Source organism: Tachypleus tridentatus, chromosome 11 (genome assembly GCF_004210375.1).
Source record: "Tachypleus tridentatus isolate NWPU-2018 chromosome 11, ASM421037v1, whole genome shotgun sequence".
Classification (NCBI taxonomy): Eukaryota; Metazoa; Arthropoda; class Merostomata; order Xiphosura; family Limulidae; genus Tachypleus; species Tachypleus tridentatus.
The window spans coordinates 59,911,657-60,055,835 of record NC_134835.1 but is presented as its reverse complement, the minus strand read 5'-3'; the positions used below and the strand labels follow the sequence as shown (position 1 = coordinate 60,055,835).

General features: G+C 34.3%; 2 protein-coding genes across 2 annotated transcripts; one reads left to right on the top strand and one right to left on the bottom strand.

Moving 5' to 3' along the window:
* Positions 1 to 41,115: 41,115 nt before the first annotated feature.
* On the bottom strand, positions 41,116 to 130,204 carry LOC143232246 (mannose-P-dolichol utilization defect 1 protein homolog). The gene is made up of 5 exons (XM_076467416.1): positions 130,005 to 130,204; positions 119,336 to 119,401; positions 103,821 to 103,953; positions 87,304 to 87,508; positions 41,116 to 41,699 (listed from the first exon to the last, which is right to left on the bottom strand). Exons 1-5 carry the CDS (start codon positions 130,087 to 130,089, stop codon positions 41,466 to 41,468), a joined length of 723 nt encoding a protein of 240 aa, XP_076323531.1. The 5' UTR covers positions 130,090 to 130,204; the 3' UTR covers positions 41,116 to 41,465.
* Positions 130,205 to 137,821: 7,617 nt separating this feature from the next.
* Positions 137,822 to 142,625, top strand: LOC143232245 (peptidyl-prolyl cis-trans isomerase NIMA-interacting 4). Its single transcript, XM_076467415.1, has 3 exons — positions 137,822 to 138,118; positions 140,916 to 141,035; positions 142,370 to 142,625. Exons 1-3 carry the CDS (start codon positions 137,987 to 137,989, stop codon positions 142,526 to 142,528), a joined length of 411 nt encoding a protein of 136 aa, XP_076323530.1. The 5' UTR covers positions 137,822 to 137,986; the 3' UTR covers positions 142,529 to 142,625.
* Positions 142,626 to 144,179: the final 1,554 nt, after the last annotated feature.

Sequence of the window (144,179 nt, the reverse complement as noted above, 5' to 3'; positions counted from 1 at the left end):
CAAATGCTTTATTGGTGTTTTACATAAAGTTAATCAAAGGGTTAAAAAAAAGTTACCTCAAAGGACCCAATCATTACATTTGTCTTTTTTTTCAGCTTAAAAATAGATTTATTTTAACACTAATAAAACAAAGCACATGCAGTTTTGTTTAATTATAAATATGTTCAAACCATAATTAAAGAGGTAGGTCCTATTAATACTTTATCATATCTCATAACAATTTAGCTCAACAAGTTTGCCTGTTTTGTTTTGTTTTTAAATTTCGCGCAAAACTACACAAGGGCTATCTGCGCTAGCCGTCCCTAATTTTGCAGTGTAAGACTAGAGGGAAGGCAGCTAGTCATCACCACCTACTGCCAACTCTTAGGCTACTCTTTTACCAACGAATAGTGGGAGTGACTGTCACCATTATCACGACCCCAAAGCTGAAGGAGCTGGCATGTTTGGTGTGATGGGGATTCGAACCCGTGACCCTCAAATTACGAGTCGAGTGCGTTGATCACTTGACCATACGGGGCCGATTTATCTTCTACAAGTTAGAACTAGAACTGTTCAAAATTCTTGAAAACATATTTTCAATGGATCATGTTTTAACATCCCAGACTATATGTAAAAAGTTAGACATGACGTTGGTACTCCTAATATCTTTTGCGTAATTAATTATGTTAAAGTAGTTTCTGTATGAGCTAGAAACTGGAATTATACGAAAATTGTTTCAATCCTTAAATTTGACTTCAGACTTTAATATCGAAAAACTGCTTTGAACAACCTACTCGCGAGCTTTAAATACATTGGTTAATTCATTATCATTTCATAAAATTAATTTCTTACTTTGTTTCTAATTGTAAAATTTATAAACTCTTATCTGTTCCTATATTTATAATAACATTCTTAAACTTAAAGCTTACAGACAGGTTATAAATATTTCTATAGGTGATAATTTTTCTTAACATTGATAATTTACCTCTGTATATTTTTGTGAAAGTTTATTTATGAAACAAAACCCTTAAATTCTGATTAATTTACCTTTTCAACAAATACTTTGACGATGTAATTAGTTTAAAAAAATGAAAGTAATAATAACTACATTTGTATCGTATATCTCAATGAATAGAGAAAATATTTAATATCTCATTTTTAAATATGTTTCTTAGACATAACAATCTCGCGGATGGACAACAGTAAGTTTACGGACTAAATATGGTGGTCAATAACCTAATGTGGCTTCGTTCTAAAACAAACTTAAGACTTAAATATGAGTAATAGTTCTGTGGATAAAAATAATATAATTTTTAATATAATATAATTAGAAAACTAAAAATTTTCTTCAGCTAATAGAAACATTGCATCATTTATACGTGAAAATGTCGTAATTTATCAGCTACTTAGATATTAGGAATTTATATTAAACTGGAGTTTCTTGTCACTAATGTCTATCTAACTAAAAGTTATAAGGCTTAACAGCGTGTATGATTATTTAAGATTGTCCATATAATTGAGTAACTTATGCTTTTTGTTTTTGAGTCCCGAGGCGGCTCACGACCCCAGATAATGATGCATCATTAGTGATTCTTGAGCAGATAGCAGTGAACGAATAAAGGAAAGGCAACTAGATAACATCACCCACCACCAACTCTTGGGCTACTCTTTTACTCTTTTTTTTGAACAGTGGGATTGACCACACATTATAACACCCTCACGGCTGAAAGGGCGAGTATGTTTGGCGTGACGGGGATTCGAAACCACGACCCACAGATTACAGGATGAGTCCCCAACCACCTGGCCATGCCGGGCCTACTCTTTTATTGACCGTTATGTTATAATGTCCCTACTGTGTCGGGTATTCGAAACCGTGACTCACAGGTTGCGTGCGAGTCGAGCACCCTAACGACAAGGCAAATCCATGCCAGGTACCTGCTTACTATAGAACTTATGATTACGGAGAAGGGAAGATGCTCTACTGATATGCACCCTTGTGCAAATTAATTGAAACAAAACGGAAAATTCTGGATTCTGAGAATCCAAAAATTACTCACAAATTAATACATGATATGACCGCCATTATTTTTCAGAAGATCATTAATCCGATTTGGCATTGAGTCCACGAGTTGACTGCAATCTTTACTAATTATTGGATTACGGTACCACACCAAAATTATGGCCTCAATTAGCTTATCTTTCGTAGTACAGTCTTTTCCTCGAAGTATTTCTTTACAAATCGCCCAAAGATTTTCAATAGGATTTAAGTCCGGAGAGTTTCCAGGCCAATCCAGCACCTTTATTTACGTTGTAGTAATAAAATTCTTCACATGTTTTGATGTGTGGCACGGAGCCAGATCTTACTGAAAAATGCCAGATCCATTTGGAAATATTTTTTTCAATTCTGGAACGTCTCTTCTCTGCAAAACTTCGATGCAGTGTGGTCTTCGCATCATACCTTCTACGATATGTAAGCCTACGACGCCATAGGAGCTAAAAAAGCCCCAAAACATCTTCTTTAAGGGATGTTTTACGAAGTGATTGATGTGAGATTCTCGAAGTTTCTCACATCGAGATCTGCGAACATGCAGACTTCTTTGACCCTGTACGAAGAAATGAGTCTCGTCACTGAATAACACCTTCCTCCATTGTTTTCGCATCCAGTTCTGGTATTTCAGACCACATTGATACCGTTTTTAATTCATTGAGTTCGTAAGAAGTTATTTTTTGACTGGTTCCTTGCCTTTCAAACGCAATTTCGAATGACGTAATATTCCTCAAAATTTCGTCATATATCCCAAAAATAGATCGACCGTACTGCAAAACACAACTAATGACGCCGTCTGTGTGAAAAAATGACTATTAAAGGAAATCAGCGGGTTCAGCGATCCTACACCGGACACCATGTTGAAAATATTGTAAAATGACCATTTGTTTCAATTAATTTGCACAAGGGCGTATATATATTTTAATTTTGCGCGTATGTTCCCTTTTATATTCCTGTGCTAAAAGCAATTACTAACCAAAATTTCTTAGGCTTCACCATGCTACTTTTAAAGGCATATAGCTACTATAGAGGCTTTAATATTAACTAGGAGGTATATTTTACTTATAATCCTTCGGTGATCTCTTTATAGTAATTAATTACCTTTTCTTGCTTGTATGTCTCATTATGAGTAACTATATTCATACATCTGGTTGCAGAAGTGAATAATAATTTTAAAGATGACGCTTTGTCAACTTTAGTAGCTCTGTCTGCTCCTCGTGTTTTAGTTCTAATGACATTTTACATATGAGGTCCACATAAAGAGGTAAAATATGATAGTTTCTGGTACTATGAGAGTTCTAATTCTGTAGACATTTTTCATATCGATGTGCATTCTATCTTTCCACATTACGGCTCGTACCACAGTATCTGGAAGCTGTTAAAATCATCTAAGGTAAGGTGGTCCTGATGAGTCATACTTCCTTCTCGGTAGATGTTAAAATTTACATCCACGTATACGTGCACGAAATAAATATGACAATTTTCTGACATAATATGATAATGAAAAGCCTCTTTAAAGTACAACATTTATGAACACTTGGTAGTATTTTAATGGGAAACATTTTGTTACAAAAAATTTTAAAAAGGAAAACATATAATTTAGAAAAACTTTTTATGATAGTATAATCCCTTTTGCGTCTTTTCAACAGTACATTTACCTTTGTATTAACAGGAAGTGGGTCATCCAAAGGACCTTTGTCTTTCAGTATTGTCCCAATGGAGGCTCCGTTGCTATGGCGACAATGTGTGAGTGTCCCTCTGACCTTTGACCTACACTTCCGAGTAGTTTTCTATTCAGACTTGACGCACCCTCCAGTGAAAAAAATCTATAGGAGTAGTTCATAGATCTTTTGTACACAAAAGAACCAAGCAGGGACAAATCTTCTTTTGTACACAAAAGAACCAAGCAGGGACAGATCCAGACCTTTCTGTGAGTAATTGAATACAATGCAGCTTAACCAAAAAGAAAAAAAAATTCTTCGAGATACGTTCCTAAAGTTTACTACCTTCAGAATACGTGTGTCAGGAAGTTACCTGTTTAGAATACATGGGTTGTAATGTATTAACGCATCTATTAACTTCAAACCATTATTTTTACACATCAGTCACCTCCCACAAAAGTCCTATAGTTTCGGAGTACAGTTATAGTTTTGTTTTCAATCAATAAGCCGTTTCTAGTTCAACTTGTAAATATTTGAATAAATTAATTGTATAATACCTATTATTTAATGCTAAACATTTCAAAGTGATCTTGTTTTTGTCTAATTCACCAGCACATCTTGATGATTTGCGTTATAAAAATGACAAATATTTATATTCTAATTTAAAGGTGGAAAACAAGTAGGCTTCGTACAAGATAACATTGACAATTTGATAAATGGGAACCAACTTCTTAGAAAATAAAAGTTCTGAAGATGACAAAATATTGTCGAAACGTCGTCCATCTGTAACAACATTTTTATCAATTGCTCAGTCATGACGTCACCAAACTTTTATTACGTTGAAAACGTTCATTTCTGTAAATCTTTGGCGTTTCGCAAATCATAGTTTACTTCATAGACATAATGTTTCAACGAAATATAGCATGAAATTTTAGTAACCAAGTATAAAAGCGTTTTTCTTTCATACTTAGTTTGTTTGTTAGGTTTCTGTTGATCTTGTCAAGCCCCACGCTTTATAATACTCTGTTTATTTTTTTTATAATAACACGAAATCCTAACTCTTTTGAGCTGGTGGAGTCGGTAGATAGGAGGAGTTATACAGGCTAGGCAATTACCTGTCAACATCTATGTTGCGACTAAACTGACCTCGAGCGTCACAGTATATTCTGTAGAGAAACTGTTCTTTAACGTGTCAGCTGTTTATGATGTCTTGGGTCTTGTGGTTGAGACAAGGCAGGGTTCTCTATAGCTGTACAGAGAACTGGGAATTACATTATTTTTCAGCATTCTGATTGCAGTGATTGCTGTTCTCGACAAAAAACTCATGACAAAAGATTGCAAAATTAAATATGTTCAACACCCCCTCTTCCACATTTGCCCGTGGCACTTTGATTCTCGCACGCCGAGCACTGCCCCAGCGCCCCCTGCGGGAAGTAAAAACTTTGACGCGGGTTGTTAGCTGTAATCTCAACTCGACATGACAGCTTCACTCTCGGGAATGCAGAGATAACTCACGCCGAGCGTTGATCGACAAGACAAGATTCCATGTCCTGTAGAGCATGTTTAAGATGGTTTGACACACCATACCCGTCAGGTAGCGCGTTTACCCAAGGAAAACATGTTAACAAAGCGATCTTCGGAATGTCCGAACTACTTGAAAAGGTCCGACGAAAAACCACAGCATTAAAAACAATTCTTCAAAACTTGTCATGTTTGTGCCCTCGGGTGGTTCAAGATTAAATCAGTCGAGATAATTATGACTAATATTTTCTGGGTAATACATAACAATGTAAGGAAACTCCATAAAAAGTTTGTAATCGTTTAATAGGCTTATGCATAACTAAAGCTTTCTCTCGCATTATGTTTTCTTTTACATAGAATTAAATTATGATATTTGCGTGTGGTATTTCGGAATAAACTATATGAAATTATCTTGCTTTCTCTGCATAATTAAGAACAATACTTATCATAATAAAATGTTATTCAAACACTTTTAGTTTTATTATGTGCTCTAAATTACATCTTAGGATAGCGTGCCTAAACTGAGAAACTATAGATTCGTGGTTCCGTATTTAGACCATGAAGGTACTACAAAGGTGACGGTAAAATTACACTATTCTATCAGAATAGGTTGGCGGAGTGTGCTGCTGACTATCTACTTCCCTTCTGGTCTGTCATTTAAAAAATAGGAACGGATATGCGCAAATAGTTCTTGGGTACTCTTGCACAAACTTCTAAAACAAAAAATATATTTTAGGTTTTGTCCAGTCATATCATATTATAACGAATGTTCTTTGTATAAATAGATAGTTTATTTATTCACATGAATATTACCTTACATAAATGCCATTGTTCTACGTCAAAAATTTGTTTATTTCCAGCTGTTTAACTTTGCAAATCTTACCGGTGTATTCGAGGTATGTTTTACCTATGAGTACTGTAATAAAAATGTTTAACTTTCATTCTAAAATAATGTGTTTATTTTTTGGTAGTATTTCTTCTTTATACCTCAGGGATTTCTTATTGTGAGCGTCATCTTAAAGATCTTTTCATATTCCCGAAGAATTATTTTCCTTTCATCTGTATATTATACACGTTCATTATCAGTGCAGTATCCCACGAGTATAACCGTTTATACCTTTTACAACCTATCTTCTTTAAAGAGTTGTTTCTTTTCACGAATATTAACTGATTTTTTACCAATCTGTATCCAGAATTTGCTTTTACCACAGGTATTCTCTAGAGTTTCTTTTTCAGTCTATTTCTAGGATTTGATTCTTTCCATGAAGTTTCCATTACACACTTTTTTTCTCGGATTCTCTGCAGGTTTCGCTTCTTTCAATGGGTATTCCCTTACTAACTTTTTCACTTTATTCAAGAATTCGTCCTTTTTCATGCTCTACACCCTTTTTCAATCTGCAACCAGGAAGTTTTTTATTAAATAATTACATATTTTATTGCTGTACTTCAAATTGTGCTACATTTTTCAGTTTTAAAGTTTGTTTTCTATATTTTGTTCCATTTTCGGTACATTTCATATAAAAGCAACAATTCTCCCTTAATCTTCAAGGATAATCGAATTTTGCAATTTAAAAAGTACTTTGAAATGTCTGATAAATATTGCACGAATAATTAAGGTTCAGAAATATGTAGAACTAACAGTATTTTAAGTTTAATTATGATGTAATTTTATGTATTAAAAATTGCTCTTTCACATTCATTTTCAGAGCTGTACCGTTTAATTACTAACTATATAAATAGTTTAGTCGACATCTTAGCTTCCAGTTTCCATTTATGTGTCTACCTTCCAATAGCTTTTTCTTATATATTCCGTAAATAAAGTTGATGATGCCATTACCTTCTTTGGCTTAATTTATAGAGAACTAACACAACATGAAACACGTTAAGTGTTAAAAGCTATTGCACTATTTTTAGAACTAAACAAATACAGATAAAAGGATTATGTTGATTTTAGGCCATCCAAAGAAATGACGTTCTAAGTCTTGACAACAGGTGTCTCTAGGAAAGAGCAACAATAAAAAAAGAAAACACTTTAGCTTGTGAGTAACAAAAGAGACAAAATTATCTGTAAAAACACCAGTATTAACCAAAGAACCTGACTATTCTATAACCACAATTGTAGATTCAAAACAGCTAAATTTTATACTAAAATCAGAACTTCTAACAAACACCAGACATAAGTGTGTGATTATTACTGAAAGTGACGTGTGATAAAATAACTCAGTTTGATTCCAAATTCAGTTAGTGACAGTAACGTTAAAATATTAATAAGACCTAAACCTGTAAAATTTTAGATCAAAATATCCAGATTATTTTCGAAGTTAACGGATCATTAAACCATGAGTATAAAACAAATGTTCAGATCTTCAATTTTATTCAAAATAATAATTAACATCACTCAAATAAGCCTCAGGGTCCGAATTTTACCGTGCTTACCATTTTGTTGCGTGAGCAGGGAAGTGAATCTGTAGCCATGGTAATGTTTCCTATAAATCTAGTTTCTTGTAAGCCATAGGAGTGAAACCTTGAAAATTGCAGCAAGGAAAACAATTAGGTTGTGTTGATTTCATAACGAAACCCTCTATTCAAATCTATGCCTGCTGAAGTGGTCGTTTTCAAAAGACACATTACTGTGCTAAGAGACTTACTATGGCTTTTCAAAGGTAGCCAGGATACAGGTGGGGAAATAAATTCAATTTTCGTCGGACCTGATAGACACATGCGCACAAATACAGACATTCAAGACCAGCTTTACTAGAAGTGCGAACATTAATTATAAACAACGGAAGCCTTGTTCAGAGAACTTGTAGCAACGGAAGCCTTGTTCAGAGAACTTGTATTTACAGTCGACAAACGACCAATAGCTCCGATAGGAAGCCGTTAAAAGATTTTGCTATTAAAACCTTCCGTATGTAAAGGCTAGACAAAAAATTTTCCCCCTGACACTTGGGTTCCTTATCGAAGAGATAGATAAGCAATGTAACGTTTAGATGTTGAAGTATAAATAGTAGTAAGGCATGATATCCAGTTTCAATAGGCATTAATAACATAAAAAGTATAAATAAATATTTGTTACAGAAAACCATGGAATTATTCACAAAATTTAATCAAAGGAACGTGCTTCCCGTGGTTCAGCAGTAAATCTGTATGGTTAATAACTTGAAAAATTAGCTTTTGACATCTTGCGGTGGACAAAGCAGAGATAATTAGCCCATTCTGTAGCTTAAATCGTCACAACAAACAAAACAAATGCACATCTTACAAATATGTCAAAATTGGTTAGTTAGGATTTTGTTTAATCTCCACACTTTACTGTCACTTGATAACTTCAAAAGTAATGGCTGGATTTGTTTTCCTAAATCACAAATGGTACCATGACAAAGAATATTCATAGTGTTAAAAACCATTACTTAGTAAGACTGTTGCAAAGAAAAATAGTTCCAAATAATTTTAAAATGAAATATATGTAAGATATATATAACCTGTATCTAAGTATTCTAAGCATGCAGACACAGATTATACTAATCTTAGAGCTCAGATGAGACAGATACAATACTATTCTTAATCTATAAGTATTCTGATAAGACAATAGATCTTTGCATGGGCACTCACTGACATTTTCCTGGTTGGAGAGTGGGAGAGACAAAATCAAAATTATGGGATGATTTACCCGTCTTCAAAGGTTTTGCTATTACATTCAAGGAACCAGCAAGCTCCTACAGTCGTTGGACTTGATGGGTTTAATATTCGCAAGGTTTGTTTAAGCCATACTGCAGTTTTGCAGCTATATATACTACATAATAGTAAATTTTGGCTTCCACATTGACTTGTAAAAGCAACTATTGTTCTTTAGCTTTTTAATTTAGGTTAGTTTGAATATTATAATTTAGAAACTTTAACATTGAAAATGGTAGGTATACTGACAAACCTCGCAACTGTCGTTATAATTGAAAATCAAATGTAATAAGTAGTCTGAAATTGTGAAGTGAATAAAAACTTGTTTATTCGTACACGTTTGCTGAATGAATTATGTTTTTGTTTTTTTTTCCGGGGTAAGTACCCCTTGCCTACCCTTCCTGAGGTCACATGATTTTGTAGAGGGTCATATAACATCGACCTGAATAGTTAGGGGTTGTAATAAGACGCTGCTAATACCAGTATGGATACGTGAGTATCCTAGGGAAGTTCATATGACATCAGCCTGAACAGTTGAGTATTCTAATAAAACAATGCTAATGCCAGTATGGATACGTAAGTATCCCGGTGAGGTTCATATAACATCAGCCTGGATATTTTAGTGTCCTGATAAAATAATGATATTGCTAGTATGGATACATGAGTGTCCTGGTGAGGCTCATATAATAGCAATCTGAATATTTGATTGTTCTCATGAAATACAGATAAGGCCAGCCTAGATATGTGAGTGTCTCATTTAGGTATGAATGAGAATAACCTGGGTATTTTAATGTAATAGCAGTGTGAACATCTTAATGAAAATACGGACAATATCTACCATTAAAACTGTACACCATCGTCAAGAACACTCTTTACAACCTATATAGTTGAGTTTTGTAATGAGGTTAAAGGCAGTCTGAGCTTGGATATCTGAGTATCAGGATCACAAACTGAACAAGCTTGGACGTGTGAACCTCCTGTTAAAGAATCTGATATACGAATCGTGATTTATGTGTTCTAATTTGACATTCGAGTCTTTCGTTCGTTGATATTTCAGCATTCTCGTAGAAAGTTATGAAGGTAATACCATTCTTTGTGTCTTAGTTTTATTATTGAATAATATATAAATAATATCTGATATAACATCCTAAAGTCCTATAACTGAAGGAGATATGAAGAATAAGAGACAAAAGTACTCACATGTTTTGCTGTTAAAGAAAATAAATAGAATATACAATTAAGACCTTAAAGCTTTGATTCTTATGTGAATGGGAAGATTAGTGACACATATATAACCACAGTGTTTTTGTGATAAATGAATGATAAATAGCTATAATACCAAGTACCTTTCATGGCACTAAAGAATAACAATATATATAAAATCTCTTAAGTAAAAATATGAAGAATTAAAACATAATATTTTTTATGTTGGTGAAACATTTATAAGTAATAATACTGTTGTTTTAAGAAGTATAAATAATGTGAAACAGAATACTAAATTATTCTGAAGTTGAAGAAAACAACTATTAATAAGAAACATCACACACAACACAATTGATGACCAGTCACTTCGGCTCCAAGGAACAATGTTAAGGTGTTGAAAAGCTATAAAATATACCATATATATAGTATTTGTTTGTTCAGGTGTCGAAGACAATGAAGTGTGTGTGTTTTCTTATAGCAAAGTCACATCGAGTTATTTGCGGAGTCTACCGACGGGAATCGAACCCCCTTATTTCATCGTTGTAGGTTCGTATACTTACCACTGTACCAGGGGGAGACAGACAATGAAGAAACATCATAGATCAGTACTGTCTAAACACTGAGGTATTGAGTGAAACTTAAAATATAACGTACTCACAAGAGTTGAATATTTCAGGTTTGTCACTTTATATTTTGACAATACCAGTCCAAGCATGATTTATTTGTGGCTTTAAAGGCTCAGTGAAGCTTCGTACAGTAAAGAGAAATTACTTGAACGTTCCTTTGAACAAAAAAAAAAACAAAAAACCTTTTCAGTATCAATGGGACTTGAAGTGGTTAGCGTGCCGCATAATAAGTCTGAGAATCCATAGTTCACGTTCGGTTGCCGAAAAATGCACACTTTAGCTCAGATAGTCCTTATGTAGATTTGTAGTGAAACAAATAATACCAATATCTAGGCAACATTCAGTTGAAGAAAACGGTATTAGTAAAATACGTGAAAACTGTGATTACTTAGAGAAAATCTAAACGGGTAATAAAATAATTAGGACGAAACAAATTTCGCTGTGTTTATTTTTCACGCAGTAGTCGAAATGAATTATTAATGGACTCAATATAACCTTCGCGTACCAGCGGCATATCTGAGGATTTACTACTCTAGAAATCAGGTTTCGATACACGTGATGGGCAGAGCAGAAGTAGTTCCATGTGTAACTTTGTGCTTAATTACAAATAAACAAATAACTTTCAATAATTCTACATTTTGTTATAACCTGAAACTCTATTTCACTAATGGAAAAATGATTTTTTTATGTGATAATCCTATATATTTTCGCTCACAAAACGTGCTGATAATGGTCATGAAACTAATGTCTAATTCAGACTGCAACTGGTTTTGTGGTGGAGTGAGCGATAGTGATACTGCCAACTCGAACATAATATCGAGATAACCTGATCGTTACTGACCTCACCTAGCAAGCATATATCTGACCAGTCTGAACGACTAAATAGTTTACCATGACCTTGAGGGACTTTCACTAAGATCTTTCATTCAGTCGCTCAGTTCATATATATACTACGGATACGATTAGAAAAACTACAAAGGAATCCTTAAGGATGGAACTAGGCTGCCTTAGAAACATTTGAAGTAATTGCTGTATGGAATAATCTGCTTTTAGTGAGGCCAAGAAACCACTTTCAGACGTGCTTATGTGTTCTCTCGCTTTTAGTCACAATTTCAAAATTGTTTTTTTACTCCAATTTATTCAAATACTCACTTTACTGTAACTAAATATTTCACAGACAACACGAAAACGCGCTACGATGTCTTTCTTGCATTAATCTGTTGCAATTTTGTTCCACTAATCTGATTGTTTTAAATTCTTCAAGAGCTTAGACGGGTCCTTGTGGTTAGGGTACTCGACTCACGATCTGAGATCCGCAGATTTGAGCCTTTTTCACCGAATATGCCTGCCATTTCAGGCGTGAGGGGCGTTATGATTAAATTATCAATCCCACTACTCGTTCATAAAAAGAGTAACCTAAGAGGAGTTGGCGATGGTTAGTGTTGACTAGTTCACTTCCCTCTAGTGTATTGCTGCGAAATCAGGTACGTCTATTGCAAATAGTCCTTTTGTAGCTCTGCGCGAAATTCAAACCAAGGGAAGAAGTTGTTTCTGGATTTTTTTAATATATTGTCTTATTATCAAGAAAGACGGTGATTCGTTTATTGCCTTTAAATCATCTTGGTCTGTTATTCTGTTTATTTTGTTTAAGTTGGCTATTGTACAACTCACAATCGTATAATATCTTTCTCTTAACTTGTACCCAAGTCTTTTTGTTTGTCACTTCTAACATACATTGAGTTAGACACTGTCGATCCTAAATTATTATCCAAACGAATATTTAAGTACATAAATGTTTTAAATCTAAAGATAGCTGAATAACCACATATAAAGTCCATTGCTTGAACAGTAGCGTATTTAGGTAGGGGGGACCCATTGATAATTTTATTCTTTGTAAAATTACATGGAATGTATGGCCCTAAAAATTATTAGTCTCTGGGCCCACACAACCTTAAATCCGCCAATGTTTTTAAACTTGTTCTATCTATTCTGAGCTACATTAATTTGAGAAAGTTTTAACTTCTTATAATAGTCTGAAACTGCTCACCAGTCCTTACTAGCCCCCCGCTAGTACAGCAGTATGTCTCCGGATTTACAACGCTAAAATCAGGGGTTCGATTCCCCTCGGTGGGCTGAGCAGATAGCCCTTTGTGGCTTTGCTATAAGAAAATACAATACATACAGTCCTTACTAAATTCGAGGAAATCTGAAGAAGATATAGTATTATTTTGCTTTGTTGTAATCAGAAATGAGTGTTTATACACAGAATGGCTAGGAATACTATAATACAATATGATGAATAATAAATATATTCACAGTCTACTGTATCGGCCGTCGGTCAGTTTTATTTACATCTACAGCTATTTTTGCTCCAGTGCGTTCTAGGATTGCAGCAGGACATTAGACTCGGCAGGGGTAAGGATGGTAGGTAATGAGGTGAGGGTTTTCGTATGAGACAAATATTGGTGATCGGAAGAGGGAATAAAGACAACCGGTGTGTCGACCTGTCCTCTTCATCCTTTCGACATCTCTCAATGGCACGGGTGAGTGTGCACTAAGCTTCAGAGGTCTAAGAACTTTGACAAATCGCCCTGCTCCCCGTCGAGAACTCAATCTCCCTCCTGCGATTAGCGTGGGAACAGCAACCAGGTGTGCTCCCGAGGGCTTTGTACTTCTCCCGCAGGGTGTCGTTTGCTGTGACCCACTGCAGTGACCGTCGTCCCATCTCACACAGACAAAAATATATCTAAGGTACACGACTGCCTTTGCATATTAGTGAAAAAAAATGACATTCTGGTAGCTCAAAACTAAACCTCAAGTACCTATTTTAGATCAACAAAAGGCAAGTATTTGCCAAAATTCCTAAAAACAATTTAATGTCAGTAAAACAAATTATTTTGTGTTTACAACAGATAAACTACAATATTATTATTATAAAAAACAACAGCATATATCACTTATACGCCTCCGCTAGTACAGCGGTATGTCTACGGATTTACAACGCTACTATCAGGGGTTCGATTCCCCTCGGTGGGCTCAGCAGATAGCCCGATATGGCTGTGTTATAAGAAAACACACACATCACTTATAACATGTATAAACCATAGTTTTAATAAACTGAGACACGTTGTTACGTTTTACCCGTATAGTTAACGAATAGGGTATTATACTTACGTTAAAGAAAAAGAGTCGATACTTTGAATTTAGTCAAATCGAAAGTATACTCATTTTATGTATGTTTTTGAGATAATTATTTATGTCATTAGTTAACAAGAAGTCATATTTTCAACACATCAACCTTTATTAGTTGTAATAAAGTTGTATTCAAGGACTTAGCTATAAAATTACTCACCAGGAAATTCTGTTGTTAGTGACATCGATCTTATTAATTTGTGAAATATTATTGCTCTTATTAAAGTAAAACAACTGCATATGTTAGTAACAGTTAGCCAATCATACTTCTATTAACGTATTTGATAAACACTGAAAGGAAGTGTGTGTAGGGTTTTCGTGTAGCAAATTTACATTACAGTCGCAAATCTCGAAACACTACTCACTTCTAAACATTTTTGTATAACTTTAGTATAAATACATGTGAATCTTGATTCATATGTTGTTTTATTCAGATCTCATACAAATGAAAATGTGCAAATTTGCCCATTTTTACAGAGAAATTTTTTTAAATTTCATTAGTCAGGTCACAAAAGCAAAGTTTAAAGGGAATAATGACCATTTTCTGTACTTTTACAACATAAGCAATTAAGAAATAACACATACTATTCAGAAACAAAATTTGTGTTACATAGTGTTATAAAGCTAAAGGACGTTGCTATTATTTATTGCAATATATATTTTATTTCTTCGACAAGCCTATCACATGAAGAAGTGAGTAATTAACAAACTAGCCTAATCTGTCAAAAATATCAAATCTTCTTTTTAAATCATAGAACAGTCCCTTGAACACGAATTGTACTTTGCATAAAATATAAATGTTATGATCTTTACCTTGTGCTAAAGGCATGAAAGATGTAATATAGAAATCAGCGTGCATTAAGAATAATATTTGTTTATGTTTACAAAATGGTCCATTAAATGTTATCCTTAATAAGGATCGTGGTTACACAATATGGATCATTTCCGAAAGCGAAACTCGAGATATGTTTTTCATAGGTTTCACATGATTAGATTGAGATAAGCACCCCAAGTTAGAACGGAACATTAAAGATAGAAAAGTAAGCCACTAGAAATTCCATCTTTACCAACTTTAATGCAGTAGAGGGAGTTCATTGGATTTAGGCTATACCTTCTAATGTAACAGGAAGACAGAAAGTACTCGAAAAACATAACACGAATTCTATTTTCAATTAATTTATCTTAAAATCATTCATAAGTACCAAAATAACACTTATAAATAAAATAATGATTTTGATTAAAAAAAATACATAATTCATTGTAGCAATACATGAATATGCTAAGAATTAAAATTATAAAAACATAAGATTTTAACATGCAACCTAGACAAGTGAAAAAAAAAATAAAGAGCTTTCAGTAGAGGTAAATGAAGGTGGGTGTGACATGAGAAATGTCTGTAGTAGCCACGCCCACTGTTTCTTTGGGATGATATCCCCGGCCCTAGACAACTAGCTCCACCTCGTGCATGAAAATATTCCTATCCGGTTAGAATGTTATAAGCAATGTAAGATGGGCGTGGTCGATCATATCTTTAAAAATAAAGCTTTTTCAAATTCATTGTAATCTGTTTAGCAAATGGAAGTAACAGTTTATTATTTTATGATACAAGTGTACAGTCTTGTATTGCACATAGACGTAAACTGATTATTATAGACCTTTGTCTGATAAATAGCCAAAAGAATCATTAGAATCATCCTTCTTGATTAGCAGTAAGTCTACGAGTTTACAACACTAAAATTAGGGGGTCGACTCCCCTCGGTGGACACAGTAGATAGCCAATGTGGCTTTTGCTATAAGCATAACAAAAACACCATTCTTTATTTATTGTACTTGAAACTCCTAAAAGGTTACTTATTGTCCGTTATACACTTAATCAGCCAGTAGTGTAAGTGTACTGTTCTACATTCAGTTTGGGGATTTACGTAGTGTGAAAAGTTTTTTTACTGTTCTTACAACAGCAAGTGACAAAAAAGTAAATAAGTTAGTGACATTTAATTCATTCTACGTGTAATAAAACAGAACTGTAGATGAAAACAAATAGCTACATAATATATTAAGTACAAAAGGATAGTTAAAACTATTTGAATAATGTTCAGCAGGAAAAGAGAAAAATATATACACTATAACCTCATCATTTCTACATCTCATCCTTTTTAATTTTATTAAAATTCGTGAAGCATGAAAATTAAAATTAAAGAATTTAAAGAAGATTTACTTTGGTGCTAATTTTTCAAACAAGCATGGTTACACAGGATTTTCGAAAATGAAGTCATTTTTGCAAACAGAATGATTTTGTTTTGGAGAATTACTTCTATTTCTGTATAATGTTTACTAAAGATGATAAACTAGATGATTTGTTTTTTCTCGAGTCTTTTGATAAAAATCTAAGATGACGAAAAAACATCCTGTTAGTATTTGGTAAAATTTCAAACTTTATATATTTAGAATTACAGTCATAACAGCCACAAAGTTTGAAAAGATAAACAAATTTTATAAATCCACTATATTGACATGTATGGAAAAATATCACTTCGAAGTTAGAGTGGGTTGCAACTTTAAAACATGCGCCCCAGAGAGGAGTTGTTGATGTTGTTGGTTATTAAACACAAAGCTACACAGAGGGCTATCTGTGCTCTGCCCACCACGAGTATCGAAACCCGGTTTCTAGCAGTATAAGCCAGTATAAATGAGGAGAAAGAACTGATATTATGAGGGAGTGAAAGACATATAACAAAGGTTCTGAGTAGTGTCAGCAGTTGTGAAATAGTATATTTTTGTAAAACATTGGACACTTTGACTATGTAGTTTTGATGTGTTCATGGAATTTCAGTTTCAACAAGTTGATTCTTATCAATTAATTTAATGAAATAAAGTGTTTAAATAAGGCTAGAATTTGTACTTCTTACGTTAATGATTTTTTGATGTGCTTGTTTCACAAAAGAAAAAGGTTTCTAGAATACCTTATTTACCAATAATTAAAAACGAATGTGGAAGACACTTTCAGATTAATGTATAATAGTTGAGGAAAAGCTGTTCGTTTTATCTTTATAGAACTGGATACTTAAAGAGGTAACTAAAGCTATTTCATTGTGAAAAGAGAAAAGAATATGGAAAGTCTCATTGCTGGGGTTTGGACCAGCTACTCGAAATAATACACCAATACATGGATCTGTGACAGTATTAATTCTGTGTCATTCCAGCAAAAACAAACAAAAACAACTATTCAAGTGTTTTATGGGAAGGAGTTACGTATGTTTTGTTTAATACGTATCTACACTAAAAGTAATAAAAGAATGTGATAAACGCAATTCACTGTTCATAGATTACTGGCTGCAAACACAGTATTAAGCCATTATAAATACTATTCAAGATGACTCATTTAGCCAGATGAATCGACAAAGTTATATTGCAACATACAGTACAGAATGCGTGTCAACAGTAATGAATAAACATTCACTACATAACTTCAAAGCAATTGATGTGTATATTAAAATATTTGTGTAACATGAAGATGGGTAAATAGTTTTAAACTGTTTGTTATACGAAGAACAGTTTGTTTGTTTTCAATAAAAAAGCTACACAAAGAACTATTTGCGCTGTGCCCATACCAGGGATCGAACTCCAGTAAGGAACGTGAGCAAAAGAAAACTTTATGGAAGTTTTAAGTTATATTTTGAGAGAAGAGGACTATCCGTGACAAAGTAATAAGCTTTACTGTCTTTCTTTAGATAATTTCAAAAACATTTATCATGATAAAGTTAGCAGTATCAAAATATACGTTGTATTACTGTTCACCGAACAAGAAAATCCGCCCTCTTCTTTAAGAAAACTTATACTGTACTGGAAATAATTACTTTGTTTTACTTCTGCATTCTACATTGTTAAATATGTCCATCATAATGTTGGACTACAGTATAAATCATAAGAAATATTTCCTCAAATCCTCTACATTTGTAGCCATTTTACGTTCTTGGTTTATAATGCTATTGTTACCTTCCACAAAATAACGAGTTTGTTAACAAACATGTCGATTTCACAAACCCAAGAATGACTCGTTTACAAACTCAAGTTTTAAAATCTGTTTTAAGTTTTTTCTCTTTGTCAAGTTTCTAACTACATGGAAAAAAATACACAACGCCAAATTGTAAAGCCTTGAATTGAACGTTGTAAAATGTCTTCATTTCAGTAAATATCTTGTCAACACCCTGTGCATACGAATTACTTTAAATTTCGTTCGTATGGTAAAAATTAATATACTGTCTTGCTCTACACTTTCACTAAAAAGTACAGTAATAAACATAATGTTTACTTGAAGTAGTCCTTACAAAAGGTGTTCAGCATGGCCAGGTGAGTAGGGTGCTCGACTCTTAAACTAAGGGTTGTGGGTTCAAAACTCCTTCACCAAATATGCTCGCCCTTTCAGCCATGGGGTCATTATAATGTGACGGTCAATCCCACTATTCGCTGGTAAAATAGTAACCCAATAGTTGTACACTGCTAAATTAGGCAGATAGCTCTCGTGTAGCTTTGCCGCTAAATTAAAACAAACAGATCATGCTATTCAGCACTGCAGTTATGACTATAAGAGAACCAAACTTTGTATTAAGTGTTATAACTGAATTCTAGAGGACATTTTTGTGTTTTTATTTATTAAACTGTATTATATAGAGTTTAACTTGGTATGAATTGTGTTGAAAACTTCCCAAATTAATTATAGTTTACACAAAAACTTTGGCAGCACATTACGTGAAGTATTTGTTTCTTTTGCAGTTCTAAGTGTATTAAAATTTGCAAGTTTCTAAAATATAAGAAAATATATTGTAAATGTTATAGTACATTTTTTATATTATTTTCATTGTAATAACTTTTTGTTTCCTATTTAGTTTCCAGATTAATTGCTAGCTCTTTGTTCGCATTAAAAAGTGCCTAAAATAAAATTAAATGCTTGTTTCCCATTTACTCTAGCACTGTTATGTGCTGTTTACTTTGCATTTCTTGATTTTAAGAAACGTAGAAAAAAAAATCCGTTTCACAGTTTCTTAAAAATTAAATGGAAATTCTACAATGCTTGAAACTGTTTCTAATACTTGTTATAATCGTGTCAGCTAAACTGTTTCTTGTTAACCCAGAACGTAACACATCGACACTGGACAGATACTGTAGCACTGCCTGTACAGCACCAACCAAGAGAGAAAAATTCTTTCTTTTTAGTGGCACAAAGAAATGAAAAAAAAAGTTGTCTTTACCTGTCAGAGTGTGGAGGAAAGACTGACAGGGGAACTACAAACGTTCACAGGATTCTAGGACTGGTAAAGAGGTGTATTTGTAGGGAGACATATTTGGTGTAAAAGTTAAGCCTCCCTTGATTTGGGGAGGAGTGACCTGTCACCCTCGCACCTGGAGAAGCTCTACTCAGTGTTAGTATCGTGATAGAAACGATCTACATTTTGATAGTATCTGTGACAAATGGATACATTTAAGAACCAGGAACTGACGTCGGGAGAGATTTGTTGGCTCATATCTCGCAACTCCGCCTTGAATTCCAGAAACCAAGTTCTTGCTACAGTACTACTGTTAAACATACACTAAGAACATGGAGTTCGAAGTATTTTGGTTAATATTATAACTAAACAAAGATATAGTTATTAATTACATATTGTTCGGAAGGATGAAGGAATTTTGTATAGAATAGACAAACATTTTATACACATATTAAAAACTTACAAATTATATATATAATAACCTTATAAAAGGAAGGCAAAAGAGCAAAAAGAAAGCAGGGGTGCTACCTGCAAGAAATTCAATGACAGAATGTTTAGTAACAATAGACTATTTATGAATATTATGTTAACGAATATGCATAGAAGCCAAAAGAATATGTGCATGACAATTGACAGTTAGTGTAGAGTTGTATATTAAAAAGAGCGGGACAAAGATGTCACGAGCATCAGTATTAAAATATTAAAAAAAAGAAAAAATGTTAAAAATGAAATGTAATCAGAAAGGAACAAATACATTTTGTAATTCAAGATTAATAAAAACTACACAGTAAATAGCGTAAGTCTTATGTATGGTAAGATTACCAATGATGTACACAAAACAAAATGTCCAGAGTAAATTAGGATACAAGTAATGGAGAACAAAATACACGCAATTCTTATGATAATGAAGATTGAAAAATGTTTCATATAAAAAGTACATGTTTAAATGTTAAGATTAAAAGTGAGAAATACCGTAAAGAAAAGAGAAAATGTTAGATACGATATGACCGTGATTTCGTATGGACTGACACACTCGCTCATAATATTATAATTTAAACAGTTTATATTAAGGTTTGGAACGGAAACATGAGATATTATAACTCTTCATGAACAACGAGGCAACCCTTATGTTTGTTTGTTTTGAATTTCGCGCAAAGCTATACGAGGGCTATCTCCGCTAGCAGTGTAAAACCGCTAACTCTCGGGCTACTCTTTTACCAACGAATTTTGGGATTAAACGACTTTATAACGCCCACACGGCTAAAAGGGTGAGCATATTTAGTGTGACGGGAATTCAAACTCGCGACCTTCATATTAGGAGTCGAGCGCCCTAACCAGTTGTTCATGGTAGCGATTACGACCAACACAACAATACCGTCTGCAACAGTTGTTTTCCGCTCGTCATATTTATAAGGCTGACTGCATAATACGAGGCAGTGCGTTTATTATTGCTGAATAAAACCAAGGTATCAATACACTAGGAGTTGGAATACTATGCACATCTGCTCAGAATAAACCTGCACAGAAAGAACAGAGAACTGCTTCACACCAGAGACAATTTTTAACAAAGTATTGTCAAGTGTTATGAATCTTAAGGTTAGCAAATGCTGTACAGAAAAGAAAAAAGAAGAATTATTCCCACCTATCAGACTTAGGCACATTATACAGAAAAAAAAATAGATTCCATGTTTAGTAACATAAAACGTGCAGATAAAAAGCATAATTTCACACGCATGCGCATTAAGATGTATAGGAAAGAACCAACAATAATTTTAAGTGTACATGTACGTATATTACGAACTGTAGAAAACGTTTAGTAAAATAAAATCGGTTAAGAAAGTTGTGTACGACAAAACATAGATAAAACAGGTTAGGATTTAAAAAAAATATTTGAAAAAACAAAATAAAAACAAAATAAAATCGCTTTCTGGTTTGAAAATTTCAAAGACAATGTAGATGTTACCCACTGTATGAACATTTAAGAGTATGCAAGTAAATAAGTAACTGAAAGATATATCTCAGGTATGGGTATTAACCCTTTTACTAATAAAGTTGAGGACAACGTTTCGACCTTCTTAAGCCATCTTCAGGTTGATGTCTTTGTTAACCTGAAAATGACCTAAGAAGGTCGAAATATTGTCTGTACTTCATTTTAATTAAAGTTTTAATACCCATACCAGCCGTTTTGATATATATTTTTACTTCAAGCGTGTTTCTCGTCATCACGAAGGTACTACAAACATTAGTCATTATAAAAATATATAAAATACGTAAGTTATATGAATATTACATTTATCTATTAGTTTTTAGAAACATATATGTATATATATTCAAAGCACCACCGTGATTGAATTATCGTTCGTTCCAGTTTTTATTCTGATTTTTTGGCTGGTTGGTTTAAGTGTTATCGCAGCTTTAAAATAACCTAATTTTGGTTTAAGTGTTATTGCAGCTTTAAAATAACCCAATTTTGGTTTAAGTGTTATCGCAGCTTTAAAATAACCTAATTTTGGTTTAAGTGTTATCGCAGCTTTAAAATAACCTAATTGAAAACAACACATAATACGAAAGGGCGTATAAACTTTAACAAAGTCGAAATTTGTGTACAATATACACATACATACCATTAAGATGCTCTAAAAACTCAGTAATGAATAATGATTTATGTTTTATAAAATGCATAAATAATTGAAACTTGTAAATAATAAAACATAATTAAAAAAAATCACGTTATTAAAATTAGATTTAAAGTGCTTCCATTTATTTTTACAAAATAACCTTTTTATGTTGATTATCATATTTTTATTAGGTTCTGATTTAAGCGTTTAACACGAATATGTGCTGACTTATTCTGAATTTTAAATTATCTTTTTAACTTTAACCATATATTTTACATTTTATCAGAAACATCCAGATTTCAGAATTTCAAGGGAAATATATTTTGATTTTGAACTTATTATTTGCATCTGCAATTCAAATAAGTTTGGTAATGCCCCATTTAAAATGAAATATACAAATAATATGGAGGAAATTATCGGAAACTGTCTTACATTTACTTATATCCTCTTCTCTTTTTTTACGTGTTTTATCTATATAAAACTATGCGGTTCATGGCTACGCTGGTTAGCAATTCATATAGCAGATGCCACAAGTTCAAATCTATATTCAGAATTTGAAAAAAAGAGAGTAATAGGAGTTTTTGTTTGGGAATCAACTCATTAAACATATCTCTCTGATTTGTAGACTGGTTATTTAACTTTAAGTTTGATCTTGTCGTGTGTAAAAACTCATTCAGTCTGATTCGTCTAATAAAATAATTCACGTCTTGTTCTATTTGTATATTATTAGACTTGCTGATGGGACAATAAGATAAACCCTATTTTAAATAAAAATATGTTATTTTTTAATAAGATTAACACTAAAAATAATTGATACATTAAGATTATGAACCTGAGTACCATACAGCTAATAATGAATCATTCGCTATCTGTGGGTTACTTCCTGTACTAGCTTCACATGTTCTTTGAATTAATTAGGTTTATCTAGTTTTTCTTAATTCTAGTTTCGAAGTTATTTTTGTAAACAATGTGATTAAAATGGAAATAATGATTGTTATAACGCTTTTGTCAATATATGTGTTGGGACAGTTTCCGATAATTTCCTCCATATTATTTGTATATTTCATTTTAAACGGGGCAATACCTGATTATTTTTGTTATATTCTTTAAAGCAGTAGTAAAAAGAAGTATATTCAGCATTGACTGCTTCATTTTCAAATTACTCGAAGATATATTCTGTGGAATAACTTGTACTCCTATTATTTTCAAAGAAGTCTTGTCTTAAATTCCAAATTATTTTTTCTTCTTTGTCCTCACAGTTTTCATTCCATTTTCTCGTGGAGTATTCAAGATGGAATTGTTCGTTTGTTTCTAAAATGTCCGCGATCATGTCTTTCTGTACTGGTCCGGCATGGCCAGGTGGGTTAAGGCGTTCGATTCGTAATCTGAAGGTCACGGGTTCGAATCCTCGTCGCACTAAATATGCTCGCCCTTTCAGCCGTGGGGGCGTTGTAATGTTTCGGTCAATCCCACTAGTCGTTGGTAAAAGAGTAGCCCAAGTGTTGGCGGTGGGTGGTGGTGACTAGCTGCTTTCCCTCTAGTCTTATACTGCTAAATTAGGGACGGCTAGCACAGATAGCCCTTGTGTAGCTTTGCGCGAAATTAAAAAAACAACAAAAAACAAACTTTCAGTACTTCTACTAATTAGTAACTTTCTCGTATTTATAAATTTTTGATTCCAATATTATTTTCACGACCATGTTATTGTTGTCTTTTTGTATTTATGCTAAGTAAACTTTCATATTTATATTTCTAAAGTTATAATTCCAATATTTTTTTAAATTTCAATTTCGTACCTAACTAGATTTTCTTGCTCACTTACGATGAATTTACCTTTTCTTTAAATCGTTACCAAAGAAATGTTGAATCGTAAAATAAATAATATCTATATAATTCGGCTAAACTTATGACCTTATAAAATGTCTATAAACATTAGTTTTCTTCTGTTATACATATTTCTCTAGTTTCTTTTCTCATGAAATTCATATGGTTGTATGTTTTATAGGTAATGTTCCTTTTCACGTGTTCATTTACTTGGGATGTTGCGTCAAACATTTTTTGAACAAACATATCCAGTTTGTTATTTATGATCTGTTTAAGTGAAGAGAGGGATACATTTTAAATACATACAGTTGTGAATCAAAAAAACTTGAACACGAAAAGATGATTTATAACGATAAACAGAATTTAAAGATGTCAAGCTTGGTTTGTCTGGTCTGGTTTGAATTTCGCGCAAAGCTACACGAGGGCTATCTGCGCTAGCCGTCCCTAATTTAGCAGTGTAAGATTAGAGGGAAGGCAACTAGTCATCACCACCCACCGCCAACTCTTGGGCTGCTCTTTTACTAATGAATAGTGGAATTGACCGTAACGTTATAACGCCCCTACGGCTGAAAGGGCGAGCATGTTTGGTGTGACGCGGATTCGAACCCGCGACCCTCAGATTACGAGTCGAATGCCTTATCCACCTGCCCATGCTGGGCCTATGTCAAGCTTACTAGGATAAAAATGATCACCAGAAATATCATACATGTGATTAAAAAGAAAACTGCACGGAAAATCGTCTACACTTTGACTAAAAGGCATCGTATATTACTATATTTAAAACTACATTAGAACTGTATTGAAAATATTATAAGCACCATGCTGAAGATTTACAAGTTTTTCAATAAAAAAGCTCAGATGTCAAGAAAACTGTTCAACATGTTTAAAATACTTTGTTTATTTTTGAATTTTACGAGAGCGATCTACGCTGGCCGACCCTAAATTTAGCAGTGTGAGACTAGAAAGGCAATTAGTTATCATCACCCACCGCTAACGCTTGGGCTACTTTTTTACCAACGATAGTGGGATTAACTGTCACTGCATAACGCCCACACAACTGACACTTGATGTATATTATCATATTTCATGCACATCAAAAAATGAATAAACATTCTGATGCATGACGTACAAATGAATTAAAACATCGTTTGAAAGGATAGCACATTGTGTAGTTTTGTGTTTTATAAGAAATACACAAGTTATAAAGGAACAGGCGTATTCCATAGGTGCTAGAAAACTTTAAAAGTTGACTGTGGTCCTGAAAATTCTATTTTAATATTTTGTTTTCAGTAATCTCAACATATTTCCGTTTATGGTTTGACATTTTTTTCAGTGCATTCCAGGTACATTTTAGGGTTATTTTTTCAAGTAATGTCTTATAATAAACAACTTTTCAAAAATAAAATTTAAGGGTTGTTTATTCTAAAGTAAATGTACTGAAAATTTACATGAGACAACTACATTAGGTATCCAGAGACAAGCTAGTGACTCCAGCCAAGTTAAGAGGATGGAATAATACTACCGGGACTCGAAATACACCACCGAGCTTTGACCAAGTCTAGAATATTGTTTTTTGTCTTTGAATTTCGCGCAAAGCTACACGAGGGTTATCTGCGCTAGCCGTCCCTAATTTAGCAGTGTAAGACTAGAGGGAAAGCAGTTAGTCATTACCATCCACCGCCAGCTCTTGGGCTACTCTTTTACCAACGAATAGTGGGATTGACCGTAACATTATAACATCCCCACCGCTGAAAGGGCGAGCATGTTTAGTGCGACGGGGACGCGAACCCTCGACCCTCAGATTACGAGTCGCATGCCTTAACCCACCTGGCCATGCCGGGCCTATAGGATATTATCATAACTCTTCCAAATGCTGTAATACCACTATTCTCATGTTTTTACTGAAGAAACTAACATCTTAAAGTCATTCTTCTTACTCTCCATAGTGACGAGATCCCTCCTCACCCTAGTGGCTCAGCGGTAAGTCTGTAGGCTCATGACGCTATAAATTCCGTTTCGATACCAGTGGTATGCAAAATACAGATATCCCATCGAATAACTTTGCGCTTACAACAACAAAGAAACGTTATTAACAAAGCAAATCATACAATAAACAAAGGAAAGCACATTTATTATAGTAGATATGAATCGGAACAAAGGATTGTTGACACACATTTTAATATTATATTAATTATTTTGTAAATATTTGTATGTGAACGTATCTATCTACTAGATCAAATCTGATGACATAAAGACTTAAGGTCAGATGTCGAACGCAAAGTGAGCAAATGGCACAGTAGTCTAGAACACTACATCTGTGATGCTTGATTTCTCTGGGAGCTGTAATTTAAATCCCATGTCAGCTGAAATTTTAGCTGTAAAATAATATACCATATTCAAATGTTACAGATTAAGAGAAATAAGTATTTAAACAGTGGTAAAACATACTGCTCTTTTTATAGTTTGTCATTTTAGCCATTTTCCAGTCAAAATGCTCAAATAGATTAACGAGCGCGTTTAGGTTCTAATCAGTATAAAAATAAAGCTGCTTGCTTGCAATAACTTGTGAGCCCAGTTAATAACGATTTAAATTATGAACATGCTACAATTTTAACCTTTTTTTTTTCATTTAACAGCAGGTATTGTTTCGGGAAATGCACTACAGGTTGTTTGGTTTAGATGAAAAACTGCAAAGTGTGCTTATCTCCGAGTTAAAATATTGTTTAAAAATAACTTTATAGTTTGAACTACACATAGTTCATATTTTCAAAGCAATTTAAAAATCCTCCCAGTGGTTGAGAACAGTATGACTTAGGAATTATAATGGTAAAGTCTGGCTTTCCATAACAGTGGTGAACGCAGCAATGAATATCTCTGTGGTTAATAACAAACACTTTAAGTTGCCAATATTTTCCTATAACTGCAAAGTAAGGTTTGCACTTCTCTGATGTATCCACTGAAGAGCATAATATTTCAGGGTTTGTGTTAGCAATAGTGAACATTTTGTTGTGGTTAATAAGAATAACTTTATGTATTTATAATTATTTAGACTAAAACATCTCAAGTTTGATTGAAACATAAATTGTGTATTTACTGAAAGCAAGTAAGTGAAGTCTCAGTCATAATTTTTTTCAAAATGCCACCCACAGAAACCTTAATGTGAGCCAGGTGTCGGACTTTATTAACTGTGGGTTGGGTTATAAGCTGCTACCTCCTGCTACCACAAAGATTAACTGGTCACTGTTGAGGTCAAAGGAGGTTGTTTGGAAGTAACTTTTGGCGATTGTAACTTCCCTAGCTTTGAAAGATGACCAGCTATTCTCTTACTCTATTTTTCACTTATTCTTTGGCATCCAGCCGTGACGTCGTCTTCTGAGAACGTACACGTTCTGTACTTATTGTGGAAGAGATGTAGTTTCTACCCTAACGCCTCTGAAGTATTCGACCACACCCATTTTCAAAGGTAACACCTTCTGGTCAATAACTCGGGAAAGCAAAACAAAAACCCATTCTCCACAGTATGAAACTTTTAGAGCATTACAAGACAAATTGCGACAATTTTTGCTCTAAGATTTTAAAATGGAATTGTATTTTTACAATAGAATAGTAAGTCTTAAACATCACGAAGAAAGTTGGTTAGGTTATATTTAACATATACGTGTTAAAGGTGCATAAATGTTAAATAACTTTTTATGGCTCATCAAATTAGCGATATCAGTAATTCATAAACATAATTAATTAACCAAGCAGCCAAATGATATGTTGAGTAGTGCGACATGAAAGCAAAAACTTTCAGTAGATCTTCAAACATACAACTTAGCAGAAATCACACCACTTATAAAAAAGGTGTCCGATTAGTGGTGTTAAATATTAGGATATTTATTACTAGAAAGAAATATATGGTAGAAACAAACCTTTATGACACTGTGGAGAGTAGTGAGGTAAAAAGTCGGATATCACATGTAAAACTAAACATAATAACTTCTAGAAAGTTGCACATTTGTAGTAGGGTATGAAAACTAGACTGTCTTTTTTTTTTGTCAGTAATGTATGAAGGCAAGAAGATTCTGACAAAGTAAAAATAGAAAGGCAGCTGACAAAAATATCCGTTTCTATACAGGACACCCCAAGTGGTCGGACTCTTCAAACAATGATTTTTTTTTGTCCGTTAAAAGTTCCATTAATTTCTTCCAGTCTCTGAACAACTAGCCTAGTCATGGACGTAAGGGAATCGAAACATTGGGATGAATTGATAAAATAAGGATTCCTTTTTCTGCAAAAAGGGACTTCCTGTTCAGTACTAACAAACAGCTAAACTAATGTGGCATGTAGCTTAACAGGAACACTACAAGATAGACTGCTTTTGCGGAAACAGGAAGTTGCAGTCTTATCCATTAGGATCGTGAATGGAACGTTCATTTTACCAAACAGCATGAACACATACAGCCGTGTTAGCAGAAGACTCATGCTGGTTTAAATCAGATTATACTGAGGCACTTTACAACTTCATGGGCCTTAAAGGGTAAGTAAGCAACACATCTCTAACCACATTTTAAGTTATAAAGCAATATATTAGTACACTGATTACATTACGCTAGATTAGTGTTGACACGCTACTCCAACGTAGAAACAGGTATTAAAACCACTGGACTATACATGCCATTTAATAAATTTACAAATATAGATTCATGGAAAGAGCAGACGATGTATCTTCTGGTACTAATTATTTATAAAGTATAATAAAAGCAACTTTGCAACCATATATATATATTAATATATTTTTTGTATTAGAGATAAAAAAATCTAAATTATGTAAAATTCAACATTTTATTAGCAGTAGTGCAGTTAAATAGTAATATTATATTCAACAACAATCAACAAAACATACCACCCATTCGGCCCGACATAACACTCGCCTCGTAACCTGAGGATCGTGGGTTCAAATCCCAGTCACACCAAACATGCTTGCCCTTTCAGCCATGGGGTCGTTATAATGTCACGGTCAATCCCACTATTCGTTGGTAAAATAGTAGCCAAACAGTTGACGGTGGGTGGTGATGACAAGCTGCCTTCCCTCTAGTTTTACACTGCTAAATTAGGGACAGATAGCGCAGATAGCACTTGTCTAGCTTTGCGCGAAGTTCAAAAACAAACAATACCACCTACTTTTGTGACAATTTTTCCATTTTGATAACATAATCTTATTAGCAGTGTTGTTACGTATTTTTACATTTTTTTCATATTTTATATTCTATTAATTCTTAGTAACACAAGAATATATGACGTTAAAGCAACAATATGAAACTTGTTTAACATATGTATTTGCCAGCGTATAAGAAGGCCCAGGATTTCTTGAGAAAATTAAGTGCATTTTTTAAAGATTCGGTACATAGAACGACCTCTATTGTCAAGTGAAACTAGGGTGTTAATTTTTGTAAAGGAATTCTCAGAAGTCATTTTTAAACTATGATAACCTGTTCCTGCAGTAATTAATATAACACGTTTTTTTGTGCTCTTCAAACGTTACAGACAGCTCAATTTGGTATAACCTATGTCATAAACATGTAATAAACAATTTTACAAAGTATTCATAACAGTTGAACTTATTTTCTATTATAAAAAACAACAACTAAACTTTAAGATATAGTAATATACTATGAAAATATGTTTACAAAGTAAGTGTACTTTGCAAAAACTAATATTTTATGTGATTAATTTGCATTACTAAATGGAAAGTTTAAAAGGTGTTTAAAATGAACATCACCATTATAACAAGTCTGACGTGAAATCTTTGTTTTGCTAATCGAACAAACGAAAATGCTGTATATGTCATAAGGTGCAACGAATCAAAGCATACATTAATTAGGCTTCTACAAAACAGTTTATATTTACAATTTTATCTGTGGTGAAATTAAAGTAATTTTGTAACATAATCAATAATCTGTTATAAATGTATTTAGACACTTAGTTAATTAAGGGTGAAAACTTAAGTTTCGTAATAAATGATCTTTCAAATATGGTTCTATTGAATTTTAAAATTAGTAAAAATATCACGAACGATGTCACTATACTAAACTGACGTTTTTAATATCAATTTCTGTTTGTTATATTCATCAAAGTTGTTGTTGTTGTTGTTTTGAATTAAGCACAAATGGGCTATCTGTGCTCTGCCCATCACGGGTATCGAAACCCGATTTTTAGCGTTGTAAGTCCGCAGACATACCGCTGAGCCACTGGGGGGTTCAGTTAGGACTATAGTTACATGAGTGACACTTTCACTCGTTATTTCCCTGTGTATATTACATGGGATTATACGTCGAGAAGCCTCCCCACCCAGCGGAATGTGTGCAAAGTTAAAACTCGAGAAACTGGGCTTCGATTCAAGTAGTGGGTAAAACCTTTTGTGTAGTTTTGCGCTTGACTACAAACAAACATCTTAAGAAAAGTCTTTAACCATGTATTTTATTTTGTTTCCATCATATTGTGGCTAAACAACGAATAAAATAGTATTTTTGGCATCAGATAGTGGTCTGTGACCATTTTGTCTTATTAGTTAACCATTTTTAACTAATCTAATCTTTTGATTAACACTAATACTACGTCTCATTCACTGACCTATTACTATCTTTACGTGTCTTGTTCTGAGAAGAACAGTTTGAGAATTCGAATCCAGAAACAGAAGACGGAAACGCTATCCACTAGACTAGATAGCTTTCTTAGTAATTAATGGTTTTATATTTTTGTATTTATGCACTAAAATTTGGTTTCGATATCTGTGGTGCTCAGATAAATCATAGAGTAGTTTTGCGCTTAACACCAACCAAATCAAACCCTGTATTTATGCTTTTTCAATAAAGATAACCAGGTTGTGCTAACGAACGTAAATGTTGGGTAACTTAGAGAGTTTAGAGATGTGTATGCGTTATAAAAGTAACAGTATACTCCCTTAGTGTGGATGGTATGTACAGACTGCTTTTCCTCTGGTCAGTGTTTCAAAAGTTTGGACGGCGATAGATATTCTTGTAGCTTTGTTACAAATACTTAAGAGGGTTCCTACTAGATCAGGGGTGGGAAACTTATTTTTCATAGTGACCACAACTGTGGCTAATGAAAACAACGCTGCCCACACTATTTAAAAAAAAAAAATTTGAAAGATGTTAGTTTAATCAAAATAACTGCATTTTAACTAACCTTCAATGTGAAAATGTATGGGTGTTTTCATCAACAAGTTTTGTGAAATTTAATTTAATATCTATGCTCAATGAGCATCTTAGCTCCGCCTCTAAATTTATGTTAGTAAGCCGAGATCTGTATCTGGACTTGAAAAAATCTAGCGTAGAAAATGTTGGCTCACACACCCATGTGGATCCAAACATGGAAAATAATTTTCAAATTGCTATCTTTAAATTTGGAAGACTCTCATTTATCGGAATAGTAAGCCACATCTCTCTCATAGAACATTTTTGTTTACCTTTTATTTTTTCTGCACTTTGCAGGGTAAGCATCTCGTCTTCAAACCCACACTTATCAAAGACAAAATAGATGTAACTTCCTTACTGAAATTTCCTAAGTCAAATCGAAATGGATCATGCAGAAATTCGAATATCAATTTCAAATTTTTAAATTCGGAGAAATGTGATTCAAAATTTTGAGATAGATTTTTGATCCAGTTTACATAGAGATCATCTTTAGCATCAGAGAAATCATAGTCATTATTTTCTAGAAAAACTATTCAACTTTACAAGATCTGTCAAGTCATTCTTTTCTAATTGTTCCGTAAGGAGGTTTAGCTTTAATTAAAATTCATGAATAGACTTTGATTTCTCACTTATTATTTTACTTCTTCCATAAAGCTTCGTATTTAAATTACTCAAGTGAGCCATCATGTCGCACAGAAAATGCAAATCGCATTGCCATGACAAAGTTTCAATTTCAGGGACATTTTCAATCTTACCTTTTTCAACAAGATACTCTTTTATTTCAGGAAGCAAGGAAGTAAATAGTTCCAAGACTCTTCCTCTACTCAACCATCTTACTTTTACAAAATCAATAGGATCATCAAAAGTACAGTCACTGCTTTTCTCCAAAGACTCAACAAACTGTCGATGGACAAGAGAGCTTCCACTTTTAATATAATTCATAACTTTTACAACAATGTCTATCATATTTTTCAATTCATCACTTTCAGACATCTGAGCACATAAATAATTTTCCTGATGCAAAATGCAATGGAAAGATGGCAGCGTGAAATTCACGCTATTTTCAATTAAACGCTGCTTCAAAAGAAAAACAAATCCTAATTTCACCCAAGTCATGGCGGGAGCACCGTCTGTTGTAACAGATACCATTTTTTTAAAACCCAGACTGATTTTTTTGACATTTCAAGAAATTTTTCAAAGATGTTTTTTTCCACATATCCGATCTCATAATCCATAAAGGCTAAGCATTTTTTCCCTCACTTTAAAATTTGAAATTATATATCGAACCCAAAATATCAACTGACAGTGTCGTTAACATCTGTTGACTCATTTATGCTAATGAAAAACACAAACAGTCTTTTAGTTGTTCAATCAACTGATTTTCTATGTTTCTCGGTAACACTAGCATTCTGCTGACAATTGTTCTTTGACTTAATTGCAAATTATTTACCTTTTGAAGAATATCATCTTTTATTTTTGAATCATAATTCTCCAATAGAGTTCCAATGACCACCATCAGTATTTCTTTTACTAGTTCAGCATCAGAAAATGATTTATTTTTTAGCTAGGATCCAAGCTACTTTATAGCTAGTTAACATAACTAGTTCTGTCCAAGATAAAAAATCCTTTTAGGCCACCCTTTTGTTTATAAAGTTGTGCTTTCAGACGGCAAATTTCATTCATACGGTTTTTGCTATCAACTGGAAATTTTATATCAAATTCGTTGTGAAAATTGTTAAAGCGTTCCTTAAGGTTGTATACTTTATTACTTACAAAATCTTTGTTAACAAAAGACACACTGACTTATTATTTACTTTAATCATTACAAATTTCAACTACCAACTTTAATTAAATTCTCGTTTCATGTTTTTACAGTCACGCGCCATTCTCTTTTCGGCAGTAATGCCTGAATCAATTAAATTGTCTTTATTTTCTGAGTGTTCACCATCATCTGGATTCTTTCGTTTTCGAACTATCCACTTATCCATATTATGAGGTCAAAAACAATATATTTAAACACTCGAAAGTTGCACAATAAAAATATGTTTGCAAACGCATGCAAAACAACGCACACTCGATAACAAACATCTGAACTAGACTGTAGCAGTGATGAAGCGCGCGACATTAGTGATGACGTGAGGCAGTGCAGATGCTGATTGCCAAATTTGCGATAAAAAAATAAATGATGAAAAAAGTTTATTCCAAAACTCGAGTTGGCCACAATTGTGCTATCTACCGGCTACTGTACTAGATGTATGCGGAAGGCGTCTTTAATTGACTGTCACCTCTGTGACGTGTTCGTAGCTGAGGATTGAGACCGTTTAGAATACCAAAAGTAAGATACATAAAAAGAAAAACAATTCGAATTTAATAGAATTTCACTACGCAGTGACTCCCGCTAGTATAGCGGTAAGTATATGGATTTACAATCATGAATTCAGGGGTTCGATTCCCCACGATGGACTCAGCAGATATCCCGATGTGGCTTTATTGTAAGAACACACACACACTAAGCAGTGTTAAGAATATATATTTTGTTATTCATCAGTATATAAAGCATAAAAAAATTCTTCCAACAGCAAAAGAGTGTGACCTAGTATGTTAGTACGCTAAATTATGGATCTGCATGTCTAATGTCTACGTCTCTTGCAGTAAAAAAATCGCGCTCTGCACTTTGGGAGCGTTATAAGGGTGACGATCAAATCCAACTATTCGCTCATACAACAGTAGGCAAAAAATTGGCGGTTGGTGCTGTTAGTTAGCTACTTATCTTCTAGTCTATTTGTTCAAAATTAGGAATGGCTAGTTTAAACAGCCTTTTAAGTAAATATCTGAAAGATAAAATGAATAAATGATATTCCGAGAGTGAGAAATGAGGCAGTTAAAATTATGAAATACGTGCTGTAGACCAAACCATCGACGCACTGTTGTAAACTTCTTTTAGCGATAGATTTAAAAACAAAACATTTTTGACAAACCAAAAGTTACAGCTTGCAAACAACACATCGATAATTGCAACTAAATTGCATTATATCACGTTATTTATAAACAAAAACATTATTCACATGTCCTTTTGTAAGGGAAGCAGTGTCGACACTTCACGTGCACGTATTTTCGTATTAAATATGTGAAATGATAAAAGTATAGCTCAATCGATTTGAGCTGCACTTGTCAGCAGATGTACGAGGGTTTCTGGTACCAATGCCAGTAATTATTACACTATACACTCTCTAAAACACATGGTTCGTGTCAGAGAAACGCCCTCTGAAGGACAATTTATACATTAACGTTTTAATCAGATAAATAGTTATGCTTGAATCAATATATATATATATGCGTTTGTGTGTGTGTATATATATTTTTTCTCCATACATATTTGTACTATTATACTTAATACACCAAAGAAAAAGAAAAAAACAAAAACAATTTACCCTAATGTATGGGTTCAATAGATACGCAGTTTTGTAAATTAGTTATTAATTTTCACTGTAGAGTTGTTTTCAAATTATTTAGATCACTGCTAGATATAAAATGAGGGGTGTGATTATTGGTTTCTCGGAGCTACATACTGCAGTTCTTAGCTTCTAAAAGAACATACAATGCTTGCATTTAAGAAAATGTACTTGTATTCATATATAAATGTGAATTAAACAAATAGACATTAATTTACAAGTTCCTTTGGGTCAAGCGTGGTCCAGTGATCAGTGTGACTTGTTGTCACAAAGCAAAATACTCCACATCTTGGATCGTGGATGCGCTTTAGGAGTTGCTGTCTTCCCCTCTGTCAGTTTAAAATTATAGACTGGCATGCGCAAATAACACTTGTGCAGTTTTCCGCAAAAGCTATAATATCTTATATAAGACATAAATCCCGATAAGGAGTAAGTTAAACTAAGTTTGTTTGTTTGGTTTTCGCGCAAAGCTACACGAGGGCTATCTGCGTTAGCCGTCCCTAATTTAGCAGTGTAAGACTAGGGGGAAGGCAGCTAGTCATCACCACTCACCCCCAACTCTTGTACTACTCTTTTACAAATGAATAATGGAATTGATCGTCAAGTTATAACGCTCTCACGGTTGAAAGGGCAAGCATGTTTGGTGTGAGGGGGATTCGAACCCACAACCCTCAGATTACGAGTCGAATGTCTTAACCACCTAGCCATGCCGGGCCAACTAAATCGCACATGGCCATAAGTGGCACGAGATAAGCTTAAGTAAAAGTAAATTACAGATTTAAATGCAATCATATAGTTTGTCCGTTGTGCAATCATATAGTTTGTCCGTTGTGCAATCATATAGTTTGTCCGTTGTGCAATCATATAGTTTGTCCGTTGTGCAATCATATAGTTTGTCCGTTGTGCAATCATATAGTTTGTCCGTTGTGTAATCATATAGTTTGTCCGTTGTGTAATCATATAGTTTGTCCGTTGTGTAATCATATAGTTTGTGTAATTTAAATACTTACTTTTTGTTTAAAGACTAACTCGGTTTTAATTGTGAGTACTACATTTTTTAAATGGTAAGGTCGCGTCATTAGCGAAATTCGATATATCCCAAAACTGTTAATGATACCACTGATTTAAAAGGTTGTTCAAGTGGAAATAAAATTCAACATTAGCTAATTATTTGGATTTCGATCCAGTTTCTCTTTACCTTCATCCCCTTCCCCGTCGTGTATTTGATTGCGCTATATAGAAAGAAACACACTTTGTAACCGCCCCACTTACTACAAAAATTCGATTTTTCAATGGACACATTTCCTGGTGAGGTGTTTGATGCCACTCCCTTGCCCATCTCCAATTTCCCTAGTGACCATTTTATTCGAAGACAATCAATTAAAAACAATCTCCTGGTGTCTAATCCACCACCTGCCCTCTGCATGGCCGTTTCGGTGTGATTAATACTCAATATCACCATGATCGTCGTTGCCAAGCAACACCCACAACGGGACGTTTCATTAATTATCGGGTCACTTTATCATATCCGAGAGAATAACCGACCCCCTGGGAACTGGAAAGCTATACCAGAGAATTTTGTCGATGCTTTGCCATCTCTGCAGAAATAAAAGCTTTTCTATGGAGTGATAAAGTGACACGTCACTGAAACACGTTTGAATGTGGCACACGAAACTTCTCCCTCACTACATGTACTTCACCTGTTCTACATATACATAGAAATGTGATCATTGTCGGGCTTTCTTTATATTTCACTTTTCATTAAGAAATAAAGATGTGATATTCAGCATAAACTAGTTTTCAAACTCAAGTAGTTTCATGTCAGATGCTGAATTCCATGCAAAGATACGATTTACCTAAAACATGGTGCTAGTGACGTCGGCATTATCATTAACAAGAAAAAAACGATTCTTTAATAATAAAATAATGATGAACAATGAAGTGTACACGGGAGAGAAAACGGAATTCTAATAAACATATTAGAATTAAATATTTAATTAAAAAACAAACAAGATAAGTAAGTAATGTCGTTGAAATATAAATTGATCTAAGTCTGAAAACAATTTTTATGACATACTCTTCTTTAAAAGTTGAGTGTATTACTATAACTGCATAATATTCTGACACGGTTATCGCAGTCACGTGTTATGTAAGCAGACCAACAGAACCTACATCTGGTCTTCTGTTTACCCTTCACTAATTCTTGGTCAATACTCAACGTTGACCCTCAACCTATTCCTTTGCTTTTAACGGCACAACTTTCTCGGAATAGTCTTTAACAATGTTTCTTATTATTTATTTGATATTTACCTAAATATCATCATCTTCCTAGTATTGCCTGTACGTTAAAAGTTTTTTGAATAACGAATTGAATGACCTTGTGTTTTACATGGGAAATTCTGTAGAATCACCTATGTCACTATCTCAACCTCTTGCATTTCCCTCAATTCTTATACGTTTCAAAATGCCAAATTAGCCAGATGTCAATAGCGTAGAATCCTATAATTCGCTTTTGGTCGTGATGATCCTACATTTCATTCTATTAGTGCTGCAGTATCCTTCTGTGGTTGTATCCCCAAACTATTTACGATGATCGATGAACTCTGAATACTTAACGGTGTCACGGTGTTTCCAGTTTAGTCATTTTCCATATTCTGGTTACAGCATGTTACTTTCTGATTACTAGGGTCCTTAAAATTTACGAATAAGAACGTTTTATTATTAATTTTATGCAGCATAAAATTACAGAGTTTGAATGGCTCGTTCCTGCTTTGTTTTTGAGATGCACAACATGAAGGACTTTACCCTGAGGCTCTGTCGTTAAGTTAAAAAATCCTCAAATTCAGAAACCAAAGCAGTTCATATGAAATTTCGTACTAAGCTTCTGCTGCTTTATTTTACTTAACCGACGACCATCTGTTAGAGATTTTCATGCTTGGTCAGTTGTACTATGTCATACACATACTATAAATAGTATGCAATTGATGACTGCGAATGTATTAGTATGAAAATTGTTACAGGGACTGTAGATAAAATAACATTTTTGTTTATTTATTAATTGACAAAGCGTTACTGTTGTCTACCGACAATTTATTAGTATAGTATTTTTATGTTTCTATGTTTGTTTTCGAATTTCGCGCAAAGCTACACGAGGGCTATCTGCGCTTGCCGTCCCTAATTTAGCAGTGTAAGACTAGAGGGAATGCAGCTAGTCATCACCACCTACCGCCAATTCTTTTACCAACGAATAATGGGATTAACCGTCACATTAGAACGCCCCCACGGCTGAAAGGGCGAGCATGTTTGGTGCGACGGGGATTCGAATCCGCAACCCTCAGATTACGAGTCGAACGCCTTAACACACGTGGCTATGCCGGGCCTAAGTTTTTAAGTAGACTCCAGTTTCTACCAACAATTTGTTTTACAATATCCTTGATATTTCTAAACAAACTTCACTTTCTACCAACATTTTGTTATTACAACATTCCTGCATGTTTCTAAGCAAACTCCAGTTTCGAGCTACTAAAACAAATTCTACATGAAAAAAACAACTTCTATAATGGCAATACCTTCTCCAATATTTCAACCTGAAAAATAAAATACTTTCTACAATTAATGCCTTAAGTCGAAGATTAACAACAACAAATGTACGAAAATCTTTGGAAAGGTTCTTTAAAGCAGGTTTTCATGTATAACCTAAAATCACTTCATTCCAACGTTAGTGGATTAGATAAGGGTCCGCGAGTGCTTTGCTTATATCAAGTCTATAGTACTAATGCTATACCAAACTTAAGTAAATTAATAAGCATCTCTATATCGAAGTTAATATTATGAAAATAGAGCATGTCTTTAGGTGTGGGGAGACAATGTGTTGTCGTTTTTCTTATAGAAGTAACTTTTATCCTCTTTAATAGCAAACGAGAGTTTGAATCTATGTAGCTTTAACACCTAAGGATTGATTATTCACTTTGAGTGGTTAAAGAGCACAATGAAACATTAATTCAGGCTAGATGCCAATACTGATAAACACTGACAGCTGACCCAGTTTGGTAGTATTGTCAGTTAGGTATGATGTAGGATTTATTAAGATATCAGCAAATATCTTCCATTTTACAGCTAGTCGTTGAAATCAATATTTAACTTGTTAGATATTCTTGATGATGGTACATTTCTATGTGTAATAACTTAGTAAAGGAATAATAATTTATATCTCCACGTTTGACGATTATTCAGTGATAGAAGACTAACACGTGTTTTCGTGTATCGATTTACAGGAAAATACGCACTAATTTTATTGATTCTTGAGCTTACGCTCAGTTCTCTTTAAATGTGTGTTCGGCCTTTGCTCATTTTATTTATTTACAAGAGATTTACCATCAGAGTACATAATACAAATATAAGAGGTCGAGAGGTCGTATTGAGATGTGGAAAGAACAATGTAGGAGGAGAGAAACACGTTATGGGGTGATTACTTTAGAAAATAGAAACTAAATGCAATTTTGTTTCTAGCAATTACCTTTTATGTATATATAGCATTTACCAGTTACACGCATCTGGCGATTTTCTGAAAACATTCCACATCTCGTTATTTAACCGAGACAAACAAGTCCGGGAAAATAAAAACTACAAACTGGACAATGCTATCTATTAGAACTGTTACTTCAATAAAACAATAACTTTTAACTGTAACATTCACAGATAATCGGATTAATGGACTAAACGGCCAGGTCAGAGGCTCCTAAGGCTTAGTCACTATCATACTTAGGCCTGGCATGGCCGAGCGCGTAAGGCGTGCGACTCGTAATCCGAGGGTCGCGTGTTCGCGCCCGAGTCGCGCTAAACATGCTCGCCCTCCCAGCCGTGGGGGTGTATAATGTGACGGTCAATCCCACTATTCGTTGGTAAAAGAGTAGCCCAAGAGTTGGCGGTGGGTGGTGATGACTAGCTGCCTTCCCTCTAGTCTTACACTGCTAAATTAGGGACGGCTAGCACAGATAGCCCTCGAGTAGCTTTGTGCGAAATTCCAAAACAAACAAACAAACAAACACTATCATACTTAATTCAGAATTGTTAATCAGATGAAAGGCAATTAGCATCAGTACTTGCCGCCTATATAGTTCTTCTAAGTCGAATAGCAGAAAAGGAGGAATGATTGCCGCAATTATAACGTCTCCACAGTTGAAAGTGTTCAACGGCTTATCATAGCTGGTACCTAGGGCCTTCCGAAAGTGAGTTCGGCATGCTTACCATAAGCCATACTCGGCTCTTGAAATATCTTACGTTTTACTAAGAAACATAAAGAGTTTTCTTCGAAAACATACGTTGCACAACTTCAGAGACAAGATTTAGTTTTTTCACTATACCAATACAATTAAAAACTTAAAATCTGCACTAAATGTTGGTTAGGAATGTTATACATTTGTGCTGACAAATTAGTGTTAACAATATCTCATCTTTAAAGAAAATAATTGCAAAAACTCCGCTTTATATACTATAACATTACCCTTAATCATAATGACAGTTAATGATTTGTTAGGGCATTCGACTCGCAATTAACGAGTTGCGGGCTCGAATCCCTGGCTCCCCAAGCATGGTCGTCCTTTCAGCCGTTGAATCGTTACGATTTTACAGTCAATTACACTTTTTGTTGGCAAAAGAGTAGCCGAAGAAATGGCACTAGGTGGTGACGATTAGCTGCCTTCTCTTTCACTACTATATTATGGACGACTAACGCAGATAGCCCTCATGTAGCTTTGTGGGAATTTCCAAACAAATTAAACTTAATGTTTTGAGAATATTAACGGCTACTGATGGTCTAACCATTGATAAAATTTCTTATTTTTAATTCTTTGAATATACAAGTCGAATTTTAATTAGATATAAATTTTACTTCATTAGAAGTTACCAAACAACACTAAAACACCTATAAAGTTGATGTTGTACATTGGTGTATGATTATTACAAATTACATTGACTCGAAGATGATGGTACGCAGCAAAAGTGTATTTAAAATCAAATCAATTTATCTTTTCAAAGTCAATCAATTTAAAGGAATTTCAAGGAACAACGCTTTTACAAGACGTTTTCCAATTAAACATGAAATTCTGGATTAAATTCGAAGCGTTATTTAAATAACAAAGTTTCAGAACTTCTCATGCAAATGTCTATCTACGCATCGCCGTCTCTTATTTTGAACTGATACACTAGAGAGGAGGCAGTTAGTCAAAAGCATTCACCATCAATCTTGGGTCAAAACTAATCGAACAGTGGGATTTGCCCGTTACTCTTATAACACACACACTGTCCCAAAATGCATGTAATTATATTGAAAGTTGTAAGTTTCTACCGATGAAAACGTGTTTCGGTTATTTATCTTTAAAATGAAGTAACAGTATTAGGTCTTCAAGATTAGGTAAATAATAACACAAACGAAAATCAAATGGGCTCTTCAGACGACACTGTGATACGAGCCTCATACACATATCGTGAAGTTTTGGATTATACATAGATATATACATATATGTATATATACAAATTTATTTAGATGATCCAATAAATCTTTATAACGTTGAAAGGCTTGATGCATTTTTTGCTTTCGGCATTTAAATAACTGATCTTAAAATTAAATAATTGAACATCATGTGGTAAGTGAAATAACTGCAGTTGGTGTATTACATCCTTATTAAAAGTTTTATTTATAGTTCATTCTGTGTTAATACTGAAGAAATCTCTTTATACCCTTGTATACAATAGTTTTATATATGATATCATATTTCTTCTACCCAGTAAGAACCACGTGTTCTTTACTATGACGGCGATGTACCCCAATACAAACTTAATATTAGTGATACACTCTATTTGTTTCACTTTTCCAATTTATTGATGTGCAATGTTTTCTATGACACTATGGAATGTTGGGAAAACTTTTAATCACTGGTTGGCATAAAATTTTAAATCAAACTACCATTCATCTTATTTTGTTTCTAAAAAAACAATATTATTCTGCGAGCTTTGTAAACAAATCAATAGAAAAATAAATTAAAACTCCCTTTTATCTACACATATCATTAGAAATCAATGCACAAAGATGACATTTACGGTCTACATTATATTATGGTAGTTTTCAGAAGCATATTTTTCTATTTTCAGAACTTCCCGCAATTTCCCGTGCCACCTAGGCACATGTAGTGCCTGAATTGGGAACATCTTAGTCGCTCTTTTTCAATTTCTGTGGAACAACATTCCAATATAATACCATCTGGAATACCAGGAAAAAGTTAACGACAGCGGCGGATATATAGTTGAAGATTATCAACCAATCACCTGTCTCTTGAATAGAGGTGAAGATCCTGGCAGAGGATCCAAGGAACAGGAGAGAGACGGTTATTGCAGACAGCTGACCAGTGTGTCCATTCTTGTAATTCTCTACGACCTGCACCAACTAGGATTGTAAAGAGAAAACACTGCAAATGAGCACTAATATTTCCTCAATTCAAAGTTTTAAAATTTAAGAGAGATGACAGTATTGCTCTGAAACAAATAATGTGAAAAAATTCCCTTTTTTGTTTTTGAATGTTGTTGATATATTCTGTAGAGTGTAAGCTTTCAACATAAAAAACAGTCAAAATAATATTTAAAAATACACAACCGTGGTTAACTTTTAGCGCCATTACCCAAACACACACACACACAAACAAGGCTACCACAGATAGTTATATAAGTTGCAGCATTCTACCTACAATTAAACATTTTATTCGAAGCACAATAAATATATGTTCTACTATTTTTTTCCTGTTATCAAATGTCACTATTGGTTTACATTAGCATTAAGTTAAAGTTCAATAAACTTGTGAATTAAATTGAGATAAATTACGAAGGAATCATTTTATAAAAATTTGTATACAGAATTTCTATAAACTATCTACATAATAATTTATAGCAACACCAATCGATCCAAAATTGTTTTTAAAAGTCTAATCTTTAAGTTGAATCAACAGTAGAATACTCTTTTAAATATTCATTCAGAGCGATAAAAGCCAAGCTCACGCGATCGCCATCTAGTGGCAGTTCTGTAGTATAAAAAGTTACACTTGCTTTCATAGAATTTGATTGCAGTTTATAAAAAAACACACAGAGCATCTAGTATAGTTTTAAGACAGCATACTCGGTGTTCTCATTACGTTTTGCTAATCGTTACAACCTGTCTTATCAAAACCTTTAATATATCAACATGAATAGGAGAGTGTAGCAGAGGCACTTTTAGAAGACAGGTAGAAAAAACCTCAAAGTTCCCGTATGCACAAATTTGTAGCAACCAGGAACACGCCAGGCCACTCCCATCGGGCTCCACTTTGAATTACGACGTCGATGTTTATCCTTTGATTTAATGAAGCATGCACGAATTATCCGCCTTGTTCTATTCGCGGATACACATGTGTTCTCTGTAAAGGAAACAAATGGGTCGTAAAGTCAAATCAATTGATTTTTATTTCGGCTTAATTGCTAAGCTGAAATAAACAAACTTTTAAAGATGTGGGTAAGAGACCTGAAGTTTCATCTTCCTATGAAATTCATTCTGTCCGCCCCATATTTTGCCTGAAGTCCCTCGTTACTTTATAGGTCCAGCCACCAAGGAACGACCCAACACTTTATGAGTCCATGACACCTGCGCCCACGACCGATATATAAAGAAGATCACAAACAGGTGGTAAGTTCCCTACCCACCTACTTCATTCCACCCCTGTCCTTAAAATATTACTTTCCCTGAAATGAAATTGGTGCAGCTGTAGAAAGACTCGAGACGCTGGTCCGTTCGTCCAAGAATAACAAAAACTGATTCTTATTACCAAAATCCATTATGATTACGTTGTTTACTGCAAAATGGAAAAGGCCTTTTTTTATTAATACAAATTCAAAATGTGTAATGTTATTTTGAACTACCTGTTTCAGGTATAGGCCAATGAACGAAACACTATGCTGGAATAATATGCTGTTCGTAAATAGTGAGGTGAAAACCAACTGTTGCGGTATACAAGTAGCTACTAAACACCTAAATAAAACTCATTCATAATTAACCAAACGTTCATTTAAAATATCTTAATATTTCTGCTGTGCTCTCAAGTAACTAGTCATAAAGGTTCTAGTATGGAATATTTCAATGGCTATGTCCAGTAATTAAGAATTAAAATCACATAAAGATCTGGTCGAGCAGTGGTTCTTAAACTGTGTGTGGTCACGAAACAAGACAGTGTAAAACGTACACATACATATTATTAAAATATTGCACAAAATAACTAAAATATTTTGAACAAACGAAACGAAAACCTAAATGCACTACTAGATTTAAACATGAGAAACCCTCCCACTCCACCTCAACTGAACATGGTTAAAGTCTCAGGTAAAATTCCATCTATTCTGAGATGGCTTATAGGATCTGATGGTTAAGCTGTTTAATTGGCACAAGCAGATAAGAATGAAGATATACCATTCCTAAAGATAATGCCAGTTCATCGCAAGTTAACTCCCAGCTAACAGGTGGGTAGACTGGAATAAGTGAAGTAAAATGGCTTGTTAAAGGACATATTTAACACACGGCACGAGTTAGCTTTAAAACTATCCTACAACTAGTTCAAAGCGCAAAGTCACTGAGCCCCCCCCCACTTAAGCATGGTGAATCCCTGGGGGAGTGACTGCTTACTTTCGATAACATGTTTTTTAAAATCTCTATTTGTTTGCGACTGCATAAGTAATAATAATTTAAGTTAATTAATAATTTTAGTCATACCACATGTTAAAGCACATCATACAAGATTGTGTTATTATAAACATTTGTTTATCTTTATTATCCTCGTATTTAAAATGCAGGACATTGTAAGTACCGGAGATGCTTTTTATTTGCATTACAAAAGTTATTGTTTCTTTATTACTGTGTCACATGGTCTGAATCTTCGACACCTGTACTTAATTACTATAACTTAAACGCTGTCTAAACACAGACCACAAAATAGTTATGTGAGAAACAACCCTTCAACAGTGTTGTATGTAGCGGTGTTACGCACTACTAGTTTATAAACTTAGTGTTGTATCGTTCTAAAAATAATAGTTAAGAAAATTGAACATCTCGAATCAATTTCGTCTGGTTGGGATATCTAATGTGCTAGTTATTGAACCAGTTTATCTGTAATTATGGCAGTGTGATACTTTAGGAATATCTAATGTGCTAGTTATTGAACCAGTTTACCTGTAATTATGGCAGTGTGATACTTTAAGAAATATACAACTGTGGATAACTGAAATGCATTAACAAAAAGAGATGTTATGTCATTATATCTCTCAGGACCAACTTTATAAACTCAAAGACATCATTATAACTTAAGTACATAAAACACCACACTCATCTACTGGAGTACTGTGTTTACAATCAGCCAGCTCTTTAAAAACACTCAGTAATCTGCTGAACCGCAATTAAATAATTTGACACTCTATTATGCACATTCTGATTTACTGCATAAATAACTTATGGTATTAAACTTCAAACTGAGAATTATCTTATACAAAAACATTTAAAGCGGTAAAAATATTACGTTTTGTGGCGAAACGTAAAAAAAATGCAGTTTATATATAACACTTCAGCAATTTTCATATACTTCATTTTTATTGCAAACTTTAATCATCAACGCAATGCCCATTTATTCGTGCTTAGTCAAAATACAAACAAAATTTAAATGCAACATATTTAACCACACTAGGGCGCGCCTAAGTTTTTACATCTAGTTTTAATTACATTGTTTTGTTTTCATTTTTAACTAGAAATTCATTTAAAGCATCGAAGTATTAATAGTACTTTACACTAAATAAAAAAACATAAACACTATACACTTTTATTAAAACGTTTACTAACATCTTTTCAGTTGTTAGACAGTCGAAAACTGATCGCTTTATTACGGAATACAACTGGTGAAAACAAAAGATAAAATGTAGTTCGTTCCATTGAAAATAAGAGGTAAAATATGATTTGACCACACTACCCCATCTCCCCGCGTGTATACGCACATAACTAACTACAAATAATACTACCATAACACAGTGAGTAATTAACATCACTGCATTTATTACAGTCTCCGCCGACACTGATAACTTTTCATGTTAAGTATTTCTCCAGACCACCCTACCAAACTGTGTTCATCTTCCCAGTTGTTGATCAAACGATACACTTTAACACTGCATTACGGTTCCATCATTTACAATCGTGAACTCATTTATCTCTGTAACTTCTAACAGATTACTATCTTAGTTTTGAATTTCAAATCCTGTAAGCTTGGAAAGGTCCATAGCAAGAGGTCACGACTCGTATAACTAGGGGACTTCCCAATTCCCGAGTAGGCCGCCCTTCTATTTGATACTTTTCCACAGCCTGTTAACTCACTCACCTATTACATGCAAGGCGGTTCAAAAATTCTTAAGCTAGTGAAATAACAAAGTTGCTTGCTACATAAGGTTTTTGCTGTCAGAAGATCTAAATGAAAACACTCGAGGCTTTAGAAAACGAACTTAAAAACCAAGGAGAATGTTCTATTGGATACGTACGTAGATAAACCAAACCTAACGTGATACGCCAGGTGATTAACCCGCTTAAGTGAGGCAGGTTATCGTAAACTATAATTCATTTCACAAGAAAGAATATTATTTAATATTATCTACAAAAAAAATTACAAGCAATTTCATGAAATTGTTTCGAGATTACTTTCATAACGTGGTAAAAACAGATACAAGTTATTTATGGGTATTTTACGTCTCTTCATTATGTTTGCTAAACACGAAATTTTGTGATAGTGGGAAGGAGTTTCAACATATAAAATTATATTAATGAAGAACCACACACACCTGCAGCATTTTAAGTTTAAAAACATGTTTTACTTAATACATAATCAAATAAGTCACGGTGTGGTATAATTTTTACAACATTTAAGCCTCCTTAGTGAAGTAACTTACGATAGATACGAAACGTTTCGACAGCGCACAAAGATATTTGGGTAATTATTGAATAAGAAAGACGAGGAATTGTAACAATGAGAATTACACTCAACAACATTGTAGATACACGTAAAGAATCAAATTAACATTAGGGTTATGTTTTAAAAATACATAAAAAATAATACAACAGAAAGGCACGAGAAATACAACAGTAATATGTTAATGTTACTTAAAATTGCTAAAAATATTTTCGTAACTTCATTAGATATTGTTACATTCACTTTTGTTTACATATTCGTGCAAATATACAAGCGATATATGTGTGTGTTTGTGTGTAGAGAGAGATTCACTAATTATATTTATGTATGTGCTGCACATGCTCACTGTTGGTCCTGAACAAGTTTTATATAAGCAATTAACAGCCTATACACCCCGCCTGCGGCCGCCAGAAGACCTTGAAAGTGACAGTTGAATAAAAAGCCAGCATGCTTGTGGCTAGGACATGCAGGCCATCCTGGTGTGTTACTGACGCTTTCTTACCAAATACTGAAACACTACGTATCCATAGTAGGTAATGGTTGCACTGTATGTAATTGGATAACTTTATCTAGCTGCAAATATCTCAGCAACCTGTCTTCTTTACAGAAAGGCCTTGATGTAGCTGACTCTGGCGGGGTTCATTGGATATCATGCTGATATTGAGTGTTTATCCTCCTCTACAACGTCCAAGATATGTCTATGTTCATGTGTACAAGTGTTTATTTAAATTCTATAAAGAATATGATATGACAATCCATACGTAGTCAAAAATGAAATTGTTCTAATTTTTAAACAGTCTTTTCGTACTGGAATGCGATAACTTTGGTTTTAACATTACACAATAAAGAAGAACACGATATCACATTGTTATAGCTCATTTATTTGTATTTCCAAGTGATATCTTACATACTTACTTGAAATTTGTAGATTGTAGCTTTCCACTTGAAGTTTAAGTTGCTAAGGACTATAGAGCTATTGGGGGTTTGCTAATTGCAACTACATACGTGACAGTTAATTTATTATGAACCACACATACAAATAAGTGTTTTGTGATTAATCTAAAAATGAATGTTCAACAAAGTTTCATTGAACGATCCTTTGTATACAGTCATTCCTTAAAATGTAACTGTGTACACAAAAAGTGTTATATCCAAAGTGTAGATGTATAACTAAAAGGTGCTACATCCTGTCAGAAACGATAAGAGAAATATGTGCAAGTGTGCATTCAATATTGCTGCATTCATTATACATTTCTCTCAAGACAATTGTACAAATGTCATGACCGAATTAGCTTTTGACCTCTGACAACTAACATAGAATGAGCGGACTAGTTATTCCAAATATCAAAAAGAAATGTTTTGTTTTTAATTCACACGTTTATATCCCTTGTACATCATAAAACCTTTTGTCACATCCACACATAAAATTCAAGTTGGAAAAAGAAACTGATGACAAATTGTAATTTCTAAATGTTATTGTCAAAATAAATAAATAACAAAGGCTTTCGAATCACCGTATTTCGTAAGAACACTCACAGTGGACTTTAAGTTCAATGGAATTCCCTCCATGACTAATGCCAAAAGCTAGGCATACTAAAAGGAACTATCAGTACAAATAAAATAATAAGTTCCGACAGCGATTGTTTTAAAAAATGTAAACCTTAATTTCAGTTTTAAGTACAAAACTTTCCTCCCACTGTTGTTAATAAAGTAATTACTTCTTTTAAAAATAAGCTAAAACTGACACAAAGAAATTTATTCTTCCAAATATATGCGTGAAAATAATATTACATTATTCATTCAAAACATTTCATATTATAAAAAATACGGAAAGTCGGAAAGTACAAAAGTATAGGAATAAGTTCAGAAAATGTGTATATAACTGAATGTACAGCTTGTAAAAGCTGTTATACTAATGAGACTAGAAGGCAATTTCGTACCCGTTTGCGGGAACATTTAAAATCTCCATTTCATGTTTTTTGAGCATATCTCCACGAAATAGAAAGGACAACATTAATAGGTGAAAAATAAAAGACGCCTTATTAATTAACAAATTAGACCTATTATTAACAAATTGTATTCATTTACATTTATTTTAATTCATTTCACTTTTGTACATGAAACGTATTTCAACACTTGGGCTTATATTTAAAATTTACAGTTCAATGATAAGTTGTTTGTTTGCACATGTTCAGTTGTATGCTTGTAGATTACTATAACAGTGCTATAACAGTGTTTGTTGTTTAAATTAAATTCCGTAAGCTCCAGTTCTTTTGCGCCACCTGACAATGCCAGGTGAACCTAGTGAAACGTTGTGAACAAAATAAACAAAAGTTTCACAATGTATAACCAATAAAATCTTGTGTGGACTAGTTATTTATTTCTCAACTGCAACTCTACCGAGAGTGCAATTAGAAAACGAATGCCGTTTTTCTTTTCTTTTTTGCTATGCACGTGAATTATTTATGCAAGCACACGGCCACATTAATTTGTATTGGTAAATACCTACTTGATTAATCTTATCAAACAGCTATAAACACAGGAGATGCAAACCATGTGGTTTATAAGATATTTTTATTCAACGCACACTCTGTATGAAGCAGCTTACTCACAGACATAGCAAGTCCCTAAACCACGTGGTTATATAAAGGGTCAGGGGTGGGGAAGTAAAGACCTATAAGGCCAGTGATTATCCAACAAAAGCACATTAGACGCATACACGTACATATACAGTATATATATAAAAAGAAATAAACCTCTAAGCCTCTCAGTGGAGACTACAACTTATAATTTGTGTTTCGCAGCACGACATCTAACACGTTTGGAATGTCAACTTCACACCACTTAATTGTATCAGAATATGAAGTTATTGATTTTCACGCCGATAAACAGACAACCCTCTGTATTTAAGGCGGGCCAGCGTGTGATTCAAGTGACCTAAGTGTTCAATTAGTTGCCAAATAATGAGGCTTCATTGGCTAAATATCCATGTTTGGCAAAACTAAATCAATAAATAATGCCCTTCATCAAAATTTTCCTTCTTGATTCGTTGTTGAATATTACAATAGACTTCCTCGTAATTATGGCTATGTTCTCTCTCTAAGCTGACACGTTTAAGATAAACATGCAAACATGAGAGAAATACCTCAATGACGCTTCTCAATACACAGAAAACGTAATATAATTAGCACCTCAATTTATTAACACGTTGGCTCCCACACGACCCACCGTTGGGTCGTGATAGTCTTCCAGTAAGACCCACACAACCCACAGGTGAATCATGCTCTATTTTCTTTTTAAAGCGTCACTTATTGGCGGGGACACAACGGCTACATATACATTTCCTACAAAAGTAATTGTAAAATTACTAATGGGACCGGCCGTGGATTGTTTTGTTTTAAATTTCGCGCAAAGCTACACAAGGGCTACCTGCACGAGCCGTTCCTAATTTAGCAGTGTAAGAGTAGAAAGAAGGCAGCTAGTCATCACCGCCAACTCTTGGGCTATTCTTAACAACGAATAGTGGGATTGACCGATACATCATAACGCCCCACGGCTAAAAAGACGAGCATGTTTGGTGTAACGACGATTCGAACCCGCGATTCTTAGATTACGAGTAGGGTGCGTGTGTGTGTTTTTCGTATAGCAAAGCCACAAAGGGCTATCTGCTCAGCCCACCGAGGGGAATCGCACCCCTGATTTTAGCGTTGTAAATCCGGAGACATACCGCTGTACTAGTGGGGGGCTACGAGTAGGGACCGTGGAAAGTATTGGCAAAATAGGCTTAGGAGCCAACGTGTTAAAGTACTCTTTGAAGGTTACCAGCTTTAGTTTATTTTACGTTTTATAAGAAAGCTTGAGGCAAACTTTATTAATAAAACTTACAAAATGTTTTCTAAATATTTGAGAAACTTTATCATTAAAGACGGTACTTAATCGCTACTAAAAGAAACACGATTACACGAAACGAATGCAGTTAGTTAAAAGCACCAAACATTCACTGTTGGGATATTCTTCTCTGACCGGCTCGACATGGCCAGTTGGTTAGGGCGTTCGAATCACAATCTGAAGGTCGCAGGTTCGAATCTCCTTTATATCAAACATGCTGGCCTTTCAGCAGTGGGGGCGTTATTATGTTACGGTAAATTCCATTATTTGTTAGTAAAAGGATAGTCAAAGAGTTGGGGTGGATGGTGATGACTAGCTAATTTAGCAGTGTAAAACTAGAGGGAAGGCAGGTAGTTATCACCACACACCGCCAACAGTTGGGCTACTCTTTAAACAACGAATAGTGGAATAGACCGTCCCGTTATATGCTCCCACGGCTGAAAAGGCGAGCATGTTTGGTGCGACTGACATTCGAACCCGCGATTCTCGGATTATGAGTCGAACGCCTTAACCCACCTGGCCATGCCGACGCTATTATAGTTTTAGAAATTAATTATTAAAACCCGATTAAGCTAATCCTATATGACTCTTCTAATACCTCGCAAATAGTGATAAAGATGCAAACCTGTAAACGTAGATGTTTACTTGTTGTAAATGATTTCATACTACATGCATTTAGAAATTTCTGTAAATTTAATGCAATACAATTTGGTAAAAAATAAACCACGACATTTAAATCACTAGAGCACATACATTTTCATGTCTAAAGCTGATATAAACTCAATATCGAGTACACTTCTCTCCTCGAACACATACGTTTTGTAGACAGCTAATTTTTTAAATGTATTCATTTGAATTTCTGTTTAGTTCAACAACACACCACAACGCGCGTCTCACGTCGTAACAAAGGGCATATACTACTTTTTATATACTGATGTCAGAAGCTGAAAGATGTTCGAATTGAAAACACGAAACCAAGCTAACACCACGTGTACAGAGTATGTAAGTGAAGTAATTTACGAGTATTACACAATACAGAGGTGAAGAAACCGATTTTGTGTGAAATATACGGAGGTGTTAGAAAAATTCAACAAACACGTATTTGCAATAAATAAAAACTAGTTACTTTACTTATGTGGAAAACCCATTTTATATTTAATTTACGAACAAAGTGAACTTAATGGTTTCACTGCATTTTTTATGATGTGTACAGTACAATCTACAAATCTGATCAGATCAATAAAGATATAATTTAATGAACGAATTGCTGAATACAAAAAGAAAGAAAGAAAAGAATGGATGTTGAAGCAAAATGTAGAGGGCGTGCCTGAATTGTGAATCCAGAGAATCAGGTTTCGCGATCCTTTAACGCAAAAACGCGCTTTGCAATTTGGGGCCATGAGTGCACTATAGGAGTGACAATCAATCTCATTATTCGGTCTGACATTAGTAGCTCTAGAGTTGCCAGTGGGTGTTACTGGTTATATTTCTTTCCTCTAGTCTATCAGATAATATTTATGCATGGCTATGTGCTATCTTCTAAATAAAATAGAATAGACAAATCAATTATAAATAAATAGATACATGAACAAGTTAACTGCTATAAACACAATAACAAATGTAAACTTCAAGTTTGAACTTTACATAAATAAATGGGATGATATATATACATTTTAGAGAAAATTAATACTGATAAAGTTAAGTAAACATAATCAAAAGGAAGGACTGCACTAAAAACCTCTGACCAATTATATTAATTTGTTATAGCCTAAAAACAAGCCAAAACAAAAAATGTGGGGATACACTGTCCATCATTCTTAACCTCCATTCGCTAGTCTTACATAAAGAAATAAAATAAAGGAGTGGTAATATAAATATAGAGAGCGAGATGTGGGTACTCAAGCCCACAATGTCCCACATCTATATCACCATTCACTGCCTGTATACAGTTGTGGGAAGGTGACTGCTCTCCCAAGTAAAAAAGAAAAAAATAATTGAAAAATAAGGTACCACCATATGAGGTAAGTAAGTTAAAAACTTACCTCTTGAAGTTAGCATTCCAGTTTTATTTCTGCAGTCACCTTTAAAGCCTAGGGTACATTTTACGAGGGCTGTTCAAAAAATACGTGGACTGACGTCATAAAACAAAATGTACTTTATTTAGAAGTTACAGGTCTGGGACCCCTTCAAAGTACTCTCCTCCTGAATGACCTGAAGGAGCAACGACTTGCTGTGAAATTTTGTGTTAAACTTGGAAAATCTGCGACTGAAACTTTTGCTATGCTTAATACGGCTTACGGTGATGTTGCTATGAATCGTACGGCATGTTTCAAGTGGCATGAACGTTTTAAGGATGGTCGACAGTCCAGAAGATGATGAGCGTCCTGGATGTCCTTCCACGTCAACTGACGACCCACACGTCGACAAAATCAACACCCTGGTGCGGGCAAATCGACGTCTTACTGTCAGGGAGCTTGCTGAAGAGTGTAGGATATCAGTTGGATTTTGTTACGAGATTTTGACCGAAAAATTGAAGATGCACCACGTTGCTGCGAAATTCAGCCCTCAGAACTCGTGAGTTTTTGGCCAAACACTCGATCACTGTTCTTCCCCACTGACCTTGCTCCTTGCGAGTTCTTGTTCCCTAAACTCAAAAGACCCTTGAAAGGAAGAAGATTTGAGACGATTCCCGAGATTAAGGCAAATGCGACGAAGAAGCTGGAGAACATTACAAAAGAAGCGTACCAGGACTGTTTCAACAAGTGGAAACACCGTTGGGATAAGTGTGTGCGTTGGGGAGGAGAGTACTTTGAAGGGGTCCCAGACCTGTAACTTCTAAATAAAGTACATTTTGTTTTATGACGTCAGTCCGCGTATTTTTTGAACAGACTTCGTACTGCTTAGTGGGTTACAGACTATTCAGTATCAGTAATACTGCAAAATTTACAATTGGCTCTGTTCAACTTGGAGTAATTGTCTTAACTATGGAGAATTTACTTAAATCCATACAAAATTCAATTTTTTACATCTTATATGAAAAATAAACAAAAATAAATTATTGTATATATTACAAGTGCAAAACCACACATTTATAAAATTAATACTAAAGTGGTTCAAGATGACAAATATTTAGGTGTTACTTTTGACAGAATATTTCCCATCAGCAGAATACATAAATGTGCTTGTTAAAACAAGGATGGACCAGATTAAATATGCTTAAAAAAAGAAAAATAAACAAAATTGTTGTAATAAGAAAACAAGAATTAAAATATATAAAGTCTATATAAATTATTTTTCTGAGTCTGCCTTGTAATTATCAATACTACAAATTATTCAAAATAAGGTTATACGAACAGCAACAAATTTTCCCAATTAAAATACTGATAAAATTTCCTATTGGTCAACTTTCCATGCATGTTTTAAATGAAAGATTAAATACTTAAGAATAACTACACAACAAAGAGCCTTTCTACTTGTTAAAGGAAGTTAAGGTTTGGTTTGTTTTAAATTTGGTGCAAAGCTACATGAGGGTTATCTGCACTAGCCATCCCTAATTTAGCAGTGTAAAACTAGAGGGAAGGCAGCTAGTCATCACCACCCACTGCTAACTTTTGAGGCTACTCTTTTACCAACAAATAGTGGGATTGATCGTAACATTATAATGCCCCCACAACTGAAATGGCGAGCATGTTTGGTGTGATGGGGATTTGAATCTGGAACCCTTGGACGTTAAGGAAAAACATTTAGAAGCATTAATAAATATAAATCACCTTTTAATCTAATTTTGTCATTGAAAGTAATCAGATATACATTGTTATTGAAACAGATTAAAATGTAATATTACACACACACACACACACACACACACATATCAATAAGAAGGATTTATTAGAAACAAATGTTGATTCTGGGTGAAGAAGATCAGTTTAACCTAAAACCCCTCTCTGAATGAAGAGGATAAATGCCCACCTTATTGTTACTGACTGGTTGTACATGGTGTAAAATAAGTAATATTTCAGCTCCAATTTTCAAAATATTGTTTATATCTGTCTTCCAGTCTCTGTTTATGCTTGGGGTTTTCTGGTGTTTTTTTTCTCAAGCCAATTTTTATTTGTCTTAGTTTCCAATTTTGTTCCAGTGTTAAAGTTTAATATTTTTTTCTCATTGCATCTTTCATCCTATGGTTACAATTTATTACTTAGACATCCAATATTTTAACTACATAGAACTATATATAGCAGTGGATAAAATGGATATATATATATTTTTTTTTACTTTCAGGTATTTGTTTGTAGAAAAATTAAGTGAATGTATACAATTTTAGAACAGAATAGTGGATGGCTATTTTTTTCTAATGATTCCTGAACTTTCTGTTCAGTTTTTCTTTTCTTATTTTTACTGTAACTATTCTAGTGAGTATTCACTTCCGACTGATTGTAATATCCCTTCTTTCAATTAATACAAAAAGTTTTCACGACCTGAAGAAGGAGAACAGGAGCTCACTAGAACCTTAACAACAGTTGGTCAGCACCGATTTGAAAATCATATCCGATAAGTCGCTTCAACAAATCAAGCTGCAAAATTTGAGGCAAAGAAAATAATTGTGTTAACTTGGAAATAGCTTTTTAACATGACGAAACGCACAATTAGGCTTAGCAGCTCAAATTACATTCAACAAGATGGCCGGTGCATGCCTATTAAGCAAGTTAATTCGTAGCCTCCAAGAAAGTGCCGTTAGGGGTTCTGTTGGTTCTGGAACGTTATAATTAATTACACAAACAAGCGTTGACCGTCATCACAGTAGCAATGAACAATAATAAACACGATCGTCCCAAATTAAGGCGTTTTGTTTAATCACTATATCATGAAACCACTTATTGCGGTTGCCATTCACCAACTGGTCACACACTATCATATTTTTTAACGCTTGTCTGTTTACGTGTATATATGTTCTATTTATGTCGTTAGGTTTACTTTCACACTAATTATACAAAATACAATGTTATGATTTTAATCTAATTAATCCACAAGGTGCTATCTCACTGCATTGTACGATAATGTTGCTTTGATATCGACTTTCACAAGCACAAAAAGCGATGCAGAAAGTTTGATAAAGATTAAGGAAAGACTATTTGTTTGAAGTAAAGCACAAACCTACACAACAAGTTATCTGTTCTCAGCAACCCAGTTTGTCGCGTTGTACAGTTATGACAGAAAGTGTTCGTACAGCTGCGTCCCGAGTAATTTTTGCTCATAACTTAAAAAGTGTCACGATTAGGCTAATAGACGTACAATATATTATAAATATTATACTAACACACATCTACATACATTTTTATGTAAATTAAACGACAAATAAACTGTTTATAAACAAATAACCAAAAATAGGAGAAGCAGCAAGTGTTCGTACAGTTCAGAACGTGTAAAAAAACTGATATTCCCGTAAAACTTTTATTTAGTCTGGCAAATAAACTACATTATGCCATTCCAGAACTAGAAACTGGGTTCATAATTATTGGAATTTAGCCAGCAAAACATTTACTTCTGGTAATTTAGCGTTGTCTCCGTCATTATCTGCTTGGTCATAATGGCAAAAAGGAACAACTCTCCATTGATTTAAAAAACCGAATTATTGTAAAATAAAGTCTCGTGTGTCACTTTCCGGTATTGCTACACAACATAATGTGCCGAAATCTACTGTTCAAAGCATAATTGCCAAGTTTAAGCTTTCAGGATCAACTGCTAACCTCCGTTCCGAACGCCCCACCAAAATTTCAGAGAGAACCAAGACGAAGGTTCTCAGAGAAGTTAGTAGGAATCCTCGTTTAACACGTAATGACATACAGAAACTGGTAAGGGAAACTGGGGTTGAAGTAAGCACCTCTACAATTACGAACATGTTACGCTCTTCTGGGTCCAAAGCATGCCGTCCTCGTAGAACTCCATATTTAAAGCCTGTTCATTTAGAAGCACGATTGAGGCATGCAAGAAAGCATGTAGATAAACCCTTTACCTATTGGAAGAGTATTCTTTGGTCAGACGAGACTAAAATCGATGTTTTCGGCCACAATGATGTTCGCAATATTTTCTGTAAGAAGGGGGAACGAAATCTTCCAAAGAACATCGTCCCTACAGTTAAACACGGAGGTGGCTCGATCATGCTATGGGGTTCCTTCAGCTCTTCTGGTGTAGGCAGCCTTCACCGCGTCAACGGAATCATGAAAAAATAGTACGTTGATATATTAGGCATTTATATCAAGAATAATGCTTGGAACTTGCAGCTTGGGCGTCGTTGGATCTTCCAGCACACATCGAAATATGTGCAATCCTGGTCGCATAGGAACCATATAAGCGTTCTGGAGTGGCCATCGCAGTCACCCGATCTCAATCCAATTGAAAACGTTTGGCATGAGTTGAAGACCAGGGTTCATCAGCATCGTCCGAAAAACTTGCAAGAGTTGGAGGCCTTCTGAAAAGAAGAATGGAAGAAAATACCATTCGAGTACTGTCAAACGATGATAGAAGGCTATGAGGAGAGATTGCGCCAAGTAATTCACCTGAAAGGCTACACAACTGATGATTAAAGTAGACGCACAAACACTTTCTGCTCCTCCTATGTTTGGTTATTTGTCGTTTAATTTACATAAAAAAATATGTAGATGTGTGTTAGTATAATATTTATAATATACTATACTTTCATTATCCTAATCGTGAGACTTTTTAAGTCATGAGCAAAAAAGTACTCGGGACGCAGGGGTACGAACACTTTCTGTCGTAACTGTGAGTCCGTAGACATACTATTGTACAAATAAAGGTAGGGGTTGGTTGGAGGAGGGAAAGAAGCAAAGAAAGGGTCAAACAAACTAAATTATACATATTATGGTATCAATAGGGTTTACAATTCGCATATATTTTTAGTAATTGTTTAGGTTCTGTGGAAACTCAAGAGAACTTATCACTATGATTACTGCACTGTGGTTTGTACAACAGTCTCTCAAAACAAAATCCATTAAAGTTAGGCTAACTGGTGAAACTGGCAACATTACACGTGAACATGGTATGTGGCAGATATACCGCATTTCAAATAAACTCTTTTCACTCTTTTACCGGTTCTCGTGGTAAAGCCCAGAATAACCGAATTCGTCAATGTTGATGATTAGTTTATACTTTGCGTTGCGGGAATACGATTTTTTTTTTCTCAGGGTCTACAAACCGATGTTCGTCCCCATAACTTAGTTGTGGAAACTGTTTTAGACTTTTGTGCAAAGCAACACAAGGGTTATCGTGAATAGTCACCTTAATTCTGGACTGACAGAATCTAGAAAGATGGTAGTCATTCAGTAATCACCAGCCATCAACATCTTTTGGGCTATTGTTATAGGAACAAATAAAGGAATCTGAACGTCAGTTATAGTGTACCAACGGTCTCAAACTACAGACGGCGTTTTTGAGGCAACGTGGTGCATAGACAATCACCAGGCGTGATAACTATAACCCATTTTCTTCCATTAATATTTTGACTGAGTATCAATCAGTTCGCTACTAATTCCAAAATTTTTAAAAAAGTTATGAATTTGTTTTTCTTAGTTCAAAAGGTTAATTATTTAATTTACTATTTAAGTACATAGTGACGACTGCCCCTGTGTCCATGTATTTCAAGGCTGGGAAGAAAACTGGGGTACTATATAAACCACCTAACATACTTTTAAAACATTTAACAAGTAAACCACCTAATATACTTTTAATACAATATTTTTAAAACATAAGCAAAACAAACCATCGGAATTTTCGAGAAAGGTCATTTTTAAATAAAGGTAAAATTAATTTCCATAAAATAAACAACTAAGTAAGTAATCGACATTGGTATTAAAGCAAACACTATTTTGTTGTTGATTAAACCTTACCCTAAAATCTGGTTTAATAACTACAATTCACTCAATCTAGTTCACATCATAATAGTTGTTGTTCATGAAAAAATGATGATATATATATTAAAGCCTTTCCCACAGTACCAGGGCTTATCTAGTCGACTGGGATACGACAAATGTATTATGGTTGACGTGTTGTAACATACCCTTCTTTACTTTCAGTCATATATTTTAGGAACAGTATTGTAGATTTCTCCTGGTTGACTGCTCGAACCGGGAACGAAAAGAACAGCTTGTGGTTTGTCCGTTTTTCTGAACCACAGTAAAGTTAAATAGAATAAGTGTTAGAAAGAAAGTAAACAAATTATATTGTGTTACCATTCCTTAGTTTAAAAATCTGATTTATAAATAAGTTAAATAAAAATGATGATTAGAGTTCATTTACTTGATACCATAACAGTCGTTGTTCATAACGATAAAAATAATGTCTAAACCATTAATCACTAATACATCTATTGTATCCGATGTGGCGCAACGATCCGTAGTATTAAAAGATTTCAACTGCACTGTTTATGATAAACGCAGCGTGGTTGAAAATGTGTTAGTTTGGATTACCACGATTCGAGATACAGAAAATCGAAAGTCGCTAAACTATCACTCCCGTTAATAACACACTAGTGTGTCCTGCAGAAGTTTATTTTGGCTGCGGACACACTACTGATCATCTTGATTGTGTTTCGATTCAAACGAAAAGTCCCTTGTTTACAAACATACGTGAATTAACCGACAAAGTTGCACATAAATAACCTTCAAAAACGTCTTTTAGCACTGTCGAAATTTGAAGGTTTTGAGATACTACACATTTATGTCCATATTTAATTTAACACGGTATTATTAAAAAATAAAATGTAACAACAAAAGCGCACTGCCTTCATTAGCTGAGAATTTCACTTTTATATAATGGAACACAGCAACCATAGTTAACGAAAATTAAAAAGAACAAAGTTTCTGACAAATGAAGGCCATTATGCTACTGAAAAAGGAAAAAAAATCGAGACTTACAAAGTGGTTCATTTTAGTGAACAATAGAGTTATGTCTCCACAGCTTATCTTTAGAATCTCATTTTTGTTGCCATTTCCCAAGATATTTTTGATGAGCGTATATTTTCAACACAGTATTTACAGCACAAAGCAATAACATATTTTAAGTATTAAAAAAAAACAAAAAACAATTAACTAATTCCTCAAAACATAGTGACGACAGAGATAATGTTTAACTCGTAAAAAAAATTTCAATTACAACATAAAATTTACCAATTTTCTACCACTCTAAGAAGCTATTGATCTTATTTACCCTTATAAAAAATATTACGTTCTAACTCGAAATAATCCAGAGACCCAAGTAATCCATCGTTTCACCTAACTATATTATGAACTTTCCTAATTTGAATACAAGTCAACTTTAACAGTTAAAACTTTTGTGACAATCAACGTTTCTCTAGCATTGTTCGTATCTGTGCTGTTTTATTACACTCAGTATTTTCGACAGAAACAAAGAATAATTACAACAGTCAATTGGCTATTTTGCTCATCTTTGTGTGGTTTAGGCCTAACGAAGTGGTGTTCTTAGATTATTCTTGAGTATATTTATTAGCCTTTCTTTTAAATTATTTGACTGTGTCTATTAAAAGTTTGTACCAAAGCCAAAGTTGTACTCTTAACTTCTCAGATTACTGAATTATTAATAAATATTTATCACGATCAGACCCTTCTCAATTATTAGCAGAGAAAAAGCAGTGCTTGATTTTTCTATTTACAATATAAAAGTGATTTCTCAAAGTGAGAACTCAATAATGTCCTGCAGAATAAATCTATTTGGATGTCTGCTGAACATTTTTTTGTTTGTTGATGACCAAAAAGCTGCACAATGAGCTACCTGTGTTCTGTCCATTGCGGGTATCGAAATCTGAATTTTAGCATTAAAAACATCAGATTTGCTACTGAATTGCCCAGGGGGAGGAGGGTACGGCGTAGGGAACTATTCTTAAATTATATTTTTAAAACAATTATATGACATATTGTTTTAAATTATATTTTTAAAATAATTTGATGACATATTGATCATTATATTAAAAACTTTGGAGGATACCATAATAATGATTCCTTTTTTTATGTGGAAATGAATAATATAGACTTGTCGACCACATAAGATTCGTGCTGTAATAAATAAAATAGTTTCACGAACAGCTTCATAGACTCGAAGCAAAACATTAATTTTGAGAACGTCGAGCGTTGTTAGTTAAGTAGCGGGCAATAAAAGCAAAGAACATTAACTGAACGTGACGATTTAGCCAAATAGTTTACCAGTTTTTATTATTTTTTTCTCACGAAGAAAAAATAACATACAATCGCACATCATGAACATCAGACTTTAAAAAAGTGTGGTAATCCTGTCACAATGATTCGGCCAGTGTTTCGGTTAAAGTTGGAATCTCGAATATTTAAAATTCTAATGATTTTGCCAGAGGCGCCGCTAGGTGGCCCTGTTCGAGAAATACCACCTACCCAGCAGTTAAACACGTGCTCTACATGTTCGTAAACTAGCCAATAGGAGTTTGTTGTCAATCGGGATTTTAAATAGCCTGTCTGCCTGCAAGCAGGACTAATCTAATAAAGAATACTCTGACGGGTGCTTATTTTACTTGCACTATATTTTACAATACAATGTTTACACTTTTCTAAACCGATGATTTAACGGGTCAACCAGCATGTTTTACAAAGCTGTACATTTATGTAATACAAAGTAATAGGCATTGCACTAAACCAGTGGTAGACAAACCCCGTATAACTTATTCGTGGATATACTGCAAATGTCACTTCCCCATTTTAACTGTTGTTAAAATAACAGTTATATTTATACGGTAGTCTTTAAAAGTTACTTGTACTTTCAGATGCAATTTATTTGCTCCTACAGTCATAATTACACGACCCCCCCCCCTTACCGATTCCTTCGCGCCCCAGCAGTTTGCGTGCTACGACTCTCAAGCCGACTTGTTTTTATTTTGAATATTGCGCAAAGTTACACGAGGGATATCTGAGCTAGTCAAAAACCTCACCACCAACTCCAGGGCTACTCTATTATCAACGAATAGTGGGATTAACTATAGATTTATAACGCCCCAACAGCTGAAAAGGCAAGCATATTATGTGTGACGGGATTCGAATCCGCGACCTTCAGATTGCAAGTTGAGGGCCCTAGCCACCTGACCATGCAGGATCAAGCTCATATGTATCTTAAACTTACTCGCCTAAATACTGTAAGTATGTTTGTGTATGTGTGCATTAAAAATTTAAGTTGTCACGAAAAAATATTTTTAGAAAGAAATCGTTTAACTTGTCCATTATAAAGAATTATAAAAAAATTTCATACCCAATTAATCTCTTCTCACAAAGCACTGAGTGCCATATTTTGTCTCTCATTTTGCTTCATAAGTTATCGTTAGATCTTAATTTTGGTCTATTTATTAATAGATCAGTTAAAACAAATGACTGTACCAATACAGTGTATTTTTTCTTTACAATTATGGAATTCCCTTTATTGAAGTAGTTGCAATTCGTGCGCCAAGTTTCAAATAAGCCAAATTATTACTATTTATAATATTTTTAGTGCAATGTTTTCGAGGTTTCTAGGACGCTCTAGCGTTAAAGTCGAAGCAAATCAACGCTCCTTTTTTCAAATATAATGAACAGATAAAAAGTGAAAAGGAAGCAACTACGTGTAAACGGATTTTTTCATTACAAGCATTAAAATCGGTCATTTTAATTACAAATTAGTTATTATTTTCTCTATTACCTTTATTAATGAAACTAGCAAATATCCACTAAAATGTAACTGCGTTTTTTCGGTAGACTGTCGCGACATCTCTCGGTTACATATTAAAAATACATAACATACTATTATATATAATTAACTCGAACTTTAGAATGTGGTATGTGTTCAACTACAGCTCCTGAAGACTAAAAAATCGAAAACCGCATGCATTTCTCCTTAAGAGCAAATGAAATGACACCTATCCTGTGTAATTACAGGGAGAAAAACAGACGTCTGAATGAGACATAACTACTTGACATGTTACAAAATGAGTAGGTACATCCATTATGTTAGGTACAACCATTATGGCAGCAAAAAGAAAACAAAGGTACTTAGATCACTTGTTTTAATAAAATTATATCTGAACTTAATGTGTCACCATAAAAGTACGAGTGAAACAGAAGGAAACATGAAAATTGGTGCTGTATATAGGTAACGCGTCTAGCAATAAATACAGAATGTAACATACTCCACTTCTATTTTACAAAGTTTATAATGATAAATAATTTTTAAATCGACATGGCAGATGAAAACACAGAAAACCAGCCACTAAAATGAACTAGCAGATGCATAAAATGTAATTAAAAACAATTTGGCTGCGAGTGACAAGACTTTAGAGTATCCTTTGATATTTGGTATTTTCAATCAGGACGGCAGCTTATGCAACATATAATCAACGGTCAGATTAGAGACCCCTAAGGTTCAGGCATAGTTATACTTAATTTAAAAATCCTGATAACTGAGAAGACAATCAATCAGCAGGACTCACTGCATCTGTGACTACACTTAAAATATACAGCAGGATTGACTGTCAATTATAACTCTCACGCAGATGAATGCACAAAAGTTGTTCAGAGACTCATTACAGCTCGAATCTTTCAAAAAGCATCCGGCACGTTAACCACTATATCGCTTTCTGCCATTTAGTATTTACTTACAAAAATGTATCGAGCAGATATGAAACAAGAGTTTGATTTTTACCACTCATTTTACGTTCTAATATTATTGCTTTACAGGTTTCACCTCTCTGTCAATGGTTAATGAATTTTAGTTTTATTTACTATTTTTACACCAGTAAGAGTGTTGTTGTTTTTCATGAAAGAAAAGACATTTAAGCTTTCGTGAAAATAAAATTTAATGATTCAAATACGAGTTTAATTTCAACATCATGCACAATTATTATGTATAACTTCACTTTTACAAAATTGTCTTATTGTTTTCATAGCCAGAAATACTACTTTCAGTGATTATATCTATTTATCAAGCTGTCTTTTACAATACTGTCAAAGGAGATTTACACAAATATTTGTTATAATGGGTGCCTGAATTCTTGCCGTTCCGCTACACAGCTGACAAGGTGCAGAATAGCGCCTCGTCATCACATCTGTAGAAGTTGTCATTATTGCAGGACGCGGTCGCGGGCAAATTGGCACTTAGTGTTCTAAAACACAGTGTTTTTCGTCACTACCATGTTATTAGGTGTAGCTATGGACTAGGAATAATTAATTCGCCCAGACAACGGTAAACTTGTATTATATGTAATATCAACAACACACACAGATCGTGGGCCTCACCTGCGCGGGTTTATCAAACAACTCACGTAACAAAGATGGACCTAGGTTATCCACATGTCTAACACTAATATATAGCCCCGCAATACAGACTGTTGAGATGAAGACATAAAAATGTCATAAGAAAACACGTTTTGTTTTTTTCCAAACCACAACAAATCACTTTCGTTACTAATCGACGTCATTCACTAGAGCTCATGGTGTGGAGAAGTTAAAATAGTGAATAATAGTAATAATAAGTTATTTAGGAGAATACACACAAATGTACTTCTTACAGAACTAAGTTACATTACGTGGAGGTTGATGCACGTTCACCTCTATACCACACATGCAGTACCAACTGTGACAACAAAAACAAAGCCGTGAACACTGGTACTTTGTTTTCCACATTTCACTCAGATGATAATCAAGCAATGGTGGTTTTACAAAATTATTTTAATTCTATTTTAGACAACTATTTATAAGTTTTAAACACATCTACATAACATTCTACTTAGATATAATATTGTCTTTTACCTAGTTTGTAATTAAGCAAATATTTCGAAATACTACGTAACAAAATAAACACTATATATCATTACCTTAACCCCTTTTGTCTCCTAAATTTTTCTACCTTTTAAGTGCGTAAGTCGACAAAAAGTCCACAAAGAAGAAGAAATTTGTCCCTTCACTGTGATAATCTACAACAGTCGCTTAACGTAAGGAATCTCACGTGATACCGGACAAATTACTTCTTTGTGGACTTTTTGTTGACTTACGCACTTAAAGGGTAGCAACATTTTAGACGACTTTACTCGCAAAACGCAGCAAAAGGTTTAAAACATCTGGATAACACCTTAAGTAGAGGATAAACCGACAAAATAAACGATATCTGGATAACACCTTAAAGAGAGGATAACCTAACAAAATAAACGTTACCTGGATAACACCTTAAAGACAGGATAATCTGACAAAACAAGCAACATATGGATAACACCTTAAAGAGAGGATAACCCGACAAAATAAACGATATCTGGATAACACCATATAGAGAGGATAACCCGACAAAATAAACGATATCTGGATAACATCTTAAAGAGAGGATAACCTGACAAAGTAAACGATATCTGGATAACATCTTTAAAAAAGGATAATCTGAAAAAACAAGCAATATCTGGAAAACACCTTAAAGAGAGGGTAACCTGACAAAATAAGAGATAAACATAAACAACAAAAGTACTGACACCTTCTGTTGTATCGTAAGTCATGGGTTCCTAAACTTTTTCAGAACACCCACCCAAAGAATTCCACGCTCTGAAGCCCCCGAATCTCTAGATACTAAGTACCTTAACAGTATCGTGTATTTAACTAAGATCATCTCAATAATTTCCTGCGACCTTTCGTTTCAGGACCCTGATACAAGTAAATGTTTTGAAAATTATTATTACATTTTATTTGAAAAATTAATCATATTCGTAAAACGTTTAGTTGTGTTGTGTTTTCTTATAGCAAAGCCACGTCGGGCTATCTGCTGAGCCCACCGAGGGGAATCGAACCCCTGATTTTAGCGTTGTAAATACGAAGACATACCGTGGAGGGCTAAAACGTTTAGAAACAAACCTTTAAATTTTGGTTATATCTCGTAAGTCATAAAACAGTCGAGCTTTATTAGTTTTCTTATAACATAGGAATCCAAAATGAAAATAAAGGATTATTGAACACAAACATGTGCGTGTCTGTGTGTATGTGTATTTGTAACACGGAAAACTCTCGTTTTTTTTCTAGCGCATAGCTATAAAATGGGATATTTGCGCTCTGTAAACCACAAAGAATCGAACCCCTACGGAGAATATGATCATCCTTACAACCGTGAAAGTGATATTAAGTCCCACTATTCGTTAGTAAAAAGAGTTGGTGGCTGTCTTCCCTCTAGTCCACAATTCAAAGTTAACGATGGAGCCACTAACATTAATAACTTTGCCACAAACAAACACTTATCGTTAACACAAGAATCACGAGGGGTCCAATAACCACATCAGTCTTTTCAAAACATTTTGCTAAACTAGTTACGTACCAAGGCTTTCATGTTGGTTACAGGGTCACGTGTATCCTATAGACCACAAACACACATAAACAAAAGTAAAAATATTACAATTAATCCCATTATTAACTGGCTGGGGATTATCTATGTAATTTATATAAAAATGTCTTTAATAATTCTTTACACTATGTGCTGTTAATTAGTTAATACAACACAATATATGGACCCCACCGATGGTTAACACTTTAATATGTCAAGAAGAAAAAAAGCGGTCGGAGCTCCTCAGTTTAACTGACCTATATTTTAGAAGGTCAATTTAAAGTACAGTAGTCAGTCTTGTGTTTTGTTAGAACAGTGTTGGAAAATGGAACAAAGTACCGGTTTAGGTCGGCGAACGAAATTCATTAACATAGTAACTCATCATAAGGTAAAGGTTAACAAACGTAAATTGATCTGAATATTAGCCCAATAAATTTAATACTTGTTAAGTTAAATAATATTTGCAATATTGTGTCGCATGCATAACTCAGAGAAACAATTAGATACCAGAGATTGTTTAGAAACGTGGTCCCAAAACAAAAACTTTAATAAAAATGTTACTTACTGAAAAAAACATTTAAAAGAAGTGGCATGTTTTAGTTTGCGTCTTGTTTAAGAACATGGATTGTGATTCATTTCATACGTAAATTATAACCTGATGGGTATCACATTCAGGTTACTTTAAAACTGAAGCATGTGCTTAAACTAAGTATATACATATATACACAAAAAATGTAGGCCATATAACACATGATATAATGTACGGCCCGGCATGGGCTGGTGCTTAAGGCGCTCGACTCGTAACCTGAGGGTCGCGGGTTCGAATCCTCGTCGCATCAACATGATCACCCTCTCAGCTGTGGGGGCGTTATAATGTGACGATCGGTCCAACTATTTGTTGGTATAAGAGTTACCTACGAGTTGGCGGTGGGTGGTGATGACTAGCTGCCTTCCTTCTAGTCTTACACTGCTAAAGTAGGGACGGCTAGCGTAGATAGCCTTCGTGTAGCTTTGCGCGAAATTCAAAAACAAACAAATAAACAACATAATGTACGAAAACCGCAGCACAATGTACTTTATAAAGATATGTATCTTACAATGCCATTCAGAATTATTCACTCAAAGTGCAGACAAAAACTACACAAAGCTACAAATAAAATGTTACGTTACTTATTACGTATAGCGACTCAGAAAATTAAAAAACAAAAACGCGTGAATTTCAAGAGGAATAAAAAACAATTGGTTTAAAACGAATTGCTGGATAGAATCAAGAAACAGAAAACAGAACGATGTTTATACCTAAGTGGCTATGCGGTAAGATCGAGGGCTTTTATATTACTAAAAATCGAGTTTCGATTCCCGTGATGTGTAGATTTGTACGTGACAACAAAAAGCAAAGGGATTTTTTTTTCAAATCGTTGGGTTTGAATATGTGTAATTAAATTACTTTTCGAAGAAAAAACATTTTATAGTTGGGCGCGAATGACGACTTCAAAACATTAGATACAAAATTTACAGAATACACGATGTCTCTGTATATAACATATGACTGTCCGTTGAAGATTATGAATGTAAACAAATGACAGCCAAAGAATCTCAATGGTTCACCGCACTTACACTATGCAAATTCCAATAATAATCACTGTAGCAGAAAATTGGTTCTTGAAAGGGGGAAGAATCAGATTGAAAGGCATACGGACCTCATATGGTGTGGTACTGTAGGGTAACGGATTGCAATTTTCCATATGTTCAGACCACCGTAAGGGTTAAATCTGATTTGAAGTATATTTTCAAGTTCTTCCAGTTGACTTGTTTGTGCATATTGCGATCGGATTTTAACTCTTCCGTCAGATCTACTGGCAATCGTTACCCACGAACTACATCAGCTACGGAAGTATGCATACAACATGGGATTGATGAGTTCAGTTCTTCCTCCCCAGGGCTACTCCACTAAATTTTAAGTTCCACTTCAAGCGCACAGAACCCCTACCCTGCTTGGCCCTGTCGCTTATCTTGACCACTACTGCTAAATTGACTGTGCTTGATTGCTTACACTCCATGAAATCGTTTAGAACAACTTTCAGCCGTCAAAACCTCTTGAAGTACTGAACAATTCTACCGTCAAGATATAACAAAGGAATCTGAACATTAAGGATTCTCAAACAGAATTTTATTTTCTTTTAAGCTGTCATTTATCTCTTATCCTGAAATACACCGGCGATGGTGGTTCACGGACGATAGGCGTTCTAACAATATGGCAATAAAAATCTACGAATTATGAATGACAAAGACAAAAATTTTCAAAACAAAACATAATACGCGAAAAGAAAACAAAAAAAAAAACGCCATATTTTCATTGAAACTATAACCCTAGAATAGACAGTATAGACCATATTTCATTTCGACTTGTTTAAAATAATCCATAATAAATTGAATTAAACATCTTTCATTAAAGTTATTTGTCCAATTCCCCTGCTTGGAACAATAAACTGAAAATTATTAAAAGACGACAATACGTATCGACCATAGAAATATATTACAAATATTACGAATACACATAACGCCAGGTTTAATATCTCTAAACACATTCTTAAAAAAACACACACGAAACGAAAAACACACGAGAATACTTTTATCAATAATATTTATTAAGTTTTACGGATAAATACAATGTTTAGTCTGACATCTATCAGGCATTCTGAGAAGCAAAATAATCTATGTCTTTCGTTCAAGTGCTCTGGATAAATAAAATATATAACTTCAGATAATCATTTATTATGCATAAGAATAATAATGAGCTATCTGCGCTACACCAATGCAGGGACCAAACTCGGAAGTTTAATGTTACAAACCCTCAAGCCTGCTGCCGAGCCACTGGGAATGTAAGCCTGTTGGTATAAGAAAAATTATATTCATTTATAGTTTCGATTTTATCTTTCACAAAGTATTCTTCAGAACGTGAACTAACATACTCTGTATGTTTCAATAAATTTAAAATAGTCCGCTCAGTCAAATTACACATCTTTCCTACCATAACAAAAAGAAGAAAACTGAAGTAAGCATATGAATCGTAAAATGGAATTTTATTTGCAGTTAAATTATGGACTAGGTCATCCAGACATGCTGTTCTATGTAAACACATAACGTCACATTTTAAAATACCTTGCAACGAACGTTAGCTTCAGTTGAGTAAAAGTAATTACCAGAGCTAGCAACCCTGTTATTAGACCTTGCGACCTGTGCGGAATTCTTAAAACAAAGGCCTATAATTTGGTTTCTGACAATACCACTACAGGGTAATAGAGGTTTTCCTCGTGCCCGCCCTCCACCTAGCTTTAACCTGGGTCTAAACACCTTACAAAAAAAAAGATCTAGCTCAAGTCGTTATATTCATAGGTTTTTGAAGATACGCGTAAGAAAGACAAGGTAATATTCAAAAGTAAATTTAACATTAATTTTGTATGCTACACCACACTTTCGTCACACGCGCGTGAATGCAGAAGCATTAAAATAACACGAGCGGGTGCCTCTATCTTCAACTAGTATCATCTCTTTGGTTTTAGGTTTGATGATGAAACTCCTCTGCCAATTATTTAGTCCATTGCTGCATAATACATACCTTTTGGGAAACAAGAACAAATGTTTTAATTACATAAAACAGGTTCACACAAATTATACGAATCACACGTAGTCCGATCTAGGCACACTCGGGTTCAAAGAATAAAACAACAAACTGAAATTATTATAACTTAAACAAAATAATGACACACATAACAAAAACTTTACTACAGAGACAAAACGTCAAATCAACTGACAAGTATTTATTATTCTACATATATATGTAAATTGTTTTCCTGACCTATTAAAATATCACACTATCGCACTAAACTTCCGTATTACGAGAATTAAGTACCCACAGGATAAATATGTATTGTATTATTTTATCTAACTCCTAACTTAAAGTACTGTTATTGTTTATCAAAACAATAAGTATTATTTTACTCTACTCAAATATCATGACAGTTATAAACACTCTCCAGAATATTTCTCTACCCAACTACCAACGTAAGATTAAAAAATAGATGCTTTATTCAAACACTAACACTCCATACAAGATGGGCATTATTCGCAGATGTCAACGTAACTGACAAATGTTGTTAATTTTTGAATAGAGTAATACAAGTAAATGGTGTCTTATTCTATTCAAAAACCGACATAATAAACAAACACTGCATTGCTGTGTTCGTACGTATGTAAGCACGTTTTGGTATTTCCAACTCGGACATATGCATTAAACAGGCAAGTCAAAGATATAAAGTTTCATGAGCAAAGGGAAGGTAGCCTGTCAACATCATCCGCCACCTAAATGTTTAATCTTAATAAATAAATAAATAAATTAATTAATTAATCTTAATAAAATAGCAGAATAGTAATAAACTATTCGAAAGCGCTCGACTTTTGTATTTTTTAAAAATCCACAGCAGGACTGTTTGTACTTTAATAATAACGTGCATATGGCTGAAAGTACGGAATTTGTTTAACAGTATCACGAGTTCGAACTCTAGCCCCTCCGATACGCAGTCCAGCACACTAACCACCAAACAACGTCCAGCCAAATAAACAAATGAATTGTACATTAAAGACGGCTGGTATGAGTATTAAAACTTTAACTAAACTAAAGTACAGAAATACGTTTTGACCTTCTTAGGTCATCTCCAGGTTTAACCTAAAAAGGTCGAAACGTATTTCTGTACCTTTTTAAATTAAAGTTTTAATACCCATACCAGCCATTTTGAGAATACAGTTTTACTTCAAGTGGGTTACTCGACATCATGGAATATTCTATGAAGTACCAACAAAATAAAGAAATTATTACACCATTAAAACAACAACAAAAAAAAGCAACTCACCGTTTTGTGTATTTGAACTTCAAGTCAACTATTAAATGCTGTGTAACATTATCCCAACCTCAAAGCACAAAACAAACGTTATTTTATTTATCTAAACGTCAACATAATAGATATGCTGTTTTGTTTGTGCAAGGATCAACACATTAAGTACTGTATTATTCTACCCAAATAGCATTATAAGAAAAATATAATGATGATTAACTTGAAAGAAAATTAAGCACTGATACAAAAGTTTAACATGGATGTTCCGCTACCTAAGTTCAAAAATAAAGATGTTTTTCTCAGTTTGTATCAGTTGGTGTTAAATAGCCGTAACACGAATGAAATGGATTTCTGATCGAGATTTTAAAACGAAACAAGTAAACGCTGGCACGCTGCTCCGCTGAAAGGTAATGAAGCTACTCTAATTTACAAAACAATGGAGAACAAAAGAGTTGGGATGTAACCTCGTCAGCAGGATTCCTGGCTGGGACAACGGCCGGAGCAGCCATTTGTCAAGAACCTGGAGAGAAGGGGCGGGACAGCGGTCTGGATAAAAGATAGTGAAGTGGCAGAAGATCTGATTCATTATTTACGTCCACAGAACGTTCTTTTATGATCAATATATTTAGGCTAAATGACATTTATGGTCCCGGTAATTTATCACAAATTACTGTGGCACAATTAAAAATAAAAAAAGGTAAAAATAATTTATTTTTCTTCAAAAAGAAACATGTGGAAAGCTTTGTTGGTGAACAATACATTCAAGTAATAACAATGTGCATCTCTAATCGCAGATGATGTGCAATAGAGAAATTATACAAAGCCGTATTCCCCACAGAGTTCTTCAGGAAACAAGTATGCGTGGCAACACGCACGTTTCTATAGAAACCCCAAAGAAACTTTTATTGATAGATATCAAAATACAACCTACTGGATAACATTTGAAGACGAAATTTGAGAAACAAATATATCGCTTGCAATTTCCGTGTTATTTAGGATTGCAATATTCGAAATATTTTCTTTCAATACAATAAATGGTAATAAGTACGTTTAAAATTACTATAGTGTTAGTCGCACACGACTAAATTCTAAAATTACCGGTTTGTTTGGTTTGTTTTGAATTTCGCGCAAAGTTACTCGAGGGCTATCTGCGTTAGCCGTCCCTAATTTAGCAGTGTAAAACTAGGGGAAAGGCAGCTGGTCATCATCACCCACTGCCAACTCTTGAGCTACTCTTTTACCAACGAATAATGGGATTGACCGAATATTATAACGCTCCCATGGCTGAAAGGGCGACCATGTTTGGTGTGACGGGAATTCGAACCCGCGATCCACACATTACTAGTCGAGTGCCTTAACTACCTGGCCATACCAGGCCTACCGGTTTGTTTCTCTATCGTCTACACATTAATAATTTTTTGTCCGTTACAACATTTATTGTAAAAAACGAAAAAAAAAAAGTGAGAGAAATCAACCATTTTCTCTCTAAGATCACACAGGAACCCCAGCAGTAATTAGTTGGATTAATTGCAATAGTGATGTTATTTTGTGTTTAAATATTTGACGTTTTCTTACTTTTTAAACCAAAGTTCATAAAAAAAGTAATTGCAGTTTCATTCAAATAAAGCGTAAATGTTACGGAGTTTGTTTGTTTTTTTATTATTATTTTCGTGCAAAGATAAACAAGGGTTATCTATGCTAGCCGTCCATAATTTTTCAGTGTAAGACTAGAGGGTAGACAGCTGGTCATCACCACCTACCGCCAACTCTTGAGATTTTAACCGTCACATTATAACGCCCCACACGGATTAAAGAGCAAGCGTGTTTGGTGTGACAGGGATTCGAAACCAAACCCTCACATTATGAGTCGAGCGCCTGAACCGCCTAGACGTTAGGGAATCAAGCTTACATTCTCTTATATATACGACTAATGATCCCAAGGTGAACAACAAAAGAATCCCGAGATACACCTCTGGACAATAATTCGGAAGTTTAAATATTTGTTTTTTTTTCTTCCGTGAAATAAATAATAATTTTATGCAGTCTATTGTTATTAAATGTGTTGTTTGTAATTAAGTACAGCTATACAATGGACTATCTGTGATCTACTCATCACTGGTATCGAAACCCGGATTACAGTGTTGCATGTCCGTAGACATTCTGCTATGCCACTGTGGGGGACGCGATTATTTGTAATAAGTAACTCTACGTAAGTCTACCTAAGCCTTTTTAACTACATTTGTTATTCTTCCTTAAACTTCAAGAACTGAGCGAAAACTGTTTCAAGAAAAATATACTTTCTAATTTATTTTCAAACAGAAAAACTTTTACACAAAATATGTTCTAAAATGTTCACATTCTGGACTTCTGAATTGCACTACCGAAAAACACTTAACTGGTAAGTTACTAAGTGAAAAACATAAAAAGATGATTAGAAATATCTTATATATTTATACAGATTCTTTTTCCTTTTTTATATCGTTTACCACTTATGAAATCTGAACAGCTTTGAATACAAAAAAGGGAAGTTTAAAGTATTACATTGGGATAATTTTGAGAACAATGATACACCAATATCACCGACAGATGGCAGCACAAAACAGTTTGTATTTGGTTAATAACTTATGTACGACTAAATCTTGAATGACTTGATTTAAAATAATTATATGAAAAAAAATCAGAACATAGAAATTGTAGAACTATGATGTAAAAAGTAAAAAAATTCAAATAAAAAGACGCATGGACTAATATGTCAAAATTCATAAAGTTAAATACGTTGTAGCACTTCAAAATGCTAGCATAAAATTTTTAATAGGTTCCCCATCATTACCTTAAAAACACGAGAAAAAGGACTTTTAATCAGGTCAATCTTTCCACAAACAACGGAAGTATCGCACATAGATAATCAAGTAGTTACACCTATATCTAGGAATGATAAATCTGATAAAAAATCAATAACCTACGCTATATTTTTAAGAAGTCCAAGATTAATTTATCAATTAATGGTTTGTTCATTCTATAATCAAATCAAATAAAAAGGCCTATTAAGATATATTCCCAGTAAGCAAATACACGCGTATTTGCAATTTCGATATGTTATATGTCAAAGCTATTCATTAGTTGGCACAGGTAAAGGTGGGGTCACTATTTTGAGGTAAAGCTTTGAGCATTGTTATTACCGCAGTCTTGTAGAAATGTGATGAAATAAAATTACTGATGGAAAAGTTGTTTTTATTGATGATAAAGAGTAATATTAGTAGCCCTATTTACAGAAATAAGAGGATCAATTACGTATTTTGCAAGTGAAAAACAAACAAACATAAACCAATCATCTGGAGATAGATGATTGATTAACTGCACTTCTAACCCTCTTAAACTTAAGATTACAGGTGGGTGTTATCCTGTACAGCACGTGACAATCAGGCTCGAGGATTTTAAATTTAAAGATAATATGCTAAAAGGCGTAAGAAGAAATTTGGTGGTGGAAGCTTTCTTTCTGTGAAGATAAAAGACAGATGATGGATATCTTGAATGACGAAATGGCTAATTCGACGGAGAGAAAAAAACTGTAGTTTTTATATGGTTTTTAAGAACTAACTACTAAAACCCAGTGTATCAAAATATACCATCTAATTACTAAAACAAAATATGGTACTTTAGTGTTAAGAATAAAAGTATGAATACACCCCACACACACAGATTACTTATCAATATATCTTTTTTATCGTAGTTAATTATAAATCCATTATCAAAACATGATGTCCAGTGTCATTAACAAAGTGCGAAACATGGTATTCAGTATCATGGGTTTTAGCATAATCAAACATGATATGATCAAAATATGGACTATTTTTTCACCACATAAGAAAATATTTTTAAAAACACTAGCACCATCCTACCAGAATTTTAAAAATATGACATTAATATCACCCAAACAGATATTATTAAACCAGGTATCTAGTGTCATAAAAAATATTAAAACAATTTCCTACATCACATAGAAGACGTGATAAAAACAAAGTTCTAGTATCATTGTAAAAACAAACAATAATAACCAGAAGATAAAAAAAAAAACCAACAAAATACATTAAAAACATGCACTGGAATATCATACAAAACACGAAATAAAAATGTGGAATTTGATATCACCATGAAATAAATAAAAACCTAAATGCACTGAAGCACATCCATCAAAAAACATTAACGTGTTCTATTATCACGAGCAAAGTTAAAGAAAATTTTGGTTCTAGTATCACCAACAACATTACAAGAAAATTTTGGTTCTAGTATCACCAACAACATTACAAGAAAATTTTGGTTCTAGTATCACCAACAACATTACAAGAAAATTTTGGTTCTAGTATCACCAACAACACTACAAGAAAACGACTTCTAGTATCAACAACAACATTACAAGAAAACGACTTCTAGAATCACCAACAACATTACAAGAAAACGACTTCTAGTATCAGCAACAACGTTACAAAAAACATAGTTATAGTATTAGTAAAAGAAATAATAATACAGGCTCTAGTATCATTATCAAATCGCTAAGATAGCGCAATCTAGTGTTTAGGTGTTTATGTTGTTACATAATGCAACACATAAGGTAAATATATCAAAAGGTATGATAGCACATTGGGAAAACTTGTACGATTTTTTTGATACATCAGGGAAAAAAGAAAACTAGTGTCTTGTACCCAAAGCATGTAAAAAATATGGTTAGAGAAGATTAACGGGTCAGAAGCAAGTGGTTAAAAGATGACGTAATGTTCTTTTTGTATACAACTAAAGATAGACAATTAATACAGACTATTCATTGTTTCTTTAAAAAAGAAAATTTTCATGTTATGAACACGGAGACCAATAAGTTTCAGATAATAAATGTTGAAAATTGCATGTAATAGCAACATGAATATTCCATCAGCAATATTAAACCTCCAATTACAACATCTGAAACTTTATTTGCAGAGTAATAACATAGTACATCGGAGATAATCATTTCAATAAATATTATTTTCAGAAATTTTTTACCCCGTCAGAATCTTCCTTCGGTAGCTTTTGCAAATAAAATATTTATTTGATGAACATATCAAAGGCAATTTTAAGTAAGTATATTTAAATGATTTTATGACCACTAATTTTGCAGTTACGGTTCTAGGAAAAACATAATATGGTTTAAACGTATGGCATTAGCTCTCATGGGAAGGGTGTATTCTTATTAACTAGAGGTAAACTGAAAAAGCATGGACAAATATTTACACCCATTTAAAATCATCTACAGTACACTGCAGCTCCATGTCTTCAACTTTTTATTACCTCAAAGTCATCCATATTAGTAACGATATCTCTGATCCTATATCGGTGTTTCGCGTGATGTCAAGCCTTGTGCCCTTCTCGAAGCTCAAGCCCTGTGACACGCCCAGCCCATGTCGTGCCTTGAGTTCACCTTTCTTAGATCAACGAATTTGAATAAACGACCGGCCATTATACCATTGTTGACGATCCCTTGCTTGATAGCCTCAGTACCTTCCCCATGCTTTTGTTCAACATGGTGTTTCAAGCAGATCAGCTGTTTAACGTACACGATCTAATAGCCTGGATCACCAGTGCTTTTGTACTCGCAACGATCTTTTCTTTACATCTATTTCCGCCTCATTTACCTCCATCTTCTCCAGGATATGCAAGCCCCAAGAACATAGTAGTCTACATGAACTGTGTTTATGTATTCTCATTTCAATTATCTCATATGTCTTCTACCTACATGATAAACTACTCTACGTAAAATGATTCTTTTTGAGTCTCACTCTACTGTACAAAACTAACTACACATATCATTAGTTGTACTCTTCTCTTGGGTTCATCATTAGACAGTGCTGCACGTGTGTACTCGACGCAACACCAGTAAAAAACAAAACATAAAAAATCAACAACACGAAATAACTGAAAAAGGAAAGACATACTAAAACACAGTTGCTCTCTTTCTTAGCTGGCTGGAGTTTGTTATTACAAAGAAACTCCATTAGCTTTTGTATACAGCTCATCGTTAAGTCTATTACGGGCTAATTAGATGGTAATTTAAAAAAAACAACAAAAACTTTAATGGACATTAGTGGATAATGAAAAAAAAAAAAAGACTCCAAACTCTTAAAGTTTTCAAAGCAATACTATAAGAGCCATTTCTGAAGTTTCCGTGGCTTTTTCTTCTTATAGTCATGCATCTAAAAATGTAGCTAATATTTTCAAAGTACTCCTTAATTAGTGGTAGCCATTTATTTATACCATGAAGCAGGCGAAGAAAAGAAACGATTATATATTGTTTATACACATCTTAGTCATAGGGCCATTACTACTACGATATAGGTTAGGCCATCCAACGATAATCTATGAATACTAAAAAACAACAACAAAAAACACATTATTACGCATTTTCTATTAGGCATATAACATATGCTTATCACACACGGCAAATTCGGGATCTGAACTTTTTATGACATACAGAAGTTAAAAACGATTTTTTATTAGTCAACAAAAAACCTACTAAATTATATTTCAAGTTCTCAACTCATTCACTCTTGGTTTCTTCAGAACACATGAGATCAAGATATAGATTATATAAAAACATACACCCAAGCTAAGCTCTTAGGACAAAAACAAACATATTTTTCCGTGCACACATGCACCAAGAGTACACATAGAAAGAAGGCTTCAGGTTCAAAGTTAATCGTAAGCAAATACATTTTACATCTTAAAAAAAGCCTAAAGATTCTTTACATACAGTAGATAATCCTTGTTACCTCGATGTTTCTTCACTTACAGCAAAAACTTTGTATTCATTTACTGTTTAAGTATTGAAAACTATCTTTAATAGAAAACAATATTCTTGCAATCATTAAAAGTAGCTTTTTTTATTTATTAAAGTGAAGATTGTCGAGTGAGATTTGGTGACCATTACATGTTGAATTTGGAATGTCGGCCACGTTTTTGCAAACGGAAGAGACGAACTGTCCCGTGACTTATGTGCGTGCTGTGGCTCATCTCGTGCACCATTCATGCTATCGGACCTTGGTCAACTCCACCCCAACACTAACATAATCATTACTATAGTGAGACACTGCCCAGTTTATTACTGTTATTATAGAAACTGTATAAAGCGAGGCAAAAAGGTTTTCAATAACAATGCTTAATGAATACGTTGTGTGTGTGTGTGTGTGTGTGTGTGTGTGTAAGGTTAATTACGCATATTAAAGCGAACTGCATGTTTTTATTTACAAAAATAATTCAAAAGTAAGCATAATTCGGTTTTATAAAACTTTCTTTTAGGAAATACGATACCATTTAACCAAAAAATTCAGAAAAGTTAAGAAATTATTTTTAATCAGCGTATTTATAGTTTCCACTATATTTTAGAAACAACCCTAAATTACAAAAAAAAAAAAAAAAACACTATTGTTTCGGGCGAGTGTGTGTGTTTGTTGTTACATCACATCTTGTAACCGGAAAGAAACTTATCGGAGTGTCTGTCTTATGATTGATATAAAAATTAGTTTATTGCACGGAAAATGTTCCTTATTAACTACTCAAAAAAGTGGACTGTAACAACACAACTACCAATTCTGTTGAAGCAACAGTATAATTAATTTTAGAAACAGACTTTCAGCAGCTATCGTTGTGTAAAATCCAGGACAAAATTACCGTGAAATCACTATCACTGCACACTGAACAATAGCATAAGACAAGTTTCTCAAAGAAAGTTCCATGATTATAATCTATAACATCTTTCAAAAGTGAGAAAATGCGTGGTAAAGTTATTTTAAAGTACCATGTGTTTAAAAATAGTGGTGATAATTTGAAAAACACTGTGGGTTTGAAGTGTCATGCCATGATTAAAACACATCGCAACTATTCAGTGTACATACCGTCCTACCTTCGACAAAAGGAATAGGAAAAATAAGTAAACACGACCTTTTCAACGTGTGCAAGTCAATGAAAATTTAATACCATTTGTTGATACATTCTATGTAAACCCCGATAACAGGAAGAACTGTCTTCAGTTTTCACACATCATCTGTGAAACCACTTCTCTGCGTAAATCGTTATTGATTAAGCCTACACTCACAAGCTTAGCGACGGCCCCTCACTTTCTACAGCGGAGATGCCGACTTCTGATAGGAAAACGTGTAACGATCTGAACGAGTATATTTATCTATATACAAGGAGCTACCGAGAGATATTGCACTCGGCTTCTAAAACCCAGTCAGTCAATCTATACGTCTACGAAGTTTCGGTAAACGTGATATAAAACAACTCTAGTTGGCTGAGTACAGGAGAAATCAAACAAATCACATTAACGAGGAATGTTAACAGGGTTGTTAAGTGTTAACGAAAGAAAGAGCGGTGAGGTATACAAGTAAAAAGCTCATTACGTGGTGAATAGAACCGTAAACCTAGTCTATTCCCCAGCGGTCTCGACTTTCACTGACACAAAGTACAAACCATTACTAAACTGATGGAAGCGAGTAAATAGTCTAAAACACTCTCGACCAGAAATTCGAGTCTATTTAGTCGAGGCATGTTACAATGTTTTTGTTTGCTTCCACGTTAGAACGAAAATAGAAGATTTTCGATTAATTTTTAATTTTCAAATAAAAGTTTCGAGAAAATCTCTGGAGTCATGGAAGACGGAAATAAATCTAGGAAACTTTCACTACACAAACAGAGAAATATCACGAAAGTTAACACAATTTTCAATCAGTAATTTTGTGCTACAGTTATGCCAACAAGTAATTTTCTTCTAATACGAGTACACACTTTGTAAAGTCAAAACAACCTCAGACGTCTGAAAACGCTGAATTTCTACCACAAATGTTATGATGACAACATATATGCAAACCTTTGGTAATTTCATCCCACATATCTCGACAATAGGCTTGTCATGCAATAAAAACATCAGATAGGCGACATTCCAAGTCACGTCTATCACGTTAAAAGTTGCAAGTCTAGTTTATCCGATTGGATAAAAGTTGTAATCATTGTGCTAAGAAACAACGAATTTATTAATTCTGCCAAGTAAATTACTTTCAGCAGGCTTTACTTAACCTCCAATACAAAAATAAACTAACGTTAGTGAATGAAGTAATTCTACGCTATAAGATGGATGATGAGGTCTTATAGCAATACTCTACTTTATAAGAAGGATGATGCGATTCATGCCAGTGCTCTACGTTGAAGAATGGATGATGTGGTCTGTGCTAATACTTTACGTTGCATGATTAATGATGACGTCCATGCCAATATTCTACATTACAAGATGGACGATGAGGTCCATACCAATATTCTAGATTGCAAGATGGACAATGAGGTCCATACCAATATTCTAGATTGCAAGATGGACAATGAGCTCCATACCAATATTCTAGATTGCAAGATGGACGATGAGGTCCATACCAATATTCTAGATTGCAAGATGGACGATGAGGTCCATACCAATATACTAGATTGCAAAATGGACGATGAGGTCCATACCAATATTCTAGATTGCAAGATGGACGATGAGGTCCATACCAATATTCTAGATTGCAAGATGGACGATGAGGTCCATACCAATATTCTACATTGCAAGATGGACGATGAGGTCCATACCAATATTCTACGTTGCAAGATGGACGATGAGGTCCATACCAATATTCTACATTGCAAGATGGACGATTGCAAGATGGACGATGAGGTCCATACCAATATTCTACGTTGCAAGATGGACGATGAGGTCCATACCAATATTCTACGTTGCAAGATGGACGATGAGGTCCATACCAATATTCTACGTTGCAAGATGGACGATGAGGTCCATACCAATATTCTACGTTGCAAGATGGACGATGAAGTCCATACCAATATTCTACGTTGCAAGATGGACGATGAGGTCCATACCAATATTCTACGTTGCAAGATGGACGATGAGTCCATACCAATATTCTACGTTGCAAGATGGACGATGAGGTCCATACCAATATTCTACGTTGCAAGATGGACGATGAGGTCCATACCAATATTCTACGTTGCAAGATGGACGATGAGGTCCATACCAATATTCTACGTTGCAAGATGGACGATGAGGTCCATACCAATATTCTACGTTGCAAGATGGACGATGAGTCCATACCAATATTCTGGACGTTGCAAAATGGACGATGAGGTCCATACCAATATTCTTCGTTGCAAAATGGACGATGAGGTCCATACCAATATTCTTTGTTGCAAGATGGACGATGAGGTCCATACCAATATTCTACATTGCAAGATGGACGATGAGGTCCATACCAATATTCTACATTGCAAGATGGACGATGAAGTCCATACCAATATTCTACATTGCAAGATGGACGATGAAGTCCATACCAATATTCTACGTTGCAAGATGGACGATGAGGTCCATACCAATATTCTACGTTGCAAGATGGACGATGAAGTCCATACCAATATTCTACGTTGCAAGATGGATGATGAAGTCCATACCAATATTCTACGTTGCAAGATGGCTTATAGGGTTCATGCCAACACCATATCATAGGATGGAAGACAGGGTTCACGTCAATACCTTACTTCATAGGATGGAAGATATGGTCTATATAAATAATCTAAGAAACCTTAAAACTATTTCTTTTACCATATTTTATTATAATATAATAAAACTTTGTGACAAGGTAAAAAAAATGTCAATAAATGGTATTCCCTTCAATAAACATACACTGAATATTTTCAGGCAAAACAGTATATTAAACATAAAAAGCGTTTTAACCTGGTTTTCAGAGAAAGTAAAATTTTATTTCTTAAAAAGGTCCTACGATTAAACACGGATGTTTCAGCAATAACTTAAAAAGGATGTAAATAATCTGAATTATTATCGATGTAGTAATTTTTTACAAATAAAAAATTCGTTACACTTTTTTGATATATAATAAATTAATTTCTTAATATTTCTGATGAATGCCCTCTGCATAACAAATCGATAAAACACTTTAAAAGTATGTCTGAGGAATGCACTTAAGTGTGCATAATTATTTTTGGACTTATGATTTAGATATACACTTCACTTCAGGATGTATAATTATTTTCAACTTTACTTTTGAGGAATATCATTATATTAATATAAGTAAAACAGTTTAAGTAACAGTATCTAACATATGAATATATTTTTAGCAAGAATGTCCGAAGCATATGCAAGCATAAATACTGACGACGCATTATTTAACAGCAATATCTGAGAGATATCTTTTGAGTTTGTGTAAATAATTTATCTGTCGCAAATACCTGTATGATGGGAATGTTTGGTGAATATCTATTTAGTGTCTCTACATATAAACACTAATGTGATAAGTGAAGTATTCATCGCTCACTAAGATATACATTTTAAATACTGTTATAAGAAATGTTAGTTTGTTGTAAAACAAAGGTGCACAATGTGCTATCTGTGATGTGTCTACCACATGCACCGAGCTCCAGATTTTAGTGTTAAGCTATTAACATAAAACACCGGTGTATGATAAATAATTTAAAAATAACATTTTTCAGTGAGTAATAACGTCTAAGCAGTATCCAATACAGACAAAAATAATATTTCAGTAGTAACATTTGAAAACAAGTTATTTGTCCTAATAATATATTTTTTTTTTGTGGTAATGTGTAAAAAATGTAATTTGAATTAGTGTAGGTGAAATATTTAAACGCTAATGTCCCACGAAATGCACTTTCAGTAATGTCCGATTTTGTTTCTAGAATGCCCTTACAATCATTATAGAGAATGGCCAGGTGGTTAAGGCATTCGACTTGTAATCCGAGGGTCGCGGATTCGAAACCCCGTCACACCAAAAATGATCACTCTTTCAGCCATAGGAGCGTTATAATGTGACGGTAAATTCCACTATTCGTTGATAAAAAAGTAGCCCAAGAGTTGGCGGTTGATGGTCTTGCACTGCTAAACTAGGAACGGCTAGCGCAAACAGTCTTCGTGTAGTTTTGCGCGAAATTCAAAAACAAACAAACATTATAGAGAAAACGCTTTCCATTAGTTTCAATAATTGTATATAATAATTCACATTGAAATCCCATCCCATGCGTAGACGAGAGGTTAGGATCACGAACCGAGGATTGAAAGGTCTCAAGTTCGAGACAAAGAACTACTAAACACTTCAAACTTTCGATTGCTGGTGCGTGACAGAAAAAGTTAATTCCATTATTCAATTAAGAGTAGTCGCTTCGGACGGCAGATGCTTCCACTGCTTGCCCTCTCTATCGTCCGATATTGTTGACAGCTATGTCTATTTTAAACCACTGTGTCCATAGAAAATCATTAGCTGAAAAAAACAACAACAACCAAAGATCTTCAACGTACATATCCGGAGGAAATATCTGGTAACAGATTCCCAGCTTTATCGCTCAAATGACGTTTATTTTAGGATTCTCTTTCATTTCAATTATTGTAACCAATGAAATGAAGATTAAAGTATGTAGATTTTAAAAATCTGGCTAAAGATGTCCAGGTATTATCCTCTCCACACACATTATCCGTTAAGAAGCTTCTTTGTTTTTTAATTTCGCGCAAAGCTACAAGAGGACAATCTGCGCTAGCCGTCCCTAATTTAACAGTGAAAGACTAGAGGTAAGGCAGCTTGTCATTGTCACCCACCACCAACTTTAGGGCTACTCTTTTACCAACGAGTAGGGGGACTGACTGATATATTATAACGCCCCCGCGGCAGAAGAGGCGAGCATGTTTGGGAGTTGAACACGTCACCTCCAGATTACGAGTCAAGTACCCTAACCACCTGGACATACCGGGATCGGTTCATACGTACACACAATTCTTCCATGGTGATGTGCCACTGAAATATTTCACAAACGCCTTAGGAGAAAATTACAAAAGAAAACTTACTTAAACTGCATTGAGACCTTTGGTGGAAACATGTTATTTAATGTGCGACAAAAAACTTCCCAAGTTGTATCTTTTCTTTGAATTGTTCAGTATGTGAATTTATTGCAAATATCGTCTTCTAGGAAGCATTTAGGATAAACAGGAAAAAATATTTGTATGTCACAGCTATACAACAACCTGAATTAATAATTACGTATATGACGTTACTGTACACACGTTTCTGAAGATCACATTTAGAATATATCCAAAGACTGATTCGTTTGATAAATCTAGAACTTTTAGTCATATTCGCATAATGATGGTTTTAGGTGAAATGTCTCATTAATATTTAGTCTTTATTACAGTAAATACTTGTCAATTACCATTTGTAATAACGCGCTTCAAGTTAGATTGGTTAAAGTAGTTCATTAATTGTTGGAAGTACAGATAAGTCTGGATTTTTCTTGAACAATGAAAATGTTCACTTTAGTACAGTTTCGACAGGGTAGTACTAACATTAAATTACTCGTAAAAAAATCACTGAAAAAATACATTTTATAATATATGTAAAAGAAAACAAGAAACATTCTATTTTCAGCTGTCATTCATACCATGTTCTTGTCAATTTTATCTTGAACACCTCCAGCTAATACCAAGCTTCCTCATACCCATTAATTCTCATATGGGTGTTAGCTCGAAAACCATCCAAAACCTAAAAGAGGATTCTTGTCCTGAGCCACTGTGTTTATTTTCCTATACAGTCGGGCAACCTATCTTGAAAGCAACCCTCACCAATGTCTTATTTGTGGGACTTGTTAAAATTTCAATTCTTAAAGTAGACAATTTGAACGACCCAGTTCTTACAGCACGACAGACTCCTTTGATCTTCATAAGAGGTCTTTAATATAAACATTTCCCCATATCTGAATTTATATTGTTGCTTTGAAAGTTTTCGTTACGCGTTAAAGTTAGGGAAGTCAAATCAGTCATCTTGCGAACCACAGGTCCCTTTTACTCTCATGATTTATGTTTGTGAGTATCAAGAACGCGCATAAACAAACAAGTAGTTTCGTCGAACTGGGAACGATTAAAAACTAAAACAGTTGAACATAGATACAAGTAGTTAATTATTATACAACCCACGACTGCGGCTGCTTTAAAGACGTGCGAAATTTTTGCGAACATTACATTGTATACAGCACATTCACATTCAACTGTAGTACCTTATAGGGTAAATGAGCAGTTAATGAAATAAACAAGAAAGCTGTATCGAAATTCATACGAGGAGGTGAATGCAATCAGAAGTGCGTGGACATTAATAACATAAAAGTATAATCTGTTAGACTGCCTGATGTTATTAATACACAAAAATACAATAACCTGAAGGCTGATCTTAATCCTCTAATTACCTTGCTACCGATATATGAAGTTGATCTGGTTAGAATCGGGACTGTAATAAGACTGGATAGTTATGTTAATAACTGGAAAAAAATTCAAAAAACTGGAATTTCAGCAACTTCATTGGCGAAGAGATGAGTTGTCATGTTTCAGTTATATATTTCACAGTGTAATGTCAATCCTGCACTAATCACACATTATTATCCTGTTGAATGTTCTATATTATTTAAATTATTCAGCTCTATGTACTGTTTAGTAGCTTGATATATTTCACAACTATTTAATCGTCTAATGTCTTAGACTTTCCATATCTAAGTGGAAGGTTGCTTTTCATTAATTTACACAAAGTGCATGAATATATCCCAAGAGCTGACATACCATACAATAAACTGATTATTTGTTGTTAGACCTTTAGTAAAGACAAGATAATTCGTACTGATATTACCCAGTGTTACTTGAATCACTTGGAAACAAGATGAAGTTCATTCCTATCTTAGATCTGATTTGATCAATATGATTCATTGTTCCTTTTTTTTTTTTATGGTTTATGACCCTCCTACTAAAGTATCGGTTTTTGAGCAAATTGGTTAAGCATTGACTACAACATAGATTTTCCACGTTTATTATGATCGTGCCCATGGTTAAGTATTGACTACAACATAGATTTTCCACGTTTATTATGATCGTGCCCATGGTTAAGTATTGACTACAACATACATTTTCCACGTTTATAATGATCGTGTCCACTGTTACTACTGTGTATCTGAATTTGTAATACATAAAAATTCATCGCTCAATTTACTGTTTTCATGATTTAGCTTGTAGTGTTTTTCTTTGTTAGTTTGCCTATAGTTCGATATTTTAATTCCAGTTATATATTAGTGAATTGTCAACAAACACAGCTTGATCACAAGGTACTTGGAACACATCTTGTTTAACTGTGAAGAATATTAAAATGTATAATACATATATAACATGAAAAGCTAGAGTTTTGGCATTATGAACAATTAACCCTTAAACGCGTAAACATTAATAAAACTAAAATTAAGATAACCATAATGATTGCATTACGATACCATGTCTTGTTATAATGGAAGTAATTAATAACCACTGACACAAAATTAGCTTACTAAAATTTGATAAAACCACACGAGAATTACAGAACTTGTATAACTTTAAGAAACTTTACGTTATATTCGTTTTAATTTTAGACGAAACAACGATGTAACACCGTGTTTGAGCCTAAAATCATCAGTTGACGACGAAACACTTGTTAAACCCAAAGTCAAGTTACAATAAAGTTTAAAGGTCACATTTAAATAAACGAAACTATTGATAAGCTGGATAACAAAAATTTTATGAAATTAAGAGAAGTTGAGAAATTCCACTGAGAAGCAAAATAATCTGAAGAATTCGAGTACTTCAACCTTCTTATATCCAAGTTGGATATTGTGCATTTATTCAAATATTATACGATTGTAAGGCCACCACACGTTGTTAGCTCACCATCTAACACAGATATGAAAAGGAAACAAAGCAAATGCAATGTTCATTTGCTGAAATTCGAGTTCAATCAAATTCAAAACCACAGTGCCTTACAAATACCCTATAATATACACGCACTAATAAGTTAGTATTTCGTTTCAAACAAAATTACTTAACATTTTTATAGGAATATTAAGATAAAGAAAATTCCCTAAAGAATATTAAAAAAAAACAGCGAAAACTTCAAACCATATGACTGTCATTATGTTTATTTCGTTATTATTTTTGTGAGAACTTGAACATGTAGTTTCTCGATAATTTTCAAGTTCTTTTTAAAGAAAACGCATATGACAGTGAATGATAGATTACGTAACTTCAACAGTGGGTAAAATATTTTGAAGACAGGTGGTTTTCTATATACTCAAAGCAGATTCTGTGGTGAACATCGTTAGACCACCAGCGAACTTCTTACTATTCTTATCAACAATGTCCAAAATTGCTAAGCCTTTGTTCACAGCATGTGTTACTCCATTTCCGAATGATGCAATCTAACGAACCTACTTCTTAAAAGGCATCTAGTTTTTCACACTACTTCTGTATAGACATACACAAACGTACATGCCCAAGCGCTGGTACACACGATCCTGAAAGAAACTGTTCAGTCCTCTGCAATATAACTTGTTATTTAGATACTGATATATACATTACTTCAGTAAGTGGTGTGTGTAAATGTATATATATATGAAGGTACATAACAGAATTTCCCAAGACAGTATTCTGTCCCTAGTTTATATACAATTATAAGAAATATCAGAGCGTTCTTGTAACTTATGTACACAATGACAAGTTGATAATAGATTCGCTATAAAAGACGAAAAAAACAACAACTGCGGTAGCACTACAGTTGAAAACTATACACTGCACGTGTTTCTCATAATACGTTTTGTATATGCATGTTCAAGAAACTACTTATTTCACAAAAATGACTAGAGAAATTTGGCATCCGCCTCTTATGATACAGTAATATGAGATATTAATTTTTCTTACTATTGAGTAATACATCATACGTTTCTTCTGGTTTTAAAGACCTACCTTTCCACTGACAACTACAGGAACACTAGCAATCTGGAGAAAGGAAAGGATGTTCATAGGGGTAAGTCCACTTCCTAGGATATAGCACAGCGTCGCAAAAATAAGAAGAAAACTATAGGCCCTCTCTTTCGTTTGGTTGTAAAACAAGATAAGAAAGGCTATAGCTGCTGTCTCTATTACCAGAAAGAATGTCTCTCCCCAGGAGCTGGAAAGAAAAAGTAAAATATTGTATTTGTATGTGTTTATTGTAGTTTAGCCATTATACCAAAACTGACCCTAATTCAAACTCAAGCAGTAAATAACGCATGGACACTGTGTAGTCTGTTTGCTTTCCAATTAACTGTAGCCTACAGAATGCGTATTTCATAACTATTGAAGAAGCGTGGTTATAATACATCCGTACGAGTATATACTGCTGGCCAAAATCTTAAGGCTCATGACCATAAAGAAAAAAATATGCATTTTGCGTTGTTAGACTCAACCACTTATTTAAATAGAGCTTCGAAAGAAAATAAGGAAAAATAAACTTTTTTAGCATTTAATAGGAAAAATGTGAACACTGTGAAATTAGCCTAAATACAGCTTGTCAAAAGTTTAAGATCATACTGAAACGAAGTGTTAATTAGTAAACACGTAACGAAATTTAGTCATTTGTGTTCAACCATGAGCGTTGTCAACACATCTCCTGTGTTACACTGGGTAGAAATATGGCAAAGGCTAAAAAGTTGACAGAGTTTGAACGTGGCAGAATTTTCGAGCTGTAAAAGCAAGGTCTCTCTCAACGTGCCATCGCTGTTGAGATTGGGCGTAGTACAACTGTTGTTGCAAATTTCTTAAAAGACCCTGAGGGACACGGAAAGAGAATTTCAAGCGGTCAGCCCAAGAAACTTTCGCCGGCGTTGAGCAGGAGGATTCGAGGGGTTGTCCGGTAAGATACCAGCCGATTGTCGAACCAGATTAAGGTCCTTACGGACGCAAAATGCAGCTCAAAAACAATAAGACGGCATCTACGACAGAAAGGCTTTAAAAACCGTAAACGCCTCCTTCCACACCACGAAACAGCTCGGTTAAACTTTGTGAAGCAATCTTCACAATTTAGAATAACATTCCAGCCAGCCTTCTGCAAACGCTTATATCGACCATGCCAAAGCGAATGTTTGAAGTTATTCGCAAAGACGGCCGTGTAACTTACTACCGAGACCTCTTGTTGGGTATTTCCTACCCTGTTTATGACCTCTTTTTGGTATGGTCTTAAACTTTTGTCCAGCTTGTATTTATGCTAATTTCATAGTGTTTACATTTTCCCTATTAAATGCTAAAAAGTTTTTTTATTTTTCCTTTTCTTATTTTCATCTTTCGTGGCTCTACTCAATTAAGCGGTTGAGTCTAACAACGCAAAATGCATATTTTTTCTTTATGTTCATTGGCCTTAAAATTTTGGCCAGTAGTGTACAACTTGGCTCGATACACGTTACGACAACTAGTTTGTTTACTGTTGAGCGGAAAGACAATATTCTCCCTTTTATATACCCACAAGGTGTATCAAAAACCTGATCTTTACCTACAGTTTGGAAGCACGTATACTGAAACATATATGTACATAACCGTATTTGTAATTTTATGTCAAAATAATAAAAAAATATAATTACATAGAAGAAAAGCTTGGCGAACATATCACTACATCAAAAGTTTCTATACTTCCTGAATCTAAACATAATGAAAGGCTACAATGAAACAGTAAAAGTAGTGCATTATGTATCTATTTAGATATATATAGTGTTCAAATATCAACTGTTGCGAACAACACAAAACGTTTGTTTTGGTTTGTTCTGCATCTTGCGTAAACCTGCTGAGAGATATAGATGCTATCCGTTCCAAATTTAGTAGTAATAGACTGTAAGACAGCTAATTGTTACCACTAACTGCCTACTCCTGGACTATTAATTTGTTTGTTTGTTTTTAGAATTTCGCTCAAAGCTACACGAGAGCTATTTGTGCTAGCCGTACTTAATTTAGTAAGACTAGAGGGAAAGCAACTAGTCATCACTAACTCTTGGGCTACTCTTTTACCAACAAATAGTAGAATTGACCGTTAATTATAATACCCCCCTCGGCGGAAAGGACGAGCATATTTGGTGTGACGAGATTCGAACCCGCGACCCTCATATTACGAGTCGAGTGCCCTAGCCACCTGGCCACGCCGGACCGACTATTATTTTATTAACGTTGAAAGGACAAGCGTATTCGGCGACGGGGATTTGAACCCATAACCCGCAGATTGCGAGTCAAGCGTCCTAACCATTAGACTTTTCCAGGCCGAGACGTACAAAAAATAGGTAGAACCTCTAAACATACTTTCATAAAGAGAAAAAAGAAAAAAAACACGGAATAACAAAGTTACTTTATAAAACGTTTATGATGTGGAAATAAACAGCACTTTACGCAACTTGACACAAAAAGCTACACAATTCAGTCTTTCACAAGTGAAGCCAACTCCTTAATTACTGGTTTCATTTTAATTTTTGCTTAAAAATAACATTACTTATAGAAAAATAACATACATCGAATATTTATACACTTATTGGACAATCGTCATCCAATGTTCTTAAATTTCAAATATTTAATTTTATTATTGCTTACCATGGAGTTTTAAATAACTAACCAGTTTTTTTACTTGAAACCTAAGACCCGGCATGGCCAAGCGTGTTAAGGCGTGCGACTGAGAGTCGCGGGTTCGCATCCCCGTCGCGCCAAACATGCTCTCCCTTTCAGCCGTAGGGGTGTTATAATGTGACGGTCAATTCCACTATTCGTTGGTAAAAGAGTAGCCCAAGAGTTGGCGGTGGGTGGTGGTGACTAGCTGTCTTCCCTCCAGTCTTACGCTACTAAATTAGGGATGGCTAGCACAGATAGCCCTCGAGTAGCTTTGTCCGAAATTCAAAAACAAACAAATAATACTTGAAACCTACTGGGAAAATAGTGATAGTGAATACTTAACACACACACACACTCACATATACATTATTATTCATTCGTGACCACTCGTTGCGATTCCTTGAACAACTGATTTTGTATATAAAGTGAAATTTCTCATTCACAGGTGATCAATATCTCCCATACATCTTGTTTTAACAGTCTTTACTGTTCTGTGGGTAGTTCTAAATTATTTGGCAAAAAAAAAAAAAAAAAGAAGAAATTGCAAAGTCCAATCCACTTAATGATCGAGAACGTATTATTTTTAGACAATTTCTACACTTACGATTTTAAGTAACGTTACAAATAATGTTAAACTCATTTATTTTCTAATTTTCTCGTATGTATAGCAGCCATCTCCACGTATTGGTTGAAAATAATCTCAGAATAAACGGTACTGGACTAACTGGTTGACTGAATAATCAATCCACTGTGCAACAAGTTAAATAATCAATTATACGTATTTATAAATCGCTCCTCATAAGTTTTATATCGCTTAAGCAGTTTTCTAAATTAAAAAAAAAATCCATAATTGAGCTATAAACGTGATGTCAAAACTCCCTCTAGCTATAGTTAGTACAATTAAAATAATAACAATAGTCCACAACAATACATCAGTCAAGACGCAAGATATTTTTGTACACGTATTTGTACAGATGTGTATACTTATAATTAACTTGGTAAGATGCTGATCAACCAGTTACGCGAATTCCAAAGAAAATATTTCTTGTAAAAGAAATTAAAACCATTTTTACGATTATTATAAAAATAATTAACTCCTCTCGATCACATTAGCAGATAATGCTCAGACTTCCTAAATAACAAGCTTAACCATTAACGTTTATTCAGTACTTTATATTTCTGAGAAAACACGGCAAAGGCTTCGCTAAGTACTTAAACGATTAGAAATTCGACCCTATAGGCGTGGGAATTTTCGGCGTTTCAGTATGATATCGATCATAGTTTCCCATTTGATTTTTCAAGACACCAACTTGGGATTCAGGACTGTAAAATATAATCAGGGTTCGAACCACCTGTGTTATTTGCCTAGCGACACCTCTGTAACACGTTAGAAACAGGGATTATTTTCAACTTGAGTGGCACATTATACAGAGACAGCCTAAAAAGTCAAGTCAGTTACCTTCGAATTTAGGCGTAGCTGCCCCTAACGTTAAACAACGATGTCATTAAACCTATCGATAGCGTTTAATTTGAATGTAAGGACCCGCAAGAATAGCATGGTTCTTGAAGTAGTGCGCGAATTTGTTATCTCATGAAGGTATAGTCATTTACAGACTATTACATTTTTTGTTTTAGTCATTTTTGCCAGTTTCTTTGTGTTTGAATTTCACGCAAAGCTACACGAGAGCTATCTGCGATAGCCGTTCCTAATTTAACAATGTAAGACTATCGGGAAGGCACCTAGCCATCACCACCCACCGCCAACTCTCGGGCTATTCTTTTACCAACGGACTGACCCTCACTTTATAACGCCCCTACGACTAAAAGGGCGAGCATATCATTTTAAATTGAATTTTGTATCAATACACAACGAGTACATTTATCTAATCATTTAAAAGTTAAATAATAATAAAATTTGCTTTCAGAATTGACCTAACAGTTTTATGAGTTGTTCCTACTAAAAACTAGTCAGCCGATCTTGTAAAGATTTGTTTCTTTTTTTAATTTCGCATAAAGTTACACAAAGGGTATCTGAGCTAGCCGTCTCTAAATTAGGGCTACTCTTTTCCCAACGAACAGTGGGATTGATAGTAACGTTATAGCATCCCTCACGATTGAATGTGCGAGCAGGTTTGGTGGGAAGGGGATTCGACTCTGTGGCCCTTGGACTGCAAGAGCCCTGGCCACACTAGATCTCTTGTAAATGAATTATGCAAGTTAAAGCTTATAAAATATCAGATTACGTTATTTAAGAACGAATACCAATCTTCTTGCAAATTCTACAAAACTTGTAACATAGAGTTGGAGATAAACAATGTTTACGTGAACCACAGGAAACTGGAAACACGAGTTAGTTTCTCAGATTAAAATGATGATTGAAGCACTTGACATCGTAACGTTAGTTCTTCGCAAAACACAGTAACGAACGAATAGTTTGCTTTGATTTCTAATGAAATTCGAGCAAAGCTAAATGCCAGCCGTCCCTAACTGAGAAGGGAAAGACTAGAGGAAAAGCTAGTCATCACGTTATGTTACGAACGAATAATGGGATTGACTGAAATATTATAACGCCTCCACGGCTGGAAGGGGGAGCATGTAAGGCGAGACAAGGATTCGAACTCTTAACCTGCGTATAACGAGTCGAGCACCCTAACCACTTTGCCATGCCAGGCCTAATTGACTGAATGCACCAACAATGTGTGTAAATTAATATACGCGAGTTAATTACACATATTTACCACATGCATAAGCTTTTCAGATGTCAATCTCTTACGGCTTAAATGTTATAAGAAACTCACGATTTCATTTTATCTATTTGTTACTATATACACTACTGCGGTGTATACAACAATGTTTAGTGTAATCACATTTTCTTGAGTGGTACAAGATATGAATTACACTTTAGATTAATGTATAAACCACAACTGTACGACTCATTCCCTTGTCCTCATATGGATATCTTAAAGGGCTACAAAGTCCACACCTTTACCATTTATCCTTGGTTAATTTATAGCCTTCTCATTAAAGGCCTGTGACGCACGAGAGGGTTGGTCGTCTATAAAAATGATAATGCTCATGACAAAAGCTGCATGCTATACACTTGAGGTTGAGGGAACCAGCCAAACAATATTAGTCCACCTGACTTTGATGTCACTTTCTTCCGCCTCATTAACCATAGCGCTGCCTTCTCCCGTTCCGCTTGGGGCGGGTCGTCCTGGTTCATACTCATCAAGCGGAATGGTGTTGATATTTAACTGATGAAAGATTAATGACAGCTAATTGCCTTGGAATTCTTTGCGGTTTTGATATAATTCTGTAATAACGACTAGTAGAATACAAAGTTCGGGTACCTCCTGCGCAATCCTCGTGCGAATGTTAGGTATTTGATACCTTTTACACGATGTGCACAAAGATGGCGATAAGTGATTTATGTATATATTGTTTCAAGAATGTTTAAGCTCACCTTTGGAGTTTTCTCTGTCGTTTAAAACCAGCATTAGCCGCTGATAGCGCTGTGAATTTAATCCACTCTTAACGTAGTTTTTACTGTATATATCACATGATTATATATATCATTTAAACGAAGGAGAATTAAATCGACAAAAGTTTATCTACAAACACTATCAAAACTCCATGTGACTATTACGCTATTACTGAATTAACATTAAATATTATTAGTTGTGCAGGAAGATAAATTTATTAATTTTTAAAACAAGTAATGATTTAATAGATAAACAGTATAGAAAAATTAAACAATTTTTAACTAAAAACAAAATTTTTTATGACAAATACTTTGTGATAGCTTGAAATAATGAATTTGTAGTAACTTGTAAAAAAGAATTAGTTGTTAAATTGTGATAATAAATATTTTGTTAGCAATTCTGTAAAGTAGTCAGTATAAATGGTCAATTTTAAAACTGTGTTGCTCCAGCGACTTTCCTCCTTTTAAGCACAATATTTAACGTACATAAAGAAACGCTTTCCAAAACTCACTATTTGAAAGTAGCTATTACTCTAATATATGGGATTTCGTGTTGACCAGAACGAAGCATCAGTTTGACGTTTATAGCGCCACCACCTGGCTGTAATTCTAAATAATGTTGACAACGCCATTGATCTCGATCTCATTCATTGAAAATCCCAGCTCGAAGAACCAACTAAAGATTTACAGAAAATGTCCACTGTCCAGTACGCAGAAAGATTAGTTTATTCAATCATGCGTTTAAATATTTATACAAATTCTTCCCGTATTAAACACACAATATTGTGCTGTTAGCGCTCACACTTATCATAACAGTTTTAAATTCAGGCATCAAATTTTAAACCATTCATTGACGTCACGTTATTAAACTATTAATAACTATAATGCCATACCGAGAGAGGGAAGCCCCTTAGTGGCACAGTGGTATGTCTGCATACTTACAACGCTAGAAACTGGGTTTAGACAACCGTGGTTGGCACAGATAGACAATCGTGTAATTTTGTGCTTAATTTCAAACAAACCAACAAGAAATAGAGAACAGTTTACAAGAGTTATCTCGTTGTAGCACTAAGTTATTACAGTACTTATTCTAGTTGAGTCTGAATGACCTCAAAAGTAAATTTTATCCATATTTTTTGTTTTTTACATGTAAGTCTAAAATATAACTGTTTCTGGCTATAACCGATCCTACAGATATACACGTGAATAAAAAAAATGTATTGACGTTCTAATCATCAAAAACACCATAAAAAACACAACAAACGCTGACCCAGCAAAGAGAGAAGTGCACGATTTTGCATCAGACTTAAAACACACGAAATGTTTATCTCTAGTTAAGCACAAAGCTACACAAAATGTTATCTGTGCTCTAATCACGAAACGATAATCAATAAAACATGAAAACATATAAAGTATTTCATACGTCTTGAGCGTCTCCTCCATTACAAATTCTCGTATAGCAGCCACTGGTACCGACAAGATTATTTATATACATCTAAAACTATTATCCAAAGATGGGCCAGTTTCTTCTAGTACATTAGTTGAAAGTACACTTAACTTTGAAGTCGTGCCTCTTCATTTTAAATTGAAAATTCACGCCACTTAAAGAAACGAGCTATCATTCTAATAACTTATGAAGTGAGAGTGAATAATATGCAATATTTCAATTACACTGCATCTACCATAACCAGTGCCAACGCGCCCAACACCAGAGCTCATCAGGCCAGTCGAGATACGATAGCTGTAACACCGCGACTTAAATTGAGTTAGTGTTTGTTTTTAAATTTAGCACAAAGCTACTTCAGGGCAGTTTGATCTTACTGTCCCTAGTTCAGCAGCGATAAATTGGAGGGAAGTAAGCTAGCCAACATCGCACGCCGCCAACTACTGGGATACTTTTTTACCAGCGAATAGTAGGATTGACTATCACATTTTGATGCTTCCACGACTGAAAAGGGGAGCATGTTTGGTAACGAGGATTCGAGACCACAGACTGCGAACTGAGCGCTCTAGCCACTAGGCCCTTAGAAGTCAGTTTTTATGTACCCGGAGAAGGTTAAACAATGACAGCGTCAGAGAAAGAAAAACTACACCAGTCATGTTAAAGACTTGAGTTAAATTAAAAGATATCCCAACAACACATACAAAAGCTGCCACAACTGGTGTCGACGAGGCCTTTTGTCCAACACCAGAGCTCACCGGCTCGGTTGCGAAATTATAGATATAGTAGGGGTCGTTGAGATATTTATGTTAGATTTCGGAATAACAAGTTTTTTGTTTTTTTCTTAACAAACAAATTGAAATATCCTCCAAGTTTTCGCAGATCTACAAGATGCCAAGAACAAACCCACGGGAAATACTAAACGTTTACTTTTTACTCGTCTAAAAAAAAAATCATATTTAGATATTTGAATTCAATGTATTTGGAAAGTACTACTGAAATCAATGATGAAATAAGGAAAGATAATCACCGTTGAAATAAACAGATCTTTTATCACATTGCCTATGTACTGAAGTAATTTTAAAACAAAATAAAAATATACTTAAAAAATACAGTACTCTTGGAGTTTCATATTTTTAGCAATCTAGCACGTACTGTTTGTTTTGGAGTTTCACACAAAGCTAGATGAGAGCTATCTGCGCTAGCCGTCCCTAATTTAGCAGTGTAAGACTAGAGGGAAGACAGTTAATCACCACCACCCGCCGCCAACTTTTTACTTTTTTACCAACGAATAGTGGGATTGACCATTACTTTATAACGCCGCCGAGGCTGAAAGGGCAAGCATGTTTAGTGTGATGGGGATTCAAATCCGCGACCCTCAGATTACAAGTGGATTATTTAACCACCTGGCCATGCCAAGTCCAGCAAGTATTAAAATTACGAAATATAAATATCGCTAGGTTTAAAATGTTGTATCCACGAGACTGTTTACTAAACATATATTACCCAAGATATAGATTATATACCGCATAACTACAACGCAAAGATAAATATTAACAACTTTATATTTTGAGTATTTCCCCGTTAAAACAGATCAAAATTCAGTATAGTTAACACTAGTGTCAATAGGGAGTTTTAAGGTTTAAATTGTTTTATATCAAAACAATAAAAAACGTTTTAGTTAAGTCTTTTCTCCAAGTCGACTCCTTTAAAAAGGATGACATAACAAACGAAAGCAGTAAATTAGTGCTGTAACTCAAAACCCCTAACAATTTTGCCCCTACACAACCCTTAAGCGTAACTTACAGTTGAAAGACTTATCCATACTGCTGGACAATACGTGGATCATATGTATGTACTTCCACCAAAGTCGAAACTGCTGACTCTAGGGTTGAAACGTTAAAGTTCGGTGGTAGAGGTGTGTTCATATGCTAATGTGCATGGTGTTCCAAAACGAATACATGAGAGAGAAAATCGAATAAGTTATTATTCAATATTATAAAATTCAAAACCGAATGCCTGCATGTTTTATCTAAACTAAATTATCATCATCAATGTTATTTATGAATGTGTTACATTTCGCACGTTGGAATTGGACGTATTTGGGGTAAAACGGTAACTCTTGAAAAGTTCCTCCCCAATTTCACCCTTCTTGACCTTTTTAAAACAAAAGTCTATCATAACAAAACAAGGAAACTTGAGGAACCGAAACTTCATATCCATGTTGCTGTTTTATCCATCTCTACAGCTGACTTGGGAAACGTTGTCAGAACAAAGGTGATAATCACTAATGATGGAATACATTTAAAGATTTATTGATTAACTCCAATACAACTTACAAGCCTTTGGAAGATATTTTATTTTGAACTTTGTTGTTATTTCAAGTTATACAAATATTATTCAATATTCTTTTTTATATACACATTTTCAAACACGCTGTAGTAAAACCCTTGTTGTTGTTTTTTTACTTCTGTGTTTGGTTTGTTTTGAAATTTCGCACAAAGCTACTCGAGGGCTATCTGTGCTAGCCGTCCCTAATTTAGCAATGTAAGACGAGAGGAAAGGCAGCTAGTCATCACCACCCACCGCCAACTCTTGGGCTACTCTTTTACCAATGAATAGTGGGATTGACCGTCACATTATAACGCCCCCACGACTGGGAGGGCAAGAATGTATGGCGCGACCGGGATGCGAACCTGCGACCCTAAGATTACGAGTCACACGCCTTAACACTCTTGGCCATGCCGGGTCCTATTTCTGTGACAAGTATTAAAATTACGTATCAGTCAGAAGACCTTAAGTTTTTGGAAATTCATTACCAAAATTTGTACACGTGGTTTCAAATTATTTAATCCAAATAATGAATAACATCATTAACAATACATGAAACATGAAAATGAACTTGACCTGCACAGTTGTACAAATCTTCAGATGATATATTGGAACAACTGATAATATGTAAAATATTTTTAAGCAGTACAATTCTAGAAGTCTGTATTAATTATTGTTCACGAAAAGTAATGCTTAATAGAAACACGAGACAGTAAAGGCTGTCACAACGGTCAATAAACAGGCACCGCTGAGACAAAAGTCAACCTAATCAACTGACAACTGTGTCCTGCTCTCCCTCCAAACATGGGCAAATCGTAAGTGGATATTTTGTTTGTTTGAAAGTGCGTGCTTGCGTCAGCTACAACAATTATACTTTAGTATTCCACGTTCCTATTAATTATATGGCACTGTTTGATATTCAATTTTTTCATATTTCTGCAAAGTGTCAATTCATTATTGACACTTATTATCAAATATCACTTAAATAGATTACTCTATTCTCTCTGTATTTAAAATAAATATTGTTACTCCTTGAATGTGTTCTCTATCAACATAAACACATTTATACCTTCAACAGGTTTATGAGTTCTGTGTTAATAAAATTTTTGTTGTTCCGTGAAGTTATATTATCTTTACTGCATTGAAAATAAAACACTTTCTGAAGCAATTTTTATTTCATTAAAGAGCCATTAACTTGAATACACAGTTGTTGTAATAACACAAGTAACACAATACGGAAACATATTTAAAGACTTAAAGTTGGCATATTTACAGACAAACAAATATGCTTTAGAACTCATAGTTGCAATTTCATTCAATGATATAATGGTTTCAGTATTAACTACAATTTTATTATGTAATGGACAGAAAGGAAGAACTTCATTTAGAATTCAAGAATTGTGAAAGTAATTACTTCATGTATCCTATTGGTTATTCAATTAACCAAACTCTTCATCTCTGTATCCTATTGGTTATTCAATTAACCAAACTCTTCATCTCCAAGCTTAACTCATGATAAGCATGAAAATTTCAGAAGTGAATTCTGTGATTTTAAACATCTTTGACTGTAACAAAGTACTCTTGGGGTCTGTCTGGCTTCCCAAGTAGATTTAGCATTTATATTCTAAAAGTGTAGGTTGTAATATTTTAGCAACACCACATCAAATAACACCTCACAAGCCTCTTGCCTTATAAAGTTGTACAATCTTCTCCTATTATCAATTATGTTCTACCAATACTCTTTGTAAAAGCTGCACCCCTCAAATGCACCTGGCATGGATGCTTTTTTTTTTTTTTTGTTATTCCCTGTGCAATGATTCCTCATTAGTAAATAAAACACTACACTAATGCAGGCAAGTCTAATACCATATGATCATTGGTTTGAGATGCACATATAACAGCTATAAGTAAAAGTTCCAGCTACCCTTTGTCATATGCCTATATGACAAGGTTGTCTTTAATCTGTTAAATTTATGTAAGCTTCTTTGTTTGTTGTTAAGCAAGCATATACCTATTGAATGCAATGTAAGTGCTCTGCCCACCAAGGGTATCGAAACCCAATTTTTAGTGTTGTAAGTCTGCATACTTACCACTGAGCCAGTGGGATGGAGCATTTTCATAGAGGAAAAGTAGTCCAGTAGGGACATTGATTACAGACAGCTAAAATCAAAATGTTTGGTATTAATTTTAATCTAAGGATATGAATGTGTTATGATTCACATATTGAACACATTCCATTATAAAGGCAATTAACTGTTTATTTTGATTGAAACAAACATAGATTTCACATGCATAAGTACTTTTTCCTAGAATCACTTTTCAACAAGCACATATTTACAGTACTAAACCAATTATTTGCACACACCAAATAATGACCACTTTACTGTACATAAACAGAACTAGGAGTGTGGATGTTTTAATAAAAATTTTTAAAAATCATAGAAGATTATTCAAAGGTCATAGCCCATAAAACGACCGTTTTAAATTTTGTAAATCAGGTAGTGATGTTTCTATAAATCTTAAACCAGACCTTACAAAAAACAGTGGGTTTAAATTATAAACAGAAAGCTTAATAAGGTGAACTTACTAATATGTAATAGACAAAACAGTCAAGGTTTTTTTTACCCCTACAGTACTGACTTTAAGATAAGAATACATAAAAAAAACATGAACAGAAATTAACTGTATGTAATCAATGTTCTCACAGTGTTGTAACTTAATCCATATTCAACTTTGATCAATCAGCATGCACAGTTTTCTAGTATTAAAATACACCCAAACAAGAATGAACTTATTATACTAAGTTAGATAATTTTGTATAGTATACATTAACATATTTGGACTGCTACAATTGTGTTTAAACTCTAGATATGAGTAATGTAGGATTTTAGATTGCTTTTGGATTATCAAATGCTTTATTAGAGATAGAAAAACTCAAAGGTTTGACTGGCTTTTGCAATATCATAAGGAGGGAATTTAAATATTAATAAACCAATAACCACAAAAGCAGAATACAAGTTTTAAGAGTTATAAGCCTTCACATTGACAGCTAAGTCACTGGTGAGCTAAAACATAAACAAGAATTTAGTGATACACTTTAATGACACATAGCTGTATTAATAAATCTGGAAATATTGTTTAATAATACTGACACCCCTTTCTGTTTGGGCGTAAGTGTGAAATGATGTGACGATTTATCATTCAACACTGTAGAGCTAAACAAAACTCCAGAAGCACGTGAAGGGAGATGACATTTAAGTAAACAAACAGACTATGTTGATACGTCTTCTGTAAAGGATGTCTATCATTTCTATCTCACAGCCATACAAATACTTGTTCAGGCAGAACATTTTACAGATTGAATTAAATGATTTTTATTTTTAGCATTTTACCTACTTATATATTTATTTTAAGGATATGTATCTGTTACAAAAACACTTATGTCAATAATTCCTTTTTGAACATCTTGTTTAAGTTTATAAATAGTCGACGTTCTATTCTTGAATTCAATATGCTTATAATGGTTTCTATACAACCTTTTAACTTGTTTAATCCTTAAGTACTACAGATGCAAGTACTTGAAATGTTAGTAAATTTAAAACAGTAAAGTGTAATAATAATAACCTTAAGGAAAGTTTTAACACCCAAGAATTTTGCCACCATTCATAAATCCACATTCGCATGCTTTATCATGCATTTAAGATGTGCACCTTAAAAAAAAATATGAAAATGTCACTTTAGAGATTTCCAGTGTGATCTAAAAGTTTACTGTAGTGTGAATGTTTCTCTACAAGAGACATTTGAATGTTATACTACAGTTGGTGCTTACAAATTGTAAAAAAATGATTTGTTTCAGTGTAATATTCTCACACACACACACAGAAGGTAATTTTTTGTACAAATGACTTCTTTAACAACTGAAAATACAATGTCATTGTATGCTCTTGTATATCCTAATACAATGCACAAAATAAGTAAAGCTTAATTAAAACTTTGTTTCAGTGCTGCCAGAATAATGCCAATCAATTCACCCTCTGCTCCACCATGGTTCATTCTTATACAAATGAAGCAAGCATCTAATAACACATCTTATGAAACAAAATGTCATGTATGGATATTTGGTATAATTGGCTTTACAACTTTACAGCTTGAAACATTTCATTTCAGAATCAAATATAGTCACAACTAACAGCTAGAGCAGCTTGGCACTGATGTTTCATGCTTTAACCTATGATGTTGATTTGGTCCTGAGTTCTTCTGCATCACTACTTCCCTGAAAGAACTGTTCCCAGATAATATTTTGTCTCCCCCAAGAACATCCTATATGAGCTTGGTGGGTTTAAGTCCAATGAATGTGCAGACCATTCTGCTGGGCCAACCATGAAAAAACTGTTACATATTATGCTGAAAATCGGACCAATCACAACACTATATGTCAGCATAGGAGGCCATAGGATAAAATACCCATAGTGTAGCACAAATAGTATGCTCAAAAATGTTATTCATTCCCATGCAAATGTTTATTTCTGCTCATACAAATCACATTATTACATGAAAATTGGTAGTCTGATTCTAAATTCTTTCTAAATGGCTATTCATTTGTGTGTACCTTTAGGGCACATTTATATATATATAAATATTGTCCCAAATATTTCTGGTCTAAGGGAAACATCACTGGTACCATTGCAGGTGAATCTTTTAATTTTTTTTCACAGCAAGGTGCAATTTGTTGAAAGCCTGGACATAGAAACTGGCATTGTGGTGTTTATTTTTAAGCCCCTGTGAAATTAGTTGCAACAAGAGAATGTGATTCGGTCTTTTCTACAATCGTAGTACACAAATCTGACAGATAATGGCAGCCTGCTTGTGTTGGGTTATGGTCTGTTTTGTCCAAATACTCTTACAACTGTTGCATTAGCTTAAAAATACTTCCACATTTTACTTTTGATACCTTGCGAAACTTATAATCAATATGCATTAGTCTGCTGTGATTGGTTGTGTTTCATGCATCTGATTACCCTCTCCATGAATGAAACATAGAAGTAAATGCTTTCTTATGTTCTAGCCATGGTTCACAGGAAAGTTGGATATCTTAAACTCTGTAATTCACTTCCATGTGACAACTGTATGAAACTACTACTTCAAGTGTTAGAAAGAAGGCTTAACGAACAATTACCATTTCAGATTATGACTGGTTTTAAATGCTTGACATGAATGACTACAAACGATGATAGGCATTACTTTATAAGTAGTTTTGACTTGTCATGGCTGTATATATTACAGATTATATTTTGCTTAGTGTGATGTCTTATTTAATTAGTATTTACATAGTTTTATTTTCATCAATTTGCAATATTCACGTGCAACATACAAGAATGTTCTCTAGGTTTGCTGAGAGGGCCACAGAATGTCTTACGAATGATGAAAAACAGCCATCATATTTGTACCTTTTTCACATGATATGCAGGTAAATTGAACAACTGGAGTTAAAACATTCAATAACACATACAAATTAAAGAATAAAATGCTCACTACTAACCACAGTTAATAGATATATCATAAAACTAAGTATGACAGATTACCATATACAAACTTGATGATGGCCCTAATGCGCGCGCACACACACACACACACACACACACACACACACACACACAGGTATCTAATCTCATGTTTGATCAACACTTCCTTCTGATGATGACACAAATGTTTTTTTGTAAATTTGACAGATATTGAAAGTGGCGCCATCTCTTGGGCGAACCGCTAATATCTAAACATTATGTATAATAATTATAATTTTACATATATAGACAAATAGATATACTGCGAATAACACTCAAAAACTTTCATTCCTTCGTTAACAAGTTGGCCTACCCATTAATATATTAATAATTTTTAAATAATACTGAATAAAAGCATAACTTTTTTCCTTTTAGGAACAATTTTGTCATTAAAGAACTGTAACAATTTTGTGAACCTGACGATGACCGAAGAAGGTAAAGAACTGTATAAAACACTCGTCATCACTGATTATTGTATAAAACACTATATTATGAATCATATACAACGATGTTTCTTACGGTTCAAAGGATAAAATACATGGATTTTAGTATGCTGCATAATATCTTACATTTTAACATTACAAGTTGTAAAACACGAAAAGTAGTTAACACGTCACGATCAAAAATCATTGAATAAATTCTAAATCGCAACTTGTCTTGTGCTGCCATCTTTCGAGAACTTAAAACTCACAGTTCCTAACAAAAGTTTTAAATCTAGAGATTTTCTTTTTTGGTTGAAATGTTTATCTGAATAGTCTATTAGATAGCAATAATTTGCTAGTTCAGAGATGCAGCACAGGCATATCTTCATTTTGGTATGGAATATTTATAACGCACAATAAGTAATTTCTTGCTTTTCTCTTCCAGTGTTCATAAAAATAAAATTCTAATACATAAAGGTCTATGAAAAACATTCGAAGTCATAACACATTCTATTGTAATTAACCAACTATATAAAATATATCTCCAGATAATAATATAAAAAATGAATACAGGTTTTCTTATGTGTAACATACAAAATGAAATATTTGGAGACATAAAAATTTACCTAAATGGATAATCATTTGCTAAACAGTAGGCTGCTGATGCTGCTACTCCCATCAGCTCTAACAGAACTCCAAACAGGTTAATTCCTTCCGCACTCTTTGCTTTCGAAATTTTCATAATTTGGGGGACCTTAACTGTAAAATGTATATTAATTTCATTACTAAAAACAATATACTAATGACAAGCCTCATCTAATTTCTCTAAGATGTTATTACAATCAACAATTCAGGTTACCATTTCCTATAAAATACACTGATATTCACTGATTAACATGAGTTAATCATTAATTATTGCTCAATTATTAAAATGCACCAACGAAAATGTTTAAATATTTATAATACAAAAGAATAGTTGGTTGAATCGCATGTTAAAGACTATTCTGAATGTTTTTTTTAATTATCTCTAATTTAATATTATTCTCATTACTGTCTCTATTTCATGCAATTATAAAGAATCCTTTCTTCATCCCAGTAGCCAGTAAACAATTTAGTCTTTGTGTAACATTTCCTGAATCTGCTACCAATTGGAAATACTTGTTACTTCTCTGATGAAAATTAGTGTACATAAATACTATACTAAGTTCAAATATTATTAACTCCAAAAGTAATATGTTTATGTGATGTTCAAAATATTAACTCTAAATGGTTCAGTTTTCAGAGCAGTAATAGTTTGTTTTTTTTCAGGAAATTCCAAACAAACTTATTGTTAGAAACTTTTTGGACTTCACCTCCTTTGCAGTCACTGAAAATATTTAACTGATTGAAATAGGTTTTTCTTTATTATAAGAAAACTGTAATTTGTTTCATGATTTCAAACATCAAACCTTAGGACAATTATCGTGACAGTGGTATTTAAATGTCATTTCAGAGATACTATTCCAGTACCAGAACGATCCCATGGCTATCATTTTCCTATCTTCCAAGTTACCAATATCTTTTTATTTGAATGTATTTTATACTTTAAAGAAACTGATTTGGGAAATATGCTGGTTAAGAAAAAATTGGGAAGTTTACAAAACAGTAAGGACTCATGGACCAGATAATGATTCCCCAAGGGTTTTGAAGGAAGTTGAAAACTGAATATGTGAGCCACATACTAGTACACTTTTTGTCAGTCCTTGAATAGTGAGCAGGTACCAGAAGAATGGGAGTTAACTAATGTAACTTTTTTTTTTTAATTGTCTCATTAATTATAGACTCCTTAGTCTTACATTAGTTGTGGGAAAAGTCTGTTAAAAGATACTGTGCAAAATCATTTAACAAGGCTTATGATTTTACTGGATAGTCAACATGGTTTCACCGAGAGAAAATCTTGCTTGACAAATCATTTGACATTCTTTGAAAAGGTTACTGTTCATGTTGATGAGTGTAAGAATATATATTTTAGTGTATCTGGATTTTCAGAAAGCATTTGACAAGGTGCCACATGAAAGGCTTTTAAAAAAACCTCTATAAATGTAGTGTATAGTATAAATTATAGTACTGTATAACAAAGTGGCTGGATGGAGGAAAGCAGAAGGATGTTACAAATGGAGGTCAGCCAAACTGGATTAATGTCACAAGTGTGGTATTTCAAGACTCAGTCTTAGAACCTTTGATATTTGATTTACAACGACATAAATGAAGGAATAATCAAAACGTTACTTAAATTTGCAGATGATGTTAAGGTCTTGGGTGTTACTGGCTGTAAAGAAGATGCTGATGCTTTACAAAAAATTTGGATGATTTAGTGAGATAGGCACATAAACGGCACGAGTCTTAATTATAATAAATACAACACAATGCATATGGGTTATCATAACTTGAATCATAAGTATGATTTGGATAGGAATAACCTTAATGTTATGAAAAAAAGGATCTTTGTGTAATAGATGATCAGTTTCTAAAGCCATCCAAGCAGAATATTGTTGCTAGTGGTATGGCAAATAGGATTTTAGGTTGTATCTACAAAAATATCAAAATACAAGTTTAAAGAGGTTATAATTTCATTGCATGGGTCATTGGTTAAGTCACATTTGGAATAATGTGTTGAGCTCCTTACCTTAAAAAAGACAATTGTTTGAAAAGATTCAGAGAAGTGTACTAGAATGGTGTCTGGGATAGAGGGTTGTCATATGTGGAGACTGAAATCTCTCAAATTATTTTCTCATGAAAAAAGAAGAGTTGGGGAGATCTGATTGATTGGTTGGTTGATTTAGTGTTTTAATGGCACAAAGCAGCTAGGTTATCTGTGCCAAATGTCCAATAAAAAGGTAAAAATAAATTAAATGTAGTAAAATACATAAAAGGAAATGAAGGTAAAACAAAACAGCATTGAAAAACAGAAAAAGCATAAAACCAATGTTGACATCTAGCCTACAATGTTAAGACAGAAAGCAGAGTAAGAGAAGTTGTAAAGGACTTTCTCTAGCACAATGGTAATGATCATAACCTGCCAGGAAGACTAACAGGTAAGTACGAGAACCACCGTCAGTCATCTGAAGTTGGCCTTTCCAGTCCTGGTTCTGGGTTGTGTGTCATAACAGCCATTATCAGAAGGTAAAGTAATAAAAGTTTTAAAAGACATGTAGCAAAATTATAATAATAATTAGCCAAATGTCCAGTAGAAAGGTAAAAATAAATTAAATGTAGTAAAATTCATAAAAGGAAATGAAGGTAAAAACAAAACAGCAATTAAAAACAGAAAATAGAATAAAACCAATGTTGACATCCAGTCTACAAAGTTGTAAAGGACTTCCTGAAGCAGAATGGTAATGATCATAACCCGCCAGGAAGACTAACAGGTAAGTACAAGAACTACCGTCAGTCACCTGAAGTTGGTCTTTCCAGTCCTGGTGTCGAGTTAATGTTCTGGCCATTTTCCAAAATTGAACTAGAGAGATTGAAACTCTTAAAAGGGAACCACAATTAAAAAGGTGTAATGAATAAATATCAAACACTTAAATGAGATTAAAAAGATTAATGGCCATTAAAAAACAAAACTTTATCAAGGTGGACAGTGTCACTGTCACCAATAACACTGTTCAATGTTACAGACAAACCTTGGGACAGAATATGTTTAAAATAGTGCTGTCGTTGAGAGTTGTAACAATGGCAAGAAAGTAAAATGTGGCTTACAGTGATTTGAGTGTTACACAAACTACACACTGGTGCAATAGTTCCAGATAAAAGTAAACAATGAGTTAAAAAACTATGACTAATGCATAGTCTAGTTAGAACAAATTCCTCCTTCCAAACCTTACAAAGGCTAGACAGCCAAAGCCCAATATAGGGTTTAATTTGGAAAAGCTTGTTGTCGCGTTGCTCACTCCAAGTAGACTGCCAGCCGGCATGGAGCAGAGCCTTGAATGCAGGACAATAGTCCATGTACGGAATAGGTACAGTGGTGATAGTGCCAGAGCATATAGATTTATTTACCGTGTCTACAAGCTCATCCCATGAATACCAACATGGCCTGGTATCCAGAAAAACTGGATAGAAGTAGATGTTAATGAGAAATGGGCCAGTCGGTTTTGAATATCAGCAAGAACAGGGTGAGAGCCAACGTGAAGCGATTTCAGGGCCAGTAAAGAACTATGCGAGTCAGTATAAATAGTGCACTTGGAGTACTGCTCAGCTTCAATATGATCCAGGGCAAGAGATATGGCATGCAGTTCAGCAGCAAACACAAAAGCTGTAGAGGGGATTCTGCACGCAACCACCGAACAGCAACAAACCATGGCAGAGCCCACAGAGTTACCTGATTTGGAACCATCCATATAAATTGAAATGGAAAAATTGTTTGAAAGATGTTCAGTAAATAAAAGGCAGTACTTCCTATTGGGAGTATCTGCTTTTCTCAGATTATTTAAAAAAAGGTCACATTTGGGGAATGTAATAAGCCATGGTGGAATGGGCTGACCAGTGGATTCTGCAATGTTATCCAAGGACAGACCTAATTCATCCAATTGTGCCTGAATGCAAAGGCCAAAAGGAGCAATGACAGATCATCTGTTCTGAAAAAATATGGCCCACTGAGGAAGGAAAACACATACCCAGGTGGGATGCTTTGGTAAGGAATGAAGTTTCGAAGAATATAGTAAAGATAGTTGCAAATGGCGAAGGTGCAGAGAAGGTTCATGAGATTCAACATATAAGCTTTGAACTGGAGAGGTGCAGAAAGCCCCATTGCAGAGTCAAAGTCCTTGGTGATGAATGGGGTTCAGCATCTTTAAGGCCGAGGGTCTGGCAAAGCCATAGACCATTGATCCATAGTCGAGTTTTGATTGAATAAGAGCACGATATACCTTTAACATAGAATATCAATCTGCTCCCCAACTGGCAGTAGAGAGGACACAGAGGATATTCAGTGCTCTTGTGCATTTGACCCATAGCTGCTTTAAGTGTGGTATAAAGGTCAGCTTACGGTCAAAGATGAGCCCCAAGAACTTCGTCTCAGGGACCACTGGCAGCGAAACTTCACCGATACGAAGTTCAGGATCATGGTGAATACCTCGTTGGCAGCAAAAGTGTATGCAAACGGTTTTAGAGAGAGAGAAATTAAAGCCGTTTGCTATGGTCCACTTCAGTACATAATTGATGGCAGTTTGTAGATGCCGCTCAATGTATCTCATGTTCAATGACTGACATGAGATGTGAAAGTCGTCAACATAGAGCCCGTTTGCAATAGTGAGAGGGAGTTGTTCAGTGATGGCATTTATCTTTATACTGAAAAGTGTGACATTCAAAGCACAGCCCTGAGGCACCCCAAGTTCCTGTAGAAAAGATCGGGAAAATGTCGAACCCACACGAACTTGGAATCTCCTGTCCAATAAAACATTTTTAATAAACATGGGTAAATGGCCACATAACCCATATATATGGAGATCTCGTAAAATGCCATACCTCCATGTTGTGTCATAAGCCTTCTCAATGTCAAAGAATATTGATACAAGATGTTGTTGTTTGAGAAAGGCTTCTCTGATTGATGTTTCAAGTCGAATCAGGTTGTCCATGGTGGAGTGCTGTCGTCGGAGCCCACATTGGGTGGGCGAGAAGGAGGTTGTTTGATTCGAGGAACCAAACAAGATGAGCATCAACCATCCTCTCTAAGGTCTTACAGAGACAGCTCGTTAAAGAAATTGGATGGTAGTTTGAAGGAATCTTGGAATCTTTCTCAGGCTTAGAGAAAGGTAAGATAATAGACTGGTGCCAGGCATTAGGAAAAACATTCTTGTGCCAGATCCTGTTAAAAACAATTAGAAGAATATCAAAAGAAGCAGTAGATGGAGGGCACAGCATGTCATAGTGTACATCATCTGGTCCAACAGATGTACTGCGAAACCGATGAAGGGCCAGATCCAGTTCCACCAGTGTAAAGAGACAATTATAGTCATAGAGACAGTCAGTTTGAAAGGAGAGAGGTGAACACTCTGCCCGAGTCGTGATGGCAAAAAAGGTGGAGGAACAAGCAGAAGTGCTAGATACCCAGGAAAAGCATTCACCTAGAGTATCAGTGATGCTCCGGATATCAGCTACTTCTTGGCCATCAGAGAGTAAGATCGAGAGGAGACAGAATTGTAGTGCCCACTGACCTTTTGAACCCTGTCCTATATGACTTTGGAACTGGCGGTAGAAGATACGCCAGTTGTGAACTTAATCCAATATTCCTTCTGGCTTTGACGTCTTACCCACTTAGCATGTGCACGGACCCGTTGGAAAGCGATGAGGTTCGAAAGTGTGGGATATCTACAGAAAGTATCCCAGGCCCATTTTTGAGCCTTCTGTGCCATGAGGCAGGCAGGATTCCATCATAGATGACGATATAGTGGAAAACGTGTCAAGGTTTTAGGAATACACTGAGCAGCTGCTTGTATAATACAGTCAGTTACCGCTGCCACTCAGTCGTCTATCAATGGTTTGACTCATGATGACCGGATCAAGTTCTGCAAGAGCAGTGAAAGTGGACTTGTCTGCCTGATCCAGCTTCCACCATGGAACGAGGGTAGGGTGGCATTGACCACGGCCAGTCTCTCTAAAAGTATAGGAAAATGATCACTGCCTAGTGGATTATTGTCAACCCTCCATGAAAAATTGGAAAATAATGAAGGGGAGCAAACCAAGAGATCAATAGTGGTAAAGAACTGACTAAGTGCATGAAAATAAGCAGAAAAACCAGTATTGAAAAAAAAAAAATTATGATGAGAGAGCATATGCTCTACAGAGTGACCCCTCCTATGAATAATAGCATTTCCCCAGAGGGGATGATGTCAATTAACGTCCCCCACGATTAGAGAGGGAGACGGCAACTGTTCAATGAGAGCATCAAAGTCTGATTGATCAAATGTCTCTCAAGAGGACAGGTAGAGAGAACAAACAGTGATGGTATGACCCAAGGAGACACAGATGGCTACAGCCTCCAAGGGTGTGTTGAGTGACAAAGACAGGGTGGGCACATGCTGATCAACCAACAGTGCCACCCCTCCATTTACTCGTCCATCACACAGCCTGTCATTTCTGTACAGAGAAAACTACCGAAAGGTGACTGTATCGGCAGGTTTCAAAAATGTTTCTTGTAAGGAAAGACATACAGGATGGTAGGAAGCAATAAGTGTTTTGATGTCATCCAGATTAGAACGTAAACCTCGACAGTTCCATTGTATCAAGGTAGCCATTTTTAATGACAGGTAGGCGATGTGGCTGGAGAACCCTTCTGTTTACAACCACGTCTTTTTTCCTTACTGTTCTTATCCGGAGGAGCTCTATCGATCTCCATGGATCCTACCCTGGGTTGATTGGGCAGGTCTTTGTTGTTGGAAGGGGATTCCAGTGACCGAGGATGTGAACAAATGATTGTTTTGCATCTTGGGGTGGGAGAAAAAGATGTATCTGAAGAAATGCCTATATTTGAAACCAAATGATGTGGATCTTGGGGTTTGTTGGAATGTCTGAGAGGAACAAAGATGGGTGTAGAAGTTGATTCATCAACCTTTTTAACCATGGAGGTCAAAAGGCTTTTCATTTGTTTTGAAAATGATTCTCTTGGAGGTACAGAGAGATCTGTCTGCACTAGCACTGTAGTTGTGGAATGAAGTGCAGCAGCATATGTCCAAGATGAAGTGGCGTACAGCAATTTCTGAGCCTCAGGATAACTAATGTTATGAGTCGTTTTCAAATGCTGCACCTCTTTTTCCTCCAACCATTTTGAGCAAGAACGAAAGTAGGAAAGGTGAAAACCATTGCAGTTGACACAATGTGGGACACAACGAACACGTCAGGGAACCATGACATGACATCTTTGAGTGGCCGAACCTGTGACATTGGAAACATTGGAGAGGGTTTGGAATGTATGGCCGTACCCTGCAATTTAGATAACCTGCCTTGATGGTGGCAGGTGCACATGGTGATGTAAATGTTAAAATGAGGATATCTGTCGGTAGTGTAACTCCATCTTTGTGAGTGGAGATGCACCTCACTGCAGAAACTCCTTGAGTGGAGAAACCAGCGAGAATCTCTGACTCAGGGAGGCTCTTCAAATCCCTCTCAACAATAAATCCTCATGATGAATTCAAGGTAGCATGAGGGGTAACCTCAATAGGTACACCCCAATTGCCTTTAAATTCATGAGGAGTTCACTCCATTGGGATGTGGATGTTTCAACCAATATGTCTCCAGATCGAAGCTTTTTTACTGACTTTGGAGAGCCAGCAAGTCCCTATAGTCCCTTCTGAATAAAAAAGGGGGACACTTGCCCTAAAGGTTTTTCTGAAAGAGAATATAATATAAGAAAATGAGGTATGTGTGTTACAGATGTTGAACATTTCTGCTCAGAGTCTCCATGACCTGGTCGTTTACCTATCGACTGTTTTTTCACTATTTTATTTAAATTTTTCGTAGGAGGATCCATAGAAAAAAGGAAAATTTTGGTACCCACTGACCCCACCCACCAAAAGCCCTACGTCAGGACGCACTACAATGTCATGCAAGGACATTGCAGCAACGCCAGGGTTTCGTGAGCATATACCCAAACACCAGCAGACACAATGTCCACAGCACTGGTACTTGGTTGACTCTAGCCCAAGTGGACCAGCCAATTGACCCAAGGGGGGCGACCCAAAGGCTGCCCGTCTACAGGAATTCAAGGCCAAAGTGGTGTGTTAGGGTTGAACCCCTCAACCACCAAGATCCTTTCCTCCCCTTCACAGGTCGCCACGCACGGCAAACATGTGGGAGGATGGTTAGATCCCAGAGGAGGTAACAAGAAAGAACAGAACCTTCCCTGGGAGGTCCCCTCACCACGTACAGGAATCCACACCAAGGGAGGGATCTGATTGAGGTGTTAAAGGTTGTAAAAAGGGAATTGACAGTGTTCATGTACCATCTTTCTTCATATACAACAGTGAGAACAGTAGTGCTAGGAGACAAATTTTACAAGGTAGAAATCATCATCAGCTAAGAAAGTTTAATTTTTCTAATAGGGTGGTTGGTCTTTTGATGTTGTAGAGGTAGTAATTTTAAGTGAATTTAAGAAAAAGTTTGGTAAGTACATGAATATTAAGGATTGACTAAGAGTTTTATTCATTTTTTAAATTATTTAAATTTAGCTTTGAGGATAGGACAGCTGAAATTAACCAATAGTCCCATGTTGCTCCAAAATGTTATGTTAATAAAAGGGCATGTCTGTTTGTGTGCAATACTAACTCCAAGAGGAGAGAACAGACTGCTGAAATTTTGCACCCATACTAAGTAGACCCTGGGAGTGTGCACCTGGGGATTAGTACTTGTCCACATGCATGCCCCATAGTATACCCTGTAGTATATCAGAGTAACAATTTCGTATAAAAAAGCCAGTGCATTTTGGTAAGAACAAGATCCAACAATGGCCTTTATATCATGTCATTTAGTAACAAAAGTATAACCTAATATTGTTAATCCATGTACTGAAAAGTATAAAATGAAATATATACACAACAAAACTAGAAAAATATTTGCTGGTTTCTTATTTTTGTCTTTGTTAATTAAAGAGGTTTGTATTTATTGATGATATAACAAAAAATGACCTAAGTTTAAAAATGAATCGATACTTTTACTTTGATGATACATTTTATGCACTTGCTGAAATATATAAACCTAACAACCAGTGTGAAACTGGGTACCTTTGCTAGTAGTGTATAAAAAAAAAAACGTTTATTTGTCAAGTAATCTCTCATAACAATCATGAGAGATGTTTTACTATTTTTTGTATAGAAATAATTTTTTTTTTTAAATTTACATTCTTCTGACCTGAAAGTACTCACTTTCACACAGAGAACAGCTATTTTCCTTGTGCATCTGCCTGTGAGAGTTTCACGCCACTAACACTGACACAATTCCCACATATTTTTTACAAGCATTTAATTCAGACTGAGCTGACACATATCATGCAATAAAAACTCCCCATCAATAGGAGGGCAACAAAACTTTCATGCACAACAACTCTCCCTATGCTCATGCACTCAATAATTTCATTCTTTGGTGAGACAAGTAAATAAAATAGGGCACTAGAAGTGGGGAGTACAAATAACAATGTTAATAGGAAAGTATCTATAGAAAATACGCTTGTAGTTAAGAAAAATACTAACTTCCAAGAATAGCCAGAATTCCACACTAAAATTGGCAGAAAGATCAGTGCAAAATTTTATCCAGATGAGTTCCCTTCAGAAAGTGTCCAAAGGGAAGTTCGTGGAATATGACACCTACTGGAAGAGGTTCCATAAGAACACATATCTCAACCACAATATACTCTTGGCCTAGAAAGAAAGTCTAATTGAAATAAGAAGATATAAGTAACTACAGCAGATGCACAATGCTTTTTATGAGAAAATGTAACTAAAATCATGAAAAGTTCAGGTATTTGTCAAAGCCAGTGGTAAGCTTAGGATTTGAGATCATATTTGAACAAATTTTGTTGAATGCATTCTAAAACCATATAATTTTACACATTTCTCTGTTATCTAATAGAAAATATACTAAATTAACAACACTTTCAAGAAGGCCACTTTCTTTGTCCACCTCCTGTAACTGTGGTGGAAGAGACCATGAGAAGCATCCATATCATAGATATTATAATGTTGGTAATCATTTGTGAGAAGAAAGAAAAAAGTCTAGAGAGAAAGATAATATAATGAGCAAGAAGCCAATGGCTCAAACAGATCACAAATAAAAGGATGCAAAGTAATATTAAGGTACCAATTAGATACTGAAATCAGGTGAGAAGGTCAGAGAAGATTGAAGGAGTGGAACAAAGTTGAAAGGACAAGGGAACAAACACCATGTGGTACCAGGAAATGTGGAATTTAATCATTAGGTCACCTCATAACCAGTAAAGGTGGAGAACAACAAACCATAGGAAAACAGCCAGGTTAAAAGGCATAATGGTAGCAAGGACTGACTTTAGGTAGGTGCAACAGGAGTAAATCTACATGTGCAGAGCCACCTTAAAAAAGTTCTCAATCAGTGTTGTGTCATCTACTTTTTAAAATCCACCTGCAACTTCCTTGCAGCAAACTTTGCTATAAAATCTTGGTAATATGATGTTGGTGCTTTTTATTCTCAATGAATATTATAGTGGTTCTATTCAGCCTCTCTTGATATATTTTTCTCAGATAAAAATAATAAAAATCTAACTGGAAAAAAACTATTTCTGAAAGAGAAATCATTCAGATAAATTTCAATGACTCATTTATGCAGCCATGAAAGCCATTGTCACTGGCTTAAATGAATCAATGAGTGAATTACTTTGGCAAGTCAATTCAAACAATCTATTCAACAAACAAAGCACTCTGTTGGGTTTTTATGCCATTTATACATTTGTGTGATGTCATAGGTGTGGAACCCCCCTTGAGGTGAAGAAACCAAGGTGGTTGCCTTGATTTACTTACTATATCTTGAGGCCAGTCTGAAAGATAGTTACCAGGAGGAGAGGAAAGACCAATAAACCAATGACAAAAGACCCAATACTTAGTACAGAGTGGAAAAGTAATGATAATGTGACAAGAACAATGCCACATGACTAAAGGTATGGCCTGATAGGCCAGAGACGAGATGATATGTGAAGATAGAGGAATGATACCTCTCAATGAAAAATGGATTTTTGAGGTTACAGTAACAGAAGGGGGATATTGGGCAATAAAAGAGGGATCTGTATGTCAAACAAATAAGCAGATAAAACCAAGTCTGAGTTGGCCAAAGAGGCACCAACAACAGGCATAGAAAATAGGCAGTCAGAACTGAATGATGAGAAACAGTGCATCAGAAAAGAGGAAGCCTGGGAATAAGATGGGTTTAAAGGCATCTATGGAAAGGTCTGGAGGTGTAGAAACCATTTCATTCATATAATACATAACAGTTCAGAGAGGCAGTACACAATCAAAGTTTTAGCTGCTTGCAAATGATAAATAACAAGATAAATCCAAAATAATTGGGCACAGAAGAATAGATTTATTGCCTGAAAATAAAGGGTCCTGGGAATAGGTACCTCCTGGAAGGTTGATGTAAGAAATGACCATGGAGTTGTCAAAGTGGTGCATGTCTGATGAATAGTGAGAAGTTTGAGCATACTGATGTGAGGTGAATACTTCTCTTTTGTTGATGCTTCCACATCAACAAAGAGACAAATCCATTGTGAGAGCTAGTAAGTGGATACAAGAAGTAGTATGGGCAAGTACTACAAGGCACAGATAGTCTAAGTACTTTTCACCATAAAATGCCAAACCAACAAACCAAGTACCAGTAACCATGAAAATTCCTTCAGAAGAGGTTCACAAATGAGAGCAATGGAATCAAAGAAAGAATACCTTGAATTCATAAAGTCTACTGAATAAGATGCACATGTGTACAACTCTACAGAATGAGGGATACCAGAAAAGCCAGTCTTCAAAAGTGAAAGAACCTCTTCAACAGGATGAGAATACAAATCCTGGTGATAAGATGCATCATAAGTGAGAAAAAAAACTGAACATAGTTTGGATAAGAGATGAAGAAAATATCAAGAGGTACCAAATATTGAGTGATCATCAGAAATAATTTAGAGCTTGTAACAAGCTAGAAGCCTCCTGTAAATGGATGATATCATCCGAGAATGTGCCAGTATAAGTCAATTATCCAAGGAAAGGAATGCCAGTCCCAGGGCATGAACATGATGAATAAAGGCTCTCATGATATAAATTGAGTATAAAAGGGATTGATGCTAAGTCCAAGAGAAGATAAATGAATTGAAACATAAGAACATGATGAACAGAACATACAAAAACATATAGAACACAGGTCAATAGAAAATGTGGAGGAAAATGTCTGATTGTAACCATGGTCAACTACAGACAAAGAAATGGTAAGAGGAGTGAACAGGAAAGATGAAACTCTGTGGTGGAGAAATAAAAAATGCCTGGCAACAAAAACACTAATAATAGGAGAGAAATAGTAGGAACCCAAAGGGTCAGACATAACAGTCACTAACATGAAGATTGATAAACTAGACTTGTAATGGAAGGAGGAGAAACAGACAAAGGTCTGGAACCTGTAAGGAGAAGGTCAGGGGTGAACTTACACAGAAAAGACAGGAGTAAAGAGTAAAGTTGAGAAAGAAAGAAAATATGGAAAGATCATAAAGACTGAAGTTGTACCATGTCTGTCCAAATCTCTAAATAAAAGTGAAATCACTGAAGACATAGAAGCAAAACACGTAGTCTGATGATGGCCACATATACAAGGACAAGGAAAGTATGCAGTCAAGATGAATGTAAACTAATTCCATAAGTTCCAAAATCAATGGAAAAAAGTAAAGATAGAGAAGAAAAAGTGTAACAAGCTCACCTAGCAAAGAGAAAGGAATCAGTTTCTACACAAGTGTCTGAAATAACATGTGGAGCTAAAAAAAAAGACAGCAGAGTGGTGAGAAAATGATGAAGATGCAAAATTGGAGAACAAGTGTGGACAAAAAAGGCAAGGGACCCAGTCCCTAAAAAGACCAATTAGATAAAAGGTGAGGAGCTGAGAAAGGAAAAAAAAAGTGTGTACAAGTTAAAACAAAACAGTCAAGAACATCAAGGGAAATGAGGTATTTGGAAGTAAGAAATAAGAGAGAACAAAGTAAATTCCAGGAACTCATATAACAGAGTAAAAAAATGAGAAATATTAACTCTATAGTTACATTTGGCACTTGCTTATACAGAGGATGTTACATAGTTCAACATATTGATAACTCAGTTTTATAATGTATCTTAATAAAAACTGGTAACATTTTGTTAAGGATAAGTATTTTGTACGCTAAGAGTGAGATTATTCTTATCAAGTATTTCCAATAAAATTCATTATTTTTGTAGTTACTTGCACTCAGATTCTGAAGAGCTGAAAAGCAAGATGATTTTCATGTTAAGTATGAAAACAATTTTTCCACCTTACAATGTTCAAATTTCATTTGTATAAGCCCCAGAAGTTTCTAAAATGTATACCAAAAGTTTTTAAGGGAAATGTTTATGTTTTATATTTCACTTTCTCTACTATATTACTAACTGTAGCTATTATCATCAACATAGAGTACAATGAAACATTTAATATGACAACACATGAAAGGTACATACCTTAATTTTTTTGTCAAATAATCTTAAAAGATCTTTTAGTTATTTTTTTTTTATATACATATTTACATTTTCACATTTAGAATTGTTATTATTAAACACAACACACATCAATGGACATCCTATACCAATATTATAGTATATTTTGGCAGAGGTACTTTAGCCTTTAGCAGAATGTTGAGCTCATTTACATTACACTAACCTTCATGAGGGAGTTGGGTTACATCATAAATTATCAAATTTTTCATATATACATCTTAAAACATACATAACAACGAAAATATAAAACTAAAACCTATATACAATTCAAATGTCTATCTAACAAACTTATTTTAGGTTAGAAACAATACAAAGTGCCAGTAAGAACAGAAGCAGAAAATGCTAAAGGCAATTTGATGAGTTCTCTAAATAAATATTGGCAAATCATATTTCAATGTGTTTATAAACATGTAGCTAAAATAAGTACAACTGACTGAGAAATCAACTCTGTGTAGAAATTAGGCATGGCTTCCATCAAGAGTTCCAAGAAATTTATTTATTCTTCAAGCCTGCTCTATGCAGTACCCTGTTGAAATAATACTGTGAAAACAGACCAATTAACCTAGTTTCTGTCTACATATGTAGTAAAATGCTCATGTCATGCAGAGAAATGTGCAGAGGAGGAACCCATAACCAGAGTTATAAGACACAGTTGAAAGATAAGGAAAGGCACATACATGAGACTGAAACCCAGAAAGAGAATGGAAGGTTAAGATCATTATTCAAGTGGTAATGCACTACCCAAAACAAAACAGGTAAAATTCATAATCCAATCACAACCGAGAAAAAACTTTGGCCACCAGGATGGGAGTAGAAAGACCAGTAAGCATGTGATGATCCAGAATATGCTAATCAATGGTTGCAACTGCCCCAAACAATTAATAAGGCATAACTGAAACAAGACCTGTGTGTGTAATAACATCACTCACACAGGACTACATTACTGTAATTTGAGATTTAATGATTTAAAAAAAAAATCAACCTTTTGAAACAAAGTCCAAATAAAAAAAAATTCAGTTTCATTAACAAATGCAAATTTCATCAAATTGAATACATATGAAAAATTTTGAACATGTGTTCAATGCAATACCAAGAAGAATAATGAAGTTATAAGTACAAGTGGATCAGGAAAGTTAATGGACATGGAGTTTATGTTGTACTCCTATTAATAGAGAGCTTTTGTCACATGATGACATCATTATAAACCACTACAGTTCATAATAAAATGTGAAATTAGGTGGAGTTGTCTAAATGGCATGGAAATCTAGTAATCAGCCATGTGATGAGCATAACTATTCTTTATGAAGATATCAATTATTTTGGAAATTTTTTTAATTAAAAATTCCCGTTTTTTTTTTTTGAAAGATAAATACCTTCTTTCAAGTTATCTCCTTTTCTGAATCACTTGTAACTGATTACAAATATTATGAAAAATTGAATTTTTCATTATTTTGCTTCAATTTCCTTTTCATAAATTTATAAATATAATGCATTATTAAAATTTTGTAGTTTCCATTCAGTAGATAATATGACATAGTACCAAAGTGTACCCATTTCAAGTTGTTTACAACTAATTTAAATAATTTACAAATTATATAATTATAACTGAAGCAGAACATTACAAGTTTTATATTATCTTTTATTTTTTATTTATCCATAATGATATTTCAATTGATTCAATTATTCTTTTCATTCACCAACAGTCAAAGTGCTGAAGCTCAATTTGGAATGTAATACATACATGTAGATGACCTAGCAAATACTTTATTGTAAGTCTTTAAGCTTGGGATTTCACCATCTATACAGGCTCAATAAGTTGTATGAACGTATATGGTAAAATGCTACAGTTTAGAACTTAGGTGTTTAAGATATATATACATACTTACCCAATACAGACCCCAGTATTATTCCAATTCCAAGACCTTTCGCTATTGCTAACTTGAGGCAGAAAGCTGAATGCAAAACAAAACAAAACATATTACAAATAATTATTTTTATTACAAAAACATGCACATATTGTCACAGATTTACTATTACATATCTATTTCAATATCGATGTTTGTGTGAGTTAAATTTATATTTCAAAATGTATAGAACTTAGTGTTAAATTTTCATTGCAAAATTCAATAAAGCAGTAAAAGGTGTAAGAATAAACATACGTGTTTATGTAAATACTAATGTATAGTCAATATTGTTGTGCAGGCTGAAATTTCTAAAAACTCTCATGATGCCTCTAAATGTAACCAATGCAACATGCCAAGAGACAAGTTATATATTGTTGGTTTGCAAGAACTGGTATACAAAAAAAACCTCAGAAACTATAACTGTGGTTAATGCTTATTAATTGGGAACTTCCAATATATTAACCAGGAACATTTATAAATTTCAAACATCAAATAATTTAACTCCAGTATATTTACAATGGGCATTAGTATTTATGCAAAAACATTACATAACTTCATCAATAGAAACTCAAAAGAGCTAACTAGCTCCCCATTGAGTTGAACCTGTGCCAATTAAGAATTAACTCACTCATTGTGAATCCTCAATAAGATATTCTGTTCCAAATCAGATAGAAGACAATATTATTTGTAAATTTGTAAAACTTTTGTATATAAATCAGTATTTGTAATAAATGTTATTATAAAATTGTATTATCGTTTATATATTGAAATATATTTGCATTAAGATTGGTTGGTTGTTTGGCATTTTATGGTGCAAAGCAACTTGCATAAAGAAAGAAAACTGTATGTAATAATTTTGTTGGTAAATATGATAAATTGGATTATAAATACACACACACATTTATAATGATAGTTGATATAGGTAATCTACAATTGTAGAACACTGTATTAAAACCTAAAAGTACAATGTAATTTTAATTCTTGCTTCTATCTGTGACTAATTCACATGCACTTTTCTCCAACTCCTAAGTCAAAAAATGCAAAAGTTGGTGGATTACAAATAAAATCTGGCACCCAACATAGGTCTTCCTACAATCCTGGGATAAGCTTTATTTATTATAAGAAAACCAGTAATTTGAATTAAGAAGTGTGTGATAGTGAATGTTGATTGTAGGAATCAAAAGATTTGGTTACTGTACTACTTAAAAATACTCTAACCAATGATTATTTTGCTAAAATCTACAAATTATGTGTGAAATTATATGCATAATAAAAATTTTAACTTAAGCCATTATTCCAAAATATAGTTAGGTTATTATGGAAGACATGAAACATGCTTAATTACTTAAAACTATAATATAAATTCACACATCCACCAGTGATTGTAAGGAACACCATAACAAATATTCACATTTAATTATATACAGTAAGGAAAGTATCAATTACATATATATCTATGCAGTTATTCATTTTACCACAAATTCTTTATATACTAAAATATTTATGAAGAGAGAAAATGTTAGAAAAGTCCAGAATAAAGCCTTAAAATGTCTTTTCATGCCATTTGTTTTTTTAACATATATATTTTATTCCAAGACTGTCCATTAATGGTTAAATTTAATTGGTAGGACTGATAATCAGTAATATCTAGAAACATCAGATGAACTTGGACAACTGATAACTCATCAGCATTACCACTTTCTTTACAGTAGTTATAAAATAAATACACATTAACATTTAAAAGAATAATTATAAACATGCTATGGCAAAACTACAAATGTAAAATAATTCTAATCACCCTTTAGTTCATTGTTATGAAAAGCTGACAACTTATGACCAATTGCATAATCTGAAATGCTATATGTAAATTTCCATATTCTTGTCTGAAATACCACTCTGATTTGAACAGATTTTAAATTATTCTCAGTTGTTCATGAATCACAGCAAACTGGCTCCAAGTCTTTCAAAATATTATCAGCTGGCTGGTTGGTTGGTTGATTTAGTGTTTTATGGCATAAAGCAGCTAGGCTATATGTGCCAAACATTCAGTAAAAAAATAAAATTAAAGTTAATAAAATTCATAAAAGGAAATTAAGGTAAAACAAAAATTAAAAGAAAACATAAATAGCATAAAACCAATGTTTACATCTAGTCTACAAAAAACTACAGTAATACAAATTGTAAAGGACTTTTAACACTCCTACAAAAAGTGGGGCCTAATAGGCCCCAGAGCAACTTGAAAGGTTATTAATATTAGGCTAATAATTTTGTATTTAAATGAAATTGCCATTTAAATCCATTAATGAATGGATTGACGAGATTCCCACTGTCCCTATCTACTATCTAGCAAAACCACAGCCAGGGGAACGGGCTTGGAGAAATCAGGACTAGAAACGTCTTTTCGTAGGAGTGTTGAAAGCATAACTGTAATCATTGTAACTTGCCACGAAGACTAACAGGTAAGTACAGAAACCACCATCAGTCACCTGAAGTTCGCCTTTCCAGTCCTGTTTGAGGTATTTGATGTTATGGTCATTTTCAAAAAGTAATAAAAGTTTTAAAAGACTTGTAGCAAAATTTTAAAAATAACTCACCAGGATGGGCAGCATTAGTCATCTGATGTTAGCCTTTTCAGCTGTGGTTTCAAGTTAATGTTACACCCATTTTCTAATTTCAAATTGAACTAGATGGACTTTGATTCTTAAAAGGGAATCACATTAAAAAGGTCTAATGTATGAATTAAAAAACTTAAACTGCATTAAAAAGATTAATGGTCTTTAAAAAACTAAAAACATGACCAAGATGCACAGTATCACCATCACCAATAACACTAACATAATGGACAAACCTTGGGACAGAACATGTTTAAAATGGTGCCACTGTTGAAAGTTGTAATAATGGCAAGAAAGTAAAATGTGGCTTATTGCTACCTGAGTGTTACACAGACTACACACTGGTGCATCAGTTCCAGATAAAAGAAAAGGATGTGTTAAAAAACTGTGACCAATGCATAGTCTAGTTAGAACTTCCTCTTTCTGATCCTCACAGAAGCAAGATGGCCAAAGTCCAACAGAGGGTTTTATTTGGAAAAGCTTGATTTCGCATTGCTCATTCTAAGTCGATTGCTAAGTAGAATACAGGATCATAGTCCATGTATAGAACATGCACAGTGGTGATAGTGCCAGAGAAGACAGATTTAGCTGCGTTGTCGGCAAGTTTGTTTCCTTGAATACCAATATGGCCCGGTATCCAGAAAAACTGGATAGAAGTAAATGTTGAAAGGAAATGGACCGGTCAGTGTTGAATATTGCCAAGAACAGGGTGTGAACTAATGTGAAGCAATTCAAGGGCCAGTATATAACTAAGTAAGTCAATATAAACAGTGCAGTTTGAGTTCTGCTTAGCTTCTATGTGACCCAGGACAAGAGAAATGGCATACAGTTCAGCAGTGAACACAGAAGCTGCAGAGGGGATTCTGTGCACAACCACCAAACCTCAACAAATCATGGCAGAACCCACACAGTCACCTGATTTTGAACCATCTGTATAAAGAGGAATGGAAGGATAGTTCAAAAAATGTTCAGCAAATAGCAAACAGTATTTCCAATTGGGAGTGTCTGCTTTTCTCAGATGACTTAAAGACAGGTCACATTTGGGGACTGTAATAAGCCATGATGAGATGGGCTGACCAGTGGATACAGCAATATTATCCAAAAACAGATGCAATTCATTCAAACTGTACCTGGATATAAAGGCCAAAAGGAGCAATGGCAGATCATTTGTTCTGAAAAAGTATGGCCTGTAGAAATGAATGAGAATGTGTTGAAATCACACAAACTAGGAATCTCCAGTCCATTAAAAAATTAATAAAAATGGGCAAATGGCCACGTAACCTATATATATGGAGGTCTCACAAAATGCCATACCTCCATGTTGTATCATTAGCCTTCTCAATGTCAAAGAATATTGATACAAGATGTTGTCATTTGAGAAAGGCTTCTCTGACCTTTCAAGCTGAATCAGGTGGTCCATGATGGAGCGCTGTCATTGGAGTCTACACTGGGTGGGTGAGAGTTGTTTGATTCTAGGAATCAAACAAGACAAGCATCAACCATCCTCTCTAAAGTCTTACAGAGACAGCTCATCAAAGCAATTGGATGGTAATTTGAAGGAATTTTGGAAAGGTAGGACAATAGGCTGGCACCAGGCATCAGGAAAAACATTCTCCTGCCAGATCTGGTTAAAAACAATTAGAAGAATATCAGGAGAAGCAGAAGAGAGATATTGGAGCATGTCATAGTGTACATCATCAGGTCCAAAAGATGCACTGCCAGACCGATAAGCCATTTTCGGTTCAACCAGTGTAAAGGGACAATTATAGTCTAAGAGACAGTCGGTTCGAAAGGAAAGAGGTGAACGCTCTGTCCGAGTCTTGATGGCCAAGAAGGTGGAGGAACAAGCAGAAGTGCTAGATGCCCAGCAAAAGCTTTCACCTAGAGTACCGGCAATGCTCTGGACATCAGCTACCTCTTGGCCATCAGAGAGTAAGATGGAGAGGGGGACAATTGTAGTGCCCATTGCCCATTCAAATCCTGTCCCATATGACCTTGGAACTGGTGGTAGAAGATATGCTAGTTGTGAACTTAATCAAAGATTCCTTCTGGCTTTGGCGTCTTACCCACCTAGCATGTGCATGGGCCTGCCGGAAAGTGATGAGGTTCAAGAGTGTGAAGTATCTATGGAAAGTATCCCATGCCAGTTTTTCAGCCTTCCGTGCCATGTGGCAGGCAGGATTCCACCACAGAGGAGAATATAGTGGAAAACATGTCAAGGTTTAGGAATACTATGAGCAGCTGCCTGTATAATACAGTCAGTTACTGATGCCACTCAGTCGTCTATTAATGGTTTACAGACAATGGCAGGACCAAATTCTGCAAGAGCAGTGAAAGAGGGCCAGTTTGCATGATCTAGCTTCCACCGGGACACGAGGGTTGGCTGGCATCGACCATGACCAGTCTCTCTCAAAATTATAAGAAAATGATCACTGCCTCGTGGATTATTGTCAACCCTCCATGAAAAATGGGAGAATAGTGAAGAGGAGGAAATTGAGAGATCAATAGCAGTAAAGCACTGACTAAGTGCATGAAAATAAGTAGGAAAACCAGTATTGAAAAGAGAAAGGTTGTGATCAGAGAGCAAACACTCTACAGAGCAACCCCTCCTATCAATATCAGCACTTCCCCAAGGATTAAAAAGGGAGATGGCAACTGTTCAGTGAGAGCATCAAGGTTTGATTCATAATATGTCTCTCCAGGCAATAGGTAGAGAGAACAAACAGTGATGGTATGACCCAAGGAAACATGGATGGCAACAGCCTCTAAGGGAGTGTCGAGTAGCAAAGACAGGGTGGGCACATACTGATCAATTAGTAGTGCCACCCTTCCAAGAACTCGTCCATCACATAGCCTGTCATTTCTGTACAAAGAAAACCACCAAAAGGTGACTGTATCGACAGGTTTCAAAGATGTTTCTTGTAAGAAAAGCCGTACAGGATAGTAGGAAGCAATCAGTGTTTTGATGTCATTCAGATTAGAAGATAAGCCTCAAAGTTCAATTGTATCAAGGTGGCCATTTTTATTTTCATGCATGAAAACTGGGTGGAGAACCCATCTGTTTATTATCACGTCTTTTTCCTTACTGTCCTCATTGAAGGGTGGTCTATCAATCTCCATGGATCCTGCCCTGGGTCAATTGGGTAGGACTTTGCTGTTGGAAGGGGATTCCCTTGACTGAGGACATGAACGAATGGTTGTTTTGCTACTTGGGGTGGGAGAAGATGTATCCGAGAAAATGCCTGTACCTGGAACCAAAGGATGTGGATCTTGGGGTTTGTTGGAATGTATGTAAAGGACAGAGATGGGTGTTGAAGTTCATTCATCAACTTTTTTAACCATGAAGGTCAAAAGACTTTTCATTTGTTTTGAGAACAATTCTTTTGAAGGCACAGAGAGATCTGTCTGCACTCCCACTGTAGTTCTTCCAACCATTTAGGGCAAGAATGAAAGTAGAACAGGTGAGAACCATTGCAATTGATGCAATGAGGGTCTGTTTCACATTCACAGGCATCATGGTACTTGCCACCACAATGAGCACATGTTGGAAAACCACGACATGACGTCTTTGAGTGACCAAACTGCCGACACTAGAAACATTGGAGAGGGTTTGGAATGTATGGCCGTACCCTGCTATCAAGATAACCTGCCTTAATGGTGGCAGGTGTATGTGGTGACGTAAATGTCAGAACAAGGATATTGGTCGGCATTGTCATTCCATCTTTGAGAGGAGAGATATGCTTCACTGCAGAAACTCCTTTAGCAAGAATCTCTGACTTGGGAATATTCTTCAAATTCCTCTCAACAATAACTCCTCGTGATGAATTCAAAGTAGCATGAGGTGTAACCTCAATAAGTGTATCTCCAATTGCCTTTGAATGTCCACCAATAAGTCACCATGTCAAAGCTTCTTTACTGACTTTGGAAAGCTAGCAAGTCCTTCCAGTCCCTTCTGAACGAAAAAGGGGACATTTGCCCTAAAGGTTTGTTTGAAAGAGAATTTAGGATACAAAATGAGGTACAATAGGTGTTACAGATGTTGAAGTTTGATGCTCAGAATCTTCAAAACATTGTCATTTATCTATGGACTGTTTCCTCACTATTTTATTTAAGTTTTTATTTGGAGGATCCATAATAAAAAAGGGAAATTTCAGTGCCCACCCACCCACCATGGAGCCCTACGAGGGGACGCACTACAACGTCAAACAAGGACACTGCAGCAATGCCAGGGTTTCGTGAACACTATACCCAAACACCAGCATCAGATACAATGTCCAAGACAACCACTGAGAACATCCAACACTGGTATTTGGTTAACCCTAGCCCAAGTGGACCAGTTGACTGACCCAAGAGGGGCCACCTCGAGGCTGCCTGTCTACAGGAATTCAAGGCCAAAGTTGTGTGCTAGGGTTGGACCACTCAACCACCAAGATCCTCTCTTCCCCTTCTCGTGCCACTACATACAGCAAATATGTGGGTGGATGATTAGATTCCAGACGAGGTAAAGTGAAAGAACAAAACCTTCCCTGGGAGGTTTCCTCACCACGTACAGGAATCCACACTGAGGGGAAATATTATTAGAGGTCAGAAACACTTTTAAGACCAACCAGTATGCCAGTAACCCAATTAGATTCATTCCACTCACAGCAAACCATAATACAGTTCATATACAATGAAGAAAATTGAAGACACCACTCTGAATGAAGTCTAAACAGTACTTTATAGAGTGAACTGATTAATTCCCTTTACTTATGCTCAACAGTTCTATAAATATACAACCTAAAATCTTATCTTACTGCTGACATATTTTGTTTAAACAGATTTTTATTATCTACATCCAGATGTTTCTTTAAAGATTTCACTTTGAGCTTCTTCTGTAAGGCTTTAAGAATATTTATCATTATTAATAATCTTACTTTTATTAAGATCAAAATGCATCTGTCAAGTGCTGGACCAACTTACCAAATAGTCCAAATCTCTGCAAAACCATATTTACAGAAATTTCAGTACTACTTGAAATACACATTTAATATAATCTGCAAACATAACCAATTTACTGGTTATTCCATTGTCACTGTTGTTAATGAAATTCAAAAATAAAACAGAACTCTGAAGTACACCACCTATAACATGAATCCACTACGATATAATCCCATTAGTAACAGCTTTCTACCTCTCACTACCCAAACCAAGGAACTCTTAATCCATTTAACTAGCTAGTTATCTCCGTCCCCAACAGATTTAACTTTCTCAGAAATCTCTTATGTCACACCTTATCAAAAGCCTTTTGAAACATCAAGTGTTATACCACATCTAATGTGCAGCTTCTATCTAGATATCACATAACTTTTTTTTTTTTTTAAAGAAAATCAATAAGGCATAAAATCCCATTTTTAAATCCACGCCCTTCATCTATCATTGTATGAAATTGGTCTAGGTACTCTTATCAAACCTCTCTAATTATAGACTCCACCAATTTCTAAATCACTGAAGACTAACTGACCAGTAATTACTTAAAACATTTTGTACAATCTTTTTCTTCTCTCTTAAAATTTGGTGCAGAGCTAGCCAATCCCATTCTAGCTTCTCACCACTATAAACAAACATTTAAAATTAAAGTTAACGATATGCAAGTCCACAGTTTTGTTATACTTTGTTATTCTATGATGAATATTTTTAGCCAAGATGTCCTTTCTACCTTCAATTTTCCAATATTGAACTGCACTACCTCTGGCTTAATCCTGACTTCATTCAAGGATATTTTGAAAAGTGATTCACTTGTAGAATCCATCATTGTTTTCTATAAAAAACCTTCACTACAGATGCTTAATCAACACAATCATTAACCAAAACCATCTCATCTTCATTTTTAAATTCCTATCTCATCTTAACATTGTTTCTTTTCAAACTGCATAGTCTTTGATGTCAGAATTAATATTTATCTCACAAAGCCTGACTATTCCTCTAGTATCTTCATAGACCTCCTAATCTCCACTGTTAGAAGTCTGTACAGATTTTGAAAACTTGTAATACTTTTTTATCCACTTTCTCTGGTATTAAACTATACATTTTTCACAACAATCCATGATACAGAGTTTATATAAAATGAGTGCCAGTGAAAAAATTAGTATTGGTCTTATTTTGATGTTATGAATTATACATCTTTTGAATTTCTGTAATTATGAGTGAAAGTAAAGAATGTACAACTTTTTCAACCACACAACATCTGCAAAATGATAAGAACTTAACTAGAGCTCAACAGAAAAGCAAGAATACAATAGACACAGTTATGACTGAAATGTTATTTATCTCCACAGAAATACACTATTTTTCTATTCTTCTTTCACACACTTTTCAACTGACTGCTGCTCCTTCATCTTTAACTATGTTAGGGCTATATCTTTGTCCAATATGTCCAGATACCTTTATTTTTTTTAATTTAGGTCTTGTAAGGTTTCATGGGATCAAAGGCAAAACAACTGAAAAATATATATTTTAGGCTCCTGCTTAGTCATACTTACAGTAATGAAGATGTAACTTGGCATGAATATATATTTTCACAAATTCAACACAATGGCACAAAAAATGTTGGATTTGTCAATCTTAATTAACTACAGGAGCATAAAAATGCCACAGAAAACACGATTAACTGATTTACTTAAGATTTGGTAAAAAGATACATTATACATCCCAAATAGACATACAAAAAATGTGGAATATGGCCCTTTTTTGGAGGATGGGGACAAAAGGCTATATAAACTTGTAATTTTTTGGGTTTTGATCAAATATTTAGTCCTATTTCAATTAATTTACATGGTATTTAGTATAATTTTTTTTTATAGGTCCTAAACACATATAGGCAACTCTGGTCTTTTTCTCAATTTTTCAGCAAGGAAAGGTTAATTTGGGGTTTTGTGAATTATTCGTGTGTACATTAATGAACGTACGTGAATTTGGTACGAATACACCTTCTTAGAGGTCTGAAGCAATGATGGAAACAGTTTTCAAATTTTCTGGTGTTCAAATTGGCCATGTTGGGATTACATGGCATAGACATGTTGCATTCATTTGTGAATGTTGATCTCTCTAATAATATTATCACATTACATGAAAAACAACTGTTACGAGTTGAATGAGATGAGATTGGTGAAGTGCAATTTTAACAATTTTGTAGAAATAATTTACAAAGAAGGATCAGGGCAAAGACCAAATAGAAAGAAAAACACTTTTATTTTGTCTCAAGACAAATTATAAGATAAAGTGAAACAAAATAGCACTTTAGGACCATAATGCATCTGTTGGTCCATCTTGGCTACCATATCACTAAATCAAACTATTAAAAAGTGAAAAAACTTGAAGCTAGTCCTTATTTTTCAAATATTTAACAAACCTTCTGTTTAACTCCCTTAAGTATACTGCTTCCACCACATCTTAAGGCAATGTATTCCTAAAGCCAACCACTCTCCTTGAAAACATAATGCCTTACTAAAGATGGCTCTTATGCTGCCAAAGTTCACATTTGTGTCCCAGGATTCTACTACTTTCACCATGGTTTCATAGATTTTAACTCAGTCTTATATAACAACCTTTCTAAGACAGGTATCATTCTATACTACTAACCTTCCTTTAAACCCTTTCTAACAGTTCGATGTGCTTCCTAATGTAATTAGTCTAAAATAAGATAAAAGTAAATATTCCCAACTGGCCTAACCTATACAATAAAATTATAACCTCTCTAGATTTGTATTTAACAATCCCACATAACAAGAATAACAGATGCAACTTACAACCTAAATTACTATTTTATTTTTACCATACCACTAGCAACAACAGACTGCTTGAATGGCTTAAGATTAAGAAATTAATCAACTACAACACGAGATCATCTTCTTTCAGTACGTTCCGTTAATATTAACACTGCAAGGTTACGCTCATCAACATTCTACTAGAGGTAATGGTCGTACATCTCTACTACTGCTTCTCGAACTGCACAACATTGGTTTAAATAAATAAATAGAGTGATTCAAACAATTACTTGCCATGAAAAAAATTAAAATCTACGAAGAACTCCTCAAAACACTGTTGCGGAAGAAATAAAAGTACACTTTTCCGAAAAATATCCATTTAAAACAACAATTCCTAACACAACTTAATTTTTAAAATTTATAAAGCTTAAATTAAACCTCTTTCCAATAACTTTTTATTTTATTGAAGCACATGCCTTTTTCTAAGAAAAGGCCATCTGGTGTGTACATAGAAAAACATGCAAACTATACAAATGTAATATACTTTTTAGTATTAATTTAAAATAGAAAATGGACTTCAAAACACGATAAGTATTAGGTTGAGGAATAATTCGTGAGCGTTTTTAAATAATTTCATTCAAGCATTACATGCAAGACTATACAATACTTCAATGCATGAACACATTACACCCAAAATATTTATTATGATACTTTATTTCATGTAATACCTAGGTATATAGTATGCATTGTTTTAAACGAAATTGCAAGAAATTAAATGCGAAAAGCAGATGGTGTCGAAAATGCTCGATTTTGTCCACTTGACATTCCATTTAATGAGCTGAAAATGAAAGCAAAAATTAAAGACATATGAAAATCAAACACACCATCTATTAGAGCAAAAAATTATCTACCAAATGACATGAAATATTTTGCGAAAGCGTTTCATTTATGAATATATTTTTTAACTTGAAAAAACGCTCACGAATTATTCCTCAACCCAATAGTTTATTGTAATGTGTTTATTTAAATTAATGTTTTAAAGAAATTATTTTGAAAGTGTGTGAAATATTTTTGTAATAACCAATAAATGAATAGGAAAATGGAACTATTTTGACTTTAGAAATACGCTAAATGCTTACTAGAATTATGTTGAGTATCAGTTGGTAGTCTCAAAGGTTGCACCAACGGGCGCTTACCTCTCATGTGGAGACCAGTGTTCCATCTAAGAGGCACGCCTGCGCAACAACCAGTCAAGTGCCGCGCACTTTAATTTTCTAGCCGCGCACATCTTCAGTAATGTTGAGTAGTTTCAATGTGTTGACGGCCTTAATGATCATACCAATCGATAGGTCTTAAGCCCAAATAACCAACTGGTTGCTTTGTAAAGCAGCCTAACGATTCAATAAAATCAAAGGTCAACTACTACAAATTCTATGAATAAGCATGACAACGAAAATAATGTTTCTTATGGACCTTCTGGATAAGATGATATGGTAATTTTTTCATTTCTTCGACGGCCTGGCATGGCTCAGTAATCTGAGCCGCGGGTTCGAATCCCTGTCACACCAAACATGCTCGCCCTTTCAGCCGTGGGGGCGTTATAATGTGACGATGAATCCCACTATTCGTTGGTAAAAGAGTATCCTAAGATTTGGCGGTAGGGGGTGATGACTAGCTGCCTTCCCTCTAATCTTACACTGCTAAATTAGAGACGGCTAGCACAGATAGCCCTTTGTACAGCTTTGCGGGAAATTGAAAACAAACCAAACCACTTCTTCGACACGTTTGGTTAACATTTTATCTTTTATTTTTATTTTACTTGTAAACTTTGCTGTAGAGATTTTCTTTCAATACATCTCTTTAAATTTGTTTGATAAGGTGGCCACTAATGTCTGGTCATTGTTACAGTTCTCATTTGGCAGGTTGTTTGTTGCTGGGAAAATTTGTCCCTTAAAATATGTTTCAAGATTAATAAATGCCATTAACTACTCCATCTATGCATTTTAAAAAAATATATTTCAAACTTTACATGATATGTCTCCCATACTAACTTTCCATTATAGCTTGTTTTTATTTCTCTATAGAGCTACGTTGTTGAACTAAAATACTAAGTCCTGTAACTTGGTAAGATAATATGTATTTGTAATAGTGCAAAACGGATCAAACTGAAACACAGTAGTGATAACAGAGGTAGAACATGAATTGTCCTACCCCATATTGCATATTAAATTATGTTTAAGGTTTAAATTTTCAAGCGAATACAGTAAAAAGTGTGGATAGTTTGATATTTGTATTTGGATGTTCAATTTTCAAACATATTACTTTGGTGTCGACGTCGTTTCATATTTATTTATTTATTATTTTGTTAAGTTTTTGTACTTCCATTTTACTTTATTGATGTCCTTTTTCTACTTCGAATTTGTGGTTTGAAATTCTTCTATAAATTTCACGTCTCCTTTGTTTGATATATCTCTTAAGTTTCTCTTTTTTAATTTCTTTATATTCTTCTTTGATATTCTTTTAAATTTTTGTTTCTTCTTATGTTTATCTCTCTTCTTAATCTGAGTTTTCTGGCTTTTAATCTATACAAAGAACAAACCAAGCTCATATATCTTGTATTTGTGACAAAACTACTAAAGTTATCTGAAGCTACTCTTATCACGCAGCAACAGCTTTAAAACGAAAAATGTTTTGCAGTATATCACGGATTCAAACCCAGCTTACCAACTCCACAAGCTACAGCTTTACAAAAGGACCGATTTACACTCCGCTTGTAGTAAATTAAGTCAGGTAATTTGATAATTGTTTTTCTTATTAGAAATGCAATTATGACAGTTAGTAGGTAAAACATTCCAAGTTAACAATTTAAATAGTTACTATTGGGTTGAGGAATAATTCGTGAGCGTTTTTTCAAGTTAAAAAATATATTCATAAATGAAACGCTTTCGCAAAATATTTCATGTCATTTGGTAGATAATTTTTTGCTCTAATAGATGGTGTGTTTGATTTTCATATGTCTTTAATTTTTGCTTTCATTTTCAGCTCATTAAATGGAATGTCAAGTGGACAAAATCGAGCATTTTCGACACCATCTGCTTTTCGCATTTAATTTCTTGCAATTTCGTTTAAAACAATGCATACTATATACCTAGGTATTACATGAAATAAAGTATCATAATAAATGTTTTGGGTGTAATGTGTTCATGCATTGAAGTATTGTATAGTCTTGCATGTAATGCTTGAATGAAATTATTTAAAAACGCTCACGAATTATTCCTCAACCTAATAAAATAAAATTAACTTTATGTTGACGTGACTGATTTTTGCTATTGTTATTATTATTCTACAGGTATAACAAGTCATTAAACATGTAGAGACAATTTTTCTGGAGCAAGTACACCAGATGTGGCCCAATAATTAGCACATTGGTGTACTTGCTCCAGAAAATGGGCCTGGCATGGCCTAGCGCGTTAAGGCGTGCGCTTCGTAATCTGAGGGTCGCGGGTTCGCGCCCGAGTCGCGCCAAACATGCTCGCCCTTTCAGCCGTGGGGGCGTTATAATGTGACGGTCAATCCCACTATTCGTTGGTAAAAGAGTAGCCCAAGAGTTGGCGGTGGGTGGTGATGACTAGCTGCCTTTCCTCTAGTCTTACACTGCTAAATTAGGGACGGCTAGCACAGATAGCCCTCGAGTAGCTTTGTGCGAAATTCCAAAACAAACAAACAAACATGCTCCAGAAAAATTGTCTCTGCATGTTATTTTTATTCTGGCTAGCAGTTCTAAATTAAAAATGACTATTTTTGGAGTTTTATTTTATTCAGATTGAATATATCAAACACTTTTTAGAGAAAGCAGTGATTTAATAACTTATATTTCTATAATAAGTCTATTAGTCGTTTTTTATATAATGCCCGAAACGTTATTTTCTGGTCAAGTTTGACAAGTGATTATAAGTGATTTGATGAGTACCTTGTATAGGTAAATACAGTGATTGAAACGATTCACGGATCTTACAGTATTTAGTAATTCATTATAAGTGAGGCCCGGCATGGCCTAGCGCGTAAGGCGTGCGACTCGTAATCCGAGGGTCGCGGGTTCGCGCCCGCGTCGCGCTAAACATGCTCGCCCTCCCAGCCGTAGGGGTGTATAATGTGACGGTCAATCCCACTATTCGTTGGTAAAAGAGTAGCCCAAGAGTTGGCGGTGGGTGGTGATGACTAGCTGCCTTCCCTCTAGTCTTACACTGCTAAATTAGGGACGGCTAGCACAGATAGCCCTCGAGTAGCTTTGTGCGAAATTTCAAAACAAACAAACAAAACATTATAAGTGGCTTTATTTGTACCTTTTATCGGTAAATACAGTGACTGAAATAATTCACATTATAAGTGATTTGATATATCCTCTTTTGTGGGTCAAGTGGAGTAGTCTTTCGCCTTTTTTATATTTTGTAATTTTGTTAACACAATTCTTACGACAATCTCCCGGACATCTGTATCTAAAAAAATAATGTTTTACACTGAACTTTAATTTACTCCAACATCATGCGGAGAGGATGGCTTATATTATTTAATGACATCTCCCGGACATCTGTATCTAAAAAATTAATATTTTACACTGAACTTTAATTTACTCCAACATCATGCGGAGAGGATGGCTTATATTATTTAATGATTTAATAAAATATCTTTATTATAAACAAATACGCAGGTTCCCCGGTGGCACAGCGGTATAGCTGCGGACGTACAGCACTAAAAACATGGTTTTGATATCCTTGGTGGGTAGAACACAGATAGCCCATTGTGTAGCTCTGTGCCTGATTAAAAACAATAACATACACCCAGAAATCCTCTAATGTTTTTGTTTTGTTTTAACAACTTGCTACCGTATTAATCTTGTTGGTGGCCGCTTCTTTAGGGACGGATAGCGCAGATAGCCCTCCTGCAGCTTTGTGCGAATTTCAAAACAAACAAACAAACAAACAAACAATCCCTCTAGTCTTCACTGTTAAATTAGAGAGGGCTAGCACAGATATCCCTTGTTTAACTTTGCGCGAAATTCAAAAATAAACGAACATTTTTTCGTTATTTTGTGGGTACAAGAAAGAAAAAAAAAGCCAGAATAGGTTAAAAAAACAGACAAATTTTCAAACATTACCCAACTCTTTACAAGTTCTTGTTCGCTAGAGTTCTTTGATTGAAACAAAAAACAATAGATCGAAATGGAGTGCTTCTATTCTGCCATACCAGAATGGACAGATAACTGTAAACGAAACCGAAGTATCTATTGGCATTGATACTGACGAATTAGAATTATTAATTGTAATTGAAATGGACAACTATGTTAACTTGACTGTTGAAGAATAAAAACTAATGATTGCAGCTGAAATAGAAATAAAAGCCTTTCTTAAAAGGTATGTAAGTGGCCAAAAGAACAGTACAGAAAGCTGAAGGATTTGACCTAGAAATACTTCGTAAATATGAATTTGGTATTCCGTCAGTGATACGAAAAAAAATCCTTAAAAAGCATTCAAAAGACTCCCTCGAATATAACACAGATAGCTCATTGTGTAGGTTTGTACTTAACTTCAAAACAAACAAGCAAATCCTCGAAGACAAAAATGGTCACAAGTTTTTCAACATGTTGTGTCTAAGTCTATAAATATTGAATATTTGGGCTGTGACTTGTTAGATTTGAGTGACAATTAAAGTTATTGTTTTGTTTTTCTTGGTGTCTATTTGGTAAAAATAAAAAATATACCAAATACAGTTTTAGCTTCATTTCTTGATTGGTCAGTATCTGTTATACGGATTTGACAAAAACTATATGATAATTGTCAGAGCAGGTGAGAAGTAAACAACATTGTGGAGCCTAGATAACCCTGGTGATTTGCACACTTTAGTCTGAACAATCAACTAATAACATCGTTAATTTTATTTGAGCTGGTGCAACTTGGAAAAACTTGTTAAAAATTGAGTGTATTGTTGATGCACAACTTTAGAAGATCTTGTTCAATAAAAATAGATGGCATTGCATCCTAACGTGATTTCTATACATTGTGTTTTTGTCTGAAAGAGAACTTACTTTTAAAGGCGATTTTTTGCACATTAAATCATCTAATAATAGCATGTTTCTCGGTCTTTTAAAAGTAAGTGCTAATCATACATATCTCAAAACGTAAAGCTAAGTCATCAGGTTGGAAAACAAGAGCAGGTGCTCATTCAAGAGTCAAGTGTAAAGCTGTACATCAAAATATTAGAGGAAGTGGCGAAGGAAAAATATGTTACCCTCATCTGATAAAGTACATAAAGAACAAACTATTGTTACATTTATATACATGAAGCGTAGTTTAAGTGAAGAAGGACATCAAATTTACAATGTACAAGAGAAACCGTTCAAGTTCCTCAGTACTAGTCCTCAGCATTGGGAAATAGTACAAGAAAACCTGAGATGTTCATTGCGTAAGCCTGCTGTCATTCGACAGTCGAAACAAATTGATGTTGTGAGGTCAATTGTTGGTTACATTGATGAAGTTACAACCTTTAGAAAAAGTAAGTAAACTACTAAAGTTAATAGCAGAGGCAACAACAAAATTAAAATCCATAAAAATAGAGGTAGAAGTTATAAATATGGAAGTATTATTGGAGGAATTTACATTAACAGTACAAACCTATATTGAAGTAAGTTAACCTTATAACTGAGAGTTTTATAATTCGAATTCAATTGTTAACAAAGAAAAACAACTCCAATATAGGCAGTTGTTTGATAACGTTGTAGGAAAGGAAGCGCAAGTATCACTTGTTGGTGATAAAACTGCAAATGGGAGAAATTTTTAAATCTTATATATTCTGCTGTTTGATTCAAGGACGTTTTATTCATTTAGAAGCATTTGAGCAACATATTGAATGTTTTGGCTTCTTTATAGCTTTTACTCCATGTCTGAAAAAGTCGTTGTTGAGTCCACAGAAAGTTGTTATGAAACTTACACAAACTACGTGTCTGCAGAGTTGAATAAAAAGATTATTCAATTGCAACAAGTTGGCGGGGAAAGTCAGTTTGCTTCTTTTTTCCCAAGGTTTACCACTGCTCTACATATTGCCAGTCACTGTAAAAAAAGTAGGGAGAAATCTGAATACATAGAAAAGTATTAAAACTTTTCTCGATCAACAGTGTCACAAGATTGTTTACCAGCTCCAGCTATTCTTTCCTTTGATTCTGAATTGGCTGAGACTCTGGAGCATGACTAATTTATTAACATAGGTGTTAGAAAAAAATAAAGGAAATCACAACTTCAACTAACAATTACACACTTTTATAATAAAATGATTGTAGTATCTATTCGATTGACTTCAAATTTTAATTGTAATGTGTAATAATAAATACCTATTTGGATTTATAAAACATAATAAAATCTGTAGGTTTTAATTACGACTTCTATGTGTGTGTGTGTTTTTCTTATAGCAAAGCCTTAGTCGGCTATCTACTGAGTCCACCAAGGGGAATCGAACTCTCTCTTGACCTCATGTTGCCACCATTACAGCACGGAAACTAAAGAACCCACAAATGTTGAAAATTTTAAATCACTAAAGCAGGAGAAAAACGTGATATACTCACATTTCATGTAGCAAGAGAAACCATCAACATCATCATCAGTAATCTTCAGGAAGTTTTTAGATATATGTCAATTGAAACGTTGATGAAATAAATACAACTGAAAGAGAAAAACGTAACATAAGACAGCACTTGCTCTCTAATAATTTAAAATTAATTAACACATTTTTAACTTTTGTTAACATTGAAACTTGGAAGGTGTTATTAACCGTAAATAAGTTTCAGTAATTCAACGTTTCAAAAGTTTCTCGTTTCCTTTAAGGTTACTTACAAATGATACTGATAAAACACTAATATTAATATTTTCGCCATAGAATTTTTAATTTTTATGTATGAATTTTAAGTAATCTTACCTTCAATAATTTATAAACTTATCTGGTTCTAATATAGATATTTTACATTTCTTTAATCATTCTTATTCAGATCGCTACGTAATTAATTAAACTTCTTTTGTGATAATAAACATTTAACATTTCTCTAATTTTTTTTTCGAGTTTAAATTGACTAGAGAGGGCTATGCGAATTGTAAGACGAGCTGTGTATGGTTTGTCGTTAATTTCGTGTTCAAAGTTTTCTAAGCTAATTAACTTAACTAGTGTGCTACGTAACGAATTACTATTATAGGAAAGAGGAAAATTATTTTCAATCTATCAGTATAATTTTCACAATGCCCAAAGGAAAGGGAGGTGGTGGAGAATCTAAAGGAGGAAAAGGCGGAAAAGGAGGAGGAAAGGGAGGTGAAGCTGCTGCAGAAGGAAAGAGTCAACAGAAGCAGAGCAAAGGAGGGAATGCAGTGAAAGTAAACTGACATTTATCTGATAAAAATAAATCAGCATCTTATGTGACATTTGAGCTATTTATTTTTGAATTCTGTGTTTATAAAATCCAAAAATTGGACCTGGATAATTTTGTACTGTAATAAATATTCTATGTGATGTACATGGTGTAATGTGTTAACTTTTCTGTGACACTTCATACCTTTTAAAGTTATGCTGTTACTAGTTATAGTCTAATTAACTGCTTAAAAGTGAATTTACCATTTGAAAAACTGTAATGAATTGATATGACATTTTAAACACGTAAGTAGGTGAAGAAACAAGTAAATTAGCATATTAGAGGCAAGATATAAAAAAAAGTTTTAATTAATTAAACTAGTTGCACTAGTTAATTTTTTGTACATAATAAAATATGCACACCATTTAGCATAAAGTACCACAGAAGACTTAATATCATGCAATGCAAAATTAATATGCAATTCCACAAGTAATGTGACAACCACAGTTTGTTATAAACTCATAGTGGAATATCAAAATTAGATATTGGCACTGATTGTTTTTTGTGAAGAGTATGTAACAACCTTTTCTACAGCAAATTATTCATATTTTTTTATCATTAAGATGTGTTTAAATCAAGAATTTAGAATTGACAAAATAGGAATATCCCTTGCACATAGTTAATAGTATTTGAGAACTAAAGATGTATGGATCAACTTGGGAAGCAGGACCTTCCAGAAAGTGCCCTACAATAATTTCTACTCTAACCATGATAAAAAGTGTGGCACCTAATAATCACTGAGAAGGCATCCACTTATCCCAGATAATAGTACACAACATAATCAATAGGATTTTTATCTGTAAAAGTGACAAAAGTCACATATATACAAGATGCTTCCACAACATATCCGTTCAGCTGTTGCATCTCAAGTAATTGGCATATTTTCTGTTGCTCTATAGGAAGACATACCAATCAAGGTATGGAAGACAGTGTCTGTGGTATTTTTATGCCATGAGTATTGAAACAGGTACTGAGAAACTATTGTCTGTGTACACTAAATGAATTTGGAAAGAAATTGGAGAGTGGTTGTGTGCTTTTGACATAACAGCCTTACAAAGAGAGCCTTTTACAATGGAAACAATGCTGCTGGGCTTCTGTCAGATAGAGCATGCTTGGATGTGGTAACATAGACTATAAAGTTCCAAAATTGTTTTAATGTAACATACTCAGCACATGTATTCTTTGCATTAGAGTTTGGTAAAAATGATATTGGACCATGCACTGTTACTTTATTGAGAACATTTAGTTTCTTAACTATGTTCTACATCATTCTGATGGGCTTTTGTGAAGATGGGCATCTTTCTTTGTTTGTCTTTGTAGTTATGATTAACTTTAAAGCACTTTAAATAATAGCAAATGAACCAGTGAAGCTTGTAGCACTGTGCTAACTGTGTTTTTTTTTGCTTATGGTAAATTTACTTAGAAGAGGGGAAGAAGGTTTAAATTTTAAAAAAGTATGTGAGAGATTGGAGAAGTCAGGTTCAGGTTGTTTGTTTGGGTCTTGAATCCTGGAACATAATACATTATGTCAGTTGGTAGTGCACTATTCTCAGAGCATTAGTGTGGACTGAGAGTTCTGTTTCAAGCTTCAGTCAGGATCTAACAAACCTCCTTCTCTACAAGGAGAATAATTAAAATGTTAATATCATGATTCTTAAAAGAAACAATATTTATTAGCTGAGCAGACCTTGGAGCTCATGAGGCCCAGAGGTATAGTAGGTCATAAAGTTCTCTTCTGTATGTCAACATTTATTAAAAATGTGACATTACAATTCACTCACTGGTTGGCAAAAATGCACTATCCCACTTGTTACTTTTCTTTTAGATTACCCACACACTTATTAGCTTCATCATATTAACTTGAGTATATGTCATCAAGTTATATTTTAAATTGATAATGGAGCATATCTCAGATTATTTTATTGGATTTCCATCTTCAAGTGTGGGGGCCTAAAGTTACTGCCTTGTTTAGTTCATCCTAAAGTTTACTGTGTTTACTAGAACTCTCACAAGTTAAATAGGTGTTGGAAGTTTGATTGTGTTGTTTGTAAAAGTCTGGATCCAGAATTTTCAAATCGTATGTGTCAAGTCAGCAGCATAATCTTAACATAAGAAGTTAGGAAAAAGAACCAGGAGAAAACAGATCTAACTTAATAGTTTTAAGTTTGATAGCTTTCTGTTAGCTTTATTCTCCTCATGTGGTATGCTTGTCACTAATCTAATGCCTTTTAAGTAATCTCAGGTAATAAATAACCTTAGCACAGGATACACTTAGCTCTGTTCATTTAACAACTTGAGAACATTTAAATTAAAACCTGCTTACTTTTGCCATCCTAACATGGATTATGTAATGAAACATGAACTTACAGTACTGTCATACTAAGAGTTAAGAATTTTTTGGAGTATGTTGTCAAAATGCATTCAAAGAAATTACAAGTTTTTTAAATATAAAATGTGACCTAATAATGCATGCTAAAGAAAACACTTTCACTAAAAAAAAACTACTGAATGCAGTTAGATATTTAGAATAATGTAATTTTCAAAAACATTATTTATGTAGTTATATTTTTAGTCATTTTCATTGACTCAATTATTGAATGCTTGTTTGTAAAATAAATAGTAAACTATTGGAAGATTAATTCTTTTAACTGAAATGTTTGTTATAAATATTATGTTTTTATGGGTTATGAAAAATATTTGTGTAAGTTTTGAATTTGATTTTTTATGTGTTAGATTTTTTTTTTCCCATTATGTATTTATAGGTTCGTCATATACTTTGTGAAAAACAATCAAAAATTTTAGAAGCTATGGAAAAAATTAAGTCTGGTGCAAAATTCAATGAAGTAGCTTCTGAGTATAGTGAAGACAAAGCTCGTCAAGGGGTGAGTTGACTTACCCTAACCATGTGAATTTTCTTTGTTCTTAAACACCTGTGTGATGGTTTTGGTTGACCATTACATTTTAACCTTAGAACTACTAGTGGGGCCTATATGGACTCGATCCATATTTTGAACTACATTTCTTGTTGCTTTGAGTTTATTGTTAGAGAGATCCTAATAATACAAAGATACCATAAACATTTAAATATATTATAAATATTACAGTTAATTCCATTAATTACTGGTTTGTTTTTAAATATATTCTGTGTGGAAAATGAGTGATTTTACACAATTTTTTGCTTGGTTCTTTACACTGATTATTGTAACATATATAAATGCCAAATATGATGCAACTTGTGGACCCTGCTGACTGTGAATGCTATAAAAAGAAGTCTGTAATTTGGGAGTTAACACCATATTTAAATGATAATTAAAGTAATGCTTAGATAGGCTGTTTTAACTATTTGGAATATCAGTCCTTACAAAAGTAGCATGATTGTTGAACTCATTTATTAAGATATATTTATTCAAACACAATGCATACTTTTATAAATATAATTTTAAGTGAGAAAAATGTTTTGTTAACATGCTAATAAATGTTCTGTAGTTCAGACTGATAGTAGAATGATTAAACATTACTAACCATTGTGTTCTTTTAGATCAGTAAACATTTTGGTAGTATGCTGGGAAAATTATTTAAACAGTGGTTGAATTCTATTTTTTTTTAATCTGAAGTTCATCAGACTAACGATCTCTATATAATTTTGAATCTATAAAAGAGAAATAAAAGAATGAAATGATGATGAATTTTTTCAATAGATAAATATAGATTGATTTTTTAATATTATTAACTTCAACAATACACAACATTAAAACAGTACAACTGTTTATCAAAATTTATTTACATGGCAGCCTGCCTGTAATGATGCTCATGAGTGTCAGTGACACTTACATTAGCATCACTAATAGGTATAAAAAGATACTATTCATCACTGTGGTAGAAATTTTATTATAAATATTATAAAAAAAACCCACAAAATTAGTACAAACATAATAAGGATAAAAACAGAGTGAGTTAGTTGGTATTTTAATTTATCTTAGCACAGGATTCTTGGAAAAATAAAGTTGGTTAATACAATTCTTAAACTAATAATAGAAAACACCTGTAACAAATCAATGCTTTTCCCTACATTGGCTTCTAGAATGTCATGCATGTGAGTCTGTGTCTTGCATTATAAATCTTGACTGAAGGATTCTTATTAAATTTGATTGTTTTAATTTTATATAATTATTTGGATTTCATTGGAATTCAGTACTTTTTTTCATTTTCCTTTTAGGGAGATTTAGGTTGGATGAATAGAGGATCTATGGTTGGTCCATTTCAAGATGCTGCTTTTGCTCTTCCTGTCAGCACTCTTCAAAATCCTGTCTATACTGATCCACCTGTCAAAACTAAGTTTGGATATCACATAATTATGGTGGAAGGCAAGAAATGACAAATAGTTTTCATTCCACTTTTTGTACAATATTTCTTGTGTTATGAATTTGTAGAATATTTTACATAATATGTAATAAACGGCTTTGTGAACTGTTTAGTTATTTTTATTTAATGAGAAGATCTAGGTTTGCCCAGCTTGACATTATAATTTGTTCTTTACATGCTGTAGAAACAATAATAGTAACTTCTGATGAAAGTAAGCTATGTGCTCAGAGCAAAACTAATAATCAACCTGGTCATCAGTATGATTAATTAAATATACTTTTCTTACATATATGCTTATGAAGCTTAAAGTGCATTGTTTCATCGTTTGGGTACTCTCAATGTTAACAATATCTTTAGCTGCAAGTCCAGTAATATTTTGCAGCATTTGGCTAACTAAAGAAATTTGGGTTAGTCCAAAATAATATACTAACTTAACAATACAGGAAGATCTCTATAATGCAAGTGTAACAGTAAAAGTTAAAAGTAGTGAAAATAGATGCATTAAATATTTCACAAATACTGTTAATAAAAGTAATTACAAAGAAATAATATAGTATAACTTAGTGTCAATGTTTCTCTCAACAAACATATACACTTGTCTTTTGAGATAATCTGTTTTCAATGTTTCTTTCTTACTATGGTTTCCTTTCCTCACTCTCCATATTTCAGACATATGGCTTAACTTTGCAGATATAGATGATTTTGTCTTTATGCTGGTCAGATCATTGTACATAATGTGATAACTCTGCATTCTGGAAACTAAATAGTATCTGCAGTTAATGACACATCAACTCTTAGATAAATAATCAAGTTGTTATTCACATGACTTAATAATAAAGCACTCATTAACCATCTAATACAATATGATGTTTTAATTATGAAAAAAGTTAAATGTTTTATAAACTTTTCCCACTTATTACTTATGTTATTTCATTTAACGTTTTTCCTACTCAGGTGCTCAATGTTTTGACTGATAAAATTTTTAATTAAAGCTGAACTTGTTAATATATGAAGTTAACTTTTCTGCAGAAGGTGAAATATAAATAAGAAGCCTCAAGAAGATTAAGTAGTAATAATAACACTTAGAAAGGAAATCTTAAATGTGGTGATAAAAGTACCCCTGGCATGGCCAGGTGGTTAGGATACTTGACTTGCATTCTGAAGGTCACGGAAATAAAATCCCCATCACTATCTGTTGGTAAAAGAGTAGCCTAAGAGTTGGCAGTGAGTGTTGATGACTAGCTGTCATCCCTCTTGTCTTATACTGCTAATTAGGAATAGCTAGTATAGACAGTCCTTGTGTAGCTTTGTGTGAAATTCAAAACAAGTAAAAATGATAAAAGTAATTAGCAAAAAGTAATATAACTCAGTTAGTAATGTAATGTCATACAGCAAATTTGTATAGCTAATGTTAGCTATTCATGATTGGAGCTTAAATTAACAGGAGGTAAAACCATTGGTGTTCAATACAATAAATCTGTTCACTATTACAACTAATAAAATCCCAAAGAATTAAAATGTAGAATTGAAAGATTTCAAGAATTTGTAAAACTTCTTGAATGATAAGTTTGGATCAAAAGTTTAAACTGGTGAGGGGTGAGTAGAACGAGAGTCAGTACTGCAGTGATATTTCATCATGTAGGTATAATGAGGAAGTTTGAATG

Excerpts from the sequence above, each read along its gene's own strand:
- LOC143232246 (XM_076467416.1), bottom strand. The coding sequence starts at position 130,089 with ATGGATATTTTTCGGAAAAGTGTACTTTTATTTCTTCCGCAACAGTGT. Across the intron at positions 87,509-103,820 it reads GCAAATGATTATCCATTTAG|CTCCTGGGGAGAGACATTCT; the intron begins GTAAATTTTTAT and ends TTTTCTTTCCAG. Across the intron at positions 41,700-87,303 it reads CTGTAGTTGTCAGTGGAAAG|TTGGTGCAGGTCGTAGAGAA; the intron begins GTAGGTCTTTAA and ends TTACAATCCTAG.
- LOC143232245 (XM_076467415.1), top strand. The coding sequence starts at position 137,987 with ATGCCCAAAGGAAAGGGAGGTGGTGGAGAATCTAAAGGAGGAAAAGGC. Across the intron at positions 138,119-140,915 it reads AAGGAGGGAATGCAGTGAAA|GTTCGTCATATACTTTGTGA; the intron begins GTAAACTGACAT and ends ATGTATTTATAG. Across the intron at positions 141,036-142,369 it reads AAGACAAAGCTCGTCAAGGG|GGAGATTTAGGTTGGATGAA; the intron begins GTGAGTTGACTT and ends TTTTCCTTTTAG.